Source organism: Salvelinus sp. IW2-2015, linkage group LG20 (assembly GCF_002910315.2).
Source record: "Salvelinus sp. IW2-2015 linkage group LG20, ASM291031v2, whole genome shotgun sequence".
Lineage (NCBI taxonomy): Eukaryota > Metazoa > Chordata > Actinopteri > Salmoniformes > Salmonidae > Salvelinus > Salvelinus sp. IW2-2015.
Window position 1 is genome coordinate 33,963,051 of NC_036860.1, and position 144,179 is coordinate 34,107,229.

Here is a 144,179-nt window from a genome sequence, read left to right on the forward strand (position 1 = left end):
GAATTTGTTTCATTTTTAATTGCCCCTTGTTTTCATCACTATCAATATGTTTCCGAAATAGAGGAATTGGGCAATACGCCAGAGCACAGACACCGACATACAAGTAAAATTCATTTTCTTCTGTTGATTACATCAGCTCGTCCCAAACAGACAGAGATCACTTCATAACTTATTGAGGTCATGCCACTCATTTAGAAAACACGAGAGACAAATCCCAGTCTGTGCCTCCGAGAGCATGAATACAAATATATAGTTTTCCCCCCGACATTGGTTTGTGTTGTGGAAAACCATAGTCTAATCAAATCCTACCCAGTAGCCCTACGAGTTTGTGATAGTATGTATTGAATGTGATTGCTATCTCAGGTATAGCAAGAGGAGGGTTGAGAATCCATACTGTGTGCAACAAGAACAGATGTACAGTATACTGTAGATATCAGATACTAATACAAAGGCTGAATTGTAATTTGACTTTGCATCTCAAACTTTTGCGTACTGAAAATTATAGGCTATATTGATGTTGATGGCAGATTTGCAAAAAAAAAATGATAACATGCATTGTATCTCAAATCAAGACACTTGACTACATTAGACAATGGGATCGGGAGACACTTCCTTAGAAAACTATTTTGGCTGGCATTGGTCCTCCAATACAAGCTTGCTTCCAAGTTCCTTCCCCCATGTTTTCTTTCAACACAACATGAGTGATTACTGTTCATATAAAGAGGCAGCCCTTTAATTACCCAGCCTGCCTCTGGGGAGCCATTACAGCGGGGAATCTTTTCACTCTTTATTAGCACATTTTAATATGGGCTAAGAAAAGTACAATGGGCGAGGCAGCCGTTTCCCTCACCCTGGGCATATTTATCTTGCTTTAGGGTGCTACTACTGGGCCTTCCGCTTGAATATGCATGGTGGGCTGTGGACCGGTGGGCTGTGGACCGGTGGGCTGGTCCCCGGGCACAGGGCCATGTGACAGGGGTGATGAACGACCCAGTCGGGCCTCATCTGGGGGTTCCCCCTAACAAAGGGAAGACACAGGGAGAGTTTTTCATAGGAGTTAATGAAGAGGCCATGTAAAAGAAGGAGATGCCAGCACTGAAAGGTAGAGTGTTGAGGGATGGCATCGCATCATGCTCTTTTAGAGGAGGAGTCAAATGAAGCGGGAGCTCCCAAATAAAGTTTGGGTGGATAGAGTGAGAGGGACCTATGACTTAAGAAAATCAAGGCAGGAGACCGTAGCAGGACAAAGTCTGGACTGAAGTTATGTATTGATCCCATTATCCCAAAACATTTTTTATTTTTTTTGTAGGACCCCCATGGATGCAGGGTCACTACAAAGATCAGCAACTGACAATGTGAGCTACGCATTTTTTTAAATACGATATCAGTTTGCTTTCTTCCTGAAATTACGGAAATTGTTTTATAGCAGTAGGCTAAAACCACATGGCCCAATGTCTGCAAAATTGTACATTACATAAAGCGCTTTGAGATTTCATAGGGTTTACATTTATTTATTAATCAGGGAGATCAGGCTCCAACTCCAACAACAGTAAATATGTACTAAAGTACATCCAAAGTCAAGGACAAACTCAATCTCCAACAATCTTTCCCTGATACCCACTTATTAAACCCCAGTATAATTCAAAGTCCCTCAAATTGAAAAAGGGCATTGCTCACTTCAGTGCCTGAGTCAACCTCTCACAATGTGGAAACAAATGTAATAGCAGAACTCATCTGCTAGTTTGTATCCAAGCCCAATGTAGATGCAAAGGAGAGGGATAATGAACAATGAACATAGGGTCTTATTAATAATAATGAACATACATGTTGTTTCTCTAGTAGAGAATAAAGGGATTAGATGGAAAATCCTAAACTATTGACTGACAAGTACTCCCTGACCTCTGAGAGAGAATGGAGGTACATCCTCTGATGCTAAAGTGGCTACATGGGTATATCAAGCCACTTACAGACACACTAATGCCCCGCAATTAAATTATTGCAGGAATTACACCCTCACTTCAAAACAGGGGTAAACTAACATTGAGTTGTGTGTGTGTGTGTGTGTGTGTGTGTGTGTGTGTGTGTGTGTGTGTGTGTGTGTGTGTGTGTGTGTGTGTGTGTGTGTGTGTGTGTGTGTGTGTGTGTGTGTGTGTGTGTCGGGGGAGTAAGGTGCTCAGACTACTCACTCCTCTCCCCGTGTGAGGAGCGCACGTGCGTCTGCATTCTGTAGGCATTAACACACCACGTTAATCAAAGCCAGAGGGGAGACCGCGAGAGGAGATGAGGGAAGAGATGTAGGACCCTGCTGGGCACAAAAGCAACCCCTCTGCTCCCAGCTCCTTTTAATTAGACCCACAGAAGCGGCACATCACAGGGGCACATCGGTGACACACTCATTTTCTCTCTAGTGTGTGTGGGGGTCATCCTATCTTCTCCAATTCTGCTAGTGAGCTGCTGTCCAGTGGCTATCAGGGTCACGACACTGGCCAGAGAAAATAAGACCCTCCTCACTCCCCAACGTCCAGTCCGTCAAAGCAGTGTGAAACAAAATGATAGATAGCATCATATCACCTCATTAGGGAGCCATGGAGAATTTGTGTTTCATATGGTAAGGGCGAAACTTGTACATACGTTTTCAGACAAACATGTGAGAGGAATCCAGAAGTCTCACTGACCAGAGAAACCACTAAATAATGTTGATCTTGACTTGGAATTTATCAGTTGGATATACTTTTCCAGTGGTCATTTTTCAACAGTGGACACAGAGAGGCTGCTAGCCATCTGCCTGCCAAAGGCCCCCCGAAAGCATTGACATTTGGTCAGGGACCTTTCACCTCTTCGTAAAATGTCATGACACCGAAAGTCACCCCAACACAAAGAGCCCTAAACCCCAATGGAGGGAAACAGAGCTAACCTGACAGAATGCGGTCCTGCCCGCAATCAAGAATGATTCATCTTTAGGCGTCATAGAGTGTGATTAAAGCAATGTTGGATCGAACCGCGCTGTCATAGCACAATAGACACCCTCAACCCCAGAGCAGAACCCTGCAGGAAGTTAGATTCATTGGGGGCACTCAGTGAGCAACGATAAGACCAAGCTGGAATACACTCGTTCTGGAGACGCTCCAGTCTTTATTGCAGTTATCAATCACTAGCACACAAAGTGAGGAGACAGCGAGTGGGCCAATTTTTGCACGGCGGTCACACTCATTACGACACAGTTGAAGGGTGTTGACAGTGGATTTCGACGCAAAGATTCAGTGAGATGGTGTTGAAAATGACCCGCTCTCATTTGTTTCATGGATTTCAATCCCATTAGAGACTCAGTATGAATTCTCCTAGGAACTAAACTGGTACTTTGGCTATCAAATAGAGCACTTGTACACTTTTAAAGCCTTAGTGGTACAAGCAGAAAGAAACGTGTATGTCGTAGATCCATTTGAGTTTTCAAAGATTTTCTGAAGTGTGTTTTTTAATATTTTCCTGGCTGTGCAATGGATATATTATCTTTAATGGTCATATAAATGACATTCAGGTTCATTTTTTGTCTATAAACCAACTCAATACCATGTGACATTTGAGTCACATGTTGAATGAAAACATTCATAAGTAGTATATCATTTCCCCATACAAACCATTTTCACTCAATGCAATCATATTTTGATAATTTTCAACTGTAGAAAAGATCTGCAGTTCATTGAAGTGAAGAGTTTTATTCTTTCACTTTGAGTGAATATTATAAAGGCGCTGCACCCACTTACCCCATCATTCTCTCCCAGAGTTAGCTCATGCGGCCAGTACGAGTGGTAAGCTCTGGTCAGGACAGCTGCCGGGGGTAATGGTGTATTGAGCTGTGGACAGGCCTGAGGTAAGGGGGCTAGGGTCCAGCTAACCCACACCTGTGTCCACTGGGGGGGCTAAGGGCCTGCCGACTCAGGGCCACTGCTCCCCTCCTCCCACCACCCACGCCGTGGAGTGGGCCCTTCATTACTCAGGCCCCGCTCTCACACACATCAATCAGGGGCCCGTCGTGGGCCCTCAAGTGGGACCATGCATCAAAGACGATGACCATTAGTGATCCTTCATTCATTTTTCTCTCTCCATTTTTCCCATTTCTTCTTGCTGACTGTGACATCGCTGGATTAATTGCATTTGAATGAAGCGCACGCTGAGAGTGAAAGCCGAAATGGGATTTGATTGAAAAATGTTGAACTAAGAAAACTGCATGTATATTTGGGAAGTAAGGTATGTACAGTATGGGTTAGACCTACTTGATTTTTCACAGAAACAGGGACACCTAACCCCCAATCCAATGAATTCAATAGACATAACACTTGCTAAGGTTTTATACAAAATACAAGGACCATTTATTGTTTTCAAAGGCCTTGCTTTGTCGTGATCGATTGATCATACTTCCCACCTCATATTGCTGCATGATAGAGGTTGCCTTTTTTGGCCGTTATTGTAAATAAGAATTAGTTCTTAATTGACTTGCCTAGTTAAATAAAGSTTAAATAAAAAATATATAACAATTCCAGTGTAAGCTACAAGAGTTGCTAGCAGTTGTATTTCCTAACAAAGTTGTAGTCTTGACATCTGATGTGAGTATGTCACCACCCACTTGACCTGAATTCTCTAAATATGATTTGTTGAATCACACCTGAGACAATGGTTGAAACAAGCCCTGCTGACACTGAGGCTGTCCTAATATGGATACCTTACAGTGGCTTACTGCAGCAACATGGCTTACGCTTGATCGGTCACCTTATCGATACCATTACAATGTCACAGACAGCAAAGTTATTCCATTTCAGCTATCTGAAATATCAAASGCATGAGATGAAGAAATATGCTTGGTTATGAGATAATACGGTCTTTGGTTCATGCTGATATAATATCATTACCAAGCATTTGCCCACCCCTTGATTGTCATTCATGAGGTGTTAATGAACTGTAGAAAAAGCTTCATTTGAAACTCTGTCTATTAAAGTTAGATGTAATGGAGTAATGGTGCCCGCTGATGTTTCAATACAGACCCTCTTGGGTCACACAGAAATCTTCAGCTGCTGATGAATAATTGTATATCATTGTCCTAATGAATTAGACAAAAATGTATGGAGAATAATATCTATAGAATAAAACACACATGTCCTCAAATGTAGACTTCAGAAACGACATAAAAAAGTTTAATGAGTGCCTTTTAATTTACAAAAAAACATTGGGAAAAAGGCATTAAAAATAAGATATTTGATGAGCATATTCAGTATAAGTTCATCAAATTAAGTACCTTTCTTGACCTCTGCATGCCCGACACAGCCTCAATCCCCACTCTGCTTCACCAAGACTTGAACTTGAATTCTCTCACTGCTCAGCCTGCCTCCATCCCTATGTCCTTCGCTCCCTCCCTCCCTCGAAAATACAGAAGCATGACATGACTTTGGCCCTGACCCTGGGCTACCTGACTGTTTTGTTATGAGCGGGTGGAGATCAGATGTTTTTGGTCATTACGCCGCCTCTCATTAGGTTCTGGCCTCATCCACATCAAGATAATGAGACWGTGTTTAATGTGGAGCCCGAGCGCCCTGATGAGGGAGTAGCCTGTGTTTTGGCCCACCGGGATGAATTACCCCCACGTCTGACTATGGGATGGCACCTGGGCCTCTGTCACTCTGGGGGAGGTTAGCCTAGAGCCTGGAGCTCCCTGGGGGGAGAGAGGGCTGGACTCAGCTGGAGGAAGCCGCCAAGGCAGATTCTCTTTGGGACGATGTGGATGAAGGGATGTGAGGGCCTTTGGTGTTTAGGGGGGGATTCAGCACGACTATCTGACTTAATTGGGAAGTGGGAGGCGAATGAATTCATTTGGCGTGTGCTGTCATTTTCATTTTCATCTGTTTAAGTATTCTTACAATACCCATACAATATCACAAACTATCTTTAACTTAAAGACTTTTCAAGAAGCTTATTTAAAACTTATTCCAGAAGCTTTTCCAGAAAGCTCCCTTTGTATCACTGTACTTCTAAAAAACTGTTTATGGTACCAAGAACAAACATTGTCTACTAAGAGGCAACGCATGTACCAGTTACAACAGTGCATAATAGTTTAAAGTTCAATTAAGACTAATACATTATGATCATTGCTTGATTTTATTTACATAAGAAAAATGTGTTGTGTAAGGCTACTTTTTCAGACCTTATGTATTGTGTTCTGGTAAAAAAGGTATACTTGGGTAAGAGGTACAAAGGTTTGGGGTCACATAGAAATGTCCTTGTTTTGAAAGAAAAGCACATTTTTTGTCCATTAAAAATTACATAAAATTTATCAGAAATACAGTGAAGACATTGTTAATGTTGTAAATGACTATTGTAGCTGGAAACGGCAGATTTTTTATGGAATATCTACATAGGCGTACAGAGGCCCATTATCAGCAACCAATGGCACGTTGTGTTAGCTAATCCAAGTTTATTATTTTAAAAGGCTAATTAATCATTAGAAAACCCTTTTGCAACTATGTTAGCACAACTGAAAACTGCTGTGTTGATTTAAAGAAGCATTAAAACTGGCCTTCTTTAGACTAGTTGAGTATCTGGAGCATCAGCATTTCTGGGTTTGATTGCAGGCTCAAAATGGCCAGAAACAAAGACTTTCTTCTAAAACTCGTCAGTCTATTCTTGTTCTGAGAAATGAAGGCTATTCCATGCGAGAAATTCCCAAGAAACTGAAGATCTCGTACAACGCTGTGTACTACTCCCTTCACAGAACAGCGCAAACTGTCTCTAACCAGAATAGAAAGAGGAGTGGGAGGCCCCTGTGCACAACTGAGCAAGAGGACAAGTACATTAGAGTATCTAGTTTGAGAAACAGACACCTCACAAGTCTTCAACTGGCAAAACACTAGTCTCAAAGTCAACAGTGAAGAGGCGACTTCTAGGCAGAGTTCCTCTCTCCAGTGTCTGTGTTCTTTTGCCCATCTTAGTCTTTGATTTTTATTGGCCAGTCTGAGATATGGCTTTTTCTTTGCAACTCTGCCTAGTAGGCCAGCATCCCGGAGTCGCCTCTTCACTGTTGACATTGAGACTGGTGTTTTGCGGCAATTATTGAATGAAGCTGCCAGTTGAGGAGTTGAGAGCAGGTTGAGAGATTCAAGTTCCTAAGTGTCCACATCACCAACAAACTATCATGGTCCAAGCACACCAAGACAGTCTTGAAGAGGGCACGACAAAGCCTATTCCCCCTCAGGAGACTGAAAAGATTTGACATGGGTCCTCAGATCCTAAAAAAGCTATAATACTGCACCATCGAGAGCATCCTGACTGCTTGCATCCTGACTGCTTGCATCACTGCCTGGTATGGCAACTGCTCGGCCTCCGACCACAAGGCACTACAGAGTAGAGGTCGACCGATTATGATTTTTCAACGCCGATACCGATACCGATTATTGGAGGACAAAAAAAGCCGATATCGATTAATCGGCCGATTAAAAAAAAAAAAAAAAGTGTATTTATATATATATATCATACACACACACACACACACACATTTTTGTAATAATGACAATTGCAACAATACTGAATGAACAATGAACACTTTTATTTTAACTTAATATAATACATAAATAAAATCAGTTTAGTCTCAAATAACATGAGAACAAATGTTAAAACGAACCACCAGCTTTCATGGGTCTTCAATATTCCCAGTTAAGAAGTTTTAGGTTGTGCAGAAAGCAGAGCTTGTCTGCATGGTKCCCTGTCAGTCTGCTCCTCCGCGAAACACAGACCTTATTTGAAGTAGATCAAGACATTCTCTATGGAAGACATGAACGGTAAAATAACGAAGGAACCCCTTTCAAGTTCAGCCGCAAGTTATTACAGGAATTATAAAGCGTCGACTATTTCTCTCTAATCCATATACCTTTGACTAATCCGGAAACTATCACCTCGAAAACAAAACGTTTATTCCGTTCCGTATTTTATCTAACGGGTGGCATCCATGAGTCTAAATATTCCTGTTACATTGCACAACCTTCAATGTTATGTCATAATTACGTAAAATTCTGGCAAATTAGTTCGCAAAGAGCCAGGCGGCCCAAACTGGTGCATATACCCTGGCTCTGCGTGCAATGAACTCAAGAGAAATGACACAATTTCACCTGGTTAATATTGCCTGCTAACCTGGATTTCTTTTAGCTAAATATGCAGGTTTAAAAATGTATACTTGTGTATTATTTTTAAGAAAGACATTGATGTTTATGGTTAAGTACACATTGGAGCAATGACAGTCATTGATTGATTGTTTTTTATAAGATAAGTTTAATGCTAGCTAGCAACTTACCTTAGCTTACTGCATTCGCGTAACAGGCAGGCTCCTCGTGGAGTGCAATGTAATCAGGTGTTAGAGCATTGGACTAGTTAACTGTAAGGTTGCAAGATTGGATCCCCCGAGCTGACAAGGTTAAAAATCTGTCGTTCTGTCGTTCTGGCAGAACGTTCCTAGGCCGTCATTGAAAATAAGAATGTGTTCTTAACTGACTTGCCTAGTTAAATAAAGACTAAATAAAGGTGTAAAAAAATAATAAATCGGCGCCCAAGAATACTAATTAATCGGCCATTCCGATTAATTGGTCGACCTCTACTACAGAGGATAGTGCGTACGGCCCAGTACATCACTGGGGCCAAGCTTCCTGCCATCCAGGACCTCTATACCAGGCGGTGTAAGCCACCCTAGTCATAGACTGTTCTCTCTGCTACCGCACGGCAAGCGGTACCAGAGCGCCAAGTCTAGGTCCAAGCCATAAGACTCCTGAACAGATAATAAAATGGCTAGCCAGACTATTTGCATTTTCGTCATCCCCCCCACCCCTATTTTATGCTGCTGCTACAGTGCATTGCAAAAGTATTCATCCCCCTTTGTGTTTTTCCTATTTTGTTGCATTACAACCTATAATTTAAATTGATATTTATTTGGATTTCATGTAATGGACATACACAAAATAGTCCAAATTGGTGAAGTGAAATGAAAAAAAAATTGTTTAAAAAAATGTGAACAAATAACATACGGAAAAGTGGTGCGTGCATACTCTCACGCTCGTTGATGGAATGTTCAGACCAAGGTGCAACGTGGTAGGCGAACATCGTACTTTATTTAAAATGAACACCGAAAAACAACAAAATACAAAACAAACGTAAAGTTCTGCAGGCTACACAGCAACTATACAGAATCAAGATCCCACAAACTAAGGTGGGGATAAAGGCTGCCTAAGTATGATCCCAAATCAGAGACAACGATAGACAGCTGCCTCTGATTGGAAACCATACCTGGCCAACAAAGAAATAGAACACATAGATTGCCCACCCAAATCACACCCCGACCTAACCAAAAAGAGAAATAAAAAGGCTCTCTAAGGTCAAGGCGTGACAGTACTCCCCCCCCCCCAAAGGGGCGGACTCCGGCCGCAAAACCTGACTCCATGGGGGAGGGTCCGGGTGGGCATCTAGCCTCGGTGGTGGCTCCGGTTCGGGACGTAGACCCCGCTCTGCTTGCTGATCCCTCCGCTTCCGTGGAACTGGACCGTGGATCATTGCCGGAGGCTCCGGACCGTGGATCGTCGCCGGAGGAACCAGACCGTGGATCGTCGCCGGAGGAACCGGACCGTGAATCATCGCCGGAGGAACCAGACCGTGGATCGTCACGGTCTCCGGACCGCAGATCGTCGTCGCGGACTCCGGACTGGGAACCGTCTCTGGAAGCTCCGGACTGGGGACCGTCGCTGGAGGCTCCGGACTGGGGACCGTTGCTGGAGGCTCCAGACTGGCTCCATGCCCTGGATTATCACTGGAGGCTCCGGGCCATGGATTATCACTGGAGGCTTCGTGCCATGGATCATCACTGGAGGCTTCGTGCCATGGATCATCACTACAGGCTCCGGGCCATGGATCATCACTGGAGGCTTCGTGCCTTGGATCATCACTACAGGCTCCGGGCCATGGATCATCACTGGAGGCTTCGTGCCATGGATTATCACTGGAGGCTCCNNGCCATGGATTATCACTGGAGGCTTCGTGCCATGGATCATCACTACAGGCTCCGGGCCTTGGATCATCACTGGAGGCTTCGTGCCATGGATCATCACTGGAGGCTTCGTACGTGGAGCCGGAACAGGTCTCACCGGACTGACGAGACGTACAGGAAGCCTGGTGCGTGGAGCTGCCACAAGGCTTACCAGGCTGGGGAGACATACTGGAGGCCTGGTACGTGGAACCGGAACAGGTCTCACCAGACTGGGGAGATGCACTGGAAGCCTGGTGTGTGGAGCAGGCACCGGATACACTGGGCCATGGAGGCGCACTGGAGGTCTCGAGCGTAGAGCTGGCACAACCCGTCCTGGCTGGATGCCCATTACCGACCGGCAAATGCGGGGCGCTGGAACAGAGCGCACCGGCCTGTGAATGCTCACTGGAGACACAGTGCGCATCACCGCATAACACGGTGCCTGACCGGTCACATGCTCCCCACGGTAAGCACGTGGAGTTGGCTAAGGTCTGAACCCTGACTCAGCCAATCTTCCCGTGTGCCCCCCCAAACATTTTTTGGGGCTGCCTCTTGTGCTTGCTTCGTTGAGCTATCTCCTCGTATGGTCGCTGTTCCGCTTTCGCTGCCTCTATCTCCTCCTTCGGACGGCGATACTCCCCGTCCTTGTCCTCCAGGGTCCAATTTTTTTCTGAGGTCTTGGCTGATTTCTTTTGATTTTCCCATGATGTCAAGCAAAGAGGCACTGAGTTTGAAGGTAGGCCTTGAAATACATCCAGAGGTACACCTCCAGTTGACTCAAATTATGTAAATCAGAAGCTTCTCAAGCCATTACATAATTTTCTGGAATTTTCCAAGCTGTTTAAAAGGCACAGTCAACTGAGTGTATGTAAACTTCTTACCCACTGGAATTGTGATAAGGTGAATTATAAGTGAAATAATCTGTCTGTGAACAATTGTTGGAAAAATGACTTGTGTCATGCACAAAGTAGATGTTCTCACGACTTGCCAAAACTATAGTTTGTTAACAAGAAATTTGTGGAGTGGTTGAAAAACGAGTTTTAATGACTCCAATCTAAGTGTAAGCAAACTTCCAACTTCAACTGTATGTATTCACCCCCTTTGCTATGGCGCCCCTAAATAAGATCTGGTGCAACCAATTACCTTCAGAAGTCACATAATTAGTTAAATAAAGTCCACCTGTGTGCAATCTAAGCGTCACATGATTTTTCACATGATCTTTCACATAGATCTTTCACTGTTCTGAAAGGCCCCAGAATCTGCAACACCACTAAGCAAGGGGCACCACCAAGCAAGCGGCACCATGAAGACCAAGGATCTCTCCAAACAGATCAGGGACAAAGTTGTGGAGAAGTACAGATCAGGTTTGGGTTATAAAAAAAATATACAAAACTTTGAACATCCCACAGAGCACCATTAAATCCATTATTCAAAAATGGAAAGAATATGGCACCACAACAAGCCTGCCAAGAGAGGTCCGCCCACCAAAACTCACAGACCAGGCAAGGAGGGCATTAATCAGAGAGGCAACAAAGAGACCAAAAATAACCCTGAAGGAGCTGCAAGGCTCCACAATGGAGAGTGGAGTATCTGTCCATAGGACCACCTTAAGCCTTACACTCCACAGAGCTGGGCTTTACGGAAGAGTCACCAGAAAAAAAGCCATTGCTTAAAGAAAAAAATAAGCAAACATGTGTGGTGTTCGCCAAAAGGCATGTGGGAGACTCCCCAAACATATGGAAGAAGGTACTCTGGTCAGATGAGACTAAAATTGAGCTTTTTGGCCATCAAGGAAAACGCTATATCTGGCGCAAACCCAACACCTCTCAACACCCCAAGAATACCATCCCCACAGTGAAGCATGGTGGTGGCAGCATAATGCTGTGGGGAAGTTTTTCATCAGCAGGGACTGGGAAACTGGTCAGAATTGAAGGAGTGATGGATGGCGCTAAATACAGGGAAATTCTTGAGGGAAACCTGTTTCAGTCTTCCAGAGATTTGAGACTGGGACGGAGGTTCACCTTCCAGCAGAACAATGACCCTAAGCATACTGCAAAAGCAACACTCAAGTGGTTTAAGGGGAAACATTTAAATGTATTGGACTGGCCTAGTCAAAGCCCAGACCTCAATCCAATTGAGAATATGACTTAAAGATTGATGTACATCAGTGGAACCTATCCAACTTGAAGGAGCTGGAGCAGTTTTGCCTTGAATAATGGGCAAAAATCCCAGTGGCTAGATGTGCCAAGCTTATACAGACATACCCCAAGATACTTGCAGCTGTAATTGCTGCAAAAGGTGCCTCTACAAAGTATTGACTTTGGGGGGGTGAATAGTTATGCACGCTCAAGTTTTCTGTTTTCTTTTGTCTTATTTCTTGTTTATTTTACAATAAAACATATATAGCATCTTCAAAGTGAATGTTGTGTTAATCAAATGATACAAACCCCCCAAAAATCTATTTTAATTCCAGGTTGTAAGGCAACAAAATAGGAAAAATGCCAAAGGGGGTGAATACTTTCGCAAGCCACTGTACTCTCTATTTATTATATATGCAGTCACTTTAACTCCACCTACATGTAAATATTACCTCAATTACCTCAACTAACCTGTGCCCCCGCACATTGACTCTGTACCGGTATCCCATGTATATAGCCTCGCTACTGTTATTTTACTGATGCTCTTTAACTATTTTATTTTTTACTTATCTATTTTTTACTTAACACTTATTTTTCTTAAAACTGCATTGTTAGTCAAGAGCTTGTAAGTAAGCATTTCACTAAGGTTGTATTCAGCACATGTGAGAAATAACATTTGATTTGATTTCTTCAACCGTGGCTGTGTGCTTGAGCTGGCATGCATACTGCAGGTGCTGCAATCAGCGCTGGCGATGAATGCATGTAATGATCAATCACACCCACTCGCTAATGATCTGATCCTGAGCACTCAGCGAAGGGGAATGAGATGAAACAGAATTTTATGGTGGGTGTGAAAAGACCCCTACTATGGATGATTTACCCAGATAGGCCGAAGCTTAATAAAAAGCTGTGTGAAAACACCTGAAATTGTCATCTTTTAAAGAGATATGGTCAACCATTTTCTCTMACGTGCCTCATTCCTTTTATTTTAGCACCTTTCCCTGTTGTTCATTTTCAATCCATTTATTTTTTTATCTCTTCATGATTTTTGAGCAAATTGCACCATGCAGCCAAAGCAGAGCTTTCAAGTAAAAACACKGCCCTAGCATACCACATTGCCAAGGCTTTGGGACCCAACACATCTGTGACCCAATCAGAGGTTAGCATGGACGTTACACAAATCCATTGCCGAACCGGAGAGAAGATTAATTGCTGGCTTTTAACAGCACACACTAAGGTTGTGTTCAAACACTTTTTAATTGAGCCCACATCCCAATAATTTACTACGAATTTATGGATATGTATTTTTCCATGTTTGTTTTTGCTGAATCCTTGTCCATTAGGGCATTATGCTAATAATAGCTGTACATATTATGTGTTACCCATGTTATGAAAATGTAGCCCTGCTCTGGTCAGAGGGAAATGGATTGAGTAGGCTAGGTAAATGGATCATCCAAAATATCAACATAAGGCAAACAGAAAATGGTGGCTGATTGAAAATTACCATTATAATATTCACAAGTATGATATTGTCCCTCCCTCTCAATCAAATCCCATCTCCCACGATTACATTACCATTTAAATAAAAACACACTCATGAATAGAATGACCATAGAACATGCAAAACTTAGAATTGTAATGACACCACAAGGCATATAATACCAGCCAGCCATAATTAGGAAGAGATCAGTCCATCTTCAAACTTCAGTTAGTAAGACGCTAGGTAAATGGCTGCAGTATAAACCTCATAGCCAAGCATTTTGTCCTGATTGAGTACAAATACAGCAATCACCTCATTAATCTTAAATTATGTCTGCGCATATATATGGTATATAATGGAGATCCTATAATGGTACAGACACAGAACCTAGTCTATTGGACAAATTTGCATTTACAAATATCCAATCACCTATGGAGCTTTTAGGGCTTCTTAAATATGTGCATTTGAGCTGCTAAACACATGACCATGCTTGTGTCCCAAAAGGCACCCTATTCCCTTTATAGTGCATTATTTTATGTAATGCATTATAACAAGAATAGAGTGCCATTTGGGATGCAGCCCAAATGTAATAAGTCATAATGAAAATATGAAGAATTATTCTGTTGACATGAAGCACTCTCTCTGAATTCATAGCCACTCCTCACAACCGGATGTGCAACCTGTCTTTAAAAGTTAGTCTGTCCACATTCTTTCCTGTGTCTGACCTTTACCAAATACCAATCACATGGAGATTGTCAGAAACTATGCCACATAGCCACACAGAGGGCATATACCCACTACTGGAAGACAGCTGGCAAAGCAGTTTCTGAATTCACAGTATATCCACAGTAAAATAAGTCCTATATCGACATAACCTGAAAGGCCGCTCAGCAAGAAAGAAGCCACTGCTCCAAAAATGCCATAAAAAAGCAAGACTACGGTTTGCAACTGCAAATGGGGGGACAAAGATCATACTTTTTGGAGAAATGTCCTCTGGTCTGATGAAACAAAAATAGAACTGTTTGGCCATAATGACCATCATTATGTTTGGAGGAAAAGGGGAGAGGCTTGCAAGCCGAAGAACACCATCCCAACCGTGAAGCACGGGGGTGGCAACATCATGTTGTGGGGGTGCTTTGCTGCAGGAGGGTCTGGTGCACTTCACAAAATAGATGGCATCATGAGGGAGGAAAAGTATGTGGATATATTGAAGCAACATCTCAAGGCATCAGTCAGGAAGTTAAAGCTTGGTCGCAAATGGGTCTTCCAAATGGACAATGACCCCAAACATACTTCGAAAGTTGTGGCAAAATGGCTTAAGGACAACAAAGTCAAGTGACCCCAAACTTTTGAATGGTAGTGTACATTTGGGCCAGATAACTCACACCGGAATAGGCCCGAGCTCAATCCCTGCATCCTTGCCATAAGTAATACTGCGGAAGCCGATTTCACAATAAGAAGTGCTTGTTCCCCATATAGCCTTCTGGAATAGGATACTGAGGATGTGGTCATAATTTCAATCACTGAATTAAATATTAATAATATGTATATGAACTGAATTTGCTTGTTAACCACAGCCAGTGTTTATTTTTTAGAATGTGTTTTACCTGTAGCCTAATCTGACTACTGTTACCGTCAATCTAATGCATTCATAATAACACAAGACTTCAACAACAACAAATTGAAGTTATAGGCTATGTATTACATTGGTTTGCCAGCTCCAGGTAGACTACACAGGTGGCACAAATTGATTTGCAATGACCTCAGTGATATCGTAATTTCAACATATGTATTGTATCAAATGGTAGCCTACAATGGCATATACATTAATAGACTACTTGATGGCCAACAGAGGCAAATATAATTCTCGACATTTAGCCTAATGTGAGTTTCATTATGAACTTTTCCCCATAAAAAGAACAACGCGAGGGAGTTCCATAATTTACATTTCAAATGTCCACACGGGCAGCCCCCGAGACACGAGAACTGAGCATGCGTAAAGCACTTGGCTTGATAGCGTTTTCTTTAAGCAGTCAACATTAGAATGCAGTTTAAACCACCTCCGAGCGGATTTATGTAATGCGCACTAGTGCGCCCAAAGTCGTTTTCCAGTGCTTTATCTCCATTATTTATTCATGTGCATCGGTTCTAGAGTATTAATATGTCTTCTGGAAAAAGGTTTGGAAATAGGTGTCTCCATAATGACAATCTAAATAGTCTACCTACAACTGGTAAAAAGTTGTCACAACGTGCACGCGTGCTGCCCGCTCCTCTCGCTCACGTGACTTGGCCAATAACTGCAGTGCTCTCTCAAAACAAACACACCCCTCCGGCCCTCCCCAACATTTACACGAGGACATGGCAACACCGAGTGCATGCGCACACACAAATTATACAGTGCAGATGGCTTGACCCATATTTTTCGTTAGCAATATTAATTGACCGCCCACCCAATCCACTGAGGAGATGTCAACTCCCACCCCCCGCCCCTTAGCAACAGAAGCAAGATGGCGGCGCCCAGTAACGCTGATCATTCTCCAGAGATATCGACGCCGTTAAAGATACCGAAAACAGAAGTGCCATCACCAGAATCAGAAGATTTGAGCGACAGCAACCAATATCATTCCAATCCCTCCACACCTACTCGATTCTCGCCTCTCAACGTAGGTTTGTCGATTTCTGGGAGCGCAGGCCGAAGTGGATCGGCCTGTGCATCAAATAGCTTCACAGCTTGCCGAGGGATGTCGTGGACCCCATCAGAAACAAACGCCCTTATTGCGGTGTGGGGCAATGAAAGACTGACAGAGGCACGAATGCAGCAGCTGGAGGTTGCAGGCACCGTTTTCTCTGGAAAGGCTCCTGGTCCCGCAATGTACGAGCGGGTCTCACGAGCCCTGGCAGAGCTCGGCTACGAAAGGACCCCATCCCAATGCAGGGAAAGGATGAAGGTAATGGGGGACAGAGTAAGCATGTTCATCTATCACATAGCTAGGTAGCTAACGTTAGCCATCTGTCAGACTCTTGCTAGGCAACTTCGTGCTATGTTCATTAATTTTATGTTAACCAGGATGTTGTCATTGCAACCTTCCTAGCTGTGCCCCATGACTAAGTAACGTTACCTATCTAGATAGCTATACAGAACAAAAATATACACGCACCATGTAAAGTCTTGGTCCCACGTTTCATAAGCTGAAATGTAAGATCCCAGACATTTTCCATATGCAAAACAAGTGTAAGATCCCAGACATTTTCCATATGCAAAAAAAGTGTATTCCCCCAATTTTGTGCACATTTGTTTACATCCCTGTTAGTGAGTATTTCTCATTTGCTAAGATAAACCATCCACCTGACAGGTGTGGCATATCAATAACCTAATTAAACAGCATGATCATTACACAGGTGCACCTTGTGCTGGGGATAATAAAAGCCCACTCTAAAATGTGCAGTTTTGTCACATAACGCCACAGATGTATCAAGTTTTGAGGGAGCGTGCAATTGTCATGCTCTCTGCAGGAATGTCCACCAGAGCTCTTGTCAGAGAATTAAATGTTAAGTTATCTACCATAAGCCGCCTCAACATCGTTTTAGAGAATTTGGCAGTACTGTATGTCCAACCGGCCTCACAATTACAGACCACATGTAACCATGCCAGCCCAGGACCTCCACATACGGCTTCTTCAGCTGCGGGATGGTCTGAGATGAGCCACCCAGACAGCTGATGAAACTGGGTTTCAGTTTTTCAGAATTTCAGAGTTTCAGAATTTCTTCACAAACTGTTAGAAACCGTCTCAGGTAAGCTCATCTGTGTGCTCGTCGACCTCACCAGGGTCTTGACCTGACTGCAGTTTGGGGTCGTAACAGACTTCAGTGGGCAAATGCTCACCTTCAATTGACACTGGCACGCTGGAGAAGTGTTCTCTTCACAGATTAATCCTGGTTTCAACTGTACCGGGCAGATGGCAGACAGCGTGTATGGCTTTGTGTGGGAGAGTGGTTTGCTGATGTCAACGTTGTGAACCGAGTGCCCCATGGTGGGGTTATGGTATGGGTAGGCATAAGCTATGGACTACTAACACAATTGTATTTTATCAATGGCCATCACCTCATGTTTCAGTATGATAACGCACGGCCCCATGTCGCAAGGATCGGTACACAATATCTGGAAGCTGAAAATGTCCCAGTTCTTCTCAGGCCTGGATGCTCACCAGACATGTCACCTTTTGTGCATGTTTTGGATGCTCTGGATCGACGTGTATGACAGTGTGTTCCAGTATCCAGCAACTTCGCACAGCCATTAAAGAGGGGATGGACAACATTCCACAGGCCACAATAAACAGCCTGATCAACTCTATGCAAAGGAGATGTGTCACGCTGCATGAGGCAAATGGTGGTCACACCAGATACWGAATGGTTTTCTGATGCACGACCCTACCTTTTTTTGTATCTGTGACCAACAGATGCATATCTGTATTCCCAGTCATGTGAAATCCATAGATTAGGGCCTAATGAATGTATTTCAGTTGTCAGATGTCCTTATATGAACTGTAACTTAGTAAAATCTTTATTATTGTTGCATGTTGCGTTTTATATGTTTGTTCAGTGTAGTAATGTAGCGAGATAATATAACCAGTTGCCCTTCCCTGAGCTAGATACAGTTGAAGTTGGAAGTTTACATACACCTTAGCCAAATACATTTAAACTTAGTTTTTCACAATTCCTGACGTCAAAAAATTCCCTGTCTTAGGTCAGTTAGGATCACCACTTTTATTTTAAGAATGTGAAATGTCAGAATAATAGTAGAGATAATGATTTATTTCAGCTTTTATTTCTTTCATCACATTCCCAGTGGTTCAGAAGTTTACATACACTCAATTAGTATTTGGTAGCATTGTCTTTAAATTGTTTAACTTGGGTCAAACATTTCAGGTAGCCTTCCACAAGCTTCCCACAATAAGTTGGGTGAATTTTGTCCCATTCCTCCTGTCAGAGCTGGTGTAACTGAGTCAGGTTTGTAGCCTTCTTTGCTCGCACACGCTTTTTCAGTTCTGCCCACAAATTTTCTATAGGATTGATGTCAAGGCTATGTGATGGCCACTCCAATACATTGACTTTGTTGTCCTTAAGCCATTTTGCCACAACTTTGGAAGTATGCTTGGGGTCATTGTCCATTTGGAAGACCCATTTGCAATCAAGCTTTAACTTCCAGACCTATGTCTTCAATATATCCACATAATTTTCTCCCTCATGATGCCATCTATTTTGTGAAGTGCACCAGTCCCTCCTGCAGAAAAGCACCCCCCCCCAACATGATGCTGCCACACCCATACTTCACGGTTGGTATGGTGCTCTTCGGTTTGCACGCATTCCCCTTTTTCCTCCAAACATAACGATGTTCATTATAGCCCAACAGTTCTATTTGTTTCATCAGACCAGAGGACATTTCTCCAAAAAGTATGATCTTTGTCCCCATGTGCAGTTGCAAACCGTAGTCTGGCTTTTTTATGGCGGTTTTGGAGCAGTGGTTTCTTCCTTGCTGAGCGGCCTTTCAGGTTATGTCGATATAGGACTCATTTTACTGTGGATATAGATACTTTTGCACCTGTTTCCCCCAGCATCTTCACAAGGTCCTATGCTGTTGTTCTGGGATTGATTTGCACTTCTCGCACCAAAGTACGTTCATCTCTAGGAGACAGAACGCGTCTCCTTCCTAAGCGGTATGATGGCTGCGTGGTCCCATGGTGTTTATACTTGCATACTATTGTTTGTACAGATGAACGTGGTACCTTCAGGCGTTTGGAAATTGCTCCCAAGTATGAACCAGACTTGTGGAGGTCTACAATTTTTTTTTCTGAGGTCTTGGCTGATTTCTTTTGATTTCCCCATGATGTCAAGCAAAGAGGCACTGAGTTTGAAGGTAGGCCTTGAAATACATCCACAGGTACACCTCCAATTGACTCAAATGATGTCAATTAGCATATCAGAAGCTTCTAAAGACATGACATAATTTTCTGGAATTTTCCAAGCTGTTTAAATGCACAGTCAACTTAGTGTATGTAAACTTCTTACCCACTGGAATTGTGATACAGTGAATTATGAGTGAAATAATCTGTCTGTAAACAATTGTTGTAAAAATGACTTGTGTCATGCACAAAGTAGATGTCCTAACAGAGTTGCCAAAACTATAGTTTGTTAACAAGAATGTGTGGAGTGGTTGAAAAACGAGTTTTAATGACTCCAACCTAAGTGTATGTAAACTTCCGACTTCAAATGTAGATAGCTATCCGGTAAGCTGACCGGAAGTTTGCAGAATATTGTTGAATTTTGCATCTAGTGCAATTGTAAACAATTAAATACCCTCAGTTTCATTTCGAAGCAAAGGATTTCAGCAAATTCTTTCTCAAATCTGGTGTATTTGTGGCATTGGATAGGCCAAGAGCTAGCCTAGTAGCTAACACTAACCTCAAGCTCTTCCTCTAACATTCACACATCCATTATGACCCGCAGACGCTGCGACGGTGCTACAGCCGAGTGAAGGAGCACGGTGTTGGCAAGAGGAAGAGCAGCTACTCCATCGAGCAGCTGGAAAAGGTGTTTGGCCAGGGGGGCTGGGACTCCCAGATGTGTGCCCCCGTCCTCATCAACAGCAGTGGCCTGTACCAGGAGATGGAGTCTGACGGCAGCACCATGGAGGACTTCTCCCAGGAAGACTGGTGCAACCAGGTGCTGGCCTCCGCCTTCCAGGAGGGAGAGATGGAAACTGGTGAGTGGTGGTGATTGATTGTGGGGTTGACAAAAGTGGGCTATAGTGAAGTGGTCAGCAGACTTATTTTTGTTAAAGGGGAAGGTAGACTATCCAGGGTGCTGGTAGTTCTTTATTAGGGGTAGTTACGGGACTGTGAAATGTTTGGAAGCCCTGTCGTTAGTATGCAGGCTATTCRTTCACTCTATGTCAAAAGGAATAATGAGTTGGCTAATGAGGCCATATGCCTGTCGGGTAGCATTTATTGTGTTATTTTGATGTTGATGGAAAATACTGTTCATTTCTTCAGAGGAAACACAGCCACCAAAGAATGCCAGAGTCCTGCAGCTGCGACCTGAGCCTTCAGAGCAAGTCCAGTATGTATTTTTTCCATAGAATGAATGATCCCTAATAACACTGTGTAATATGAATATAATGCCAAACTAAATGCTTATTTTTTTTACTGCCAAGATGTGATATATTTGAAAAACAAAATCGCTTACAGAAACTTGGTCTCTGCCTCATTCAATGTCCAGTCTTCATCAAAATTAAGCAGCTGTTCTCATTACCAACCCCCCATTGGTTCCAAACAAATCTTGACCGTTCATGTATTTCTGWCCCTGTCAGGAAACAGGAAGTGATGCAGAACGTGGTGCGTATCCTGGAGTCGGTGCAGTTGAAGTGGGAGCACTTTCAGACGTGGACGGACTTCTCCCGGCTGCACCTTTCCAACAAGCTGGCCATTTTTGGCGTGGGCTACAACACGCGCTGGCGAGAGGACATCCGCTACCATTACGCAGAGATCAGCTCCCAGGTGCCCCTTGGCAAGCGGCTGCGTGAGTACTTCAACCCAGAGAAGGCAGAGGGCCGTGTCATCATGACCAAAGTGCAGAAGATGAACTGGAAGAACGTGTATTATAAGTTCCTGGACATCACCATTAGCGAAGCACGCTGCCTGGAACTGCACATGGAGGTGGACTGGATCCCCATAGCCCAGGCCAGGGTGACGGGCTGTAGCAACGGGACCTCCAAGTATCTCCTACCGGGGGGTATCCCCAAGACTTACGGCCTGTACGCCATAGGCTATGAGGACATGGTGGCGGAGTCGCACTACGCAGGGGAGGATGAGGCTCCAGCCTCTCCACTGCAACACCAAGACACTGACCAGAGCTTGCCTCTCTCTGGGTCATCGGGCCCTGGCGGCTCCGGGTCCGAGAGTGTGGTGAGGCTGGGGGGACGAGCGAGGGAGGAGGAGAGGACTGGGGCCAAAGTGACCTACTGCTACCTGGGCATCGCAGAGGAGAGGACCTTACAGCAGTGTCTGTTCCAGCACTTTCAGAGCTCAGGCAAGCACTACAGCCGCAGGGAGATCTCGGCCGTAACATGCTTCCTCCAGGGGAATTGCAGCGGCACCAGCCAGCAGACCAGGGAAGAGGGCCTCTCCTTGGGCCCTGAACATTCGGCCATATACATTAAATTTATCGAGGTGGAGCTAGATTTCCTCTCTGCTGGCTCACTGTTGGAATGTCTAGAAATTGCAGTTGGTTACTCTTTAAAGTACAACAACAAAGAGGCGTTGTAACGCTTGTTGTTTTGACTCCCATTAACTGGAGGATTGAACGGGGGCCAGAGGGACATGCAATATCTCTTTCCCCCAATTTAACTGCAGACCTGAGTTCAAATGCTATTTGAAATCATTTAAAATACTTCAGCTGGGCTTGATTGAGCTTGCCTTGGTCAATGGAACCAAAAGAATTGTCACAAAACTGTAAACCCCAGCTATCTGACACACTCGGCAGGCAATAGCAAACACAGAAAAACATTTGAAATAGTGTTTGAACCCCGGTCTGTGTACATGCTGTCTTATGAGGGGATGTGAGAGGGGAATGGCTACTGCTGGATGCATTTCCCTACCGTGAGGATATAGCAGTGGACATACAGTATATTTGTCACAAGAAGATGGTGTGCACTTGTTTTAAAACTGCCTTTACATTTCTTTGAATTTGGATGTCTATCGTCAGGTCTAAGGTGCCAGAACAAGATCCAGGGGTAAAGATCACGTAAGGAACTTGAACCAATTCTATAGAGGACCTAGAGGGGCAATATGAATGAAGATATTGAATCTATCTCTATATAGAAATATATATTTAAGAATATATATTGATGTTGTCAAGCATTCCAGCATTTATTATTATGAATTTCAAAGAAGTATGTTAATGTTTTGATATATATATATATTATTGGTTAACCAGTGTCTGTGTATTTTTGTTTCCAGGTCACAGTCTTGTGTTTACATGTTTTGAAAAAATAATAAACAGGGCACTGACCATCATTTGCCACTCATTGAATAGTTCTAGATTCCAGTGTGCTCATTTGTAGGTGTTGGGTCCTTGTCTCTGCATACTGCTATCTAGTGATGACCCGTAGGTCCTATCCTTACCAACCTTCCTTGCAGGAGAGCCAATGCTTCATGCACCACTTCTGTCACTAGATGGCAGCAGATAGCCATAATTGAGAAGTTACAGGCATTGCGTTTCTTAAACACAATCCAATGGTGAATATACAGGTAAATGCCAAAGTAATGGAAACACCTGAGTAAATGGACACAAAAGGATATTTTAAGCAGGTGCTTCCATACAGGTGTGGTTTCTGAGATGAGTAAGCAATTAACATCCCATCATGCTTAGGGTCATGTATACAAATGCTAGGCAGGCCATTATTTTGTCTACCATGGCCATGCCTCCATAGAATGACAATGCCTCCCTCCCATCCACAGGGCATGAGTGGTCACTGAATGGTTTTATGAGCATGAAAACGATGTAAACCATATGCCATGGACATCTCAGTAACCAGATCTCAATCCAATTGAACACTTATGGGAGATTCTGGAGTGATGCCTGAGACAGCGCTTTCCACCACCATKAACAAAACACCACATGATCAAATTTCTCTGGTCAAAAGTTTTAGAACACCTACTCATTCAAGGGTTTCTTTATTTCTACTATTTTCTATATTGTAGAATAATAGTGAAGACATCAAAACTATGAAATACCACATATGGAATCATGTAACCAAAAAAGTGTTAAACAAATCAAAATATATTTTATATGAGATAATTCAAAGTAGCCACCCTTTGCCTTTGACAGCTTTGCACACTCTTGGCATTCTCTCAACCAGCTTCACCTGGAATGCTTTTCCAGCAGTCTTGAAGGAGTTCCCACATATGCTGAGCACTTGTTGGCTGCTTTCCCTTCACTCTGCGGTCCGACTCATCCCAAACCATCTCAATTTGGTTGAGGACGGGGGATTGTGGAGGCCAAGTCAGCTGATGCAGCACTCCATCACTCTCCTTCTTGGTAAAATAGCCCTTACACAGCCTGGAGGTGTGTTGGGTCATTGTTCTGTTGAAAAACAAATGATAGTCCCACTAGGCCCAAACCAGATGGGATGGCGTGTCGCTGCAGAATGCTGGTAGCCATGCTGGTTAATAAAATTACGGACAGTGTCACCAGCAAAGCACCCCCACACCATAACACCTCCTCCTCCATGCTTTACGGTTGACCAAAAAGACCCAAAGTCACATTTCCACTGGTCTAATGTCCATTGCTTGTGTTTCTTGGCCTAAGCAAGTCTCTTCTTATTTTTGGTGTCCTTTAGTAGTGGTTTCTTTGCAGTAATTCGACCATGAAGGCCTGATTCACACAATCCCCTCTGAACAGTTGATGTTGAGATGTGTCTGTTACTTGAACTCTGTGATGCATTTATTTGGGCTGCAATTTCTGAGGCTGGTAACTCTAATGAACTGGGTCTTCCATACCTGTGGCGGTCCTCATGAGAGCTAGTTTCATCATAGTGCTTGATGGTTTTTGCGACTGCACGTGAAGAAACTTTCAAAGTTCTTGAAATTTTCCATATTGACTGACATTCATGTCTTAAAATAATGATGGACTGTCGTTTTTCTCTTTGCTTATTTGAGCTGTTCTTGCCATAACATGGACTTGGTCTTTTACCAAATAGGGCTATCTTCTGTATACCCCCCTACCTTGTCACAACACAACTGATTGGCTCAAAAGTATTAAAGAAAGAAATTCCACAAATTAACTTTTAAGAAGGCACACCTGTTAATTGAAATGCATTCCAGGTGACTACCTCATGAAGCTGGTTGAGAGAATGCCAAGAGTGTGCAAAGCTGTCATCAAAACAAAGGGTGGCTACTTTGAAGAATCTCAAATATAAAATATATTTAGATTTGTTTCACACTTTTTTGATTACTACATGATTCCATATATGTTATTTCATAGTTTTGATGTCTTTACTATTATTCTACAATGTAGAAAATAATAAAAATAAAGAAAAACCCTTGAATGAGTAGGTGTTCTAAAACTTTTGACCGGTAGTGTAGGTGTTTGTCTCTTCTTTACCTTTAGCCTTTTAGTGAAGATGCTTAGTTTGCTTTTGCCTCTTCGAGCTGGTAGCGGCTGTTTCAACCTCCCTAGTATTTACCTTCAATGCACATTGTCTTCTTGACAGGCTACGGGCCCTGCCTTTGGCAGCAAGCCCTGTCTGTATGCGTTTTGAGGTTAAGGAGAGCGGACATTTGCTCAGGGATAGCCGAACAATGCCACAATGTCCCATAGTCGTCCATAACAGACCACAACATTTGAATGTCCCAATTCTGAACAATGATATCTAGAACAATTATATATTGTTTAGGAACTGTCGGGGTCTCAACTTATTGTTGAGAGTTAAAATAGTATAATACACAAGGTGCAATTCCAGAATGTGGTTGTGTATCAGCAGTTTTTCTCTTGTTATGTCAGTCACACCCTTAGCGGTGTTGGGAGAAAGTGGATGTTTCTAGTTTTCAGGGATACAGTATTTACAACCTAACTTCCCTTTCCGTTAGAAAAAAACCGGAAGTAGGGACCACAGATGGTTGGTGGTATAACTTAATTGGGGCGAACAGGCTTGTGGTAATGCCTGGAGGGCCATAGGTGGAATGGCATCAAACACATGGTTTGATGCCATTCCATTGGCTCCATTCCAGCCATTATTATGAGCTGTTCTCCCTTCAGCAGCCTCCACTGGTGGGGACTCCGCTCACTCGTCTTTCTACCCCTGCTACGTTAGGTCATGTCAGTCACCAGGCAGGTTTCCATTGACCCAGGTTTATTCAGCAAAAGCAATGTTGCAAAATAAATCATTGCAACATGTGTAATGGAAAGGGCAGAGATAGGATACATTTTCTAAAGAGCGACAACATTTTAATCTACTTGACAGGGGTGGGTTTTTCTTTTGTCTGACTTTCTTTATTGCGACAAATAATGATAAACTGTGTTTTTCGAAAAAAGAATGCCGAATAATTTTGAAGGTACGCAGGGCACTTGATATCATGAAATAACTATAAAGCTGCACTCTACATTTAATTCTAAACAGAGGTGGGAACATGTCATTGTTTTACAAGTCACAAGTAAGTCTCAAGTCTTAGCACTCAAGTCCCAGGTCAAGACAGGCAAGTCCGAGTCAAGTCTCAAGTCAATACCGACAAGTCTCAAGTCAAGTCTCAAGTCCTAAACTTAGAGTTTTGAGTCCTAAACAAGTCATAATATGCTCTTCACCAAATGTAATACCATTTCATGTTTTTAACAAGAGTAAGGGTTAGTATATTACATTTATGCAAATCGTGAATGCTTAAAACATTTTTTTTATTACTTTCCAAATAAACTTTATATTTCCATGGAAATACATCATGGCTACATCATGAGAAAGACTATCGAGGATTGCTATGGGGCGCAATCGGGCGATGTAGGCTTGTACGCAATCGCCCAACCTTAACACACACACACACACACCCTCTCTGTGTGTGGTTACAGTAGGCTAACGTATGTCAGTGGTTTCAGCAACAGCAGTAACATCAGGCAGGATTTAGGCTTCCAAATGCCRAGGCCGACTGCTTGCAATAAAAATAAAAAAAACTATAAAAAATGATGGTTCTTTGCAGGTCAAGGATTGTCCTGACTTTCAAGAATGTCTAAATTACTTCACCTTGCTTTTCTGGTTGACTGGCAAGTTTCACGATCCAATTATTTCAAATCTGCAGGAGTACAAGTTTCACCATGGCACGGACCGTGGCAATATGTTGGCAGATGAGAATTATTACAATATAGCAAATGTTAGTCAATTATTGCATTCTATCCATGCTGGCTTTCACGGGCTACCTGAGACATGAAACAGATAGGTGGGAGGGCATACAGGCTGTCGCAAATGTATTCATGCGCAATTTGCCTAAATGTGTAATGGAAACACTTCAACCAGTTAATTTTTATTTGACACTGTAGGTTTTTGCTTATTTATTTGTTTTTTTAAATGTGACATCATAACATAACTCATAACTCTTTTATCGACATAAGATAGATAAATGGAATCGCACTGTAACAGGCAATTGTCGCATGTATTTTCTATGAAAACTTTCTAAATGTCTAATAAAAAAAATCACTGGACAAGTTAATGGAAACATAGCTACAGACAGTCACTCAGTGATTTTTTTTTTTTGATTGGTTAGTTATTCTAGCCAGCTATCTAAACTTGCAGTAATCATGGCCGAATAATGACCAGACACACAGGGCACGTTCCCCCGGGCCCCTTACCTCCATGGGGCCCCCATTGATTTTGTTAGTCACTCTCACTCAGATATCATATTAACATGTCATAAGTCATTGCGAATGTGTAGAATTGCAGGAAATTAGCTTTAAAAAGGCAAAAATATCTCTCCCTTTGGTAAAATGGGGTCAAGTTACAGGAAATTAGCTGTAAAATTGCACATTTTTCTCTCTGCCCTATGGCTAAATTAGTAGAATTGCAGAAAACTTGCTTTAAAACGYTACCTTGTTTTTCTATGCCCCATGGCAAAATTTGTACAATTGCAGGAATTAAAACTATATGGGGTCACCAAATCTCGGTTAGGGCCCCCAAAAGGCTAGAGCCAGCCCTGCTTTATTGCCTGCATGGGATTCACATCTACTAACTACAAGATATTCTAGTAAGCCTATATGTAGAGAAATCGGCTTTGAGGCAATTGCATTGTTGCATAGGAGATTCATCACAAATAGTCTGAACTTGAATATAAAATGAATCAAAATATAGACCTTTTCTGTCTAGGGGCCAACATATCCGGTTTTCTTTCAGACAGTGCTCATGTTCCTTGACACAACCACAAGGTCCCGATGTAATCCATTGGCAACATTGGCAACTCTTTATACYTATAGATGCGACCCAGTAGCCTTTGGACTCTAATAATTTAGTAATCTTGCTGCATTAGCCTCACCAGTATTTCCATGGCAACCGACCAGCCTCAGAGAAAGCAGAGTGAGTCAGGTATTCACCTCTAAGGGCTGGGCTTGTCTACATTCTCCACTTCCACGTTGCCTGCTAAGTGCTGGGGGTGCCAAAGCTCTCTTGACAAGCCARCGAGGCTTGTTTCTTTGCGTTAGCCACCCGAGAGATCTAAAGGAGTAATAGAACATGAACTGCAGTTTCAAGAGAAGGAAAGAAAAGAGATAGACTAGATCATTTTGGAATTGGCTAGATTGCACACTTATGCATTAACCTCAATGTGTGTATCAACATATGAGCTAACCATGGCCATTGTCTGAAAAGCTTTATCACCTGATTTGTTATATTGTAATCATTTGTAAAAGGTCACAATTTTTTTAAGGAGTTGACTGTCATCATACTGTATCATAGCCAGCCCCCATTGAGTTCTTAATTTGGAACTTAGCACAAACAGCAGGTGTGTAGGCTGTCTAGATAGTAATGTCCAGAAATAGCTCTCTAGCTAAATAAATAACGCATGTGTCTATGAACTGAATAAGGCATTTTGCACTAGCCTCCAACAGTAGCCTAGTTATACCCTTAATCAGCTAATAACATATTTAATATGTATCCTATATGTGCAATATACAATAAATAATGTGTAATCAATGTACCAAGGTTCTATTTAAGCAGTGGCGTGCCGTGGGCCTGGGGCCTAGGCCTTCAGTGAGGTACTACACAGTCCCACCCGAATTAATCCACCTCTTATTACCATCATTATGATGCCATTGCTCTAGACACTATACATTTAGACAGAAACGCAGTATAACCAGGCGTTGCGTCACCTTGAAATTGACAAATTGACATTTTTGGGTAAACAGTGTTTAACAGACAACTCAAGTTTGCAAAGCCAGTGTGGCTCCAAACACCAAATCGATCACTTGCAAATAATAGGCATTCCCAGCAGTACAGTTTGCAGTGCTTCTCGGAGCCTGTGAGCCATTGACAGCGCTCGTAGTTGAAATTTTGAAAGTGGCGAGCGAACGAACCCCTTTCCCGCCTGTGACAGGCTTTGTGGCGTCGGGCGACCTCTCCTTACAATGTCTAACTTTTCTTGAAAAGTTCGTCTTGAGAATGGCGTTATAATTATATCCTCGACCAAATCGATATCTTCTCCTCCTTCCGCCATTGTGGGTTGAAAAAACAGCTTAGTAGAACGCGAATTAATTCGTTTATCAAATTCAGTTTCCTAGATCTGCATAGACCTGCCCATAGGACCTGCCTCTCAATATTGGTAATCCAATCAAAAGACGTGCACGCACTACGCTGCTAGCTGGCTCCTGTGTAACACTGGAGCCAGCCAGCAGGCGTACAATAGCCAACTCTAAAGCTGATTGGTTGACACAAAATTTTAATTTCCATTCACTATAAGCTACAAGCGCCGCACTGTTGATTCTGAAGGCCTGAGGGCAGATTTTAGACCCCTGGCAACACATGATGGCTGAATATGATTGGATAAAAGATCTAACATAAAGACCAGCCCTCCAAATCTCAACCTGGGGCTGGAAGCAGTGCAACCAAGAGGAAAGCTATGAAATGAAGAGTATAACTCTTACTCTGGGAGAAATTAATACATATTTGTGGGAAAATATATTTAAAAAAAAATTAATTCTGATGATGTTTAGGCCAGCAGAGAAGGCCTTGCAGGCCCTGACGGCCCACCACTGTATTTAAGCAATAATGCATGAGTGGTGTGGTATATGGCCAATATACCAGGGCTGGGCAAGGACTGTTTCTAACTATGACGCAGCGCGGGGTGCCTGGATACAGCCCTAGCCGTGGTATATTGGCCATATACCACAAATCCCCGAGGTGCCTTGTTACTATTTATAATTGGTACCAACGTAATTAGAGCAGTAAAAATAAATGTTTTGTCATACCGTGGTATACGGTCTGATATACCATGGCTGTCAGCCGATCAGCATTCAGGGCTCGAACCACCCAGTTTATAATTGGAATAGTTATTTACACACGGTTTCTTTATTGGAATAGAACCACTAACATAAACTACCCCATTCCGTACAAATGTGCGCAAACGCAACATTCAAACGAGGCTACAAAGAAAACTAATCAATCAAATGTATTTATATAGCCCTCGTACATCAGCTGATATCTCAAAGTGCTGTACAGGAACGCCAGCCTAAACCCCAAACAGCAAGCAAGCAGGTGTAGAAGCACAGGGCTAGAAAAACTCCTAGAAAGGCCAAAACCTAGGAAGAAACTTAAGAGAAACCAGGCTAGGAGGGTGGCCAGTCCTCTTCTGGCTGTGCCGGGTGGAGATTATAACAGAACATGGCAAGATGTTCAAATGTTCATAAAATGACCAGCATGGTCAAATAATATAATCACAGTAGTTGTTCATAGGGTGCAGCACCTCAGGAGTAAATGTCAGTTGGCTTTCATAGGCCGATCATTTAAGAGTATCTCTACCGTCTCCTGCGGTCCTTAGAGAGTTGAAAACAGCAGGTCTGGGACAGGTAGCACGTCCAGGGGACTGTAGCGACTGTGTTGACTTCAAAATCGGGGGTGTGAACTAGGTTTCTATTCAAGCGTTGATCGACATGGTAATGGCTTTATAGTATTGGAGAAAAGTTGAAAAAACGGACCGTCCGTTACATTGTGAAGTGTCATGTCGTAACGTACAGCACGCATAAAGCAACTATTTCTGTCTTACAATCTCTCTCCACCAGGTGTAGCACTTCTCTCATCCTTTAAAAACAAGAAATGGACAGTGAAGGGGTAAGGGGGAGGATACCTAGTCATTTTTTGCGTCATCATTGCATGCAATCATCATTCTCAAAGCCGCTGTTTACTTCTAAGATCACCCTAAAAACCCGATTCAAATTCAACACAAACCTTCAAATAGGTATGTAATGACACATTATATAAACTCTTTATAGTGTTTTATTTACATTTTACAGGCGGTAAGGTGATAAGTTGGACAGATGGAGTGAAAAAAAGCAATTTTCCCACACAACATCTCTCCTTCTCACTACCACACATTAGTTTCACTTACCCACCCGCCATTTTTTTAAAGACCCGATGGGGCTCATTGCTTACTTGAATTATTCAGAAACGGGCAGCGTTTAGGTCATGTAATTGATTCTGTTGGAAAGGGGAGAAATTGTGCTTTACAATGGTATTGACATTACAGTTGATCTGGAAGTATTACGTTTTTGGGGCGCTAAAATAAGGGCAATTGTACGGACCAAGGCGATGTACGACTTTACGTTACACCTGTAAGTGCCCAGAATTTCAAGAGTGACGTTGCTAATGTGCACAGGTGTCGGTTGTTGAGGTGGCAGAGCATTCTCACGATGACAACTTTCCGTTTTTGACGACGACCGAAGCATGAACGAGAAAGTCGACGAAGACATTTTTGTAAGAAAAGATCTGGACACTTGCCAAAGTAGGCTGCTGTAATAATTATTTGCGCGCAACGTTAAATGCCAACGCTTGGCTGTATCACTCTCACGTCAACTGCTGCTGAGAACGAGATGATTTAACTCTGGATAATGTCACATTGTCCACTGTAAACTCGCTACCCCTAGTCTTTGCTCTGGCGGTTCAAGGAAGTGCGAAATTGCGCACAGATAACGGGGAGACTATACATTAAGACGGGAAACAGCAGCTGTGGTCAGACAGAAGGCGCATGTTGAACTATGGAGATGTATACTTCGAGGAAACTTTGCATCTTGCTGTCGTTCACATTTTTGTTTTTTACAGGTAAGACAATAGTCATTTTGAGTTTGAAATAACGCTATTTATCATTTCAAAAGTAGTGGTTTTATTGTTTAGTAGGCTATATGTGGATGCAAGGTGTTTTGTAACCAACCAACATTTTCTTCGAGCTGACAACACCGACAACATAAAACAATGTTCTAGCTGCCTCTGACAGTACAAAACTTGACCTAATAGACAGTGGAATGTATAATTTTGGTGTGGAGTAGTAGAAGATTAAGTTCCCGTACTTGACATGGGGATTTAACCTGAAACACCTGTTCGTTTTCCATTGAATTTGAAACAAGTGTGTTACACATAATTCTGCTGGCCAGGGAGGATTAATCCCTTTATTATAAAATGGACAGACACTGCCTGAACAGTGGGCTAGCACTGTTTAGCAAAGTCTTGTTTCATATCACACTATCAAGCATTCTAACATCAAGTATTTTGGTCGTAATGACATTTCTTTTACAATTTAACCACGTTTTATGTAAAGTTTATGGACAATGTCATATGTAGAAATAGTCTTAACACTGCCATTTGTTTTTAGATTTTGACAAAGAATTTTCAGACATTGTGCATTTAACTAGTGGCATTCTTTCCCAGTAAAAAACCCCAAAAAGGAACCAAAGTATTCACTGGACATGGGATGTAGTGGAAACTTCCTATCTCTTTTTCCCACATCTGTCCTAGGATTCTCTGCCCTTTTTAAGTGTTTTGTTTCCAAAACAATCATGTGCTGATGCTGGCAATCTCACACTAGCTCATTTCACCTTATCAGGGTGTGGCATTGCCAAATAGTAATGTGTATTCCAAGGATTCATTTCTTGACACAAGTGTAGTGCAATCTATTCTCAAACTCTTACCTTAAGTATGAAGTGCAGAAAGTACTGCTCGGTAGCTGAACAATAACCCACCTGATTTATAAATTAGTTATCTGTTTGACTCACCAACAGTCTACAGCAGGTGTGTCCCCTAAGATGTAGGGGCCAAGACATGGGAGGAAATGGTTGTGAATAGCGTCTTGCTAACAGGAAGATGGCTAGTTCTACTTGTATGCTTTAATTCCCAAGGCTGTGCTGTTTCATAATTAGTTATGATAAGAAATGGTTTGTCTTCTCTTGAAAACAGGATAACCCGTGGTTGTTTTGTTGCCTTTTCAATCACATTTTTTGAGTTATGGGGGGCGGATTAGTTTTGTGTGTGAAGTTGTTAAAACTAGTGTCTTGGAACTGAAGTCTGGAGTTAAAGTAGGCTACATTAGACTAATGTATTGTAAACACACTGCTTCACAGCAAGTGTGTGGCACCCAATGCCATTAATATGACATTAAGCCAGTAGCCAGCATTGTTTTTATTTTCATCGCAGCTTCTTGCTCAGTTGGACCTTTTAGAATCTAGGTTTGGGCAATTCCACTGTAACAGAGTAATGCTGAGACTCACTTTTCACATTTTAAAATGTATGTCAAGCAAAGTTTAGCAAACCATACACCTATATGCAGAAGTCTACTTTGAATAATTGTCACTGAAAATGTTACTGAAATACTTTTACTTGAGGAACATTGAAGATGCAAAGTTTGGTAGCAGAATGACAGTAAAATCTCTCACAGTTTGTGAGCAAATTTTCCAAAAACTTAAATATTTACTCCAAATTAAGATTCAAAGATGTCTGCAGAAAGAATGGGGTGTTAGCTATGATATGACGCCTTGAGTTTGAGAACATCTCTTGTTTATTGAACTACAGTAAATGAAGTGGATCAACAACCGGTAACAGAATGACAGTAACAGAATGACATCATGGGTCCTTCATCTGTACTACACAGAAATGCATAATTATGGATATGAATGTCATTCTCTTCATGAGGATGTATCCTGAACAAGTACACAAAGGTAGAAAATTGTAATATCCTGCTTTGAATGTTTGGGTATTATTCAACACACTGGCTATTATTCTAATGCGGTCCGCCACCAACGACCAAATTTGATATGATCCTATAAACTGCTCATGGGTGCTTTTACATGGAAATGACAGTAAAAAAAACAAAAAAACATACAGTAATCATATTTAATAGGACCATCTATTGCATGGTGTTATTTACATTGTCCTGAAATCCCTAAATCAATTGGGATTGTCAAGTCTGAGCCTAGTCATTTTGGTTTTGCCCATTTGAATGCCATTAGTCTCGTATGTGTTGTAATTGTTTGAAGTGACCTTGTATTGTATCCAGTACTTTACTGAATCTCATTACTGAAGAAATTTGTTTTTATTAAAAGTCTCGCTTCTTGATGTGCCTGGACTTGTTTTTCCTAATTACTGGAGTGGGTAGGGGTGGGTCAAAGGAAAGCTGTACCAGTATTGTTACAATTGAAGGCTTTTTGCTCTTTCAGTCAGATCACAAGAGGTGGTTCAGGGTTATCTGGATCATTTGGGCCTGTAATTAATGGAAAGAATTCTTACTGAATAATTAGACCCAATTTTAATATGACCTTATACTTCCTCAAATTGTTAACTGTTTTAATGGACAATAAAGGATTTCAAATGCTATACTTAGACCAAGTTTAAAATGAGATGGAAGGAGCAACACGCTAGTTGATGACACTTCCATTCCAGACACACCATCCCTGGGAAGATAATATCTTCATTTGTTTTCCAGGTGTGCTCTACAAAGGACTGACTTATTTAACAAGGTCATCCCATATGGGCTTCCTAGATCCTTCTGGACTCGAGGAGAGGAAAGGTGTGCCTGGGGAAGAGTGTCATGTGTACCACTTCACCTACTCTCTAGAATTCAGTGTCTTTTTAATAATGAGGAAGGTTCTGGACTTTATTTTAGCAACATGTCTGTCCCTCATCAAGATACAACATGCCTTAAAGTCTAGGTAGTGATCATTAGGACATGCAATGTTTCTTATTGGACAAGTCCAGGTAGTCCCTCCCTGTTTGTCTGTTTTCATCGCTTTGGTGCCTAATGAACACGACTCTGCCTGGCGTGTCCTCATCGTATGGCGCAGTTTGTTTCCTCCCTCCATTGTATTTGCTGCAGTGCGTTGAGTTCACCCCCCCCCCCCACCCCCCATCCTCTGAAATGCAATCTATCAAAGTTATAACAACTGTGCCTTATCTCTAATTGTTTATTTCTTAAAATAATATGGACTGGAGGCTTGCCTAACAGCGTTTAGAGCCTGGATTACAGGCCAAATTTGAAGTCGCTGGTCCCTTGTGTGGGACTCGAGTAACTGGTATGCTTTTGATTTGTTCCAGGGGATTGTGGATTTATCTGGACTATTGTTACAGATGTAATGAGAGAAAGAACACCAACCCATGTCACTAGTTCTAACAAGGTAAAATGAGGGTTGTCCAATCTGGAGCCCAAGAGAACTGTGGACAGTTGTGTATCCTGTGTATTGCCTCTGGCCATGTATCTCAAATTGTGATGCATCCTTGGACCTCTGGGGAGATTGAAATTAGTTTACCTGAGTTGTGTGCTTTGCCTCTCACACAGTTATGGCCAGGTATGTGAGGGCAGCTAGCATTAGTGCTAAGATAACGTTAGCAAGCGTCCTCAGCAGTTCCGCCCCTTGTTAAAGTTGCCCTCGGCTGCCTTTAATCCCAGAAAATAGCTCTATCAGTTTCTGATAAAACTGAATAGGAAAAGCAATTAGACAATAAGCAGAGCTGCTGTGTTTAGACCTATCTATAGTGATCTCTGATCCACAGAGGGGAGAGAACGTGGGCAGAGAGGGAGAGGGCAACCTTTTGGAATGAAACGCAGCTCAACTAGTGGCTTCTTCTACACAGGACATACCCCAGGCGAATGCCTTAGACATACAGCACTTTCCTGCTGCTCTGCTCCATGACTCCCCGCATGCACTGTCCCACGAGCTACAGCAGACTCCAAGCTGGCCAGGGGTCATGAGAAAAGCAGTGGGTGACTTTCCCAAGTCCCAACACGCTGTGTCTGGCCTATGGACTCCCTTAAAGACACATTCTCTCTCTCTCTCTCTTTCTGTTTCTCCCCATCTTCCTTTCTGGAAGAGGAAATGGCCTGCTCGACAAATGGGCAGAGGGCTGTGTACTAGAGTCCTCATATTATTTCCCCCATAAGTGAGTGATTCATGACTGCTGCATGTTATAAGAACCTCTCCTGAGAGAATTTGTATTGTATATTGTTTGCAAATGGAGGGCTGAGAGTTATTTTGAGTCTCCTGCTGTGTTTATTTCTCTCAATGTATTTGTCCCTCAGTATGGCGTTGTATGTCCCTCTGGAAACACCAAACCAATGCCAGAAGATATTTATAGACCGGTTATACTGGTTTTGAAAGGGATGTCCCAAATCATAACAATGAAATGTCTTGTAAAATTACATGTCAAGCCTATAACAATGACATGCATGTCAAACCCACAGAATAATTTCAAACAATGTAGTTGGTCAGTGACAATCTGCTTACTAATTACTACTTACAAACCTTCAAGCTTGTCGGGTGACATGACAGGCTGTCAAGCTGCTTTGCTAGTGACTCTCTCCTCTCTGCTCACGCACCCTGACAGGCTGCTGATGTCAAACCTCTCCTGCATCTCTCTGCCTTTTGGGAGGCATTACAGTAAGCAATTACAATGCGGCCTAAGAACTAACAGGTTAACAACTGAGATGACACACACTGACAAATGTTGTTGCTTTCCGTCAGATTCCAGCTACGGGGGGGGGGGGGGTCTATTGTTGCGTCTAACATTTCTCCTCAAACTATGTGAAGCGCTTTGAGCTACTGGAAAAGCGTTATATACTGTAGTGTACATCCAATTAATTGTAATTGATTAACCATTCTGTTAAGATAGACCTCATTTTTTTTGGAGCAATTGCTGTAACATTTTGATAATCATATCTTTTCATGTACAAACTAGGTTCCCTGCAGYTATTGTGGTTTGTTTACTATGATGAAAGCCATTAAATTGGTGTCATAATACAGTCATATTGTCCTCTGTGTAGGTTTGCCCCCAATCTGAATCCCCAACTCCCCTTACACACATTTTTGATTGAAAGAAAGATAGCAGTATTCATCTCAAATCCCTGCTCACCTATTTGTCATTCTGGTTGGGGCAGGTGATATCGCTAGGTGTRTGAGTCGATTAATTGCAATTGGACAAGTGTGCCTTCTTATGCTTGGATTTCCCTTATGGGCAAAACCCCACTTATTCTGTCTCTGCTATAAAATGACTGTGTAATGTCCTCTGAAATCCACTGTAATCCCATACGTCAAGGCCCAGGCTCCATCAGCCAATCCCCCTACTGCAGCATGCAGCCGACGTCTTAGAAGGCACCTGCTAGCTACACCAGACCCTACAGGCAGGAAGGAATAGCATTGCAATAGTCCTGGTGAATGTCCATACGCACACACATTCCAGCCTTTGCACCACCTGTTTGTTATATACATCAGAGGTATTTCCAGAGAACCAAACTACTCAACTCTTTAACAAATTGATAATTACACTTTGCCGATTCCACCCAGAGTAATTGTGTATGCAGTAGCAGCAACGCAGCAGCCAGCCTTGTGGAAAAAGTCATTATATCCACACTATTAAGTGAAGCCCTTCAGGGCAGAGTGGATGTTGCACTTTCCTAGTGAGGGGAGGAGCAAGTGATCAAGAGGCACTGGGTAACGTGGGCTAGGAGTCGCCCTYAAGGTCACGGCGCTGTGCTCTTCTCCCATCATTCACCCCCCCCCCCACACACACACACACACACACAGTCATTCCTCAGTCCAGCACCTCCATAGCAAGTAGTTTCTCGCAGGTCCGTGCCCCTCAAGCCTCAAGCTTTCCCCCAGGGGAGACAGGTCAACTTGTCAGTCTAGCCTCCCCCCGCTGCCCCCCTCCCTCCTCTCTTCAGAGAGCTGGGGCTCAAGCTTCTCAGCACATCTCAGGTCAACCAGGAGGTTAGATCTAGGGGGACTCATTACACTGAAAGCAAGCCTGGAAAGGAGGCGAAAGCACGTATTGTGTGTGTGTCTGTTGGTTTGTATGTCTACAGTACTTGTTTTATATATAGATCTGTAGGCGAGCCTTCACTTGTTGGCCTTATCCCTTTTATTTGCTCTACCTTCCCTCCAATCATCCTCTCTCAGCCTTCCCATGGTGCTGTGTAATTATAGGATTTCATCCAAAGGGGTGTTTTTGGTCACATAACCGTGCACTGGGGCCATATGATGTCATTATTTTGATATCATGGAGGTGCAGCTTTCCCACTTCAGACTGTAATTGTTGTTTATGAAAGGCATCCCCCAGTGTCAGTGTGCTGTACACATTTATAATGTACTCAACATCTTTCATACATTTCTGCATGATATCTTAGGGCAGGGGTACTCGAGTACTATTTGAGAAAATCCGGTCACATATTTCCTAGGTGGCAAAGGTCCGGATGGATAATGTAATTTKTCAGCATAGTAACAAATTCCTACCTCGCAACCCATGTGACCCCCCCCCCCCAAACTGTTCACACCATTCTTGTTGGTGAAGAGAGAATTTGCAGTTTTAAAGCTAATTTCCTGCAATTCTACGCATTTTGCATGTCTTATTTGTGATTATGATACCATGGGTGGAAGCCCTATTTTATTTTTTGTTGGAGGGAGGGGGGAGACCTGCGGTCCATATTGACCCCGGTCCGGATCCGGTCCGCCGGTTGAGTATGAGAGGTCTTAGGGTGTCCAATCAAAAATATATATTTCGACCAATAGGTAAAATAATGTTAATTGTGTAGATAATCTTCTAAAAGAACCAGTTCCATGACTCTATCATAATCTGTTCAAAACTGATTGGTGTTTTTTTACCCTTGTAGGATGGTCAAAATTAGGGTGACTAAATCAGTGGAGTCCAGATAAAAAAAWATATATATATAAAAAAAGTGGTCAAATCTGGAAAATAGCATCCTGTCAGCTAGGCTGGATGCTGTGAGAATTAAGGCTACCTGGCAGGCTTTTCGTTGAACTCGTCATCTTTCTTCTCAAATCCAGAGGCCATAAACCAATAATAGAGGTAAGATGGATATTGATTTTGAGACGTTTTAATATTTTAGAATACACTGTTAATATTAATGCAAAGTTTTTTTTCCTCACAAACAAGCGTATCTCTGTGAAATGCCAACAACAGTTTTTTTTTTTTTTTTCCCAAAGCGTTTAACATTTTATTCAGCTCGTGTCATGCAAATTTAGCTATTTGCGACCTGTGGAAACAACTTGGAAGACGACCAAAATGTAAAACCCTCAAAGGTTTTGGAGAGAAAGCTGCAGAGCTCGGTGCTTATTATCGGATGCATTAGGTTACGAAATTCTTTTTTTCTTTTTGAAGAATCATATTTGTCCTGGTAAAATGTATTATAAAATAAGTGAAATGTCATCACCAAAGTGCGTTTTCACCAACTCTGGGCAGAGTGGGTGGACACCCTTGATATCTCCATTTCACAATTTCTGTCAGTCTCCCTCGTCGTCTGAGAATTGTCATAATTAAATCATCCTTTTTCGCAGAAATAAAGATGGAGCGCTAATCAAATTCAGAACCTCGAGTGGGTTGGTTGTTCCCAAAAACACTTTCTCATTTGGCAAAAATACGTTTTGTACAATTTCTGTGACCCTTGCCAAAGGAAGTGCTTGATAGACTTTTGAGCCAAAAAAGCTTTTCTGCCGTCACTCATAATTTACAATACCCTACCAGCATTAAATGGCCACTAAAAGGCATTGATTTGAAGGAATATGCCTCTAGGGTTGACTTTCCCATCGCTGTCCCCAGTTGTTCATAATCAACAATGCTATGGCCCTTTCAGCGTTGATTGGCCATATTGGCTTCAGTAGCTTCCCTTGCTGTATATGTTTGAAGTAACCACATTATTCGGTGTGTGAGAAAGAACAATGGGATATAAAAAGCATCAGTTAGAGAAATGTGTTTTAAACTAATTGCAAACCTATGCTATACAGTGGTTCCCAAACCTCTCCTCGAATATCCCTAGATGTTCCATTTATAGTAGTTGAACCATTCCAGTACTAGCACAGCTGATTTCAACTAATCAAGGGCTTAGTGATTAGTTGATCGGTTGAATCAGGTGTGCTAGTTATGGAATAGTACAAATAAGTGAAACGGCGAGGGGTGCTCAAGTATAGGTTTGGAAAACACTGCTTTACGCTAATACCACATGTTATTTCTATCTCTTTGAACGTTTCCGCCTCCCCAATGTCCTTCTCTGCCTCTGGATTGTCCCTTTCTGCTGGCGATTGAGAAATCTCCCCTCGTGTGGTGGTTTCTCGCTTTTTCTGTATGCATCTACAGTATAAAGGAACAGCACCGTACCGCAGGCAGAGAGCTTCCATAATCTCTCTGGATGTCTTTGAAGAGGTAGATGTTTTTAAACTGAATGCTAAACAGGATCTATCAGGATTAAGTCTGGATTTGAGGCAGTCTAGCTTAGCGTGACTTTTAAAAAGAAAGTTGAGGGGCGGAATGAATATGTAAATACTACTATGTCAACCAATCTCTACATATAATACATTTTCTTGAGGGAAACTCCACCTTGAGATTGGTGATTCGAATGTATGCGTAAGATCTGTAGGTAAATGGGTACTGTAGGTTTAGACGGCCACAAATGATACTTAACTGGTCATCATTGCCATTTTGTTAGTCTCTCAATTGAAAGCTTTCCCTCAGTGGTCATTGACGTTTTGAAACTTCATTAGTGACTGTTCATTACAGCCATTGATTTCCCAGGGAGTTACAATCCATGGGAGTCATGTCCATTAACCTAATCATTAAGCACAGTTAGCTAGGTTAGTGGGCCACTCGGTTTAGATCTTGTTTGGGTTTCCACACCAACTCTTTGCCCTGAAATATATCCATGAAACAGTATTTGACCTGGTCTCAGCCTCTACCCAGGACAAATTTGTTGTGACCTGTGATGCTGCATAATTGCACCCATTTTGAGATGAGGCTTGACAGAAAGTAGTAATACTCGAATCCTCAGAAGATTGTTTGGTTTTGACTGTTATCCTGAACTGGGCAGGAGTACGCACACATCCACAGACGCACACAAACTCTAACAGTCTCACAGATCCATGTGATGAAAAAGCACTGTAGAAATGCAATGCAGCAATCATCCAAGTTACATTGAGACCAACTCCTAATCAGTCCCCATAACGCTCCTTGCATACCCTACCGCTATTTATTCTTCCAGTGCAACCCGCTCACCACCAGCGACTCCAGAGTCATACATTTATCTCTATTCATTTTGCCCATGTCCTCTCGGGTGACACGACTGGCTTTCTCATACCGTTCCTTTTAATCTCCTCCCTAATCACTTGCCTGTCTCCCCAACTCCACACCTCAGCAGTTGAATTTGTTACAGAAAATAATCACCTCCCATCGCAGTTAATAACACATATTTTCAAATTCCTCACAGAGGACTCGAGTTCTATGGCGTTACCACTGTTTTACCTGAAGACTTCAAAGTTGGGTACACGGTTATGTAAATAGTTGTTGGCGTACATGTTATGTTGTCAGACTGTTCTTGTCAGTCTACTAGTGTGTCATGTTTAGTTAGCTCAGACCCTGGAGATGTATAGACTTTAACTTTTACATGGCTTCAGAAGGGCCCGCTGAGTGTCCACGTATTCATTATACTGCCTGTGTGTGTGTGCGCACGCAGAAGATACAGGGAGATACTGAGCTGGAGATTTGCCTGTTTGATTGAGCTTGTGAGGATTAGACTGGGATTATGCAGGAATTGTGGAGTATCAGCAAATTAGCTCGCTGGGCTTTAATCTAAGAACCGGGCGAAGCCTCAGCCACTCGAGTGGACAGGGTGTGTGTTGTGGGGGCTGCTGTGTGAATTTAAATAATATTAGGGGGATGAGTATTGTCTGCTATTTAATTTTAGGATGGTGGAGGGTGGATGAGACAGATGGACACAGACTCACCTTTGACTCGCCCGGCCCTGTTTATAGCCTGTTATTTTGAGAATGCAGGATTTTAAAAACAAATTGTTTGTCACGTACACAAGTGTGTGCGCGTGTGTGTGTGTGTGTGTGTGCTTGCAGCTAAGAGTTGGATGTGTGGAGTCAGTGCTAATAGTGATGTCTGAAGATTTTTGCTGACTGTATTTAAATGGCTAAAGGACAAAGGGATAGAATATGTAACCGTGTATTATTTTACAGCTGTTGCATTTCATTAAACCTAATGTGAAATATCACATTCTAAAAAACAGATACGGGAAGGCTCTCTAGTCCAGAATGACATAGAACCCGGTGAAAGATGTGTAGGACATTGCCAGTAGAAAAAAAAAAAAAAAAACATGGATATCACAGCTGAAAATTGAACAAAATGAGACTGGTAAGCCTTCTTACCACCTGAGCAATACCTCATGAATACCATTTAGAGAAACGAACGGCTGCATAAATTACTTCAAATATCTATTTCTCCTCTTTGCTATTTGAAGTGAAGGATAGGCTCTTTCTTCTCAGTACTGGCTTAGATAGTTCCCGTAGTGTGAGCAGGAGCCAGCGCAGCCCCTCTGAAACCTGCTTGGAGCAGATAAGTCACACCCGTGGAGGGGGCCCCGTCGGCCCCTTGTACCCTAGAACACTTATTTTCTATGTCTGGTGGCATAATGTAAGGTAAATCTCATGCCATTCACATGACTGACTGTGCACCTTGCGATGAAAAAAAAAAAGACAAAGATCTGACACATTCATTTCTCAAAGATGTGCAGAGGGGAAGGCAAGTTGCTTACACCACTCATTTACAACATACTTTTTAGCGTAGCTAGCACGTCCAGTTTTTTGTTGTTGTCCCTGTGTGTCCATTGGAATCACGGTCCAATCTGAGGAATAGGTGTGTGCATTTCCGCTTGTTCCATGCCATGCTTCACTCTGCACCAGAGGCCTCTGGGTAGTTGGCCACTCCAACGTATTACAACTCTTAACTAGCACTCCAAAGGACAGTATTTAAAAATTAAAAAAATTATGTAACCAAAACACAAAGAATATAATTTAATCTATTTGCTGTATATTAAGGCTTTTTGAGGTGATGCGTTGGTTTTTCAATGGACTTCCTAATGGATCGTGGTGAACATTTATTCACATACAGTTGAAGTCGGAAGTTTACATACACTTAGGTTGGAGTCATTAAAACTATTCTWTTAACAACTCCACAAATGTCTTGTTAACAAACTATAGTTTTGGCAAATCGGTTAAGACATCTACTTTGTGCATGACACGAGATTCTTCCAACTATTGTTACAGACAGATTATTTCACCTAAAATTCACTATCACAATTCCAGTGGGTCAGAAGTTTACATTCACTACGTTGACTGGCCCTTTAAACAGCATGGACAATTCCAGAAAATGATGTCATGGCTTTAGAAGCTTCTGATGGGCTAATTGACATAATTTGAGTCAATTGGAGGTGTACCTGTGGATGCATTTCAATGCCTACCTTCAAACTCAGTGCCTCTTTGCTTGACATCATGAGAAAATCAAAASAAATCAGCCAAGTCCTCAGGAAAAAAAATTGTAGACCTCCACAAGTCTGGTTCATCCTTGGGAGAAATTCCCACTTGCCTGAAGGTACCACGTTCATCTGTACAAGCAATGTACAAACAGACTACGGTTTGCAACTGCACATGGGGACAAGGATCGTACTTTTTTGGAGAAATGTCCTCTGGTCTGATGAAACAAAAATAGAACTGTTTGGCCATAATGACCATCGTTATGTTTGGAGGATAAAGGGGGAGTCTTGTAAGCCGTAGAACACCATCCCAACCGTGAAGCACGGGGGTGGCAGAACATGTTGTGGGGGTGCTTTGCTGCAGGAGGGACTGGTGCACTTCACAAAATAGATGGCATCATGAGGCAGGAAAATGATGTGGATATATTGAAGCAACATCTCAAGACATCAGTCAGGAAGTTAAAGCTTGGTCACTAATGGGTCTTCCAAATGGACAATGACCCCAAGCATACTTCCAAAGTTGTGGCAAAATGGCTTAAGGACAACAAAGTCAAGGTATTGGAGTGGCCATCACAAAGCCCTGACCTCAATCCTATAGAAAATGTGTGGGCAGAACTGAAAAAGTGTGTGCGAGCAAGGAGGCCGACAAACTGGACTCAGTTACACCACCTTATTGTGGGAAGCTTGTGGAAGGCTACCTGAAACGTTTGACCCAAGTTAAACAATTTAAAGGCAATGCTACCAAATACTAATTGAGTGTATGTAAACTTCTGACACACTGGGAATGTGATGAAAGAAATAAAAGCTGAAATAAATAATTCTCTCTACTATTATTCTGACATTTCACATTCTTAAAATAAAGTGGTGATCATAACTGACCTAAGACAGGGAATTTTGACCAGAATTAAATGTCAGGAATTGTGAAAAACTGTGTTTAAATGTATTTGGCTAAGGTGTATGTAAACATCCGACTTCAACTGTAGCCTGCTGAATGGATAGAATCACTTTGAAGGGGTTTTTCAAAAGGGTTGGCGTGGTGTATCTTTAGGCTGTGTAAATTTCATTTTTGACCCTCTACTTTCAACTAATCCCRTCTCCATTTAGTGATTTGTTTGTTCAGGGTGTAGGCGTGCAAGGCATCCCCAGGGGACGAATAGGGCCGATCCATGCTACTCCCACTGCCCACATCTGAGATGGGCGGATATGGCTATCGCCCATCAAGTAATTATAGGCTCAATTCCGATGGAGGCTCCTGCCTGCTGTAGGCTACATGAGAGTTTAGTGCTCTCTCTCGCTCAGAGAAGATGGCCATAGTTTATAACATGCCAAACGATCAAGACCCTTTGAATCGAGAGAAAGAAATTAGGTTTTTAGAGGACACAATAGTGACGTCCAAAATGGACGGTTTATGCATGTAGTCGAGTAACTAACTGCCATCTATTATTTATTGTATTTGTTATTTTCATGACATGCACTGTCTGGCGTAGTTGTCATCTGTTCAGTAGATAGGTTTATTGGTGATAATTTCAAACCCCTCCTTTTTATAGACCTGTCTCACTTTTTCTCGCTCTCTCTGTGGTCATGTTATTGTTGTGCTTCTTTTTCTTGGGCTATTTAATAATGAATACTCAATGTGCAATTATAAATCAATTTTAATCAAAATACAGCTGTAGACAGGTCAAGGATCAAACATACAAATGATGTCTCTCGTGAGTTCTGCAAAATAGGAAAAGTCCAAGTTCCTTTTAATATGCTTGCAGTCAACCCCTAGTGATGTAACTGCCTACGTCAACACCTTCTACTCATGAGACCAAGCCCATGCATATACAGTTATACAAACTTGCAGGAGAGAACAATAGTTCCAGTCTTTTTTAAGGGCGCATCAGTAATTTTCCACTCCCCAAGTTGCTATATAGTGGTATGTTGACTTGTCTCTTTCACTCCCCTGCAGGGTTCTGTATCTAATTTATTTTAGCCTTGAGGCGCTTTCTTAGACACTGTTTCTTATAAGAGGCAGAGACTAGAAAAGAACTGTGGAACAATATTAAACCTTATAATGCATATATATTGCTAATCTGTAGTCCAGGACCCTATAAATGTAGTGGCAGAGGGGTCTTATAGCCKTTCCCCTTCTATTAATACAACATAAGCATAATCAATTATTATAATACATCAATCATTTGGTGCAGCCCCTATCGTGACCCCATCATTATGTTAATGAGGGAGAGGAGGTTGTGGTCCATTATGGTGACCTATTCTAACAGAAGTGGATCCTGGGGTCGGGCCTTATAGTTATGCTGTGTTTTGCACTACACAGGAATGTCAGACCACTGAAGAGTACAAGAGGGCCATTTCAGGAGCCCATGCATTATTTCACAGGCATAGTGACAGCAGCACACACGGGCAGGACTCCCCACAGACGCCAGCGTGTCAGGGAGAGGTGTTATAAAACAATAAGGGGTTTCGATTTCTTTCTTTTTTTACATTAAATACACTATGCATTATGTGGGTTGAATGGTATAACAGAATCAAACAATTAATACAAGTCCCATGATGGTAGTGACTGCCCATTACTGCTTATCACATGTTAACCATTAATTCACATTACTTTAAAATATTTCAGTGTATATTACYTTTTGTTTTATTTGACGTTTCAGCTTAGGCAACAACTCTCAGCTTAGGCAACAGCTCTAGAGATATCTCACAAAATCAGTATTTTAAGTAAATAAGTCATGCTTGTATGACTGCTGAATACCACCTACCAATCACAAGAATCATTTATTTTCAGGTAGAGATACCTCGTGAAGCAACTGCTCTCTATCACTCAATCGCGTGTTTTTCTGTTTTTTTTTTCTAACCTAACGTAGCTGGTGTAAAATAAACCATGACCGAACAAAGTAGGAACACAATAGATTATAGTCATTGTAGTTTAGCACAGTAACCGTTGTAATTAACTATGTAGGATATGGGCCTGTTGGCAACTACAACTCCCTACTACATTGCACAGTTCGGGCTTGATCTAAAGTGCGTTCAGTTCGTTTGAATGTTTGCTATGTTGGGGAACTGTTTGTACTGAACGTCACGTTTCCCCAAAATGTTCTTCAACAGACTTTGAGGTACGTTTTCTCCAGTTTGGTGGGTGTGGCAAGGTGTGGCTTTAAGCAATTAGTGACGTATTTAAAGAGCAGTGGCCAGGCTTCCCCAACCCACAACAATGCAAATAGTCCGGGTAGCCATTTGATTACCTGTTCAGGAGTCTAATGGCTTGTGGGTAAAAGCTGTTGAGAAGCCTTTTGGTCCAAGACTTGGCGCTCCGGTACCGCTTGCAATGCCAATTTTTAGGGCCTTCCTCTGGCACCGCCTGGTGTAGAGGTCCTGGGTGGCAGGCAGCTTAGCTGCAGTGATGTACTGGGCTGTACGCACTACCTTCTGTAGTTGCCGTACCAGGCAGTGATGCAACCAGTCAGGATGCTCTCGATGTTGCAGCAGTAGAACCTTTTGAGGATCACATGACCACACGCGCATTGCTCTGGCTACTAAGCAAACACTAGTAAAATAATAAATCCAGCAGAAAAGACAGAACAAATATTATGGTTAAACTCATATACTAATTGATTAAAAAAATAAAACATTGGAATTTAAAAAAAGGTTAATCTTTAAATTATATCATAAATAGGACAGGTGGGGTTGTCACATGCAGCTAACACAAATATATGGAAATGTCTGCTCTACCCAAAATTACAGCCAACTAATTGCAGCATTACCGCAAAAATGGAAGAGGCAAGTGGAAGGGGGAAAAAGTAAGAACTTGTCTATCGGCCCTGCATTAAAGACCAAAATTGGTTAAAGAAAATTGTGCTAAAGTATACCAGTTTCATTTAAGGACKAKAWWWTTTATCGCTGTGCCATTTATAGATTTCAAAATAGTTGGGAAGAGATTTTGGATGTACCAATTCCATGGCACATGGATTATGAACTGATACACAAAACAACCACGGATTCAAAATGTAGAATCTTTCAATTAAAATTATTATAAAAAATTCTTGCAACCAATAGAATATTATATATGAGGGATACAACCATCCCAGCGCTGCATATTTTGTTGCAAATAGACAATCATTAATCATTTGTTTGGTACTGTCTATATAGCTTGTTTTTTGGTCACAAGTTCAGGAATGGCAACATTTACTTGGAGCTAACTCTGCAAATAGCACTGCTGGGTGATTTGAAAAGTCATTCAATCAATAATATACAACTTTTTGCAAAAATGTTGATCTTTAATTTACAATCTGTAGAAACTATGAGAATAGAAAGGTTCAGAACTTTTGTGTAACAGCACAGTTAAAAAATTGCCAAATAGAAAAACTGGATGGTCTTCAGAGATAGATGGGAGGGGTTGAGGAGAGCTGAAGGATGGGATTAAAAACAAACAAAAGATAACAACTAAAATGTAGAAGCCTAAGTGTTTTCCATTAGTTTACACAAATTAAGGGAGGGGTGGTAGGGTTAYGGTAAAATATTAAAGGGGGAAAAAATATATATTTTTAAATATATGCACTGCTTTCAGAAAGTATTCAGGCTCCTTGACTTTTTCCACCTTTTGTTACGTTACAGCCTTATTCTAAAATTGATTACTTTTTTTTCTTCCTAGATCACACTACCACGTAATGACAAAGCAAAAACAGTTTTAGACACTTTTGGACATTTTATTAAAAATAAACTGATATATAAATAAACTGAGAACCTTTACTCAGTACTTTCTTGAAGCGCCTTTGGCACTAGTCTCCCAGTCCATGCCGCTGAAAAACATCCCCACAGCATGATGCTGCCACCACGCTTCACCGTAGGGGATGGACCAGAGATTCTTGTTTCTCATGGTCTGGGAGTCCTTTAGGTGCCTTTTGGCAAACTCCAAGCGGGCTGTCATGTGCCTTTTTACTGAGGAGTGGCTTGCGTCTGGCCACTCTACCATGAAGGCCTGATTGGTGGAGTGCTGCAGAGATGGTTGTCCTTCTGGAAGGTTCACCGATCTTCACAGAGGAACTCTGAAGCTCTGTCAATATGACCATCAAGTTCTTGGTCACCTCCCTGACCAAGTCCTTCTCCCCAGATTGCTCAGTTTGGCCAGGCGGCCAGCTATAGGAAGAGTCTTGGCGGTTCCTAACTTCTTCCATTTAAGAAGGATGGAGGTCACTGTGTTCTTGGGCACCATTGTTTCAGAAATGTTTTGGTACCCTTCCCTAGATCTGTGCCTCAGCACAATCCTTTCTCGGAGCTCTACAGACAATTCCTTCGAACTCATGGCTTGGTTTTTGCTCTGACATTCACTGTCAACTTTATATAGACAGGTGTGTGTGCCTTTCCAAATAATTTCCAATCAATTGAATTTACCACAGGTGGACTCCAAGTTGTAGAAACATCTCAAYGATGATTAATGGAAACAGGATGCACCTGAGCTCAATTTTGAGTCTCATAGCAAAGTGTCTGAATACTTACTTAAGTAAGGTATTTCTGTTTATTTTTGTAAACATTTCTAAACCTGTTTTCACTTTGTCATTATGAGTGTAGCTTGATGAGGAAATCTTTTTATTTAATCTATTTTTGAATAAGGTTAACGTAAACAAATTGTGGAAAAGTCAAGGGGTCTGAGTCATTTCCGAATATGCTGTATTATTATACCTTTATTTCAACAAGGAACACAGACTGAGACCAAGGTCTCTTTTACAGCTGGGCCCTGCATATACATGTTTAGGTACAATGATTTAAAAAACTAAACAATACAAACAAAACGATCACAGATAATACAAAAAAAAATAATAATAATAATAATAATTTTAACATTTAAAATACAACAGATTTCATTTACACATAGGTTATTCTACTAGCAGCACAAGAACTTGCATTACCCGAAACAGTTACAAGCAATACAAAAATAAAAATTCTCTAATAAATATTTAAAATGAGCAAGGGGGACAAGAGTCTCAAGTTTAAGTTTAGTCTGCAGGCTATTCTATAGGCAAGGAGCGTAACAGGAAAAGGCAGCCATACCCAACTCTGTGTAAATCGCATGGGCCTCAAGTGTAATCCATGCTTGAGACCTGGTTTTAGGAATTCTAATTCTAATATTGATGAGTGATGATAAATAAGAAGGTAGCTTATTCAGAAGTGCTTTATAGACAAACACGAGAGCATGTTGTTCTCGTCTCACGGACAGCGAAGTCCAACCCACATTATGATATAAAACACAGTGGTGAGTTCTGTAGCTAGCACCCGTAATAAACCTAAGTGCGCAATGATAAGTAGCATCCAGCAAGTGTTGATGCTGTAGCATGCATGTAAATAATATCCCCATAATCTATAACAGACATAAAAGTAGCTGTTTTCCAAGATTAGTATGTGTGTGCAGTGCCATCAAGGTATTCAGACCCCTTGACTTTTTTTCACATTTTGTTTCGTTACAGCAAATTTATTAAAATGGATTAAATGTAAAAAATAAAAAAAATAAAAAATGCTCAGCTTTATCTGTTTTGCAATGGAATTAAATATTCACTTACAGCTCTGAATTACATTTCCTACAGCTCACCAGTCTTTTCTGGTAAAGAATACCACAATACATTTGTTGGTAGATTAGGTATTCCTGTGAAGAGATGACATTCTGCCAAGATGTTTATCAAAGGATGATGAAACCAAACTGCAGTCTGTTCATTTGGTCAGTTATAGAACCTTGACCGTCAAACTCCAGTCACACAGACCTGAAAAGGAAATGTGAACACCACACCCATCCTTCCTGCAACCGGATACCCTACTGTGGAGAGGGGTAGAAAAGAGAGAAGRCTTTGGAGAGAATGGGTCAGGGGGAGGGGGTTGGAGTGGGGTGAGGGACAGGGGTGGCTCAAGTCCTACTTCCATTGTCTATTGGCCTGTGGGATTGTGGGAAGGGAGCTAGGTGTTACCAGAGAAAGACTGCCCGTGCTCGCCATTCAGCACAAGTCCCACTGACACAAACTGCATCCCAAATGTCACCCTATTCCCTATATAGTGCACCACTTTTGACCCAAAAGTAGTACACTAAGGTAATAGGGTGCCTTTTGGCAAGCAGCCACAGGCTCTTAGAAGCTGGGCCTGGACACAATGGCCTCATTTAGAAACTGTATAGGAGTCGAGCACAACACTACTCCCTGGCTATCTGGCTCCCCAATCAGACCAAACTAGCCTTTAGGAATCTTTTAAATGGAGCGGCCCATAGGGATATGTGCAGCCAGAGAGGAGTGATCTGTACGATCTGCTTCCGGGCCTTAGTTTTATAAGAACATGTCATGTTTGACATCACTTTAATGTAGTTATGGGTTGCCTGTAGGCCTACCTGGTTATACTGAAATGACTCATAGCAAATCTCACCATTTAGCTACCTCTTGTAATTCCTTGTATCTACATGGTTCAGTGTTTTCACTGTATTCATTTAGCAGCAGCGCACCGCCGCTGCTAAATCGTTGCCGTCACTGCAAACCCCTTAAAAAAAATATAGATATATTTCTGCCGAGACACGCTTTTAATGTCAGTGACAAGCCACAACCTCAAATCGTCTGAGAAACCGCCAAGGTAACTAGCTGGCCAGCTTGCTGAAAAAAATCCTAGGGGATACACTGTGGTTATATGGAAATGACGCATAGTGAACATTCACCATTTAGCTACCTCTCGTAAAACCTTTAATCTGTTTCAAAAATAATTTTGACATTCCAGCGACGCAATCACTCGCTGTACATGCTATGCCAACCTCTAACACTGTCTTAACTGGCAGGTGTTAATATTGCTGGCAGGTGTTAATATTGCTGGCTGCTTGTGAGTTCATTCTATGGGCGTGTTGTCTGTCATTTGGTTTATTTTTCTGTATGTGTGTGTGTGTGTGTGTGTTTGTCAGTGTGTGGATGCATGTGTGTGTTTTTCATTCTAAGTCATATTCTCCCTCTGGCACCAGTTCCGCCTGTCTTTGGGGGCCGTACCTTCAGAGATGGAGGGCTTTGAAAGCTGATGGGATTAGAGCGTGACGAGCAGGCTTAGCAGGGTCCCAGCGCTCCTCATATCGCCCAGTCTCCAAGAGTGCAACAGGACTGGGTGCAGGGAGAGTGTTGGAGGGGGAAGCTGTGTCACCAATCCCTGTGTCCACACACACCCCTTATCTTGCTTGGTGAATATAGTCATCTTTCACCAAAGCAATATCGTCCTCTGTGCTCCCCCGATTTCTCTGGGTGTCATACACTGTCACTGGAAATATGTCTGAGGGATCTTGGTTTACGTGTGTGCATGAGGAGTAAAGTAGGGCCTATGTTCGTCCTTACGTGATCCCAAGTCTCCAGTTTTCTGAGTGCCTGTCTCGTTCCACTCCTCCTTCGCCAACCCCCCTTTCCAGTCGTCTGCCGAAAGCTCCTCCTGTCCCTCCATACCCTGAAACAGAGACGGATTGCAGTGAGCCCAACAGCAGCTGGGCGCCTCTGACGATTCAACCATGATAACCTTTTCACCTGGGTACCTGATGCAGCCTTGGCCCCCTTCGACCTCTCCACTGTCTGATGCGTACATATTCATATTATTACACAAGCTTGACAACCAAGTGCTTTTTATTTTATGTAACCTTTATTTAACTAGGCAAGTCGGTTAAGAACAAATTCTTATTTACAATGACGGCCTACCCCAGCCAAACCCTAACCTGGAAGAAGCTGGGCCAATTGTGCGCTGCCCTATGGCACTCCCAATCACGGCCGGTTGTGATACAGCCTAGAAATGAACCAGGGTCTGTAGTGACGCCTCAAGCACTGAGATGCAGTGCCTTAGACCGCTGAGCCCCATCCACTGATGCTTCATCCACTGATGCATTGAATTGCATGTTTCGGCAGACTAGTCAGGTTTTGATGTAATGGAGATTGTTCTTCGGCTGATATATCACGCATTCTTTGTGGAGGATTTTGTCATTGTCGATATTGACGTCTGCTTTTGCTTTTTTCGGTATTTGGTTCAAGGMATCACATTGAGCCAATGCTTCCCTTCTTTCCCACTGATTGTCAGCTATGATAACACTTCTTCTGTGGAACGTGTCGTCTTACAGCAGCTCAAGGCCGGGATCGTATTGCGTCAACTTACTCACTCTCATGCTGGTGCAGATGACGACTCACACTGTGTGTGTAATAATCAACACTGCTGGATCCAGCTTATTTCACAAGCATCAGACTGCCATTGTATACTTAGTTAAATCGATGTGCATGTGTTTGAAGGGTCCTATAGTCAGTGTTTTGAAGGTGGAATATYCCTTTGGAAAAGTACAATAGAATGTAGCCTGACACCTCATTTTACCCTCCAGCGTCTGGCGGCTGACATGATAACCGACCGACTAGGCATATGAACATGGCAGTGACCAGTCATACCTCCCATAGCCATACCGAGGTCTAGCAACTCATTACAGGCTTAGTTCCCCTGTGGTATATCTGTAATGAGCTGTGTGTACTGAGCAGATTTCAACCCCCCCCCCCCCGTGTAAACTCGTCTAAATAATGCTAACTTTGAACAATCCCCATAACAATGAGCAAATATAGCTGTGTTGTTCGATGAGATGGGATWAGTGTCATGTCATCTATCCCATTGGGTATCTCTAAAACGCTTAATGTGCAAAAACCTAGCCCCCCCCCCCCCCCCCCGTCATCGAAAGGCCATTTCATTTCTGACTGCAGCTATGCTGACCAATATCCCAGTCATTCGACAGATTTGCTTGTCTTTTTCTGAATGTTCAGCGGAGTTGTGTATGAAAAGCTAAGCCCTTTTAACACAGTCCTCAGTAGGGTTAAGGACTCTGTGTGCTTGCCGGTAAATGGACGACTACGCATTTTAGCCCAATACACCCGCTTTCTCAAGGTTAGAGCTATATTACTGTGCAAATGACTTTTGTCAGAGGGAAAACGCTTGCTATACCGAAAACCTTGCAGGTAGACTTGACTCCCAAGTGGAAATGTGTTGTCCAGAGCATGTGAAGCATATTTGTTTTATAGGCTCTTTAATAATCGGCCCACGTTCTTGTCGACAGTGGATAAAAAAAAAAAACTGTTCAGGTTTGCAGTCTTTGTTTTACTACTCGTTGTGGAAGATGTTCAAAGTATTTGCTATTACAGGGCTGACATGAGGTCATGACAAAGGAAAGGGCTACTTGCTTAGACTGAACTCACTGGACAGACGTTGACTATTTTAGGTAAATTTGTGCACCTCCATCAAGTATGATATGTTACAAATAAACCCTTTTTCTAACCTTAACTTAATTCACATAGCCTGCTCCGTAAATTCTCCTAARCTTTGTCGTTAGTTCTCCTAACCAGCAATGTAAATTCTCCTTGTCATTCTCCTTTATGACACAACAAGCAGTATACTTTGTCCTCCAYGCGGCAGATAGCCTAGCAGTTAAGAGTGTTGGGTCAGTAACCGAACGGTTGCTGGTTCGAATCCCTGGGCTGACTAGGTAAAAAATCTGTCGATGTACCTGTGAGCAAGGCACTTAACTGTAATAGCTCCTGTAAGTTGCTCTGGATAAGAGTGTCTGCTAAATGACTAAAATGTATGATAAGTTACGTCATCCAATTTGTATGACCGAGTAAAACGTATGATACTACACCTCCTCTAATTTGTATGATATTGTACGACCGAGTAAGCAGTATGACACTACACATCCTCTAATTCATATGATATTGTGCGACCTGGGCCAATTGTGCGCCATCCTATGGGACTCCCAATCACGGCCGGTTGTGATTCAGCCTGGATTCAACCTTCAGAAAGTATTCACACCCCTTGACTTTTTCCACATTTTGTTGTGTTAGCCTGAATTTAAAATGGATTTAAATAGCTATTTTGTGTCACTGGCCTACACAATACCCCATAATGTCAAAGTGGAGTTATGTTTTTAGAAATGTACAAATTCATTTAAAATGAAAAGCTGAACTGTCTTGAGTCGATGAGTATTCAACCCCTTATGGCAAACCTAAAATAAGTGCTGGAGTAAAAATGTGCTTAACAAATCACATAATAAGTTGCATGGATTCACTCTGTGTGCAATACTAGTGTTCAACATGATTTTTGAATGACAACCTCATCTCTGTACCCCACACAGAGTTATTGGTAAGGTTGAGCAGTGAATTAGAACAATAYAAACAAGGGAGGTTTTCCAATGCCTCACAAAGATGGGTAAAAAAACTAAACAGACATTGAATATCCCTTGGAGCATGTTGAAGTTACTCATTACACTTTGGATGGTGTCTCATTACACACAGTCACTACAAAGATACAGACGTCCTRRTTAACTCAGTTCCTGGAGAGGAAGGAAACCTCTCACGGATTTCACCATGAGGCCTATGGTGACTTTGAAATAGAGTTGAATGTCTGTGATTGGAGAGAACTGAGGATGGATCAACAACATTGCAGTTACGCCACAATACTAATCTAAATGACAGAGTGAAAAGGAAGCCTGTACAGAATATAAATATTCCAAAACATGCATCCTGTTTTGCAATAAGGCAGTAAAGTAAAACTGCAAAAAAATTGGCAATGAACTTTGTTCTGAATACAAAGCGTTATGTTTGGGACAAATCCAATGCAACTCATTACGGAATACAACTCCATATTTCCAAGCACAGTGGTGCCTGCATCATGTTATGGGTATGCTTGTCATCAGCAAGGACTAGAGTTGTATTTTTATTTTTTAAATGTTGATAAAAAGTAACAGAATGAAGCTAGCACAGGCAAAAGGGAAAACCTGGTTGTCTGCTTTCCAACAGACACTGGGAGACATTCACCTTTTCAGCAGGACAATAACCGAAAACACAAGGCCAAATACACACTGGAGTTGCTTACCAAGATYACATTGAATGTTCCTGAGTGGCCTAGTTACAATTTTCAATTAAATTGGCTTTAAAATGTCAAGACTTGAAATTGGCTGTAGCAATGATCAACAACCAACTTGACAGAGCTTGAAAACATGTTTTTCTTCATACAATAAAATAATGCCACAGTATTCTATGCAAATTTTGGCTGCTAAATTAACTAGTGTAGCTTGCAACCATATGCCATAGCCAGATCAGGGCATAACATAAGGATAACTCATAWMKTYSTKMMRTSTTCTMKWYWAYMKMGCWMRWTRTWCWWKWRATSWTMRTTRWMMKSMSRRMWKWAWAAWWAAYGYWTTWWTMMMYWMGMWMMGGSRWWWWTWAAWMMWWTTTRSYKRTTWAAAYGMWYYWMMTRCKAWMGMRRRCKWRKYMTTMSSYAYSRTMSCKAWMYAAAAAAWRWWTWKAYMWYMTMMWAAWWWRKYMMGGMTTTMMMYWMYAWMYYSCKWRRMYWTYAAWMYAWMYWMGYYSRMYYMTTMSCRTTTTMSCCKAAAWMMCKWTTTAAGATGCTCCAAKGCTTTTTACTATCATTCTTTGTCATTTATCTTTGTTTCATAGTATAGTTTCTTCTTTATATTCAGTTTAGTCACATGATTTCTCAATTTCAGTACGTTTGCCAATTGGTTGTGCAMCCAGACTTATTTGCAATTCCTTTTGCCTCATCCCTCTCAACCATACAGCTAGCTGGCTAGTTGGATACCTGTGTCAACAACGGCTACCGAGTTCTTGAGTTTCGAAGTTTTCGGCGTTGAGTCATGGTTCCCTGACAGCAGCTGGTGGGGAAACACAATAAGCACAATGAGTGGCTATACTGATCACAATTTGGAGTCTCACTCACACACTGGAAATAAGCACATTGCAATTTTTGTATTTTTTTTTTATATTGTCAGCTGTTACTAATGATCCTCAGCAACAACCACATGGCCATGACGGTGATTTACAGCGTTTTATTTTAAGGTAAACAAATTAATTAAATGGAATGATAATGTAGGCTATACCAACTGAACTAACAGTACATTTCCGATACTGGTCGATACTGATAGTGGCTAATCTTTAACATAATAGAAATAGGAAACAATCTCAGGGTAGCCTATAATAAGACATTCAAGAGTGCCCATCCTTGCAAGTTAAAAGGCCGTTCAATTTAAATTCTGCATCATGATAGCATTTCATCAACTTTACTGTGCGAGTGTTGATATTCTTCAGTTTGATGCCATATGWCTGGTTTCACATTTGTCTCCAGTGACTATAAGGTAAACTAGATCTAAAACAAGTCATATGTAATTTAAATCTACAATTCCCTTATCCTAACAGATTACTAATTTACCTTGCGCTTATCAATTGCTATTATCAAGTTGTAAATTACAGTGCATGGATAATGTTATTATTTCTATCTTTTAAAAAATTAAGTAGATGCTTTTTTTCACTTGGAACTTGTAGGTTTTCATTTATGCATGCTTAACTTGGGTCGTAATCGACACCTGAATGCATACAGATAATTTGTCAGTTGTTTTTAGTGAGCTGAATGTGTTTTTCTTTTTTTATAGCTAATGTTAGGTAGCTAGCTAGGCAGCAGCCATAACCTTAGCTAGCTAACGTAATGTTGTACCACAGATGGCGCTCATCTGATTGGTATTCTAACGTTTGCAAGCTAGCTAACCAACAAGCGAGGAAAGCTAGCTATCTATATTTTGCTAATGAAGTTTTTTTTTTAATCTAAGGCTGACGTCATCTGTGTAAACAAGCAAATAATGTTAAGCACAAATAATCTAGTGAACGTCCTTGCTTGCTATAGCCAGTTAGCTAGCCAATGAGCTAGCAAGTAACAACTCAATGTTGATGATAACTTATATCCCACAATCTTCCACAAAGCATAGCTAGCTAGCTAAGTGAATTTCATAGTCAACATCAAACTTTTGGAAACTGTCACACTGCTAATTTATAGTACATGCAATGGGAATTGCTCATCTAATGTTAGCTACTGACATAGTCAAACTGTTTTACTAGCTAACGAGTAGTGTGCAACCAGATTTCAGCACATAACAGCTGCTAGCCATCCTCGACCAAGTTCAGCCATGCATCTCATGACTTACACTGTTGCTGATCAAATTGCTTTGCTAAGAAACAGATATATTGAATCTAAGAACCCAGCCAATGCCACATGCAGGTGTACGCAAGCTAGCTAGATCAACACACCAGACACGTTTTGCTTTTTAACCATCCAAAGAAATGTAACATTAGCTAACGTTACAGCCCTTACCTTATGCATTAATTCAGTACGCTCCCTCTGTCAATTTGTCATTATATTCCAAATTTACYTTGACTGATCAACAGTCTCAAGTTACTTTTCAGTGTGTTCTCAAAAATCTGAACATGCCATCCACACGTACCCAGTTAAAACAACATCTCATTGCTTTCTTGCGCGACCTGTGCACAGTAAAAATAAAAGGCCATGCTTTCTAGCTGACTTGGTTAGCTATAAATTAGACTGCTTAAAACACATCAACCGTATTAYACCTTTTGTTTTTTTACAAGCAAGATAGTGGTTAGTCTTACCCTCCGGGGATTGGAAGATTGTGAGTTTGCACCCTGGAGGAGACATTTTGAACATTCTCTTTCGTGTATAATTATGTGTTAATTTTTCTCTTCTCTCACCCATCTACACACGATACCCCATAATGARAAAGTGAAAACATGTTTTTAGAAAACAKATTTTTTGCAAATGTATTAAAGTATTCACACCCCTGAGTCAATACTTTGTATAAGCACATTTGGCAGCGATTTACAGCTGAGTCTTTCTGGGTAAGTCTAAGAGTTTTCCACACCTGGATTTCCACACCTTGAACACTTTTTTATTTTTTATTCTTCAAGCTCTGTCAAATTTGGTTGTTGATCATTTGCTAGACTACCATTTTCAGGTTGTGCCATAGATTTTCAATCAGATTTAAGTCGAAACTGTAACTCGGCCACTCAGGAACATTCACTGGTTTCTTGGTAAGCAACTCCAGTGTAGATTTGATCTTGTGTTTTATGTTATTGTCATGCTAAAAGGTGAATCAATCTCCCAGTGTCTGGTGGAAAGAAGACTGAACCAGGTTTTCCTCAAGGATTTTTCCTGTACTTGGCTCCATTCAGTTTGTTTGTCCTGGTGGAAAAAAACAGTCCGTAACAATTATAAGCGTACCCATGATATGATGCAGCCWCCAATACAGTATTTGTTTAATTGGATTTGCCCAAACATAACAGTTTGTATTCAGGATTTTTTTATTTTTTGCATTTTTTGCATTATTACTTTAGTGCCTTGTTGCAAACAGGATGCATGTTTTGGAATATGTTTTCTGTACAGGCTTCCTTTTTTCACTCTGTCAATTACGTTAATATTGTGGACGGTCATAGAAATTTMAATCAAAGGGAAGAGACTGCAGATTCTTTAAAAAAACTATTTTATAAGTTTAGTCAAACAACCATCACTAAGAATAGTCAGAGTTGAAGGCACCATGAACAGAGTTGTCTCTCATAGAAAAAGTACAACTTATTTTGCCTACGTGGCTGTTTAGCAGATGGGTGCAATTAGGGACAGAACATGGTGTGTAAAAGCTGATTTAGCTTGTCTYTGCCTGCCATAACAAAGGGGTTAAATACTTAACTTTAGTTTTATATATTTTTATTAAGTTGTAAAAATGTCTTAACATAATTTCACTTTGACATTATGGGCTATTTTGTGTTGGCCAGTGACTAAAAAAACTAAATTTAATCAATTTTAAATTCCGGCTTGTAACACAACAAAATGGGGAAAAAGTCAATGGYTGTGAATACTTTCTYAAGGCACTATGTACAAATGTTACTATTTGATTAATGTACGTTTGGGGAAAAAATATATATTTTGTGACAACTCACTTTTGTTTACAGGTAATGTAGTAGGCCTTTTTTCAGTAAAATGTAAAGTAACATGTTTAATATGTGTGTATTTTCCAGGAGCTTTCTCAATTGTCTTGGTAACAGTTTTCCAGTTTACTCCATATTGGCTTGGCTTTCTGGTTTTCACTTCCCTTTGTAAAGTCAGCAGTTAATATTACATGAATACTAATAGCTACATTATTTATGTTGCCATTGTCATTATTCTGTATTTGACTTGTATTGCAGTGTTATCCTCTATTATAATGTTGGTTAATCACCTTCAGGTGTAAACTGTGGCGGTGTGTTTGGAGAAGGTTTGAATCCTAAGCAACCTGCCTACATATTGTTTGAAGTACAATAAACCAACATAGTTACTGTAGTAGGTCAAAGCTGTGTGCTGGAAAACCTTGGTAGAGCATGGGTGGASTAGGCATTCTGGTGCTCATGTGAATTTCCTTTTTCGGCTTCAGACKAATGCTTACMTTTCACTTAACTTAGTTTTTTTGWTTTAATTTCCTACTCAGCCAGCTTCGGGGGCAGCAGTCATAGAGGGTGACAAGGAGAGTTCCCAGTTCGTGGGACATGACCTTTTGGGAGAGGAAACATGACCAGAGTTTCCAGGAAGTGAGTTGTCTCTCTAAAGACGTGCGACAGGACAAGCAGCCTCCAGGCATCTGTTTGTTTCTGATGACCTCTTCAAGGACACTCACAATCTCTCTAATTAGGCCCCAAGATACGCCTTCATGGCAGGAAGAGAACAGACCTTATTCATGATGACCGTTTAGTTCCAAATATGGTATTATTACACAAGTGGTCCCTCAGATGTTCATAGCCTTGGTAAACACATTACAACTGTAACTTACATTTTCAATTCCCCTGCCAATTACTGTGTGTTCGTTTTTWTTAGACCAATCTTTGTGTGTGTGTGGTATATGTTGTAGTGGGCTGGAGTAAGCCAGGGTTAAGAGTTTGGATCCCTCTGTGAATTCCGGGCCGGTATGTTTACAGAAAGTGTCACTAAACCGATCTGACAGGGTGTGGGAAAACGGCTAAGTCCTCAGKGAGAGTGTAATGTAATCCAGCCCAATGATGATTCGCTGCCTGTCTCCGTTGCACTGTAGATTGTGGCGTTTCATATTTTGGTTGATCGTAACAACCATAGCCCGTCTATATTTAGCCTCATAATTGTGAGTCACTTTCCCCCTCTTTTTTCCTAAGCTTCATATGAAAACATATCCAGTGGCATTGCAACTTTAATCTGGGTTTCTTCACTGACACAGATGGCATCTATGGGCGTTATTAGCATTTTGAACAGCCTCAATTAGTATTGGTACACCAGGCCCGCGTCCTTGCTGCCATTCAAGTGAGCCGTTATCAGTATTCATGTCAAAACAAGATTAATGCCTCACTCCCCCTTATCTTTGATATTTAATCTCCCCTCTCCCGCCTTCTCAAGGGTGTGTAAGTCAAGCCTCTTAAATATTAAACACCTCATCAGAATTCTTAATGTTTCTTTAAGATTTAATCAAGGTATGATGCTGTCAAGAGTATAGCAGTGGTCATTTCCATATAAAATGACCCATGAGCACCAATGTGAATTAATAGAATTGGGTGTCAAATGAAAGCTAAGAGTCTATATTTTTGGCATAAATAAAATGTTCAACCATTTCCATCTTAAAAATGAGGCTTAGGTAATGGCTTTGATTTGCTTCTAGACAAACGGAWAGAAAAAGGGTCTTGGAAAACATCTACTAGAATAAGTATTTAAAAGGTATTAGAAATGCGTCAACACTAATGTTGAAGTAAAGACCCTTGCCGACTCATATCAACACTTATATTTAGTTTTGGAGAAATTATTTGCCTTCTGTAAGTTTYAAAAYATTGCCTTGTAATTCAGCCACCAAAAACCCATATCTTTAAGATATTAAAGGTACACCTACCAATTAGTGAGTGTTTTTACTGATAWATGTTTTTGTATGTGAATTAAGTGATTAAAACTCATAATTCTGTTATCGAACTACTGCAGTTCAACTGGATACAATGGGAAATCATAGTAGTCACAAACTACAGTTCGGTCACCTGCTACTGTCCACACTTCCACTGGTATACTGGCATGTTCAGCTCATAACTGTAACTCTTTCAGTCTGTTGTCTGGGGGTCAAAGTGAGTGGGGAAACAGTCTGGACAACCCCTCTCTCTCTGTTCTCTCTCGCTCTTCTCTCTCTGCCTCTTCTCTCTCTCCAGTTAAAAGTAGTTGGAATTTGGTCACTCCACTCTGGCCATGATTTCAACGTCCACCGATATTGTTTTTTGCTCKGAGCCAGTTTTGATGTGGCCCAAATGTAACAGGGTTGGTTATGTTTCCACTTGCCTCTAAAGAAATGTGTATTTAATGTTCAAGCATTCTTATTGGTTGGTTCAACTCTGACAATAAGGTGTGTTGTGATTGGCCCCGCTTGCAGATAGGGGGAGATCGCGAACGTCAGGTCTTCCCAGTATGAAAATGTGATGCAAGGTCACGTTCTGAATACTGTTTTCTATTTTACAATGTGTACAAGTTTGCTGTACGTTACTGATTTATACATGTGTGGGTATATGGTACCTGTTAGGGATTGAGGGGCTTTCTGGGATGTGCTTTGGCATATGATTGCTGTAAATAAGTGTGTTAGCTAGCATACACCGATGTAATGGTTACATAAGCCCACTGCTAACACAGTTGTCTTCATGCTACAGATTTTGCCATCGACAGCCATCAATATRGTTAAGCCCTGCACAACTAACGTGCTGTTTCCCATTTAACAYSWYMTWWRWKKWMWTYTWWTWTWTWMRSWWRWWTWMRYTTWWGRRCMSCKKYWKTYAAAWMSTGWTGRWAYYMYMMWWYCKYRKSYRWYSRWRRYKWYMSSMTAKSSKRWMRYYWYSRWYRSMYRMGRWWKKRKRRTWYCAWCASKWTTTRAMWRMMGSKGYYCWWAARYKWAWWYWWSYKWAWAWAWWARAWKWMMWYWWAKRWSRTGTTAAATGGGAAACAGCACGTTAGTTGTGCAGGGCTTAACYATATTGATGGCTGTCGATGGCAAAATCTGTAGCATGAAGACAACTGTGTTAGCAGTGGGCTTATGTAACCATTACATCGGTGTATGCTAGCTAACACACTTACATTGGTTACACAAACAGAGACAGCCATGATTGGTGATTGGTTCAGATTTGGTCCAATCATAAACATCTGTTTCACAAGTTTGAACAGCACAGTACAGTGAAACAAAGTACAGTAAAGAAAAGCACACACACTAGAGTACAGTATAATGTACTGTACTTTACTGTGATGTCTAATCTTGTGGAACATGGATGTCTATGATTGGAATCAAATTTGGTCTTATTTGGGGGCAGAGGTCATTAGAATAATAGCCAGTGTGTAGAATAATACTCATATATGCAAAGGATGATATTCCATATTTCTACCTTTTGTGTACCTATTCAGTAAACATCACCATGAAGAGAATGACATTCATATCCATAATAATGCATTTCTGTGTAGTACAGATCAGGGACCCATACCGTAATTCTGTTGCCGGGTGTAAGTCCACTACACTTACTATAGTTAAATAACCAAAATAGATTTTTTCAAATTCAAGGTGTCATGTCATAGCTGACACACCATTTTTCTGCAGACATCTTTGAATCTTAATTCAGAGCAGATAATTCATTTTTGGAAAACGTTGTCGCATACATTTTACCGTAATTGTTTCCAAGCTTTATATCAGCACAGTTCATCCAGTAAATGTTTTTGTGAAATTGTGTTTAAATTGTTCAAATTAGTCCTTGTGCAGTTGTAMGGTTTGTTCAACTTTGAAATGTTTGCCAKATTTTGTTTGGCATACATTTTAAAGAGAAAYATCTGAGTCTCAGCATAAATCCTTATTGTGGAATTGTCCCAGTGTAAATTGTTGAAGGTCAGCCTGTGATTATGCTGATGTCAGGCCAGTGGGACGATCCTCACACATTCCTGCCTGCTTTGAGCTCTGTTCTGGCAGTCACAGGACTCACCTGAGCCCCCTCTCTGAGGTCTGTTTCAGTGGTCCTCCCTGCCAACCCCTAGCACACGCCAACCTCTCTCACGCCTATCGAAGACTCTGCCTTCTGCTGCTGGCCATTTTTATCACGATAGTCCCCGCTCTCTAAAGACTTCTCTCCGCTGTCCCCCTCTACCCACTACTGAACTCTCACTGGACACTRCTAACCAGAGGTTGGATTGAGATTTTGGGCTGACTTTGGTGGAACTCCATTTAAATGGTAGGCTTTCAATAACCACATCTACATTGACACAAATGTGGAAGACGCATTTCGTTGAATATATTCCGTCATATATTCCGTTGAACAGCCCCTTTCCCTCGAACATAATACAAATAAAACATTCTACTGCATCCCTACCAAATGTAACCCTTTCCATCCCCACCTTAACCCTACTCCTCTCCCCCATAAATCCTCTATCACCATCACACACCTCAAGACACAATCAGCTTTCCTAGTTACTGCTTTGATCCTGACACTAAACTACAACAAAGAACCATAACAGCCCTGACTACACCTGCCAGATGATGCCAGCCAGAGTTTGGTCAAATTTGAAAAATGATCAGACACACATGCGCACGCACACATGGAAAGGTACACACACGCAAGTCTCTCGCACGCAGACACCCGCTCTCTCTCTTACACACACCTCGCTCACTCGCTCTCTCTCACAAGAATCAGATATTGAAGGCAGGCGGGTTAATATGTCACGGCTCAGAGACATGTTCATGCGGTGCCTCCTTCCCATCAGACAAGGGCAGGGGGGAGAGAAATAATCTGAGGGGGAGGGGAGAATTRGTCATGGCTGTAATCCAACGTGTCCTAGGAGGATTGTGTCAACTGCCACCTTTCAGTATTATGCAGATTGATTTTCCCAGCTGTCTGTCAGATGGGATCCCTGGGCAGATCAGATGGCGCTGTGGTGACGCTCCAATCCATCACCTTACGACACCAGGTCACTTTTCATCACCATAGACTGGCGGCTTGTCTCAAGATAAAGCACATGGGCTTCATGGGGTGTAGTTTAGGTTGTCTGCCTACCTTGTCTGTTGTTATGAATGGATGGATTATACACTACAGTGTTCGACATGAGTGTGTATTGTGTTCTGTTATTTACATTTTGAGTAAGCCGCAGGTTTTTAGTCTATAGATATTGTCGGTTCTTTACAACAAATCCAATCAAAAAGTAGTTACAGGTCAAATATGAATTAGTTCTATAAGTAGTGTGCCGAGCCGGCATTTCATTAATGTACCATAATATTTATTATACCTTTTACAGTGCTACCATCTCCCCCAGTTCCTACATGAATCAGTGCAAMATACATTTGACCCTGTCATACTGTACCATGACATCACAGGCTGTGATTGTAGAGTAAATTTGAAGTAAGTTACCGGAGGTCTCGAGTTTAAGTCTTCTTCCAGAATGCCTGTTTTTGAAGCCCAGGTGTCCACGGCGGTATGTGACTCTAGCTGACTTCCTGTCTGTCACTTCCTGTTTGACCCGTGCTTCTGTGCCAGACCCCGCTAATTCTGGAGCACCGCCCGATCCTGAGCTCTCTATCAGCAGGCCCAGGTTTTTCCTGTCTGCACAATGTAAAGGAAGTGTGTGGGGTGGAGGGGGTGGTTCTTTGATTTTGGCCRTGTGTAGAGGATGCTGAATCTGTGCTTTGCAATAGATCTGTAGCACTCAAAACACTTCTCTCTGAACTTAATACTCTTCTATCAGGTCTTAGCAAAAGCAATGTTTCTTGTAAATGTTCCTAATTAGTGACACGATCATGTGAAAAGGTTTACTGTGTGGTCTTCTATTGGAATGGAAAGGTGTTGCTTCCACACCATCATACTTGTTACTGTCATCGGATGAATATAGCCTATTYGATAACAAAAAGCCTTCATAGCCATCTCTATAAGAAGACCCGTATGCTTCGGTAGTCTATTCTTGATTTCCCTCCGCCAATACACATCATTACAAGCGCTTAGTAATACCCTGTGTCTCACTGTCAGTCCCCCTAAAGACCACCCCAATCAGATCCAACTCAAAGCTGTCATTACCGCTTKAATTAATCTCAACGTCTCTGTGCTCCGAGCTCCTCCAGGCTCAGCCTCTCTCGGTCTTTATCAGTCCCGCACATCACCACCAAGGCCCAGGCCCGCTACACATACACACTACGAACACACGCCGGCATGAACACACGCACGTAATCACACAGAAGTGTACACCCGCACTTAAATGTAGACACACTCTCACACTACGCACAAACACACATACATTTGTACACACACTAGCAGACACATGCAAGAAGCACACACACACAATGTCCTCACCCCTGCAATTAAACTGAAATGTTTTTCTTCTGTCTCGAGGCTATATAGATGAGCCAAGGAGGGAGCAGGAGGAGAAACTGTTTCGGCGAGATAGGGRCGGCACGTTTTTCTCAAGTCCGCTGTTTCTTTTCATTATACTGGAAGACGGGGCTGGGAACGACAGAYGCTTATCAGATGATGAGCAAGTCTTCAATGTCTGTTGCCGAGAGCTGTGTCTGTGCGGCTCCAAAATTCCAGTCATCTCACACTTGGTTGATGAGGTGGTGTGCGTGAGTCAGGGTAAAGTGTTTGGGCGGGCTACTGTAGATTGATTGCTGCTCTCACTTCTGCATGGTTTAGCATCACCCCAAAACTCCATCACTCCACCAGTCTGTCAGTCCTTGTGCCATTCATCTTCTCTTGGATTCCCTGATTCTGATAAAAATGTAGACCGTACCACAAAGTTGCTCAGACAGTATGTACAGATAATATTTTGGTGCCAGTGAGTTTTATGTTTCAGCCCTTAGAGGATCATGGTGTGGAAATCAAAGCACTATCTGGGGCATAGTCATTAGGGCATGCAATGGAAAACATTTTGCAATGAAAAAATAACATTTATATTTCTTATTGGATAAGTCCAGGTAGCCCCTCGCTTTTTCTGTCAATTTCCTTCTGTTTGGTGCCTAATAAATATGACCCCGGTGTGACTGGGTGACTTTTCCCTGGAGCCTGTTTCGTGATTTTTCTCCGTGATAATTGGGAATTGCGATACTACGCCCATCGTCATGAGTCGATGTGCCTCTCTCTCTTTGTAGCGCATTGAATCGTCTTCAGAAGATTTCTTCAAAAGTATCCCACTTTTTTCCTCTCTGATGTGCGTGTGCATTCATCTTTCGCTTTGATTTCTATCGATATTCCCCTGCAGTTGGGGACAATTGTAATCGCGATGACCGGCGTAAGATAAGATCTTTTGAAAGTACATTTCTTCTCATCAAACACTAGCGCTTAGGGCATCAAACACTAGCGCTTAGGGCTTTCATATTTCATACAGGCATACAAAATAACTTCCTCCAGTTATCATCATCATCATCTTACAGAGACATGGATGGGACATTCCTACAATGTGACTCCATCTCTTAACTTTGAGCTGTTGATGAGGCGGGTGAGGAAGTGAAATGGGTGCCTCCCTTCACTTAGCTTTAGCTTTTAGCTTGAAGGGACGCTATATAAACCAGCACCTCCATCAAAGAGCCAGCTACAGCTTTATCTACTGGTAGGATTTGGGAGGGAGTAAACCAGGCCTAGCTACAGCCCTTCCTGTAAATTAGGCATGCTTACATGAGCTAGACACAGACGCACTCTGCTGTCCCGAAGGGAGCAGACAGGCTCAGTATGCCACCGGGATCGGAGTGTCCTCCTGCACACTCACAATCGCCCACCATCACACACACACACACACGTCACGCATGCTCACAAACCTCTCTCTCATTGTCACACAATAGGACAGGTTTGCCCACACTTAAAACCACTCAAGACCCTCTAACTCTGACACTCGACAAATGCAGGTTCTCTCACATTACCAATTCATGTCATCACTGGACGCATACGTACTACACAGACACGCACACATGCACCCTCATCCCATGTACCTGTAGAAAGTATACAGTCCCCTTGAAAATGTTTCCCATTGTGTGTAGCCTAACCCATACGTCTCAGTACCTGAAGTCCTAAGTTTACATACACTTAGGTTGGAGTCATTAAAACTCGTTTTTCAACCACTACAAATGTCTTTTTAACAAACTATAGTTTTGGCAAGTCAGTTACGACATCTACCTTGTGCATGACACAAGTAATTTTTCCAACAATTGTTTACAGACAAATTATTTCACTTCTAATTCACTGTATCACAATTCCAGTGGGTCAGAAGTTTACATACACTCAGTTGACTGTGCCTTTTAAACAGCTTGGAAAATTCCAGAAAATTATGTCATGGCTTTAGAAGCTTCTGTTAGGCTACTTGACATAATTTGAGTAAATTGGAGGTGTACCTGTGGATGTATTTCAAGGCCTACCTTCAAACTCAGTGCCTCTTTGCTTGACATCATTAGAAAATCAATTGAGGCCACAAGTCTGGTTCATCCTTGGGAGCAATTTCCACATGCCTGAAGGTACCACGTTCATCTGTACAAACAATAGTACGCAAGTATAAACACCATGGGACCACGCTGCCGTCATACCGCTCAGGAAGGAGACGCGTTCTGTCTCCTAGAGATGAACGTACTTTGGTGCGAAAAGTGCAAATCAATCCCAGAACAACAGCAAAGGACCTTGTGAAGATGCTGGAGGAAACGGGTACAAAACTATATCCACAGTAAAACGAGTCCTATATCGACATAACCTGAAAGGCCGCTCAGCAAGGAATAAGCCACTGCTCCAAAACCGCCATAAAAAAGACAGACTATGGTTTGCAACTGCACATGGAGAAATGTCCTCAGTTCTGTTTTTGTTTCATCAGACCAGTTTGGCCAAAATGACCATCGTTATGTTTGGAGGAAAAAGGGGGAGGCTTGCAAGCCGAAGAACACCATCCCAACCGTGAAGCACGGGGGTGGCAGTATCATGTTGTGGGGGCGCTTTGTTGCAAGAGGGACTGGTGCACTTCACAAAATAGATGGCATCATGAGGTAGGAACATTATGTGGATATATTGAAGCAACATCTCAAGACATCAGTCAGGAAGTTAAAGCTTGGTCGCGAATGGATCTTCCAAATGGACAATGACCCCAAGCATATTTCCAAAGTTGTGGCAAAATGGCTTAAGGACAACAAAGTCAATGTATTGGAGTGGCCATCACAAAGCCCTGAACTCAATCCTATAGAAAATGTGTGGGCAGAACTGAAAAAGTGTGTGCGAGCAAGGAGGCCGACAAACCTGACTCAGTTACACCAGCTCTGTCAGGTTGAATGGGCCAAAATTCACCCTACTTATTGTGGAAGGCTACCTGAAACGTTTGACCCAAGTTAAACAATTTAAAGGCAATGCTACCAAATACTATTTGAGTGTATGTAAACTTCTGACCCACTGGGAATGTGATGAAAGAAATAAAAGCTGAAATAAATCATTCTCTCTACTATTATTCTGACATTTCACATTCTTAAAATAAAGTGGTGATCCTAACTGACCTAAAACAGGGAATCTTTACTTGGATTAAATGTCAAGAATTGTGAAACTGAGTTTAAATGTATTTGGCTAAGGTGTATGTAAACTCCCGACTTCAACTGTATCTACTACAGTACTACTGTAAGCCTCTGTAACTGCAAGTGCTCGATTCATACTAATTACCCAGACTGTCTGTGTGGAGATGGATGATGATGATGATGATGATGATGATGATAACCCCTCGCAGCCACAAGGAGCTGAAATTAATGATTTGTTAAGTCAGACTCTAATGTTACTTCCCTCCCCACACACACGTCATATCACATTTCATGTAAAAAATGTTCATTCATTTTTTTCATCCACACTGACTGATATTCAATCTTGCCGCCATCAGTTATGACGCAATATTATAAGCCGATCCATCTAGGAATGTGAGTGGATTAAAGAACTTTGAGCACAGATGAGTAACCCATATGAATTCAATGACTTTTTGACAGCATCCTTTTTGATTTAAACAAAACTTTCTATACATGCAGTACTTGCCCATGGAAGAAATGGTCAGAAAGCGACAAAACATTCAGGAGATGGAGGTGCTCAAAGTTGACCCATTTTTTTGTATACCCAACCATACCATGAGACATCCATTTCTTCATCACTGAAAAATATAAGTAGTCGAGTTTGATATCATTTCAAAACTGACAAACTTTTTTTTGTACATTTCTTGAGAAAGAAATGTTTATGTATAAAAATGATATTACCTTTTAACTTCAATTATCTAAACACATCAACTCAAAAAATATATATATTAGTAAATGTTGTAGCTTACATCATCTGAGTTGTTTGTGTTGTGCCCACCATTGGTTGAGACAGCATGCTCTTGAACACAGGGTGGGTGTCATTTCAATCATAGAAATAGAATTGACATATCCCTTCAGACCACTGCAATTTAGCTAGTACACCTTTGACATTTAAATTGAATGGACATTTTAACTTCTAATTACTGCCACAAAGAAGGCTTCTGGTCCACCCACTGTCGAATGTCAACTTAAATGGTAATGTCTGTTCTATATATTGTGATGTTTCCTATGGAGGATTGATAGTATAATTTATAACAACATTTCCATTCAAGTCAACGTTCTCTGTTGTGTGGACATCCAACCATCTTTGTGGTACCATTTTGAATGTCGACGTTTTCATTTTAGTACATTTATCAGCCAAYACATGACACCCACCCTGTATTCAAGAGCATGTTCTGTCTCAACTGATGGCAGTCACAACACAAAAACCTCAGATGTAAAATAAGGTCTAAGCTACAACAAATGTGAATATGAAAAAACATTGGCGTTTTAAGCGTTTTTAGATAATTGACGAGTAAGGATAAAAACATACTTTTTATTAGAAAACAGTTTGACAACCCTGTTTGTAAGCTTTTAAATGATTTCAATCTCACCGTACATTTTTTTCAGTGTTGATGATGTGTAGGTCTCATATATGGTGGGAAAGCAAAATAGGTACTTTTATTTATTTACCTTTTTATATCTTGAATGTTTTGGCATTCAGGTCCAAAAAGTCATCCTTGYTCAAGAAGGCTATAGCTTTCTCAACGAGAACGTTGTTGGAAAAAAATTGACTGAAATCTCAAGAGGATGTGCAGGCAGTCGAGTATCCATTGACGATCAAGATTTTTCTTGATCTTTCGTCTGGTGAGCTTCTCAACTTCGCCTTATCTTCACCMGTCTTAATTTCACTCCGATTTACTATCCMCTGTCTCTCTTTCACTGTCTCTCGCTTTATTCCGGTTTCTCTCTTGTTTTCATTTTCTTTCTGATTTACTATCCTCCAATTTTACTATCCTCCATTTATTACATCGTTGGGTCATTTTAAAATACATCCAATGCTTACTGTTTTATAAGCCAACAGGGTCGTATTCCATATACACCACATGGTAGAAAATTGACTGAAACAAAGATACTACTCGAACTTGTCAAATAAGACACACTTGTTTTKATTTATGTTTTGCTACATCTTGAATATGACCCAAGGTAGCAGTAATGTGAAGAGTGAAAGCTTGTAGTAAATTAGAGGGATGGTGTGTTAGATACAGTAGTTTTGTCGAAGAATGCACCCCGCTGGGTGTCTCACACCGGACTGCAGTCTCTGTCTAAGCAGCAGCAAGTAGCAGGACCTCTCACCTTTCATCATTATCACTGCCAAGCAGCTCGCCTTACCCAGGGAGCTGTGTCATAGACCAGCACATGCAGACACACACACACGCACACTGGCTTCTGAACCTGTAGTTTCTAAGGCCAGGAGCCCTACCCCCAACAACACCTGTGTGAAGGTACAGCAGCAGTGGTGTGGTGGGGGTAGATTTGTCTCAAAGAAGAAAGGCATTAGGCCAGCTAAGACCCTTGTTGGGGTAGGGAGCGAGAGAGGCTACATGAGGGGAGAGAGGTGACTTAAAAATGGGACGGAGGAGAGCTTCTCTGCTTAATGACAGCGGGCCGCTATAGACTCCGATCTACCCCCCCCCCCCCTTTGCACATCCCTCTGCTGCTGTATTCCCCCTTACTGAGGCGTCTTAGCAAGGATGGAGGGATGAGAGCGGAGAGGGGAGCTTGTTGCCTAATGACTCAGAGAGAGGAGACACACACACCGCCTCACAAGAGGGGGCAAATGGCATTCATTAGACTGTCAACTTTGCTAATTATAGTAAACGTGCATTAAACACACATACACCCTGTAATCATGAATTTAAACACTCTGACTCCACTCAGAGAGCGCCTTTGCTTCTCACAGTTCAACCCTTGATGCGTTTTTTTCCGTCTGTGAAAGCAATGAAAGTTTAGCATTATCATTAGTGWATGGGTTGTTTTTAAAGGATCCTCTGTATTAATCCTATACATTCCCTTTATATTTATATTGTTTCTGGAGGGAACTCAGTTATTATGCTATTATTATTACCTATTATGCTACTGTACATTCTTGTTRTTTTGCATTACCTACACACCTTTATACCCATGGTGCTCAGGGTTTATTCACCTATGTTTTTACCACTACATCCCTGGTTGTATTGMGTTTGTATATGAACCCAGGAAGATTACCGGTGATGGGTATGTTAAGAAACTGTACTACTGTGGAATAGAGATTCAAATTATATTTGCATGAAGGTACTGATCTTCTATCGCTGTTGTTTCAGCTCATTGGTGCTCAGTGGCAGGTGCTGGTTATCTGCTTCCCCCACCTGGTTATTTGGAGACATTGCAGTCTCTCTGGCCATGTGGTTTTTATTGAGTAAATCTCCACTCAATCAGAACAGGCAGTGGACTGGGGTGATGACATCCTTAGCGGCTTTGCCAACAACCGGATGCATCCGGTTTTTAGGTATACAGATATCTTCAACCTAGCTTCCTTTTCCGGTGAAAACTAGATTTGGGAACTCCGCTCAGGTGTTTCTTTTACACCTGCTACATTAGGTTAGGATGACTGTGATGGTGATCGGGTCCTGCTTGGGTGATTGGGCATCTTACAACAACTAACCCTTCAAGGTGTTTTCAAGGTATTTTGATCATGTCAGTTATCTGAAAGATGGCTTCTTTTAAAAAGGTGTGTGTGCAGTTGTGAATGTATGCTTGTAAGTGTGTGTGCATGCATGTTTGTGAGATTAAGGTTAGGGGTTTATTCTAATGAATAATCAAAATCACACCAGAAATGACCTACTGGTATCCTCATGTGTTCTGATAACACTGGGCAAATAATTTAGAGTAGGGCTAAAATAACAAATTATTTAAATAATTTCGGAGTGGGAACATGGAACATCAGACAAGACCTATACACACGTCACATTTCGTATGACATGGACACTCCACAGACGCACCCTGACAAGATTACACACTCCCATGTGATAGTTACACACACTAGCAGACGCAAAATACACGCAAACACAAACACACGGCATGCAGTGATGGACTGGATTGAGAGATGAAGGAAGATTACACACAGCTCTTTAAAATTGGAAATGTAATTTTATTGAAAAACAAGGATATTACATGATTACCCAAAAGAAACAACAAATGACATTGAAGGGCATCTCTTCCATCTGATATAAATGTGATTATTTCAGCACATTATTATTATTATTATTATTACTGACCCATACAGGAAATCAGAGCAACACTTCATACCATGGCATTGTTTAATACTTGTCTCTGATTGGCTTGAAGGGCATTTTATAGCGTGCATTATTTAAGTGATAATGCCCGAGAAGCTGGTGTTTGGAGGATATACAATTGAAGTCGGAAGTTTACTTACACCTTAGCCAAATACATTTAAACTCAGTTTTTCACAATTCCTGACATTTAATCCTAGTAAAAATTCCCTGTCTTAGGTCAGTTAGYATCACCACTTTATTTTAAGAATGTGAAATGTCAGTAATAGTAGAGAATTATTTATTTCAGCTTTTATTTCTTTCATCACATTCCCAGTGGGTCAGAAGTTTACATATTCTCAATTAGTATTTGGTAGCATTGCCTTTTAAATTGTTTAACTTGGGTCATATGTTTCGGGTAGCCTTCCACAAGCTTCCCACAATAAGTAGGGGGAATTTTGGAATTTTTAGGAATGGGGAATTTTGGCCCATTCCTACTGACAGAGCTGGTGTAACTGAGTCAGATTTGTCGGCCTCCTTGCTCGCACACACTTTTTCAGTTCTGCCCACACATTTTCTATAGGATTGAGGTCAGGGCTATGTGATGGCCACTCCAATACATTGACTTTGTTGTCCTTAAGCCATTTTGCCACAACTTTGGAAGTATGCTTGGGGTCATTGTCCATTTGGAAGACCCATTTACGACCAAGCTTTAACTTCCCGACTGATGTCTTGAGATGTTGTTTCAATATATCCACATAATGTTCCTACCTCATGATGCCATCTATTTTGTGAAGTGCACCAGTCCCTCCTGCAGCAAAGCACCCCCACAACATGATGCTGCCACAACCCATGTTTCACGGTTGGGATGGTGTTCTATGGCTTGCAAGCCTCCCCCTTTTTCCTCCAAGCAATACAATGGTCATTATGGACAAACAGTTCTATTTTTGTTTCATCAGACCAGAGGACATTTCTCCAAAAAGTACGATCTTTGTCCCCATGTGCAGTTGCAAACCGTAGTCTGGCTTTTTAATGGAGGTTTTGGAGCAGTGGCTTCTTCCTTGCTGAGACGCCTTTCAGGTTATGTCGAAAAATTCCTGGAACTTTCGATACATTCCCTGGTTTTCCAGAAAACCTGCCTGGAGGATTCCAGACTTTCTTATTCCCTCCTGATTCCACTAATCCTCCAACCCATAACGGATAAATAAATAAAAAATTACATTTAGGGAAAACCAGGTAATTTATTGAACGTTCCAGGAATTTTGAGACAGCTAGCCACCCATCCTCTTTAGCGATTTAAACATTGTGACTTAACTCTCTGAATTCAGAGAATTGCCAGGAGAGCATAATACAGTATATCCACCACTGCATATAGCTACCGCTATTCTCAATGTCTAGTAAACTGCTCTGTAAGAAATCCTTCCGCTCGGCTGCCTCCAAAGCTGGAATGTAAGGGGTTAAGATCCTATGCTAGCTATATTGCTTTAAGCCATGATGAGGTTTGTGTAATTCCCAAAGCTCAATAGAACATAGAATAATAATGGTAAAGACGATTAGCTGTGGATAAAGGAGGGAATAGAAGTGCCTGAGTGGATAGTGTGGGTGGGTGGGGAGTGCCCTGAGTGGACCATGGACAAACCTGACTGACCCATTAAGTGACCAAGCTGGCAAACCAGACGGGTAGAGATTCATCCACTTTCTTTATTTCATTTTCATTCACAAGTTTTATTTTATTTGACAGTTGATCCACTTTCAACTGGAGTGCTGTCTGGAGTCCATTTCTACCCCTCTGCTTCAATGACATAAGATGTATTTTTTGGGGGGCTCTGTGTGTCAGTCGCTGTGACTTATTGGGACCAAGTAACCATCTAGGACTGTGTTTTTGGTAATGAAGAGCTTGTGATTATGAAGAAAAGTGCTTGCCTGTTTGGATATCTTCCCGTCTTTGGTTGGTAGGAACAATTGTTTTATGGTGTTATGTATTGTGCGCAAAGTGGTTGTGGKAATGAACTGTTGTTGGCAAGACTGTGATTTATCATTGGTTCCAATAGCTCTGGGAGTGAAAATTTTGTTTGCAAATTAATTCCCTGTGTTGGCTTACTAAGCATGGTCTTTTACATTTTTTTTTTTTTTACAGTATGTGAGATCTCATGAAGTAGGAGGATCATTTCTTGAAGGGTGACAAGTGTTACACTGACGACAAAGTGCATTTTCCCTTTCTACCAGAAACACAGCTGTTTTTGATTAAGGCTCCATGCATTTTGCAATCTATTCAGCCAGATTGTCTGAGTGTGGTTGTGACTGTTTCCATAAACACCTGCACCAGTAGAAATCCACTAGCCTTCGAGCTGAACGATGATGACCAGAGCTTACTCATGATGTTGCACGACGATTTAAGTCAATAAGTCATCGTTTTTGTCAAAGTATGATATATTTGGGCTTGAAATGACTAATCTGAACTGCCAACTTTGTGCAAATCCGTATGAATGTGGTGTCTTTTCCTATGATATGACATACAAATTATTTTCAGCTTATGTTTTGTTTCAGGGCTGTGTTTCATTTGAATGTTAGCACCCACCAGCATGGTTTTGTTTATTAATCAAAAACAGCTGCAAGGTTATTCCTCTTTGTGACTGCGTGAGATGAGCCAAACAGCCTTGTTGCCGCCTGAGCAATTGAGCAAATTAAAATGGTGGGGGTAAACTTGTTTTTGCAGCTCCTTTTTTTTACCAGTAAAGTGTATTTATTTAACTAGGCAAGTGAGTTAAGAACAAATTCTTATTTACAYTGATGGCCTACCAAAAGGCCTCCTGCGGGGACGAGGGGCTGGGATAAAATTTTGAATATATAGGATAAACACACATCACGACGACAACAGCATGACAGCAACACATGACAACACAGCATGGTAGAAACGCATGACAACAACATGGCAGCAGCACAACATGGTACAAACAGTATTGGGCACAGACAACAGCACAAGGGCAAGAAAGTCGAGACAACAATACATCACGCAAAGCAGCCACAACTGTCAGTAAGAATGTCCATGATTGAGTCTTTGAATGAAGAGATGGAGAACTGTCCGGTGAGTTTTTGCAGCTCGTTCCAGTCACTAGCTGCAGCGAACTGAAAAGAGGAGCGACCCATGGATGTGTGTGCTTTGGGGACCTTTAACAGAATGTGAATGGCAGAACGGGTGTTGTATGTGGAGGATGAGGGCTGCAGTAGGTCTCAGATAGGAAGTGAGGCCTAAGAGGGTTTTATAAATAACCATCAACCAGTGGGTCTTGCAATGGGTATACAGAGATGACCCGTTTAGAGGAGTATAGAGTGCAGTGATGTGTCCTATAAGGAGCATTGGTGGCAAATCTGATGGCCAAATGGTAAAGAACATCTAGCTACTCGAGAGCACCCTTTGTTCTAGAGTGTTTAACACAAAATCCGGAGAGGGGCCAGCTGTGTATAAGACTATCATCTGCATATAAATGGATGAGAGCTTCCTTCTGCCTGAGCTATGTTGATGTAAATTGAGATGAGCGTGGGGCCTAGGATTTGAGCCTTGGGGTACTCCCTTGGTGACAGGCAGTGGCTGAGACAAGAAGATGTAAGGACTTCATACACTGCACTCTTTGAGAGAGTTAGCAAACCAGGCCAAAGACCTTTCAGACACCAATACTCCTTAGCCGGCCCACAAGAATAGAGTGGTCTACCAAATCAAAAGCTTTGACCAAGTCAATAAAAATAGCAGTACAACATTGCTTAGAATCAAGGGCAATGGTGACATCATTTAGGACCATGCAGTGACACATCCATAACCTGAGTGGAAACCAGATTGCATACCAGAGAGAATACTATTGACATCAAGAAAACCAGTCAGTTGATTATTGACTAGTTTTTCCAACACTTTTGATATACAGGGCAAAATAGAAATTGGTCTCTAACAGTTAGGATCAGCTTGATCAGATAATCCATTGGATAATTTGACAATTTTCACATTTTTTAGCTAGTCTGTATTAAGAGTATAATTTTGACATGATAGCATTTTGCAAACCCGCTTCCCCCGTCGCCCCAAGATGAATGGTTTTGACCACTAAAGTTTTGCTCCACTGCTTTGATTTGTGTAATGTTCGCTAGAAGTGTCTTCAGATAATGAAACGCACCTGTGAAGGAAATTCAAGGAACTTATAGTTGCATGTCATTTTCAGTGTTAATGATCATGAGCAAAGTCATTGTAGCATATCTTTTCACTTCCCCTGTGAAAACCATGAGCATAGGCTGACTTGGCTTTGCTGTACCTCAGCCGAAGCCTGCCAGCAGCCTACCTACCAAAGGATGCACGTGTCCATTTAAGTTTTGAGAATGACACAAATAGTAATTTCCACAAAGTTTGCTGCTTCAGTGTCTTTAGATATTTTTGTCAGGTGTTACTATGGAATACTGAAGAATAATTACAAGCAGTTCATAAGTGTCAAAGGCTTTTATTGACAATTACATGAAGTTGATGCAAAGAGTATTTGCAGTGTTGACCCTTCTTTTTCAAGACCTCTGCAATCCGCCCTGGCATGCTGTCAATTAACTTCTGGGTCACATCCTGACTGATGGCAGCCCATCATCAGCCCACCCGCCTCTTGAGGATTGACCACAAGTTCTCAATGGGATTAAGGTCTGGGGAGTTTCCTGGCCATGGACCCAAAATATCGATGTTTTGTTTCCCGAGCCACTTAGTTATCACTTTTGCCTTATGGCAAGGTGCTCCATCATGCTGGAAAAGGCATTGTTCGTCACCAAACTGTTCCTGGATGGTTGGGAGAAGTTTCTCTCGGAGGATGTGTTGGTACCATTCTTTATTCATGGCTGTGTTCTTAGGCAAAATTGTGAGTGAGCCCACTGCCTTGGCTGAGAAGCAACCCCACACATGAATGGTCTCAAGATGCTTTACTGTTGGCATGACACAGGACTGATGGTAGCACTCACCTTGTCTTCTCCAGACAAGCTTTTTTCCGGATGCCCAAACAATCAGAAAGGGGATTCATAAAAGAAAATGACTTTACCCCAGTCCTCAGCAGTCCAATCCCTGTACCTTTTGCAGAATATCAGTCTGTCCCTGATTTGTTTTTCCAGGAGAGAAGTGGCTTCTTTGCTGCTCTTCTTGACACCAGGRCATCCTCAAAGTATTCGCCTCACTGTGCGTGCAGATGCACTCACACCTGCCTGCTGCCATTCCTGAGCAAGCTCTGTACTGGTGGTTCCCCAATCTTGCAGCTGAATCAACTTTAGGAGACGGTCCTGGCGCTTGCTGGACTTTCTTGGGCGCCCTGAAACCTTCGTCACAACAATTGAACCGCTCTCCTTGACGTTTTTGATGATCCGATAAATGGTTGATTTAGGTGCAATCTTACTGGCAGCAATATCCTTACCTGTGAAGCCCTTTATGTGCAAAGCAATGATGACGGCACGTGTTTCCTTGCAGGTAACCATGTTTAACAGAGGAAGAACAATGATTCCAAGCACCACCCTGCTTTTGAAGCTTCCAGTCTGTTATTCAAACTCAATCAGCATGACAGAGTGATCTCCAGCCTTGTCCTCGTCAACACTCACACCTGTATTAACGAGAGAATCACTGACATGTCAGCTGGTCCTTTTGTGGCAGGGCTGAAATGCAGAGGAAATTTTTTATTTTTTAAATTCAGTTCATTTGCATGGCAAAGAGGGACTTTGCAATTAATTGCAATTCATCTGATCACTCTTCATAACATTCTGGAGTATATGCAAATTGCCATCATACAAACTGAGGCAGCAGACTGTGAAAATTAATATTTGTGTCATTCTCAACTTTTGGCCACGACTGTACTGGAGATATGCGTTTTTCTACATTGTATCTTTCAATAGTTACCCATATTACTGGAGCATCAGCTTATTCTTTTTAACTATTTCTATGGCTGATTCATGTCTGCAATTTATGGAAGATGGCAAAACGTTGGAGTTGACAAAAGAGGGCGAAGTCAAAGAGAGGCTGGTGGTTTCCATTTGTGGCAAAGTTTTCCATAAATCAATGCTTATGACAAATCCATCTCCGGAACCAGTCATAGAGCAATCTGGCTAATGTTTTGAATACGGTGTAAAAAACAACAACAGCAACAACAAATAACATTAGCTAGCTAGATAAGGTTAGCAAGATCTAGGTAGGTCGATAAGGTTAGCATGCTAGCTACACTGACAGCTGTCAGTGCCCGATTTGTTGTTTATCAACTCCACATGGAAATTCACACACCCAATTCATGAATATGTATAAGTAGTCATCGATATTCTTTGGAGGTGGAACCTACAAGTGCATTGCCTTTCTAGGACAGGAAATTACATCAAAATTGTGGCGGCAACTTCCTCTGGGGGTGGGTCCTTTAAAGATGTTCTCCAGCTTATATATATATATATATATATATATATATGTGTATATATATATACACACACACACACACACACAGTTGAAGTCGGAAGTTTACATACACTTAGGTTGGAGTCAATAAAACACATTTTTCAACCACTGCACCAATTTGTTGTTGACAAACTATAATTTTGGCAAGTCGATTAGGACATCTACTTTGCATGACACAAGTCATTTTTCCAACAATTGTTTACAGACAGATTATTTTACTTATAATTCACTGTATCACAATTCCAGTGGGTCAGAAATGTACATACACTAAGTTGACTGTGCCTTTAAACAACTAGGAAAATTACAGAAAATTGTCATGGCTTTTGATAGGCTAATTGGCATCATTTGAGTCAATTGGAGGTGTACCTGTGGATGTATTTCAAGGCCTACCTTCAAACTCAGTGCCTCTTTGCTTGACATCATGGGAAAGTCAAAAAATCAGCCAAGACCTCAGAAAACAATGGTAGACCTCCACAAGTCTGGCTCATCCTTGGGAGCAATTTCCAAACGCCTGAAGGTACCATGTTCATCTGTACAAACAATAGTACGCAAGTATAAACACCATGGGACCACGCAGCCGTCATACCGCTCGGGAAGGAGACGCGTTCTGTCTCCTAGAGATGAACGTACTTTGGTGCGAAAAGTGCAAATCAATCCCAGAACAACAGCAAAGGACCTTGTGAAGATGCTGGAGGAAACGGGTACAAAAGTATCTATATCCACAGTAAAACGAGTCCTATATCAACATAACCTGAAAGGCCGCTCAGCAAGGAAGAAGTCACTGTTCCAAAACCGCCATAAAAAAGCCAGACTACGGTTTGCAACTGCACATGGGGACAAAGATCATACCTTTTGGAGAAAATCCTCTGGTCTGATGAAACAAAAATATAACTGTTTGTCCATAATGACCATCGTTATGTTTGGAGGAAAAAGGGGGAGGCTTGCAAGCCAAAGAACACCATCCCAACCGTGAAGCACGGGGGTGGCAGCATCATGTTGTGTGAGTGCTTTGCTGCAGGAGGGATTGGTGCACTTCACAAAATAGATGACATCATGAGGATGGAACATTATGTGGATATATTGAAGCAACATCGCAAGACATCAGTCAGGAAGTTAAAGCTTGGTCGCAAGTGGGTCTTCTAAATGGACAATGACCCCAAGCATACTTCCAAAGTTGTGGCAAAATGGCTTAAGGACAACAAAGTCAAGGTATTAGATTGGCCATCACAGCCCTGACCTCAAACCCAATTTGTGGGCAGAACTGAAAAGTGTGTGCGAGCAAGGAGGCCTACAAACCTGACTCAGATACACCAGCTCTGTCAGGAGGAATGGGCTACCCCAAACGTTTGACTGAAGTTGAACAATTTGAAGGCAATGCTACCAAATTGCTACCAAATACTAATTGAGTGTATGTAAACGTCTGATCCACTGGGAATGTGATGAAAGAAATAAAAGCTGAAATAAATCATTCTCTACTATTATTCTGACATTTCACCTTCTTAAAATAAAGTGGTGATCCTAACTGACCTAAGACAGGGAATTTTTACTAGGATTAAATGTCAGGAATTGTGAAACTGAGTTTAAATGTATTTGGCTAAGGTGTATGTACACTTCTGACTTCAACTGTATGCATGTATGTGTATGTATAATATAATTATTTTATATAAATCTTTGTTTAAAAGTGATATCCAAAGTATAAGTAAAGTACCCCTCTCCCAACTCCAGGTGTGCTGGCCCAGATCCAGATGCCGCAGAGGACCATGGAAGTGATCGAGGGTCAGAAAGTGGTGCTGCAGGCCTGGTACAGCCCCAGCTCCGTCACTGGCAAGGACACCGTTCTCTGGAACTTTGTGGCCAATAACACCCAACTGGTGAGTGTGTTTTAGGATCTGTTTTGTTGTGTGTGGTGCCTCTAGCATCTGTGCTGATCGTCTGACGATTTAAGGGCTGTCCTCACTTGAGATACGTACAGTAACTTGAACTTTTGCACCAAACATTAAATCAAAGGCATATTTGCTGTGACATCATAAGTCTACAATAAAAGGTACCTGCGTTAGCTCTGCATACCAGTTACATACTTCCTTGTCAGAAGTACTTTGTACATGGAAAGGTTTTTGGTGTAAAAATTTAACTAATCTGTAATATTGCATTTTTTTAAAGTCAACTTGAAATGATGAATGTATTATATTTTGTTTTGTTTTAATGTTAAACTCTGACTTCTGTGATACTTCACATCATTTGTCTGAGTATTCAGAAAAATATGTTTATGTTCTGTGCAGTTTTTGCTCAAGCTTCCAATGAAAACTGAAAATCTGATTTGCTTGGCCATCTGTGTCTGTAACGTGGAGGATTATTATCATGAAGGATGTTTGACTGCTGTTATACTGTTAATCTGGAAAACCTCCTAAATGAATCAAATAAAAGGCTTAACACTCCATCTATTCACTGTATTTTACCCTTGCTTGAAAATGCATAAATGTAACATTTCTGAAAATTAGGCCATCAAGTGAAACAATGCTAAACAAATCAAATCAAATGTATTTATATAGCCCTTCTTACATCAGCTGATATCTCAAAGTGCTGTACAGAAACCCAGCCTAAAACCCCAAACAGCAAGCAATGCAGGTGTAGAAGCACGGTGGCTAGGAAAAACTCCCTAGAAAGACCACTGAACAGAGTTGTGATTTTGGGGTTAGGTTGGGTTTAACCCTTTACAAAACATATTAAGCTGGCGAAAGTGAGTAGTGGGCCATAACTGTCATCTGACTTCTTCCCCAAAACTTACATCCACAGACAATGTTATCTAATGACCTATGTGGGTTTATTCTGTATGTTTGCTTATTCCAGATTATCCTACCATAGTATACAGACGGACCAAGTCCCAAAGGGGATCAAACAAACACAAAAAGTCCACTACAGTAGCATTCACCAGCAGTTGATTGGGAGATGGCAGTTGTTGGCCTTGAGATGGCAAGCTGCTTTGGCTAAAGGCCCAGTCATGGGGTGGTAGTCTGACATAACTAGAGAACCCTTATCTCAACTCTGAATCGGCCCGTTAGTCTTTAGCTCCAAAGACCTTGTTTGCATAAAGGTCTATATGATTTGTTATTATCTTCTAATCTTTTTGTCATATTTTAAAGTACTCTAATTATATTCCTACTCAATGCACTTTTCATGGCTCTATTAAGAACATAACATCAGCTAAGAGAACATCTTGTTAATGGCAGATGGTGTAAAATTAAGAAAAGGACAGGATTTTCGAGGGAGCTTTGCAACAATCTTCATGGCTCTTGTCCCCACCATCCACCCCACACAGATCATCTCGTACACCCCAGACTCGATCAGTTTTGGCAGCCCCCAGTTCGGGGAGCGCGTGGGCTTCACGGCCACCATGCCCTCGGCCAACCTGTCCCTGTACATCAACAACACGCAGGAGTCGGACTCAGGACGCTACCTCTGCCAGGTCATCATCCCCGGGGCCCAGGGCCTGACTGGAGAACTTAGCCTCAACGTCAATGGTAAGGACAAGGAGACCCCTTATGTAGTTCATGTAGTCATACAGCATGCCATCTGTGTATTCTTTATAAGAGCTGTATATGTAGAATGAGGCAATCATGTACATACAATGCATTCTGAAAGTATTCAGACCGTTGTACTTTTTCTGCATTTTGTTACGTTACAGCCTTATTCTAAAATGGATTAAATAAAAACATKATTAATCTACACACAATACCCCATAATGACATAGCAAAAACTTTTTTTGACTTTTTTGCGAAATATGTAAATGTGATATTTCACTAAGTATTCAGACCCTTTACTCAGTACTTTGTTGAAGCACCTTACAGCAGAGATTACAGCCTTGAGTATGACGCTACAAGCTTGGCACACCTGTATTTGGGGAGTATCTCCCATTCTTCTCTGCACATCCTCTCAAGCTCTGTCAGGTTGAATGGGGAGTGTCGCTGCACAGCTTTTTTCAGGTCTCCAAAYATGTTCGATCAGGTTCTGTGAGAGAAGAATGGGAGAAACTCCCCAAATAGAGGTGTACCAAGCTTGTAGCATCATACCCAAGAAGACTTGTGGCTGTAAWCGCTGCCAAAGGGCTGGGCCACTCCAAGACATTCAGAGACTTGTCCCAAAGCCACTCCTGCATTGTCTTGACTGTGTGCTTAGGGTTGTTGTCCTGTTGGAAGGTGAACCGTCARGTCAGTCTGAGAACCTGCTCCAGAGTGCTCAGGACTTCATCAAGGATCCCTCTGTACTTTGCTCCGTTCATCTTTCTCTCTATCCTGACTAGTCTCCCAGTCCCTGCCACTGAAAAACATCCACTTAGGATGATGCATCCACCACCATGCTTRACCGTAGGGATGGTGCCAGGTTTCCTCCAGATGTGACGCTTGGAAWTCAGGCCAAAGATTTACATTTTGGTTTCATCAGACCAGAGAKRKMWGTTTCTCATGGTCAGAGTATTTTAAGTGCATTTTGGCAAACTCGAAGCAGGCTGTCGTACCTTTTACTGAGGAGTGGGTTCCGTCTGGCCACTATACCATAATGGCCTGATTGGTGGAGTGCTGCAGGGATGGTTGTAATTCTGGAAAGTTCTCCCATCTCCATAGAGGAACTCTGGCGCTCTGTCAGTCACCACCGGGTTCTTGGTCACCTCCCTGACCAAGGCCCTTCTCCCCCGATTGCTCAGTTTGGCCGGGCGGCCAGCTGTAGGAATAGTCTTGGTGGTTACAAGCTTCTTCCATTTAAGAATGATGGAGGGCACTTTGTTCTTGGGGATCTTCAATGCTGCAGACATGTTATTGGTACCCTTCCCCAGATCGGTGCCTCTACACAATCCTGTCTTGGAGCTCTACAGACAATTCTTTCGACCTCATGGTGTGGTTTTTACTTTGACATGCACTGTCAACTGTGGGACCTTATATAGACAGGCGTGTGCCTTTACAAATCATGCCCAATCATTTGAATTTACCAAAGGTGGACTCCCAAGTTTTAGAAACATCTCAAGAATGATCAATGGGAACAGAATGCACCTGAGCTCAATTTTGAGTTTCATAGCAGTGTCTGAATACTTACAGTACCAGTCAAAAGTTTGGACACACCTACTCATTCAACATTTTTTTTCTTTATTTTGACTAATTGTAGATTGTAGAATAATAGTGAAGACATCAAAACTATGAAATAACACATTTGGAATCATGTAGTAACCAAAATATATTTCCAGACACTTTGCATTCTCTCAACCAGCTTATGCTRTTCCAACAGTCATGGAGTTCTCACAAATGTTAAGCACTTGTTGGCTGCTTTTCCTTCACTCTGCGATCCATCTTATCCCAAACCATCTCAATTGGTTTGAGGTTGGGTGATTGTGGAGGCCAGGTCATCTGATGCAGCACTCCGTAACTCTCCTCCTTGGTCAAATAGCCCTTACTCKGCCTGGGGGTGTGTTTTGGGTCATTGTCCTGTTGAAAAACAAATGATAGTCCCACTAAGCGCAAACCAGATGGGATGGCYTGTTGCTGCAGAATGCTATGGTAGCCAAGTGGGCCTTGAATTCTAAATAAATCAGACAGTGTCACCAGCAAAGCACCATCACACCTCCTTCCCTATGTTTCACGGTGGGAACCACACATGAGGAGAATATCTGTTAATATACTTTGCGTCTCACAAAGAAACAGCGGTTGGAAACAAAAATCTAAAATTTAGACTCATCAGACCAAAGGAGAGATTTCCACCGGTCTAATGTCCATTGCTCATGTTTCTTGGCCCAAGCAAGTCTCTTCTTCTTATTGGTGTCCTTTAGTAGTGGTTTCTTTGCAGCAATTCGACCATGAAGGCCTGATTCACACAGTCTCCTCTGAACAGTTGATGTTGAGATGTGTCTGTTACTTGTACTCTGGTAAGCATTTATTTGGGCTGCAATTTCCGAGGCTGGTAACTCTAATGAACTTGTCCTCTGCAYCAGAGGTAACTCTTGGTCTTCCTTTCCTGTGGCGGTCCTCATGAGAGACAGTTTCATCATAGCGCTTGATGGTTTTTGCATCTGCACTTGAAGAAACTTTCAAAATTCTTGACATTTTCCTGATTGACTGACCTAGATGTCTTAAAGTAATGATGGACTGTCATTTCTCTTTGCTTATTTGAGCTGTTCTTGKCATAATATGGACTTTWTTACCAAATAGGTCTATCTTCTGTATACCCCCCTCCTTGTCYCAACACAACTGATTGGCTCAAACGCATTAAGAAGGAAAGAAATTCCGCAAATCAACTTTTAACAAGGCACACCTGCTAATTGAAATGCATTCCAGGTGACTGCCTAATGAAGCTGGTTGAGAGAATGCCAAGAATGTGCAAAGATGTCATCAAGGCAAAGGGTGGCTACTTAAGTATCTCAAATATGAAATATATTTTGATTACTACATGATTGGTTACTACATGATTCCATATGTGTTATTTCATAGTTTTTTGATGTCTTCACTGTTATTCTACAATGTAGACAAAAATAAAGCATAAAGAAAAACCCTGGAATGAGTAGGTATGTCCAAATTTTGACCGGTATTGTATGTAAATAAGGAATTTCTGGGTGGGTTTTCTCAAAAAAAACTGTTTTTTTGCGTTGCGATTTTGGGGTTGTGTGTGTGTGTAGATTGGTGAGAAATGTTTTTATTTTTTTATTTTTTATGTAATCCATTTTAGAATAAYGCTGTAACGTAACAAATGTGGAAAAAGGGAAGGGGTGCACACAGGTGCGCGCACACTTACAGATGTGCTGTACTTGCAGTTATACCCACATATAGTACATGCGCACCACATACCTGTACACACATGTTCCTGCATGRATCTTAATACAAAAAGTTTGTCAGTTTGCCACTACCCTAAATCCTAAACATTATTTTATCTGTTATTATTCAAATACTGTCTCTAACTCAGCATCTCATCACAAATGGTCAACTAACTATCTCTTAAACCTCTCTCCTCTGTCTCAGTCCCTCCTGCTGTCCCAGAGTGCTCTCTGTCAGGGAAGCCAGTTCTGAAGGGCAACGTCACACTAAGCTGCAAGTCTAAGTCAGGKAAGCCCATCCCAATGTACAAGTGGAAGAAGACCAGCCCCCCGTCCGAGGTCTTCTTCTCTCCCATGCTCAGTGAGTAACTACCTGCTGCCTGACATCTGGAACATGGTGGTCTAGCTTTATTAACCAACATCCTAAGAATTTTTCGGGGGTTACTATGAAATAGTGTATTTATTGTAATTGTCCTGTATTTCAGCTAGAGCGTGCTCTATTTCTACATTTTGATGAGAATAAGAACTTTGAGAGTACTGTAATAGTATGTAGTTCAGCCAAGTTGTTGTAAGCACCTAATGTGAGTTGTTCTGGATTAGAAAGGTACTGTATCTACAATAAGCAAATGGAATGACAAAGCAGAGGGTATAACTTTGCCAGAGGTTTTGGAAAGTGAAATGTGAATTGAGACAATCAGGTCTCACTTTACATGATGTGTCCTAAAGTTACAGGTGCTAGGTAATGACAGTGTAACCGCATCCAGGTATAACAATTGTGTGAGTTATTTCAATCTGTATTTAGTAATACACTACATGCGTATGTGGCTAACATGTATCTATGTGGATTTAAGGACACAATGTAAAATGGCACAGGCAATCAAAAGGATGGTGAATAAACACATCTCTGAGTTTCTTTTGGTATGCCTGTGTCATTGTTCTGTTCTGACTTGGAGATTTAGCGGCTAATCTGTTTGGAACAAGATTAAAGCACAGATGAGGTTGAATCCTCATTTGACTCTCCTCAAATGCACTCGTTTGAACCTCTCTTCCAAACGCATAGTCAGTGTTCCCATAGTTAGATCAATTATTTCCTCTCCTTTATGGTATGCAATAATTAGATGGGTATCCCACATTGTTTGGTACATTTTATTTTCTGGTTAGTAGGGATTTAATTTGAGGAATTTCATATGACCAATGCACGGTGTCCATATAAGGACAGCCACAGTCTCTCAGTAGGACTGACAATGCTGTCCTAATATGATGGACACTGTATAAGTTTATATCTCTCTGTGTGTGTGTGTGTGTGTGTGTGCGTGCATTACAGATGAAAAAACGGGCACGCTGAAGCTGAGCAACTTGAGCAGCAGCATGTCGGGGAAGTACGTTTGTACGGCCAGCAACACAGCTGGCAATGACAGCTGCTACATCAACCTGGAGGTCATTACCTGTACGTACTGAAGTACCCACATGACTCACTATACACTATATGGACCAGTCAGAATGTAGAGAAATGTGCWTCCTAATATTGTTGACTCCTGGTARGTGAAATGGCTTAGAAAACCAGAGCATGCAGATATCCAGAGCAAGTAATTAAGAATGAATTTTAATCGGGACTGATGCACTGCCCTTCACTTAATTGTGCATTCCTCTAAAAAGGGTGTAATGCACGTTTCACGTTTATAAAAAAATAAATGTTTTATATATTTTTATTTTATTTATTTATATATCTATAGTTTTGTTGAAATTCCTGCACTAGGTAGCTAAGTCATCTCTCTCTCTCATCTAGGACCCACTAAAGTTTATTTCCTCAAAAAGTGGTCTGGTAGACTCTAAATTAGATGCAATAAAGCTTCTTTTTTTTAAAGGAAACATCAATTTGGTGGAAAAGGCAATGCAGGGATGCTGTTCTGTTAAATAAATTCATCGAAATTTAATGAGGTTTAATAGCCTTTTTTGTATGTACGTTCTTTGTGTCTTTAGACTTCCACAAAGAAGTCAACTCTGCCTAGTCCTTTAAAAACYCTGAACAGTCACAGGCTGCTGTTCTTGCACTGTTGGGGGAAGAGAGCTGAGTAGAGTTCATGTAAAAACAGAACTAATGTACAAAAACATGACACTACAGTAGTTTTATTATCGTTTCAACCACAAAGGCTCTTGATCTGGCTAAAGTTGTTATTTACCCTGGAGAGTGACGGTACTATTCCACAGATCTGTAGTGCAAATGTGTATGTGTGTTTCCCCAGCGACTAATGCAGGGATGATTGCTGGAGCCACGGTGGGCTCTGTGTTGGTCTTCATATTCATCATCCTCTTCCTCYTCTACCTTCTGAGGCGAAAGAGAGACTATGAAGAGGAACGGGCCAACGACATCAAGTTAGACTCCCTTTCACAATATTTCTGTGTTGCATGCGTTCATGTGCCCAAATGCATGTCAGCCAGTCTCTCACCCCTTCTCCCTTGCTCCCTCTCTCTTTCCCTCCTCTCTTTTTCCCCTCTTCATCCCCAGGGAGGACGCTCAGGCGCCCAAGCGCATCTCGTGGGCCAAGAGCGCCGGCTCAGGATCGGACGTGGTCTCCAAGAACGGCACACTCTCCTCCATCACCACCACTGCCAACAGGCCCCACCAGAGGGAGCCCTCGTCCCAGCACCASCACCACAACCACCACCTCCAGCATTATCCCCAACGCCCTCCCTCTGACACAGCCTCCATCATCACAGCCACAGGCAGCGTCTCTGGCTACCGCGCTGGACCACGCCACGGAGCATCCACCCACGACCACGCCGTGCCGGACTACGGCTACAACGTGGCTACACCCCTGCCCCGTGTTCAACTGGCTAATTCTGCAGCATCCAGTGCCAACGGTAGCCCCATGCCCAGAACCAAGCACCCACAGTCCTATACCCAGCCCCAGGCAGCACCTGCTTCCCCGCGCCCACCACCTCTGCCCACCATTGTGACTGCGTCCAACATCTCCCGCATGGGAGGGGTGCCCATCATGGTGCCAGCTCAGAACCAGGCTGGCTCGCTGGTGTAACGCCAGTCTGCCACGGTGCATTGTCCCTTTACCCTTCAACGCTGTACTTACACACGTAGATTTTCAAAAGGAAAAGATTCAACTGCCACTAAGATATGTCTAACTRGAGCATTAAAGCTTGAATTGGCCTTCGAGAAGCTGGGGCATTTGATCCGGTCAAAATGCAGTGAGATCATTAGTAAGACCTTAAAAGAGATGGACTGTGTTGCTACATAAGGCAGTTTTATTTAATTAAGTATATGGAAATACTTTTTTTTTTTTACACTTTTTATACTCAGTTTGTATGCTAAGGATGCATAGATCTGGATTTCATACATTTGTGCAGTATCTTTTTTTAAATTATTATTGTACTATCAATCAATGTATTTTTTACAAAGTTTTCCAATGCAACTTTTTTCGTGGTTGTATTTACTCTATCTACCACGTCCTATGAAGGCCATTCGATGACATCACTTTAAAAATGGGGACAAGATGTCATGACACCCACTGGTCAATGCGTGTGTGTTGCCTGTGTATTACAGCAAGAACAGTCAATGCGTGTGTGTTGCCTGTGTATTACAGCAAGAACAGTCAATGCGTGGATCCCACTGATGTTTTACTTTATGCATTACGCGGAGATTGTATCGATATGACAACTGTAGATTAGGACCAAATATAAATATATATGTTTAATTGTCACATACACGGATAGGTGCAGTGAAKTGTGTTTTACAGGGTCAGCAATAGTAGTGCTGCACCCCTGGAGCAAATTAGGGTTATGTGCCTTGCTCAAGYGCACATTGACAGATTTTCACCTTGTTGGCTGGGGTATTCGAACGCTTTAAGCGCTAGGCTACCTGCCGCCCTGTGCTTCAAACCAAATTTGCATATATTATWAATTTTATTCTCAAATATGGTGGACTACTGCTGAATACKTGTCTAGCCACATGCAGTTAAGAAAGTTTAAAAAAAGACTGGGCATACTAGAATGATATTTTCTGCAACATTTTCTAAATCCTAGGTAATCGTTGCCTTTTCATGTACCTTGTATAAAACTTCATGCCAATGCTCTTTAGACACAGCGCTTAAAACATTACTATTTTACTGCATAGGAATAGCTTATAGTATAAAATACAATTTGACACATTTTGTCAATTACATTTGAATTTATCGGCTAAGATAGTGGTTATATATGGTTCCACCATTGAGTTGGAATGATTTTTGGTTGCTCTCCACAAGGAAATTGTAAATAAGATATTTACTATTTTTCTTTTGATTGTATTTGAGGCTATTCGTTGAATCGTATGTGACGGACTGGGTACAAAACCAAAGAGGTTTCAACTTGTCAACATCCCAAGCTGATGACAAATATATTAATGGATAATAGACCCAAAAGGTGTCACATCAAATGAGTCTAAGATGAGGCATAAAAGATACAAGGCATAAAACAATTACAAAGTGATTTTGGCTATGTCACTGATCAAACTACCCTTGAGTCAATCTGGACTTCTTTTGATAGCATTTACTTTGGCAAAACTCTACTGTCCAATTTTTACCCTTAGTCTTGATGGCTCTATTCAGACATGTCTGTGTGTAGCAAGGTAATATTGTTCTGCTAGGTTATGAACAAGATACTTGTAGTAGATCCAAGAAACAAAGCGTGGCACACAAGACTACCCATTAAATATGAAGTGGAGGTTTGTGTCACTTTAAATCRGGGGACTGGTTCATATTAATGGCTGGAGTTAAATGAATAGAACAGCTTAAATGAAGCATGTAGGTTTTCCTTCTAAGCCTATCCTCAACCTCTGTATCACTGGAGAATAGCTATTGCCAGTACACTGGAGCAGAGAGACACTGTTGGAGCTAGGAACACAAGCATTTRGCTACACCTGCAATAACATCTGATAAACATGTGTATGCGACCAATAAAATTTGATTTGATGTAAGACACCGTCTTATGTCCGTTTTATGCGCACAGAAGGTCAGACAGGAAGAAAAGCCAAATGCTAAAAAGGATTAGCCACGACATCGCAGAGGATGTGTGACAATTTTTGTTGTATGGAGACTAGCTCCGACTCAAAATAACATATAGTATGTGACATACTTGTATGTGTAGTGGTATTCAATGGCAAATGCTTTTGCTGTTTTAAAGATGGAAAAATATGAAACAATGTTCAAGACTYGCCTTTTGTGATACTGTAATGTATATGCATTATGTAATACAGGGATAGAATTACAAAACAAACACAAAATGATAACATTGAATATCACAGAACATCTTATAAATACTAGTAATCGATTAGTTATAACTGATAATGGAACGTAGACACACTGATGGCTGTTGTGCTAATGTATGTATATATGCTCAACCATAGACAACTATGTACAGTGTTTAAGTTCAACTTATATGTATATTGAAAATACTCTATCAATATTTTTAATTAAAAGATGAATGGTTGTAAAGGTGTATAATTGATTTATTTTACCACCTGGAGAAAGCATTACACCTGTATGATCCAATATCTCAGACCGGATGAGTAACAATGAATGTGTGAAGGCCTACGACATTATGGGCCGTATCTTAAATTAACTTGTCATCAGTGCTGGATTTTGTTCATGGAAAGAGAAATCTAAACAACCTTTTTGTTATGTCACCACCCTGTGGCCTAAATATAACATTGCAGTTTGCATTCACTCCTGCTGTCTATGGGTTGTGAAGATTATTGCATACAGAAATGGGGGAAAGACACGCAGTATATYGATTCCAAGATTAAGTGCGGAATTACAAGATATGAAAACGTACTGAAGTGGATCCAAATATAACACTCGGGACCAGTTTTCTCAGTTGAAAGAGTTTTCTAGTCCAGGACTAATCTGTCTGGGAGGCTGATCCTTCTCACTGGGCACACCAAGTCATTTCAATGTGGATATTTAGGTAATATTTGATTGAGACGTTGAGCAATAACATTACAAACTATATTCACCCACTCAAAAAGAAAGCCAAAAGTTTGTCCGGTCAAATTTTCAATGTGTTATAGCAATGCTTTCAACCATCTAAACACAGAACTATATTCCAATTGAAAAACAATGTCATAGTTTTGGTTTAGTTGTCACCCAAATGTCTATCACTGTGCCTTCAACCATTTTAAAGCACAGCAAAATTCAAATGAGAATACGAAGTCAGATGTTTATTTATACAACAGATAAATGTGTTATCACTGTGCTTCATCAAATTACCTGCATTGCAGTTGAGATTACATGAAAGTACATGGTGCAAGTGCTCAATGACATTCTGCGCAGATTATTACCGCAATTGTGAAGTTCTCCACAAACCTGCGACCAAGGCCTGTGTTACGGTTGGGATTTAGGGGGCCTGGCTCGCCCTACCAAAACCTTGCCCGTCCAAATAAGGTATTGAAATGTTGATCATTTATTTGAGCGAGACACGTGCCGACACTCATAAATCTCATATAAAGCATCGGAGCGATAGAAACCGCTCCACTCTGTCTCAGCATGGGTAGACCATGTATCTGATGATGTCTGGACAAAAGAAATATGGCATCTCATACTATTTCTGTCCAGACAGCATCAGATCCATGGGCTAGATATAGTAAAACAGAGGAGCCATGTATTGCTCGCTCAGATGCTTTCTCCGGTGAGATAGTTTCAGCAGAGAGGAAGAGGTGACCGAGAGGGCTCACTAGCCAAAATCTGTCCAGAATAAGCCCAATGCATTTCTATGGGCTTAATACGCAGACCTAAACTTGTCGCCTGCCTTCCCGCCTTCGGGGCAACTACTCCTATTGTTAGGGCAGAGACATGAGCATCTCGTCATTATATACAGATCTCTGGTTTCAGCCATTTGCAAATTGGAAAGGAAAGTGGGGGAGTCCACGGTTCAGATGCTGGCTTTCCCTAAAGTAAATTGATGTTTTACCAAATGTATATAATTACTCTTGTCTTTGATCATATTTGATCATATTACTCCCGTGCTAGCCTCTCTAAACTGGCTTCCTGTTAAGGCAAGGGCTGATTTCAAGGTTTTACTGCTAACCTACGAAGCATTACATGGGATTTCTCCTACCTATCTTTCCGATTTGGTCCTGCTGTACATACCTACACGTACACTACGGTCACAAGACGCAGGCCTCCTTATTGACCCTAGAATTTCTAAGCAAACAGCTGGAGGCAGGGCTTTCACCTATAGAGCTCKATTTTTATGGAATGGTCTGCCTATCCATGTGAGAAACACAGCCTCGGTCTCAACCTTTAAGTCTTTATTGAAGACTCATCCCTTCAGTAGGTCCTATGATTGAGTGTAGTCTGGCCCAGGAGTGTGAAGGTGAACGGAAAGGCACTGGAGCAACTAGCGGTTGCTAGAGATCACAGGAGGCTGGTTGCACCTTAATTTGGAACGGAATAAATTAAATGGTATTGAACACGTTTCCACGTCTTGTTTTTATAAGAAACATTGTTGGAAATTCCAAACTGTTTGCATAGCCAAGTTAAGCCAATTTACATACAGCACTGACACACACACACCCCCCACCGTCCCCATGTCCAGAACAAATTCAAGGAAACGTACAGTATTATACCGTCATAAGTGCATGGAACTCCCATCTTATATAGCGCAAGTGAACAGCAAACCTTGTTTCAAAAAACAAATAAAGTTACACCTCACGTAACTACGCCTCTACCCCATGTGACCTATTTGTTGTAAGTACTAAAATGTATGTGTAACTGATAGGTGCACACACACACACTACATGTTCATGTTTTAAATGTACTGTATGTAAATTGTAAAGTATTTTGTCTGTAATGTCTTTTTTGTTATGTCGGACCCCTGTAAGACTAGCTGTCACCATTGGCGTCGGCTAATGGGGATCCTAAGAAATTAAATCACATSAAACATATGGTTTCCATGTGTTTGATACCATTCCATTTACTCCATTCCAGCCCTTATGAGCCGTCCTCCCCTAAACAGCCTCCTGTACTAGACACAGCTCAAGTCAAGACAGAAAGGCAGTGGTGTATTCATGGATGCRAAGAGAAGCCAGGCTTCCCCKAAATCTAAGTCATTTTTGGTTGAGATGGAGATGTGAATCCAACACATGAATTATTAATTTGTAGACAAACTGAAATTAAAGCCATAGGCTAACTAAGTCAGTGGCACAGATGGAACTATCCAAACAGAAGATACAGTATATCTCCTTCAAATGTTGATATTTGGTTGRGTTGACATCCAAACACAATTCAATGTCACTAAATATCATTACATTTGAAATCAACGAGCTTGAAACCCTWGGCCTATTGTATTGTCTATTTTTAGTTGAATTCTGGGTTGAATTTAAACAASTGTTGATGACTGCAAGTGCTATATAGGCCTAAAAGCATAATTGATGATAAATAAGTGTCACATTTCATTTGCTCTTTGGAATGAATTAGCKATTAATTTTTAGGTAGAGGTCTTTCAGCAATCATTCTCACAATAGCACATTGGTAATAGTCAGTGACAAATATCATAGCTAAACAGCGCTGGACTTGGTTAAAACCCTGGATGGTAGACCAAAGGGGAACTGTAAATAGTTCAATTCTCCAGTAGGAAGTGCTGCCCACACTTTCTGATAGTGMATATAACGTTGAAGATCTGATGTTGTTTTAAAGATACAAGTTCAACATATTTTTTACAAGGTTCCTTMATGTTGAAATTTAGTTACCATGACGACCTAGTCCTGTGGTTGAAATTTCACCCTTAAAACAACCGTTTATGTTGATGACTTTTTTCAAATCCAATGTCTTTTCCACGTAGATTCCATGAATTATGTTAAAACAACGTTGAGGTTGTTCCCAGTGGGTTGTGTTGCCTTGATTCAGTCAGCAGAGAGAGAAGGGACAAAAAAAACACGTCTGGCACACAGTTTTAGGGTAGCATGTTTATTTGAACTTGCGATTAGCAATGTAGTATTCTCCTACGTGGCTCACAGGAATTCATAAATAAGTAGGCCTATACCGTATTCAAATGAGCCCATGTCATCAGTGACAATGAAAACTCAATGATAAAACTCCATGTGACAGAATGGGGTGACACACTGATTATTCATTAAATAAAAGTATAAAATAAACAAAACAGTACATGATGGCCTACATGAAATATTAGATCACAGTAAAAATAAATTATCAAAAGTCTGAAGAGCACTGAATATTCAAACATTATTGGTTGAAATAACAAAAACATTCAAATATACTGCACCCGTAATATTAAGCTACAGTACTAGCATGGCAGAAAAGGTAAATGGCTTTTTTATTCAAATTTGTTAAGTTTACAGGTTATTGTCCTCGAATAATGAGAGAAATGTTCAGTCCAGATTTCCTACATTTAAATTGAACCCATCAATCCTGAATAATCTGTACAAGGTGACATATGGGTAGACAGACAAAATGGCATAAGAACCAAACCCCTTTTAGGCCTGAGGTACAGTGAAGTAAAACATAGCCATGTGAATATCTGATATCAAATCATCTCTGTAAAAAATWGAAAATAAAACTAAAAACGAATCCCTGTATAACTGTGTGGTCAGTATTAGCTTATCATGCTCTGAAAAGAGATCAGTAAGTCAGTTCTTCAACGGGGGTACAGTGGCCCCATACACTAGTATTCAGGCGGCTGCCATTTTGGCTCTGGACAGATCTTAGTGTGCAGGAAGGACAAGGTGAGCTCAGCAAAAGGCAGTAGTTTTATTACATGAGTAAGGTACAATGATTTAGATGGTAATGACCCATGGCTGATTATGAAACAGGGGGGAGCTCATGCAGCTTGGACTGGAGGAGGGGTGGAGGGTTACCAGATTGGAGAGCCCTCTCCGAAGTCTCCGTCAGAGAGCAGCCCATGGCTTGAATTCTTTAAGTGGGACACAGCACTGGAGAAGAAAAATAGATTGATAATTAGGAATACTTCAATCATCGTTATAATAATTATCATCATAATGTCATCACCTAGTCTTCCGTCAACTGTGCTAATCAAATTAGCTGAAAAACATTATAATTTTTTTTTCTTCTTACAGGCACATTTCAAATTAAATAAGTTCAGACAGGAAATTCACATTAATCTAACCATTTATTAGAAAATAGAAGACAACCCATTACCATTATAATAAACTACAGGCAGTGAGAGAGATATTCCAATCCCCCTGATGGTAACAAAACCAAACGGGTGGAGGCTGGGGTGGTGGTAGGCTAGCAGAAAACAGACAACGCATAGTAGGAGGCAGCAATAGTTGCAGCAGCAACATTAAGCAGCAAAGACATGCCAAGCATTCAGCTTAGCTTGGTCCTTTGGTATAGCATGGCGCKTGAAATGCCAGGGTAGTGGSTTTGATTCATGGGACCACTCATACGTAAAATGTATGCATGCTTGACTAAGTCACTTTGGATAAAAGCYGCTGCTAAATGGCATATATTTATATTATTATAGTGGAGTCGCAATGCAGCAGCAGATGATGTGTGTGCAGATCTGGTCAATTTAAATAGCCATATTAGGGTAGGAAGTGTTGTTTGAATCCGATTGGTGCAATCTCAGCTGATTCTATTAAACATTCGATATGCAAACACTCAAGTTTCCCATCGGAACAGGCTTCACTTAACTATTATACCAGTGGAATAGCCCCTTTAGGTACCATGTATCAGGCTAGTAAGTAGATGCTGTACTTTCCACTTTTGTTATCTTTACTTGGATAATATAATTGTATTCAATTAGTTATTCCCTTACACTTGGAGTAATACCTATGTAATGTTAAGTGTTTCTAAACCTAATCAAGCATTAGTTACCTTTTAATATGTAGTCAGTTAGCAGTGTAGGTACCTTCTCACTGTCCTCCTTCATGGCGTAAAGAACTGTGGGGAGAAAATCAAAACAAGGTGGTTCTTAGCACTGAGTGTAGTACTGGGCATTGGCACATTTCTGAGCTATGCTACTTGTACAGCTGTGGGACAGAGACTAATCAAATTGAAAATGAATTGAATAATTGAAAATTATGTTTGTGCCGGGCTAACTGAGCAAAACACATTTTGAGGGTCAATTTGTGTTTCCATCCAATGAAAATTTAAACGGAGTTGAACATTTGGGGATGTGGTTGTATGATCAGCTAACCCAAACTAGGAAAACAACCCATTAGCTTAGCATTCAATTACATTATCCTGCCCACTTACTATTGGTGATCATCTGAAGGTCGTCCACAGTTGGAGGAGTTGCTTTCTTCTCATATGGAATTACCGTGTTTAGATACTGAACAACAAAGACAAAAGAGAGACAGTTAGGGAAGCGACGTAGCAGTATTGAATCATTGTAGATTTAACACATTGCCATACTTGGTGGCTAGGAGCTGTAAATGCTTAAGTGTCTCACCTGTTTGTCTGTCCCTGTGCTGCCAAACGTCTGTCTGATGCCTGTCTGCAGGATGTTGGAGAGGCCCTCCATACTAAAACGCTGGAACACAGACAATCACCAGCTGTGAGTGACAACGACCCTCTGTCACCACAACACAGTAACACTTTCTATGAGACAGCTGTCTTGTGATGCATTCTAAATGCAGTTATCAGTAATCTATGCATTTATAAAGCTTATGAGGAGCTTTTATGAATATAGTATGCATAATAGTGTGTTTTATAATGCATGCAACCTAACAGCATTTGTAAAGGCTGTTAATTTAAAAGGAGCCGTTATGAATGCTTGTGACATTAAAATCAGACATTACCACGTCAATTGTATATAGACTGGCTGTACATCATGATCAGGACTACAGTAATTTACTCCATTCCTACATTGTCATTACTAAACAGATAAAACTACCATGGTATTGGACAGGTAAACACAAGCGTGTCCTTTGCTATGAGTAAAGAGGGGCTGTTAAGTGTTGTTAATTTGTTCCTGGATATGGACAGGCTGGTCTATGCTTTTACTGTATAAGAACCTATGGTCAATTCCTCTGTGAGTACTCTGTTGGTTTTTCTTCCCGTAAGTGCAGTTTATAATAACAACAACAAAAAATGGTGCAGTTAGTTAGGGCCTAATGGCCTCTATGTCCATTATCCATGACGATGTGTGAGGCAGAGAGAGAGAGAAATAGAGAGAAAGAGCGCTGCCTGGCTTGGAAATGCATCCGTATGGACATTAACACAGAGACACTCATGCTTGTGTGTGTGGTGTGTGTGTGTGTGTGTGGTGTGTGTGTGTGTGTGTGCGTGCGTGCATGCGTGTGACAGACACACACACCACCATCAGCCTATACACTAATACCATTTCCCATACAAACATACCCCCCGCTCATTTATCTCCCTCCCTCAGTGCTTACCTTCATAGGCATAGAGGCGGGCTTGGAGTCTGTGTGGGCATTGGTTGTAGTAGTAGTACCACCAACCACGGTCGTGGTTACCGCGTTACCCTGCAGACTCAGGCCTTTATCGCTCCGGCGCCGGCGCTTGCCCGTGTCCCGTTGCTCCTTCTGGCGGTTCTGCACATCCATGAGGGCCGTGATGAACGTGTTCTTCACCTCCTTCTCAAACTCCAGCTCGTCACGGCGCGCCAGCTGGGTGACCAGCTCCTCGGAGTACTCCATGATGGCCGACTCCACCCGGCACAGCAGCTCCACCAGGGCTGAGCTGGGCATCAGACTTAGGCCTGGAGAGAGAGAGAGGCATGGTCTGGTATGGAGCTACTATACCTTAGCCTGGAGCCCAGATCTGTTTGTCCTGTATAGCCAACTCCTACAGTCGTTGTCACTAACAGATCTGGGACCAGGCTAACTGTACATAGAGGTGAACCGAGATTCAATATTCATAATATTATATACTGTACAAGGGATATCAAATTGCTTCCCTCGAGGGCCAAAGCATTGTTGGTTATCATTATTATCAGGGATTGACTCAGACCTGGCGCATCAGGACGAAGTGAACTCTGGCCAAACAATGACAAACTTCTAGGTAAAAAATAAAACCTGGTCCCGTATTCATAAAGCGTCTCAGAGTAGGAGTGCTGATTTAAGATCAGATATCACAGGGGTTTTTTCAATCGCTTTGGTGCTATTTTCACAAGTACTGTATGTGGTGAATTTTCTAAACTCTTAGTACAAATCTCCGAACTGGTAACACTTGTAAGTCTTATATTGAAAACCTTTTATTGTGCATTCATTTGGTTTGGAGACATCTTTCACCACACAACCATTGATCCAAAATATATGTTTACTGTGAAATAGCAAGCGAAAATCGATTTAATCACCAAAACATAATGAGAGTATTTTCTGCATGAACAGTAGTTATATAAAAAAAAAACTGTTAATCCAATAGCAAACAAATGCAAGATACAGGTTTCAAAACTTTTAATTGTTGTATGATACAGTACTGTAAATTACAGTACATAACATTGTTTTCACATTAGTCAATACACCTGCACTACCCATCAAAATTGACTGAAACTCACATTTCCATCATTTCTATCCCACGTGTGATTAAAGTTGGAATTATTGAAGAAATGTTCCACAATCATTGATGCAAAAAATACATGTATTGTTCAGATATAATTACACTGTAGGTGTACTGTAATCAAATTAAATGAATGAAAAAAACAATGTTTAGTAGGAACTAGTTTGCATCAAGCCTGTCTTGAACATTTGGTAGGTTCTCATTGAACATCACAGCAAATGTCTTCATTGTTCATGCACCTGGGGAAAAACGTTTGGCATGACAAATCCAAGGCTGACATAGGTCTGGATTGATGTCATTGRATGCCTCATCTATAGCCTGAAGGAGGATGGCACACTCATGGCGATGCAATCATAAACCTCCGACTTGTATTTTCATAATGTATTGTATTTTACAGTATTGTATTGTACTTATGTATTGTAGTGGTCCTTTGTGGCTCAGTTAGTAAGAGCATGGCACTAGCAACACCAGAGTTGTGGGTTCTATTCCCATGTATATTAAATGGCATATATTACGATATTACAGTACTGTATTGGCCAATGCATTTTTTGTAAAGCAGTGTGAAAATCCCCTATTAAAAAGACCCCAGCAGCTTCATCTTTTTAGCTATTTAGGGGATGCATTTGTTATATACAGTACATCTCTAAAACTTACTGTAAAGTAAAATCAAAATTATAGTACATTACAGTATATCAAGCTTTATAAGCGTTATATTTTTATACTTTACAAACATACATGTTCAGTATGTAGTTCTCTGTAGTAGATCTGTAGTAGACAAACCAGTTTAAAACCTATAGGTTTACTAAACGGTTAAGTTGTTATCAATTAAGTAAGAGTAAAATGTATTTTAACAAATGGACAAGAGGACAATTATATCTAAAGTAATGTGAGTGCTGTATTGTGAAAAGCAATAACTTCATATGAACATGAGCAATGTGAAACATGTATTTCTAGATGAAACAATGATTAAGTTTGGTGAAAAAGTGACTTTATGATTGTGTATGTTGTACTTAGTCAATTAAACATATGCTTAGAGTTTTGAAACAACTGCCTTTTTGATTATCGGTTTTGAGTTTTGTACTAAGCGTTTTGAAAATATACCATAGTGCATTCGGAAAGTATTCAGACACCTTCACTTTTTCCACATTTTGTTACGTTACAGCCTTATTCTAAAATGGATTACATTTAAAAAAATCTATCTACACACAATACCCCATAATGACCATTTTTTTCACACTTATTAAAAATAAAAAGCATAAATACCTTATTTACAAAAGTATTCAGTCCCTTTGCTATGAGACTCGAAATTGAGCTCAGGTGCTCAGGTTCCATACGATCATCCCAGAGATGTTTCTACAACTTAGAGTCCACCTGTGGTAAATTCAAATGATTGGACATGATTTGGAAAGGTGCACACCTATCTATATAAAGGTCCCACAGTTGCAGTGCATTTCAGAACAAAAACCAAGCTATGAGGTTGAAGGAATTGTCCGTAGACCTCCGAGGCAGAATTGTGTCGAGGCACAGATCTTGGGAAGGGTACCAAAACATTTCTGCAGCATTGAATGTCCCCAAGAACACAGTGGCCTTCATCATTCTTAAATGGAAGAAGTTTGGAACCACCAAGACTCTTCCTAGAGCTGGCCGCCTGGCCAAACTGAGCAATCAGAGGAGAAGGGCCTTGGTGACCAAGAACCCGATGGTGACCAAAAACTAGTGACCAAGAACCCGATGGTCACTCTGACAGATCTCCAGAGCTCCTCTGTGGAGATGGGAGAACTTTCCAGAAAGCCAGCCATCTCTGCAGCACTCCACCAATCAGGCCTTTATGGTAGTGGCCAGACGGAAGCCACTCCTCAGTAAAAGGCACATGACAGGCCGCTTGGAGTTTGCCAAAAGCCACCTAAAGGACTCTCAGACCATGAGAAACAAGATTTTCCGGTCTGATGAAACCAAGATTGAGTTCTTTGGCCTGAATGCCAAGCGTCACGTCTGGAGGAAACCAGACACTGCTCATCACCTGGCCAATACCATCCCTACGGTGAAGCATGTTGGTGGCAGCATCATGCTGTTGGGATGTTTATCCGTGGCAGGGACTGGGAGACTAGTCAGGATCAAGGGAAAGATGAACGAAGCAAAGTGCAGAGAGATCCTTGATGAAAACCTGCTCCAGAGCGCTCAGGACCTCAGACTGGGGTGAACAGGACAACGACCCTAAGCACACAGCCAAGACAACGTAGGAGTGGATTCGGGACAAGTCTCTGAATGTCCTTGAGTGGCCCAGTCACAGCCCGGACTTGAACCTGATCGAACATCTCTGGAGAGACCTGAAAGTAGGTGTGCCGCAACGATCCCCATCCAACCTGACAGAGCTTGAGTGGATCTGCAGACAAGAATGGGAGAAACTCCCCAAATACAGGTGTGCCAAGCTTGTAGCGTCATACCCAAGAAGACTAAAGGCTGTAATCGCTGCCAAAGGTGCTTCAACAAAGTACTGAGTATAGGGTCTGAATACGRATGTAAATGTAATATTTTTTCCCATTTTTTTTRCATTTTTATAAATTTGCACAAATTTATAAAAACCTGTTTTTGCTTTGTCATTATGGGGTATTGTGTGTAGATTTWAAAAAATCCATTTTAGAATAACGCTGTAACGTAGCACAATGTGGAAAAAGTGAAGGGGTCTGAATACTTTCCGGATGCACAGTACTTTGATGAATTATTATATATWTTTTTTTAAAGCAATATGGATCCTAGATCATCACTCCTACTTTGAGATACTTTATGAATATGGGCCAAGTACCACTTCAGGCCTCAAGGGGCAGGAATTAAATAGTTCTGCTGTATACAGTACATACAATATAGGGATAGATGAGATAAGTGGGATGATATCACTTGTACATCATCCATTAAAAATTTTCATTACCTTGATATTAAATTCTGAGTAGAGTAACTAGCCTTTAACTAGTTTCTGTGACTGTGGATGCTGTCTAATATTACTTATATTTTTGGAAGTAAACCGACTTTGCATAAAACATATTTAAGATGACACACCCAATTCCAAATACAAAGAAATACTCAAACACATGCAGTGCATCTACACACAGACATATGGATTCACAGACATATACCCACATGTGCTTCCATAAACACACACACACTAAGCAGGAAACATGTCTCTCATGCAGGGGAGCCACATGGTCACACAATATGTCTTTCCACAGGGAACCATATTGAGTGCGTGCCTTGGCCCTCTGAAACGAGAGACTCATATAAAGAAATMCCTGCTGCAGCTTGATCCAGTTATTTACCCTTTTTGCACTACATTCACCATAGAGGCTGAAGACTGATGAAATATCCAGATGTTTACTCAGGTAAACTGACAACACTTCCATATTGTCTGATCTATGACCCCTCACACAATCAAAGTCCTACAAGCAGTGCAATAGCCTGCTGAGCTAAAGCCTAGGCATGAAATCAAACAAGTTTACATTTGTCTCTTACAAGGTTATTTATTTCACAATCAATGCTCATAGAGCCAGCACTGCTGTATGAGCACATACTTAACCACTATGAGGTCAAAGGTCACTTTATTTTTACACAGTATTGTATGAACAGGAAATACATTTTGGGAAAAGGTGTCTCCAATGACAATGTTAATTGGATGTTGAATTGCTTAAATTGGCACTCTTCTGTTTATTCAACTCCTTGGTTTGTGTGACTTGGTGTTTAACCCTTCAGGCAACATTAGTTGTTGTACACTTACCTTCATAGGAGGGCATGTTGTTATTGGAGGCCTGGGACAGCTGTCTAATCTCCTCCAGAAGGGATGGGCTGGTCTTGGATGAGGAGTGTCCACTCTCTTCCTCGTCCTCCTCCTCGGTCTCACCAGGGTCCGGAGAGTTCTCCATCATCTCAACTATCTCCTCAATGACCTTGGAGAGAGAGTGATCGAGGAAGGGATTGAGGGAAGGTAGATGAATACATACACTTTCACAAATAGCACTTAAAGAATCTATGCATCACCAATAGGTAAACATTCATGGTCGTCAGGCATTCATTATTCATGTGCAGTAGTCCATGAGGTAATGCAGAATGGAGCTACTTGACATACACTACATGACCAAAAGTATGTGGACACCTGCTAGTCAAACATCTCATTCCAAAATCATTCGCATTAATATGGATTTGGTCCCCCTTTGCTGCTATAACAGCCTCCACTCTTCTGTGAAGCCTTTCCACTAGATGTTGGAACATTGCTAAGGTTACTTGCTTCCATTCAGACACAAGAGCATTCCTGAGGTCGGGCACTGATGTTTGTCGATTACACCTGGCTCGCAGTTGGTGTTCCAATTTATCCCAAAGGTGTTTGATGGGGATGAGGTCAGGGCTCTGCACAGGCCAGTCAAGTTCTTCCATATTGATCTCGACAAACCATTTCTGTATCAACCTCGCATTGTGCACAGGGGCATTGTCATGCTGAAACAGGAAAGGGCCTTCCCCAAACTGTTGCCACAAAATTGGAAGCACAGAATTGTCTAGAATGTCATTGWATGCTGTAGCATTAAGACTTCCCTTCACTGGAACTAAGGGGCCTAGCCCGAACCATGAAAAACAGCCACAGACCATTATTCCTTCTCCACCAAACTTTACAGTTGGCACTATGCATTGGGGCAGGTAGCGTTCTTCTGGTATCCGCCAAACCCAGATTCGTCCGTTGGACTGCCAGATGTTGAAGCATGACTCATCAATCCAGAGAACGTGTTTCCACTGCACCAGAGTCCAATGGCAGTGAAATTTACACCACTCCAGCCAACGCTTGGCATTGCGCGTGTTAATTTTAGGTTTTTGTGCGGCTGCTCGGCCATGGAAACCCATTTCTTGAAGCTCCCGGCGAACAGTTATTGTGCTGACGTTGCTTCCAGAGGCAGGTTGGAACTCAGTAATGAGTGTTGCAATCGAGGACAGACGTTTTTTACGCGCTACACGCTTCAGCACTCCCGTGGTCCCGTTCTGTGAGCTTGTGTGGCCTACCACTTAGCGGCTGAACCATTGTTGCTCTTAGATGTTTCCACTTCACAATAACAGCACTTACAGTTGACCAGGGCAGTTCTAGCAGAGCAGAAATTTGACCAACTGACTTGTTGGAAAGGTGGCATCCTATGACGGTGCCACATTGAAAGTCACTCAGCTCTTCAGTAAAGCCATTCTACTGCCAATGTTTGTCTATGGAGATTGCATGGCTGTGTGCTCGATTTGTCAGCAACGGGTGTGGCTGAACTAGCCGAAGCCACTAACTTGAAGGGGTGTCCACGTACTTTTGAATATATAGAGTATAGTCTTGCAATACTTTTCGCCTTGGCTTTTTTAACCACAGTTATTATATGGGGCTTTAATGTATTCTACTTTCGTATATATTTTTTAAACTGTCTAAATAAGCTAGGAATATACATACAGTCCCTTCAGAAAGTATTCATATCCCTGGACTTATTCCACATTTTGTTGTGTTACAGCCTGAATTCAAAATGTATTAAATATATGTTTTCTCTCACCCATCTACACACAATAGACCATAATGAAAACATGTTTTTAGAAATGTAAGCTAATTTATTGAAAATGAAATATGGAAATATCTKATTTACATAAGTATTCACACACCTGAGTCAATACATATTAGAAGTACCTTTAGCAGTGATTATATCTGTAAGTCTTTCTGGGGAAGTCTCTAAGAGATTTGCACACCTGGATTGTACCATAGTTGCACATTTATTATTTAAATAATTCTTTAAGCTCTGTCAAGTTGATTGTTGATCATTGCTAGACAGCCATTTTCAAATCTTGCCATAGATTTTCAAGCCGATTTATGTCAAAACTGTAACTAGGCCACTCAGGAACATTCAATGTTGTCTTGGTAAGCATATCCAGTGTAGATTTGGCATTGTGTTTTAGGTTATTGTCTTGCTGAAAGGTGAATTTTCTGCCAGTGTCTGTTGGAAAGCAGACTGAACCAGGTTTTCCTCTAGGATTTTGCCTATGCTTAGCTCTATTCTGTTTCCTTTTAGCCCCCCCAAAAATGAAGATGGCAAGCGTACCCCTAACATGAAGCAGCCACCACCATGCTTGAAAATATGAAGAGTGGTACTCAGTGATGTGTTGTGTTAGATTTGCCCCAAACATAACACTTTGTACGCAGGACATAAATGTAATTTCTTTGACATATTTTTTGCAGTTTTACTTTAGTGCCTTGTTGCAAACAGGATGCATGTTTTGGAATATTTGTATTCTGTACAGGCTTCCTTCTTTTCACTCTGTCATTTTGGTTAGTATTGTGGAGTAACTACAATGTTGTTGATCCATCCTCAGTTTTCTCCTATCACAGCCAATAAACTCTCTAACTGTTTTAAAGTCACCATTGGCCTCATGGTGAAATCCCTGAGTGGTTTCCTTCCTCTCTGGCAACTGAGTTAGGAAGGCCGCCTGTATCTTTGTAGTGACTGGGTGTATTGAAACACCATCCAAAGTGTAATTAATAACTTCACCATGCTCAAAGGGATATTCAATGTCTGCTTTTTTTTTTTTTTACCCATCTACCAATAGGTGCCCTTCTTTGCGAGGCATTGGAAAACCTCCCTGGTCTTTGTGGCTAAATCTGTGTTTGAAATTCACTGCTCAGCTGAGAGACCTTACAGATATTTGTATGTGTGGGGTACAGAGATGAGGCAGTCATTCAAAAATCATGTTAAACACTATTATTGCACACAGAGCGAGTCCATGAAACGTATGTGCCTTGTTAAGCAGATTTTTACTCCTGAACTTAATTAAGCTTGCCATAACAAAGGGATTGAATACTTATTGACCCAAGACATTTAAGTGTTTCATTTTTTTGAAATTTATAAGAATTTGTTAAAAACATTATTCCACTTGAACATTATGGGATATTGTGTGAAGGCCAGGCTGTAACACAACAAAATGTGGAAAAAGTCAAGGGGTGTCAATACTTTCTGAAGGCACTGTAACTGGAAGTACAACCAAGTTGTTTGTATAACAGAAAGTACATGTATTTAGTCACCTGATCAGCAGTGATAAGAGGCTCCTCACTCAGGCAATTGGCATTGTCGTTCTTCTCGTTCATCTCCTCCTCCTCTTTTTCATGAATCTGGAGAATGCGAGAGAGAACGAATGAAACCATGGAAACCCCTTCAGCCACATTAGTGGAATCTTAACTTCTTAGTATTAGAAATAGAAACCATGGAAACAAGGTTTACCCCCACTGGTGTTAGCGTTAGCATCTTAGCATTCGTAAAATAAGATTACAGAAAAGCCATTCACCCATATTGAATTTAGCTTTAGCATATTAGCATTTGCGTTTGGGGAGCTAATGAACATTCCCCAAATTTGAACCCATCATTCCCTTCTCTGCTCTTCATCTGAAAATAACATTGCTGCCCCTCGAGTTTGGAAGCCATCTTGAAAGTGTTTGGGTTGTCCTTAGTCACATTCAAATTGCCATAATTCTATCTATTGACTGTTTGTTTTCTACTTCCCTCTAAAAAAATATTGCTTTTGATGCTCATTGTTCTTATGCCGTTGGCCTCAACCAAGTTAATCCCTGCAAGGATATCAATCAGTAATAAACTAAACCGGGGACATAGAAGACTAAATACTGATGGACTGCTTTTTCACTGTCTGTAGAGTCTCTTATAGCTTCTGCTGGAGACTGTGTGTCTGCGTATTGGCCCTGACCCAGCCCTGAGCCTTGGCCCTGACTCTTTGAGTGCCTGCAGTTGCATGTGAGAGCAGATTAGGGGAGGAAAGGGCGAGAGGGTGTAGGAGGAGGAGGGTGGTTGACTGATACTGAGTAGCAGGCAGTCAAGGCAGCTCAGCCTTGATTTTTGGTGTCAGGTCAGGTGACGTCAGCGCCACAACCTCAAGGCATGAATGACATCCAGTCAGCCAGCCAGCCAGCCAGCCAGCCAGCCAGCCAGCCAGCCAGCCAGCCAGCCAGCCAGCCAGCACACTCTAGCTAGCATTCTTTCTAAGACGTTGCTCAGTTACAGCACGTCCTCACACATTGCCTCCCTACAGAACACACTAGTCAGTCACACATGAAAGAGGTGAGGTTTTGAGCAGAAAAGCCCATTCCTTGCTCTAGAATCCAATTGATAATACAAATCTGAAATCCAATTGTTCTGAAATCCATTCAAATAAGCCTAAAAGTCTTAAAGAAAAATGCAATTCCAAGATAGCCTTTCAAACTCTTGTCTCAAAATGTTTCAGGTCTTTCCAGATGAGAAGGGAGAGAAAGACAATTCTTCAAAACGACCTTAAATTATAATGAAGTATATTAGAAAGTGTTACCTCCTGGTCAGAGAGGTTGCCGTTGAATCCCTCTGAGTTGGGGTCGTCCCAGCTGGAGACAGAGGAAGGGACGTAGTTATCCGTCAGCGCATCCCACACACTGAAACATGGACAACACAAACACACATTCAGTCACTGCAACACAACAGAAGTACACAGTACAAATGCAACCCAAAAAAATAAACTGATGCAAACACACAACCACCAACATTGTAACAGGTCATCTCATACACTGCAACACAAGACAAACACACAACCACCAACATTGTAACAGGTCATCTCATACACTGCAACACAAGACAAACACACAGCCACCAACATTGTAACAGGTCATCTCATACACTGCAACACAAGACAAACACACAGCCACCGACGCTGGAATGATCAGGACATTCACAACAAAGCACAATACACTATCAGTCCTCGAGGCTGCAACTATTTGGAAATGGGCTTTTTGTTTGGCACAGAAGCCTAATCCCAAATCCAGTGCCGGTTTGTGATTTAAAGAATTGAGGAGGAGGATGGATTACATAAGAGGACCATCCTTCTCTTCCTCTCTAGATGACCCTCCTCTACCCAAATCATATTTGATAGAAATTATCAATTGTATATCTGCAGCCATTTCCTTCTATTAGTGTTCCGTTGACCATTTGCAGACAGTGAATTCAGAGGAGATGTTCACATGACATAATTGTGCTTTGTTCCCAATTCTGTCCCTCAACTTGCCAACATAATACATAACATCAAAATGCACATCATAATCCTCCGTATTGCACTCCAGGCTGCAATGCACAGTGTCAACTAACAATTAAAGAAAAGCCCACAGTTTACACATTTTTTAAAGGTGTCCAATGTGAAGAAGTATAGATAAAAACAGCCCCTTACAGCATTGTGTAGGTCCTCCTCGAACTATAAGCACCTCAGTCCAATCAAGGCTGCAGCCTTGTGAAAATGACCAGAGTAGAACTCTCCCTTTGTTTCCGCTTTCTTTGTTTTCCACCCAGCTTGGCATGGCACCCACACCCTACCCTCCTCTTAGTGGCACAGCCCAGCCATACACCAAACAGGAAACAAGCAGCCATTCATAGGGACTCATGACCTCACAGGTCATGCCTGTTGTGTTGTCCACAACACACACACATACACACCTCTCCATCTGCAAAACAGGAACTAACTGGTACAGCACCGTCCCATATTATTGCAAACCTTTAGTTAATCTGGAACTTAGATTTAACCAACCATTCCACCAACTGTGTCGCAAAACATAAAGGATCTATCAAGCATACAACAGATAAATGTGTCTATGTTCCTTGCGTCACTACATGGAGAGTGATGGGGTAACCAATTTCATGACATTCAAATCAGAAAGATCATGTGATGCGGTTTCTAACTCTGTGGTGTACTGTAGAATAGATAAGCAAAACATAATTTAGGCACACCCACATGCTAACAATAGCATCCCCAACATACATCTTTGTATGCCATTGTAATATTATATCATAATGAATTCTGAATATGAATCAATAGGCATACCCAAGGTCACACACAACAAAGTTATTCTTAGCAAGAGGGTTTATTTCCACCCAATGTGAGAATGTCTGCGTTTTCTCTTCAGAGGCTGTTGGCGAATGGGAGTTCTGGTTGCCTGCTGGTAGAGGCAGTAGACAGAACAACAGAGGAACAAGAGAGTACAAAAATACATTGAATAATTCAAGGCCTATCCCGACTGTGGACTGCTGGGGTGTGTTGTTGTGGTTTTTGCTGGTGGGCGATTTGGTCGCTGTGAGGTAGGCTGAGTAACAGCTTCACCGTTGGTCATCATAGGATCTGAGAGTTGGGTCATGAGATATGCAGTGGTATCGTTTGAACAATGTTAAATAATGACATACAGTGAGCTCTGAAGGTATTGGTGACACACTTTTGGATTTTCATCCATATTGGATGAACCGTTTAGAAATTACAGCACTGTTTGTACATAGTCTTCCCATTTTAGGCGACCAAAAGTATTGGGACAAATTCACTTATATGTGTATTAAAGTAGTCAAAAGTTAAGTATTTGGTTCCATATTCTTAGCACGCAATGWCTGCATCACYTATGTGACTCTATAAAACTTGATAATAAATAATTCTGTGTCCCATACAAATTAATGGTAAATAATGTATTGTGTCATTTGGAGTCACTTTTATTGTAAATAAGAATAACATATGTTCCTAAACACTTCTACATTAATGTGAATGCTACCACGATTATGGATAGTCCTGAATGAATTGTGAATAATGATGAGTGAGAAAGTTAGACACTTAAATATCATACCCCCACAAAAAATGCTAACCTCCTCTATTACTGTAATGGTGAGAGATTTGTGCGTCTAACTTTCTCACTCATCATTATTCACGATTCATTCAGGACTATCCATAATCATGGTAGCATTCACATTAATGTAGAGGTGTTTAGAAACATATTTTATTCTTATTTACAATCAAAATTATTCCAAATGACACAATATATTATTTACCACTAATTTCTAGTGGCACAAAGTTCTGAAATCTGAAACACAACCAAAACAAACAGCAAATGCATCCAACAAGTTTGTAGAGTCACAAGCTTGATGTAATGATTGTGTGCTAGGAATATGGGAACAAATACTAATCTTTTGACTACTTTAATACACATAAGTGAATTTGTACCATTACTTTTGGTCCTGTAAAATTGGGGGACTATGTACAAAATGTGCTGTAATTTCTAAATGGTTCACCCGATATGTATGAAAATACCCTCAAATGAAGTCTGCACTCTAACTGCATAGTCATTGTATCATTTCAAATCCAAAAGTGTTGTAGTACAGAACCAAAACAACAAAAAATGTGTCACTGTCCCAATACTTTCTGAGCTCACTGTAGTACTGGTATATCAGCCAATGCTCTGTTTAACTGATAGCTGTGATGCCTTGTGGGATTCTTTCTGAACTGCTATGAATGCATAGGTGTAGTGTTCATAGCTGCTCGTTTCACACCAAACCAAGAATTTACATGCTCTGATTGCAGTAAATGGTGTGCCTTACGAATGGGACTGTATAGCCACAAAAGTATGCAATTTGAAGACAGAAGAGGAAGACATCATCAGACATGATGTACTACCTAAACAAGCAAGCATTGACCAATGCTTTGCTCAGAAGATTGCTACAATGGATGTGCCATGTTATCAAAAATAATACAGGGGTGCATTGTACAACCCAAAAGGCAAGCAGCTGAAGCAAAAAAAATCGCTCCCCCGTGATACACCATTTGTATCTTTAGCTCATATCTCAAAATAACATATTATATTTGCTGAAGTCAGACTTAAGCTTCAAAAACACAAAGGTGGTGGCCGACACTCACTCCTCATCCTGCAGCCGCTCCTCGTCCTCCTCAGTGTGGGACTGGTTGCGCACAGGGGCCAGGCCCTCCGTCTTGGTGTTGTAGTTGTGGAAACAGACATTCAGCTTCTCGTCAAACTCATTGACCAGGTCCTCCATGGACTTGAAGCTCATCATCTCTGAGAAGTTCTCCAGTTCGGAGAAGTCCTCGCGGGTGATGGGAGCCAGGGGGGCCATTGGGGCCAGGGGGATGGTGCTGTAGGGGGGTCGGCTGAGGGGCACAGCCCGATCCATGTCCTCTACCCGGCAGGGCCGGAGGTCTTCGAACTCCTCATCCAGGCACACAAGGGGAGCCTCCATGGTGGGTGTCTCCAGTCACAAGTCAACGAGAAAGGAGCCCTAGGAGAGTGAAGGAAGGGAAATTAGAAAACATGGACTTTACAGGGGGCTGCTTTTTTCAATTCACATCATTAGATCAGAGTTTTGTCATCCATCCCAAAGAGGTGCACATTAAACACTGTCAGTACCAGTGACCCAGAAAAGACAACGCATGTCTGGGTCCCAGCCCAGGCACCAGTATTTCAGGTCTCAGGAAGGCAGCAGTGATGCTAATTCGGGTATCTGCTACTTCAGCACTATCACATGTGATTTAAAAAAACAAAGGCTTGGTGATTAGTTGAATCAGGTGCTGGGCTAGAGTAAAAATACTTGATTACATGCTAAATTCACACATAATATATTTTTATGGRATCTCGGGTATCTTGAGTAATTTCAATTGGACATTTATGTGGCAGCAACTCTATAATGGCAAAGTCCCTCCCCAAAAAAGAGGAAAGAACCAGTCCCACAGGAAGAGAAAATGGTAGTTGAGATTCCTGGTTAACTGTAGTTAACTAAGTAATACTGGTGGAATTGAATTGATGAGGAAAGGGATTCAGGGACAGCCAGTCATTATAAAGACAATACCGTGGCTACCCATTATGTTTTCTAACTTGTCTTAAGAGTGACACTCAACAAAATAAATAGCTTAGCAAGCCCCACATTTTGATAATGTGCTAATTATAGATTTATCACTGTGGCAAATTCTGTGTCACAACAAAATGGTACTAAGCACCATCAAACTTGGAGAACATTGTTCAAGTCGGACACTTACCAAATTTAGCACAAATCCTAAACACTTAAATCTATATGAGGTCATATACCTCGTGGGAAAAGTACCCAATTGTCATACTTGAGTAAAAGTAAAGATACCATAATAGAAAATGACTCAAGTAAATTGAAAGTCACCCAGTAAAATACTACTAAAGTAAAAGTCTAAAAGTATTTGGTTTAAAATGTACTTAACTATCAAAAGTTAATTTAATCGCTAAAATATACTTAAGTACCAAAAGTAAAAGTACAAGTTTAAATAATTTAAAATTCCTTATATTAAGCAAACCAGATGGCACGATTTTCTTGTTTTTTAAATGTACGGATAGCCAGGGGCACACTCCAACACATTTACATTTAAGTCATTTAGCAGACGCTCTTATCCAGAGCGACTTACAAATTGGAAAGTTCATACATATTCATCCTGGTCCCCCCGTGGGAATTGAACCCACAACCCTGGCGTTGCAAGCGCCATGCTCTACCAACTGAGCCACACGGGACCTACAACACTTATACATCATTTACAAATGAAGCATTTGTGTTTAGTGAGTCCGCCAGATCAGAGGCAGTAGGGATGACCAGGGATGTCCTCTTGATAAGTGTGTGAATTAGACCATTTTCCTGTCCTGCTAAGCATACATCCTGAGGCTGCATTTATTGTAGCTAAGGGATTATAACAAAGCTAACCTGAGAACAAGACTTCCTAAATTCTATCAGCATATCGAATGCGCGACACGAGCTGGTTGCATTCTGTATCATTGCTACTCTAACTTCCGTGATGCATAGTAAGCCCTCCCCCGCCCTGCCTTTGGCAAATCTGACCATGACTCCATTTTGTTGCTCCCAACCTATAGACAGAAACTAAAACAGGAAACACCCGTGCTCAGGGCTATCCAACGCTGGTCTGACCAATCGGATTCCACGCTTCAAGATTGCTTCGATCACGTGTACTGGGATATGTTCCGGATAGCCTCAGACAATAATATTGATGTATACGCTGACTCGGTGAGCGAGTCTATTAGCAAGTGCATCGGAGATGTCGTACGCACCGTGACTATTAAAACCTTTCAACCAGAAACCGTGGATTGACGGCAGCATTCGCACAAAACTGAAAGCGCGGACCACTGCTTTTAATCAGGGCAAGGCCACTGGAAACATAACCGAATACAAACAGTGCAGCTATTCCTTCCACAAGGCAATCAAACAAGCAAAGCGTCAGTATAGAGACAAAGTAGAGTCACAATTCAACGGCTCAAACACGAGACCTATGTCTACAGTAAATAACAGATTACAAAAAGAAAAGCAGCCCCGTCGAGGACATCAACATCTTTCTCCCAGACATTTTAAACAACTTCTTTGCTCGCTTTAAGGACAATACAGTGCCACTGACACGGCCCGCTACCAAAGCCTGTGGGCTCTCCTTCTCCGTAGCCAACGTGAGTAAAACATTTAAACGTGTGAACCCTCGCAAGGCTGCCGGCCCAGACGGCATCCCMAGCCGCATCTTCAGAGCATGCACAGACCAGCTATATTCAAGCAATCCCTATGCTTGAGAGACTAGTCAAGGATCATATCACCTCCACTCTACCTGATACCCTAGACCCACTTCAATTTGCTTACCGCCCCAATAGCCATCACACTGCACACTGCCCTATCCCATCTGGACAAAAGGAATACCTATGTAAGAATGCTGTTCATTGACGACAGCTCAGCATTTAACACCATAGTATCCTCCAAACCCTGGGTCTCGACCCCGCCCTGTGCAACTGGGTCCTGGACTTTCTGACGGGCCGCCCCCAGGTGGTGAAGGTAGGAAACAACATATCCACCCCGCTGATCCTCAACACTGGGGCCCCACAAGGGTGCGTTCTGAGCCCTCTCCTGTAAGTCCCTGTTCACCCATTACTGCGTGGCCATGCACACTTCTAACTCAATCATCAAGTTTGCAGACGACACTACAGTGATAGGCTTGATTACCAACAACYACAAGASGGCCTACAGGGAGGAGGTGAGGGCCCTTGGAGTGTGGTGTCAGGAAAATAACCTCTCACTCAACGCCAACAAAACAAAGGAGATGATCGTGGACTTCAGGAAACAGCAGAGGGAGCACCCCCCTATCCACATCGACGGGACAGTAGTGGAGAAGGTGGTAAGTTGTAAGTTCCTCAGCATACACATCACGGACAAACTGAAATGGTCCACCCACACAGACAGCGTGGTGAAGAAGGCGCAACAGCGCCTCTTCAACCTCAGGAGGCTAAAGTAATTTGGCTTGTCACCTAAAACACTCACAAACTTTTACAGATGCACAATCGAGAGCATCCTGTCAGGCTCTATCACCGCCTGGTATGGCAACTGCACCGTCCTCAACCGCAAGACTCTCCAGAGGGTAGTGCGGTCTGCACAACGCATCCCCGGGGGCAAACTACCTGCCCTCCAGGACACCTACAGCACCCGATGTCACAGGAAGGCCAAAAAGATAATCAAGGACAACAACCAACCAAGCCACTGCCTGTTCACCCCGCTATCATCCAGAAYGCGAGGTCAGTACAGGTGCATCAAAGCTGGGACCGAGAGACTGAAAAACAGCTTCTATCTCAAGACCATCAGACTGTTAAACAGCCATCACTAACATAGAGAGGCTGCTGCCAACATACKGACTCACATCTCTGGCCACTTTAATAAATTGACTTAATAAAGGTATCACTAGTCACTTTAAATAACGSCACGTTAATAATGTTTACATATCCTACATTACTCATCTCATATGTATATACTGTATTCTATACCATCTACTMCATCTTGCCTATCCCGCACGGTCATCGCTCATCCATATATTTATATGTACATATTGTTATTCATCTCTTTACATTTGTGTGTATAAGGTAGTTGTTGTGAATTTGTTAGATTGCTTGTTAGATATTAKTACATTTTCGGAACTAGAAGCACAAGCATTTCGCTACACTCGCATTAACATCTGCTAACCATGTGTATGTGACCAATACAATACGATTTGATTCAAAATGTAACCAGTACTTTTGGGAGTCAGGGGAAATTATTTTCATTAGGAATGTGGTGACTAAAAGTAAAAGTTGTCAAAAATATAAGTAGTAAAGTAAAGTACAGACACCCCAAAAAACTACTTAAGTAGTAGTTTAAAGTATTTTTACTTAAGTAGTTTACACCACTGACTGTTGCTATAATAAATCAGTCATCCCCAATGGTGAATTACTCTGTATGTAATTATTGTTCTTAATAACTATCCTGGAAAGTACAGAGTGATCTGTATGAAATTACCAAGAACTATTGATTGTTGTAGATCGTGGATTCTTGTAGATAATAGATAATGAAGCAAGAACTGTTGGATAAAAGTTGTGTTTGAGTCCAAGTTCTGACGCAGTGCAATTACAAGAGTGAGGGCTAAATGTACTCAAGCTTTTCCTGGATCTTCGCCTGTATCCAGGGAGTGGAGTGGAGAGGAACCAATTTAAAACAAGCTTGTGTAAGCGTCTTCCTCTCTCTCCATCACATTACTCAGCAAAGTGCCGCTTCATCAAAAGCCAGATATTATTCCTCTCCTCTCTCTCCGTTTGTCTCTTATTTCCGTCATACCCACCCTTATTTTCTGCAGAGAAGACTCTGGGTTTGTATTGATATAGCATCCCAGAGTATGAGTGCTGATATAGGATCAGTTTGGCCATTTAAATCATAATGAATGAGATTATATGGACAGAGGGGATCTGATCCTCAGCACTCCTCCTCTGAGATGCTTTGTAAAAATGGACGCTGATCATGTCTAATTGACATGAAATGCACAGTCCAGGAAATGACTACAAGTCCCACAATCCCTTCCAACAGAGACGACGATGAATCATCCCGTCTCCATTATGTGACTGACAACTGGCATTTGAAAACACACAATGCATGTATGGAAATGTGACATGCGCTCTGGCACATTGCATGTGTATTATTGGTAAAACATTGTCCATTGTTCCTTCAAATTAATTATTAGGCAACTAAAGTTAAGTGTCAATGTCATCTTAGTCATGTTGTTAGAGATATTTGCAGCTTTTTATGGCTACATAAGAAGCTTTTAGCTTTTGTTTGTTCCTAGACCATATGCTAACGGACATCTTGCAGGTGGATAKAAAGAAAATACTGAAAACAGGAGAACATCCTTTTGTTCTGGTAGACGAGTGAAATCATGACAGCAYGCTGAGAGTGACAATATGGATGTGTGTGTGTGTGTTTGTGTATGTGAATGTACTGTATGTGCATGAGTGTATGCACTRATGTGTGTGACGTTTGACCTTCACCTTAACCAATGGACCCAGGTGTATGGCTGTGTTACCCTCCCACTGTTTCGCTCCCTGCCAGAGGCCAAAAACACCCACAAACCACCAGTACCAAAAACAACCAATCATAGAACCTCATCAGAGGTCATTTAAAGATWCACTATGCAGAAATTGCTCCGCCATTTCCTGGTTGCAAAAAATAATAATAGTTTGCCTAATTTCAGTTTATGTAACAAAACAAGCAAGTATAGTGTAGAGAATCATTGTACAATCCAGACCGCTGTGAAATATTTTTTCCAGAACCAAAAATATTGTATTTTTAGCTGTTTGAAGCTGYTGTACAAAACCCAAAGTAAAAGACGCAAATTCGAAACTTAAGAACGGGAAGCATAGAAATAGCGCACATAGAATGGATCTACCACTTCTTAGACTTGCTTTCAAAGATAATGACAGATTTACAACTCACATTTCTATATGAATTGGGAATGGTCGCCCAAAAAGTTACAAAGAGAAACAAATGGCTGTCCCCATATTAAACTGGCAAAAAATAACTGCTAACACACTGACTGGACAACAAATCAATATTTGTTGCTATGCCAAATCTATTGCCATAATTTAATAAAATAAATCAAGGCCATTTTTTATAMTGTAGATTTTTCAAAACATATTTGGGTGATTTCAATTCAATTGAAACAGTGATGGGTGGATCATATGGTTGCATTTATCTCAGAACAATACAAACACATGTCCTTTGCTATTCATATTKATTTGGCTGTGTGGCTGCCTACCGAAGCCTCTCCTGGGGTGAACATGAATATGTTTACATATTTTACTTCCATTGGCTTCATGAGAACATGCTTGTCAGTCCCATTATGGAAGAAGATGGTTTTGGCTAAGATGCAGTATAACAAAATTGAAAGCTACTTTATTCCAACATTCATACCGGCATATAATTTACACAGCATCTTTTGCATTGATATAACAAAAATGAATGCTTGTTCGGTAGGCATGCTGCTATAATAAAAATGGACACCAAGCACTGACTGTACATGTCATCAGTGCTTCTTAGGGTGAAAAACAGGAGGGGGAGGGAGAGAAGGAGAGGATGAGAGGACGAAGAGATGAGAGGACGAAGAGATGGAAGACAAGACCATGGTTACATATGAGGGAAGGAGATGGAGGGGGGAGGTGGAGGTAGAGAAGGATAGATAGAACGATAGATTACCTGCAGTAACTGTGCCTCCTGTAATATGGCTTAGAAACAGAGAGACAGTCCCTCCTAGGCGAGGCAGATCTGCAATACGCCACCTTCCTCTGCAAATCCCAACACTGGCCAACCAACAGCAATCACAGTCATTCCAGAGACTGGAGAGAAAAGAAACAGAGAGAAAGAAAAAAAGACAATGGCCGGTGCTGTTCTGTCTGTCCGTTRTCTTCCAGTAGCCCACAGCCCCCTTGCTTATCTCTCTCCGCTGGCAGCAGCACGTTGTTTTCCAAACAATACGCAACCTCAGCCTCAACCTTACTTGAGAGAGAGAGCCTGTGCATCGCTCGCTCGCTCTCTACAGCCTGCCTGCGGAATCATCATCCCCCTCTCTCCTCCTCCTTCTTCTCCCCCTCTCCCTTTGTCCACGCCTCCCTCCTCCCCCTCCCTTCCTCCCTCCTCCAAGGCTCAAAACCCTCAATATTAATGAGGAGAAGGGAGAGGCAGCTGCACCCTGTGTGTACTGGAGAGACCATGCAGACTGTCTGCCATGGCTACATTATTATATTTTCCCGGAACCTGCTACTTATCATTCTATGGGTAGAATTGCAGGGAAGCTAGCTTAATTCAACTGAGCCAGCTAGCACCATGCCTGTGAATATGCTAGGCTGATTAGCATTTTGACAGGGACAGAGTGCTGCTGGTGCGGAAACAAAGCTGAAAGGAGGGACCCAGAGACTAGGGGTAGTGGTTCGTTTAGTTTGCTTGCTATCTTAGGAAGGAAGAAGGTTGCAATTGTTGGTCCCACCTCAATGAGAGCGGTAAGTAGAGGGAGTGTGGTGAGAATCTGTGATGACGTCAAAGAAACCTGCCCTTTTATTTTTTACTGTACCTGTATTTATTGGTGGTCCTGTGAGTGTGTGAGTGAGAGTAAGAGTGAGAGAGTGAGAAGGGAGAGTGAGAGTGAGAGAGAGAGAGAGAGAGAGACCGAAAGGCAGTGAAAGATTGAGAGAATGCCAAACAGGCAGCAGTCCACCATGCCAGAAGACAAAGATGGTTGTTGTAGAGGCACTTCTGTCAACTTGGTTTTTGTCACCATGTGAGTTACAGATGGCTTTACACACACTACGTCACACACACACACCAACAGATCCCCACCACCCCGCACACACACTTGCACAATATAAACCCACTCAGCTCCTTGTCAATCCCTGGCCTGTTCCCTGTCCCTAATCCCTGACTGGATTTAATCTGATTCTGTGGTGGAGATGAAATCCCTTTGAAAGCCTCATAGCCGGCATAGGAATTGAAACCCATTTGCTCATGTTARGGTTTTACACACTATTTTAACACTGTGGTGCACAGAGTGATGCAGACACARATGGCCATGCCATGATCTCTCCCTGGTACATTAGGGCTATACTCTTCTGCTAGCCCGACTAACTGGTTTAGCATATCAGATTAGCGGCAGTCTGTTATGGGGATAATGCAGTGTGTCTTGTAGATGACTGTTGATGTAATGTTATGGAGCTGAGTGTCTAAGCCGTAACATCATCACKGTAATTTACCGATCAGAACATGGTTGTGGTCACCCAGTGCTTAGATTAAACAGTTCCAATGTTCCCCTACCCACTGTGGCAAAGTCATACAAGTGACAATYAGCTTATATTGTGTGACTGACTCAGTGTGCTTATGTAACACTAGACAAATATGAGAAGAATATATATAATTAAACCAACATTTCATGCGCTTTGTTTTTTTTCACTGATCTAAACTGAGGGTGTATTTACTAGGAACCAAACTGAAATTAACAGGCCGAAACGAAAGGGYACCTAAAAGAAACTCTKATTTTCATTGCAAAACATTTTGCTATMGTGTGCAATAATGAATACACCCCAGAACATGATAAATATACTTCTTGTTTCAAAAAGAAGGAAAGTTCAAATAGATTTCCAAACTGACACCCAAGCATCAATACAAAATTAAACTGAAGACTATGGCCTTCTCTCAATTGGGCAAAGGGTCGTCTCCCTCGATTCCTCCGTCCTCCTCTTTCCGTGACCCAGAAACCGGTAAGTGGTCACATATTTATTTATTTTACCTTTATTTACTAGGTAGGCCAGTTGAGAAACAAGTTCATTCATTACTACAAGCATTTCAGAGCAGTTTGAGGCCACAGAAGGAGTGTTGTATGGATTAAAGCTCGTCTGGAGGTTAGTTAACACAGTGTCCAAAGGGCCAGAAGTATACAGAATGGTGTCGTCTTGCTTAGAGGTGGATCAGAGAATCACCAGCAGCAAGAGCGACATCATTGATATATACAGAGAAAAGAATCGGCCCGAGAATTGAACCTGTGGCACCCCCATAGAGACTGCCAGAGGTCCGGACAACAGGCCCTCCGATTTGACACACTGAACTCTATCTGAGAAGTAGCTGGTGAACCAGGCGAGGCAGTTAATTGAGAAACCAAGGCTGTTGAGTCGCGATAAGAATGCGGTGATTGACAGAGTCGAAAGCCTTGGCCAGGTCGATGAAGACGGCAGCACAGTACTGTCTTTTATCGATGGCGGTTATGATATCGTTTAGGACCTTGAGCGTGGCTGAGGTGCACCCATGACAGCTCTGAAACCAGATTGCATAGTGGAGAAGGTACGGTGGGATTCGAAAATGGTCGGTGATCTGTTTGTTAACTTGGCTTTTGAAGACTAGAAAGGCAGGGCAGGATGGATATAGGTCTATAACAGTTTGGGTCTAGAGTGTCTCCCCTTTGAAGAGGGGGATGACTGCGGCAGCTTTCCAATCTTTAGGGATCTTAGACATACGAAAGAGAGGTGAACAGGCTAGTAATAGGGGTTGCAACAATTGCGGCGTATAATTTTAGAAAGAGAGGGTCCGATTGTCTAGCCCAGCTATTTGTAGGGGTCCAGATTTTGCCGCTCTTTCAGAACATCAGCTATCTGGATTTGGGTGAAGGAGAAGCGGGGGGCTTGGGCAAGTTGCTGCGGGGGTGCAGAGCTGTTGGCCGGGGTAGGGTAGCCAGGTGGAAAGCATGGCCAGCCTGTAGAAAATGCTTATTGAAATTCTCAATTATCGTGGATTTATCGGTGGTGACAGTGTTTCCTAGCCTCAGTGCAGTGGGCAGCTGGGAGGAGGTGCTCTTATTCTCCATGGACTTTACAGTGTCCCTAAACTTTTTGGAATTTGTGCTACAGGATGCACATTTCTGTTTGAAAAAGCTAGCCTTTGCTTTCCTAAGTGACTGTTTATATTGGTTCCTACCTTCCCTGAAAAGTTGCATATCGCTGGGGCTATTTGATGCTGATGCAGAATGCCACAGGATGTTTTTGTGCTGGTCAAGGGCAGTCAAGTCTGGAGTGAACCAAGGGCTATATCTGTTATTAGTTCTAAATTGTTTGAATGGGGCATGCTTATTTAAGATGGTGAGGAAATCACTTTTAAAGAATAACCAGGCATCCTCTACTGACGGGATAAGGTCAATATCCTTCCAGGATACCCGGGCCAGATCGATTAGAAAGGCCTGCTCGCTGAAGTGTTTTAGGGAGCGTTTGACAGTGATGAGGGGTGGTCGTTTGACCGCGGACCCATTACCGATGCAGGCAATGAGGCAGTGATCGCTGAGATCCTGGTAGAAGACAGCAGAAGTGTATTTAGAGGGCAGGTTGGTCAGGATGTTATCTATGAGGGTGCCTGTGTTTACGGATTTAGGATTGTACCTGGTAGGTTCCTTGATCATTTGTGTGAGATTGAGGGCATCTAGCTTAGATTGTAGGATGGCCGGGGTGTTAAGCATATCCCAGTTTAAGTCACCTAACAGTACGAACTCTGAAGATAACTGGGGGGGCAATCAATTCACATATGGAGTCCAGGGCACAGCTGGGGGCTGAGGGGGGTCTATAACAATATGAAGGAGTCTCAATTCATTAATACTGTAGGTGAARGGAGGAGTTTGTCCTCTCCTTAATTGCCTTCTCCAGCGGAAGATACACAGGTGTATCCTACTGCAAGAGTTTTGAAATCTGCCACARCCCCTTTGAATCAGATGTGGTTTTCACAGAGGAGAAAAGTATGCACACATTAAAAAACGATACGCTACTAATCCTTTGATCTATAAATTGTCTAGCATAACTATCTGCATTTCTTTTAAACACTTTACACATGTACAGTATTTTMGGATTCCTCCTCTGTAAACATAAATTGCCTGATAAAAAGCTAGTGGACAAGGAGAGTAATTTGTTTCCTCTCCTCGCCTCCTCTCCTCATTTACCTTAGACCTTTTTCAAAAGGAGGCAACYAGAGGACACAAGGAATCAAGCAAGATTTCTCCTAAACTAGTATCTTGACTCAACACTGTCTTTGATCAAATTCCAGGGTCAATTGTTCTTCTGCAGTCCTTAGATTGGTTATGGTTTTTGGAGGATTTGATGCTGACATAGCCAAAGAATACTCTCAATTTCACCTCTACAAGATCAAGGCTTGGTAAGTTGTTTTTTATGTGTGGTCTTTAAATAATTGTTTTTATTCATTATGCAATTTCTGTGTACATTTTTATTTAGATTTTTGACTTGGCAATGAAAATATGGAATAAGGGTATACCGACATTTGATAGTTAAGTTCCCTTACAATATTGCCTGCCACAAATGTTTGAACTTTCAATAAGTGCAAGCCAGATTCTGGACATGGCTAAATAATCAGATAATTTTTTGTACGAATCTAACTATTCCTTTAAACTAGAATAAAATAATAATAATACTTCCACCTGAACAAGAAGTTGGAGAATCATAGGAACGTCTGTGGAGTTAAAGATTATCACCTTAATTATCAATAAACTATGATTAGTTTGGGTTTGTGACTGCTTTGACCTTGTCGTGTTGCACAATGAATGACAATAAGTTCATCTTTGCATCTATTTTTGACAATGAGTGAATCTACAGTGGGTATCACAAGTATCCCACACCCATCCCCCTTGGATTTCTTCACATTTATTGTATTACAAAGTGGGATTAAAAGTGATTTCATTGTAATTGTTTGTCAATGATCTACACAAAAATACTCACCAAAAAAAGATTTAGGAAAAATAAAACWATGTCAAACACATTTGGCAGTTATTACAGATGTGAGTATTTCTGGGTAAATCTCTAAGAGTTTTGCACACATGGATTGTGCAATATTTCTCCATTATTCTTTTCAAAATTCTTCAGTCTGTCAAGGTGTTGGGGATTTATGGCTGGACAGCTATTTTCAAGTCTTGCCATACATTTTCAAGCAGATTTAAGTCAAAACTGTAACTTGGCCACTCAGGAACATTCACTGTCTTCTTGGTATGCATGTCCAATGTAAATTTCAACATGTGTTGTAGCTTATTGTCCTGCTCAAAAGGTGAATTCCTCTCCCAGTGTCTGGTGTAAAGCAGACTGAAGTAGGTTTTCCTCTAGGATTTAGCTTGTGCTTAGCGCCTTCCCATTTCTTGGTATCCTGAAAAACACCCCAGTCTTTGCCAATGTCAAGCATACTGTACACATACCATGATGCAGCCACCACCATGCTTGGAAATAAGAGGGCAGTTATTCAGAGATGTGGTGTATTTGCCCCAAACATAAGGCTTTGCATTTAGACAAAAAAAAGTATATTCCTTTGCCTTGTTTTTTTGCAGGATTACTTCAGTGCTTTATTGCATACAGGATGCATGTTTTGGAATCTTTTTATTCTGTACATCTGTATTCTTCCTTTCACTCTGTCATTTAGGTCATTKTTTTGGAATGACCKCAATGTTGTTGATCCATCCTCAGTTTTCTCCCATCATAGCTAGTTAACTCACCAATGGCTTCATGAAGACATCCCTGAGCAGTTTCCTTCCTGTCCTGCAGCTCAGTTCAGAAGGATGACTATCTTTGGTGTGTATGGGTGGTTTAATACTTCCCACACAGCATAATTATTAACTTGACCATGCTTAAAGAGATATTCAATGTCTGATTTGTTATTGTTACCAATCACTGCCCTTATTTATGAGGCTTTCGAAACGCTCCCTGGTGTTTGTAGTTGAATCTGGGCTTGAAATGTTATACTTGACTGAGGAACCTTACAGATGCATGTAGGGGGGACAGAGGAAAGGGTAGTCATAAAAAAATAATGTCAACCCCTATTATTTCACAGACTGATTCCATGTAACTTACTGTATTAAGTGATTTGTAAAGCCACATTTTTACTCCATAACTACTTTAGGCTTACCTAAACAAAGGGGATGAATACTTATAAAACTATATTTTAGTTATAAAAAAAATATTAATTTGTAAAAAAAATAAAAAATAAATCACTTTGACATTATGGAGTATTTAGTGCAGATCACTGACAAAACAAGATCACAATTACATACATTTCATTCCCACTTTGCAACGCAACAAAATGTGAAAAAAATCCAAGGGGGTGAATACTTATGATACRCACTGTATTTAGCATTTCAAAATGATGGCCATTTCGATAGATGGAAATGTGCCTGAGAGGTACTAATTTAACCTTCGACAACCGTTGTGTGAAGAGAGCGGATTTGCGAGTGTAAATGAGTGCGATAACGGAACCATGAGAGAGAGAGCAAAGAGAAGGCGCAAAAGGGTGTGAGTGGTTGGAACCATGTAGAACTGAGAGTGTAAGAGAGAGTGGGAGCTCTGCCAAGCTCAATGGCAGACATGACATCACCCAAGAGGAGCTGTGCCCACCTGCTGCGGTAGAAAGGGGTGAGGCACGATATCAGACAGACTCATTACACGTTTAAATTGTGTTATTTTTCCATTAATCAGTTTGAGGGGCAAGATAAAGTCTATTTTGTATGAGGAAATGTCTATTACTGTCAATATATTACCAATCTTTGGTCAAATTAGGATTTTACAGGACTAACTGTGGAGTACATAGTGTCTTATGTCATTATGAAATATCCAGCTGTTGCATTAATGATGTGATAGGATGGTTCTATATTCATTGTCCAGGATTCAGCTCTCACACCTCATGTTCTTCGATGATATTTGATTCATGGTCCTCATGTTGTAAGAATGTATTTCTGGAATCAACACTGACCAACAATCTAATAACTCTCCATTATAAGCCACAACCCTCCCCCCCCCCCCCCCCCCCTTCAAAGTAAAAAAAAATTAACCGCACTTCAGACAGAAGCCCCCTTACCTGGAAACCTGGCTCACACAGCTGAGCTTTGCACTAGAGGTGGTTGCCATGGTTGCGAGACGAGGGAGCCACAGTTCCTCTAAAATGTGTCAGCTGCATGACGTAAAAATCAAACAAACCATAAAACTCAAGGAGCTTAACCATCTAGAAATGCATTACCCTTAATGTGACCCCAATAGGTGATGCAAGGTCACATACGTAAAGGACATCATGATTAAACAAATAGAAATAGTTGGCCTATGGGCCTTTTTTTGGGCCTTTCTAGTAGAGCAAATCCTTTCTGTGTACATTTCCAGCAACACCTGGATAGCAGTTTTGATTGAATAGGGAGAACCCTAATGTGAAATCAAATACAGGGAAGACCATACACTTCCACTGTTGGTTTCCAACGTTAAGAATGTGTCAACGTGGCTGCCGTTTAAGTTTCTTGGGTGCAGCGTAGTCTAATAGTGTGTAGCTCAACAGGCCCAGTGGATAAGTGAGTTTTACCTGAAAATAATCAATACCGAAGAACACAGCACACTTTTCCCCCATGACTTCATTCCTCAACTGATAAAAATACATCGGTCAGCAGCATTTGCTGCTCAATCAATACCAATAGCCTTAGCATGGAGGAGTTAGAATGCTGCCACTGACTGACTAGTGTTCTATCAGCAACCTTTTAGAATAAACTATCCATCTCCTCTAGCAACCAGCCTCTGTCAGTACTAAGGACGCTCACTTACAGTGTAATGCATGTACTTCAGGGTGCATCTTAATAGTCTACAGTGGCATCCTTCCCTTATCTCCTTTACACTCATTTGGAGTCACAGGATAGGTGGAAATATTGTGGATGCCTATCAGGAATTAGCTTTCACCTAAATTTGCTTTCACCATCTTTCATCATTACAGATGAAGGAGATGAGAGGGAGCAACCGAGACTACTTGCATCCTCTGTGTTTGAATGGGTTGAAAGATATTACAGAAAGATGGGAGTAAGGTATATCTAACCAGGAGTGCATGCAAGCTTGCCCCCTAGTGATCATGTTTGTGCTTCACATCATGAGAAGAGCAAGCCAGGCATTTAATTAAAACATGACCATTTTAGGCTCTCATTTAAATCAGAGAAATAAGATTAAAAACTATTTTCAAATACAGAAACATAAAATACAACTATTAAAAGGGAAAAGTTAACTTTGTGTACTTGTATCCTYTATGCCATTTAGCCTACAGCTTTTGTTTGTATACTAACATTCCCTTTCACAAATGGGCTAGTACCTTACAGCTTGCTATGAAAGATACATTACATTTATTTTAGGTTAAAATATACCTACATTTCTGTAAATACACTTAAAGCTACAGTCTGGGATTGGTACATCCAATTTTTGTCTTGTAAAGAATTATACAGTGAAAGTATTCACAATTTTTTTGTGTTACAAAGTGGAATTAAAATGGATTTAATTGTCATTTTTTTAATCTACACTAAATACTCTAATGTCAAAGTGGAAGAAAAATTCTAACACGTAAAAAATACTAATATAGCTTGATGAGATACAGTAAGATCCACCTTTGGCAGTGATTACAGCTGTGAGTCTTTCTCTAAGAGCTTTCCACACCTGGGTTGTGCAACAATTGGCCATAATTATTTTTTTAATTCTTCAAGCTCTATCATATTGGTTGTGGATAATATTGAAATATAGTCTTGCAATACTTTTTGCCTTGGCTTTTTTAACCACTTACTATATAGGGTGTTAATGTATTCTTTTGTATAGATTTTTTAAACTGTTGTCTAAACAAGCTAGGAACATACATACAGTCCCTTCAGAAAGTATTCATAGCCCTTGACTTATTCTACATTTTGTTGTTACAGCCGGAATTCAAAATGGGTTAAACCTATTTTTGTTCTCACCCATCTACACACAATACCCCATAATGGCAAAGTGAAAACATGGTTTTTGCACCTTTATTGAAAATGAAATACAGAAATATTTAATTTACTCAAGAATTCACACACCTGAGTCAATACATATTAGAATCACCTTTGGCAGTGATTATAGCTGTGAGTCTTTCTGGGTAAGTCTCTAAGAGATTTGCACATCTGGATTGTACAATATTTGCACATTTATAATTTTTTTCATTCCTCAAGCTCTGTCAAGTTCGTTGTTGATCATTGCTAGACAGCCATTTTGAAATTTTGCCATAGGTGAATTAATGTCCCAGTATCTGGTGGAAAGKAGACTGAACCAGGTTATCCTCTAAGATTTTGCTGGGCTTAACTCCATTCTGTTTATTTTTTATCCTGAAAAACTCCCCAGTCCTTAACGATTACAAGCATACCCATAACATGATGCATCCACCACCATGCTTGAAAATATTGAGTGGTACTCAGTAATGTGTTGTATTGAATTTGCCCCAAACATAAAAAACTTTGTATTCAGTACAAAAAGTAAATTGCTTTGCCCCATTTTTTGCAGTATTACTTTAGTTTTGTTGCCTTGTTTTGGAATATTCTTATTCTGTACAGGTAAATTAAGTTAGTTTTGTGGACTAACTACAATAGTTGACCGATCCTCYGAGTTTAATGGCTGTGATAGGAGAAACTAACTGTTTTAAAGTCACCATTGGCCTCATGGTGAACTTCCTGAGCGGTTTCATTCCTCTCCGTCAACTGAGTTAGGAAGGACACCTGTATCTTTATAGTGACTGGGTCTATTGATACACCGTCCAAAGTGTTATTAATAACTTCACCACACTCAAAGGGATATGCAATGTCTGTTTTAATTCACTGCTTGACCGAGAGGTCTTACAGATAATTGTATGTGTGGGGTATAGAGATGAGATAGTCATTCAAAAATGTTAATCTTTATTATTGCACACAGAGTGAGTCCATGCAACATATTGTGACTTGTTAAGCAAAAGTTTCCTCCAGGAACTTATTTAGGCTTGCCATAACAAAGGGGTTGAATACTCAGACTCAAGACATTTCAGCTTTTCATTTAATTAGTAAATTTTTCCAAAAACATAATTCCACTTTGACATTAATGGGTATTGTGTGTAGGCCAGTGACCAAAACATCTCAATTGAATCAATTTAAAAATCAGGCTGTAACAACAAAATGTGGAGAAAGTCAAGGGGTGTGAACACTTTCTGAAAGCATTGATTCTTGAAGAATACAACCCATGCGCTTGTTGTATTCAATTGTTTGTAAACAATGACATTGTAAGCAAACAATCTATAGCTTCAAAACTGTCGGTCCTTGCATCTGGAGCGCTGTCTATGCATTCAAGTGAGGTTATATTTTCCCATCCCTTGGCTGTATACCAAAATAAGAATGTACATTTTGTAGTTTTTCCAATTGCAGATTGTAGCTTTAAAAAGGTTGGTACGATGACTTTGTTAATATATTTATGTTTGATCTATGTACATTTCTTGAGTCATTTTGAATTAAATCCACCATTCTCTAATATGTTTAAGAACCTTTGTTTAGCATTGATAAAGCATATTTGGAAATTGAACCTATTGCAAAGTGTTAATCTCTCAAATGATACACAGTGATAATTTGCAATATCTTCTGATGGGCGTTTTACACCAAAAGCAACAAGCCAGGTCATGGAAGGTTAAAAGGACACTTCACCACTTTTTAACCCGAATACAGTATGCTGATAAAAAGTAGAGAAGTGCCCCTTTAAAACGTGTTTACAGAGTCATATGGATGTGTCCCATATGGCACTCTACATAGGTAATAGTGCACTGCCCTATGGGCCCTGGTCAAAAGTAGTGCAATACATAGGGAACAGCGTGCCATTTGGGACCCATCCATAGTGTTACCCTTCAGACTCAGGGACACTATCAAGTAAGTCTAGCTACAACTAACGCCTGCATTGAGAAACAGCAGTAATAATTATAATAATTGGGACTTTTAAAGACACTGTGGCCCAGCCCATAGGATTTAATGAACCCACATGTCTATGGACAATACCGTTTCAGTTCATTTATCAGGTGCCCAAAAAGGGCTGTAAAATTCATGAAGGCCTAGATTAATTCACTTCAGCGATAACCAGTACCCACAAGGCGGATCTTTGTTTTTATTTAAGCAATATGTCAGTTGGTGACCAACTGTCACGAAACCACACCCACCCTACTCACGCTAGAGGTTCAGAATGAGAATGTACGGCTGCATGGGATTTATACTAATGCGACCATGTGCAGCCAATGGCAATGTCCGCGATAGGTATAATCCTGGGAGACCCTTGTGGATTTGACAGCTCTAACCCAGTTCCACCTCCGACACCTTAAAAACAACAGCTATGAGGGAGTCGACTAGCGTGAATCTGATTGAATCTAGCCTGAAGTCTAGTTAGAGCATAATACAAAACACCATTCCAAAAGACTAACACATTCTTTGTTTCTTCATATTATTTCCAGGCAATATTACAGTGGCGGCACACGTTATGAGGACTTCGGCGCATTCACACCGGAAGTCATGTACCTGGTGTAAAATGGTTGGAGATGACAGGAAAAATAAGCTGTGATGTTTCTAAAATTGGCAATTAACCATAAGGAAAAAAGTTAACCAGTGCTGGTAATGTTTTCTAGGTACTTTTCAAACCAATTACAGACAGAAAACTGTGGATCTTGTGCAAATAAAAAAGAAAGGTATTAAATTGAAATATTCAGTTCATAAGTTGGAAAGGTTACACCAAAATCTGCCACACTTGTATTAACAGCAGTAGCAGGAGTTTGTTTTGGGTGGGTAGTGATTTCATCAGGACCAATGGAATGGTCTAAAATGAGAAAACTCTGCCTACCAGGGGAACCGGTGTGGTGATGGTTTCTATGGTTAGATGGAGTAGCGCATTTTTTCTCAGCCTAACCCTTTTCCTAACCTTAACCTAATTGTCCTAACATTTCACATTTTAGTAATTTAGCAGACGCTCTTATCCAGAGCGACTTACAGGAGCAATTCGAGTTAAGTGCCTTGCTCAAGGGCARGTCGGCAGATGTTTCACCTAATCGCTCGGGGATTCAAACCACCYACKTTTCAGTTACAGTGRRAACATTCTTAGCCTCRAGGCTACCTGCCGCTAACCTGTTACATGAATTATCCTAACCTGTAACGTTAATTATCCTAACCTACTACTTTAACTATCCTAACGCAACCGTAGAAGCCATCAGTTCCGAGAAACCATTAGTGTACCACACTGGGCCATGCAAAACTAACTCGCCCAATGTTAATGGACATAACTCACCTAGACAAACCCAGAACATGTATAATGCTGATAAAATATCAAATACATAAAAAAAATATACATGTTTGCATCTACTGATAATGACACAGTTTGGAATGTAATGTTATTTTTGATGATAGAATGGAATTCAAATGGAATGCAATGTTTTATACAAATAATTTGTTTGACAATTCAAATGTCATTTTCCCTAAGCTGGTGTGCATCTAAAGTTGCATGACATTTCGCATTCTGATTTTAAAGCCACGTTTATACCTTGCGCTAACATGCYGACACTGGACGCATACAGTGGACGGATAAGAGACCAATTTTAATACCATGTGTGTACACCACAAACCTTGATCAGGRAGTGATCTGATCATCTTGATTGGATGACGCCCATGTCCATTGAGTCCAACTGCCAAAGACAAGTACTCATTAAGAGATGCCTAAAAGGTTTCTCAACAGCAGCTGTTTATACCCTCGGTTTGACTTAAGAAACATKATTAATTCAAAGGACAGAAAAAAGACATTACGATAATCAGTACAGCAGAAAAACCTGGCTAAAAGTTWATAAAATATACCATGAGAACGCCTTATTTCTTCAAACATTGAATTATTAAGTGARATCTTTCATCCCTTTTCAYCTGCAGTTGTTGGAGAAAGTGACATCATCAGTGTTGTMGATGAAATGGCAACGTTGAAAGGGGCGAGGTTATAAATATATGCCTAAAATGGCTGCCGTTCACATAATTTTGTACATCACACATGCTCTGTRATAGATATGACCTGACGAGGACGCACACATTCATAGATGCAGTGAACACACATGCATTCTTTCTCAGTCGTAGATTCACAGACATGTTCCCCACATAGTGCTCACACACACACACCTTTTCGAAGCGATGGATTGTAGGCTATGCTGGGGCTTAGCTACTGTTCCTTAGCCTGGGCATGAGCTAGGGCTTTCTCGTCACTGGACGAGGACTCGAAGCGCTGTGAGGCYATGGCCGCTTGGTGGGACATGCTCTTCCTCACTACGTCCCCCCTCCTCCACAGAGTGATCTCCTAGAACAAGGCAACAAAACAGGGTAGCGTTAKTGAGGCACCAAATGMACAAAAACAGAAGGAAASAGGGAGAGACWACCTGAACTTGTCCAGTAAGAATGTTCAATATTACTTTTCTGTTGCGCTAATCAACACATCCCAGGTAACACACAGCCAACTAGTATATAGTGGTGTACACCTCATGTTACGATGCAGCATGGTGTGAAACAGGTATGATTGGACCTCTATTTGGTTTCCTTTCGTTACATCCATTATACAAAATCAATGTATTGTTACAGCCTTACTGTTACACAGCACACATGCACAGAGTTGAAATGAGCAATGTGCTGACCTTGACTATTGAGATATACCACAAATTAGACACCAATCAGACCAAATAGAACAACAGCGTAGCGCATTATGAACCAACACCTACCCATCTTCCATTCTGTCTCTACCACGGGTCTGGTGTTTGTACGGTCTCTACCGTGTGTCTGCATGTACCTGCTGTTTGAAGTAACGCCTCTCCTCCTCGTCTARGAGTACCAGATTGAGGTAGTACCGCACAGAGTACTTCTTGTTGATGTCCRTCATCGTAGGAGTGATCTCATAGCCAGCCAGAAAAAGTCGAATAGGGATYGACTCCCCTGAAAGAGACAAAACCCATGTTATTAAAGTGATAGTTCACTGTAAAATCCCAAAACATTTTTTAGACGCTTTCTGTCCACGTCCCATGCCCAGCGTGTAAATCCAGCCTTGTCAACTGTGCAGGTTGGTAGAAGGGGAAATCGGAAGACGGGGTCATTGTAATGGCTGGAATGAAGTGAATGGAAAATTATCAYAACATACAGTTCCATTCCAGCCATTACAATGAGCCCGTCCTCCGATTTCCCCTTCTACCAGCCTCCACTGGTTGTCAATGCCACTCACCTCTCACTGGTGCTCCATCCATAATCTCGTACTTGGCTATGGTGTCGTTCTCATGGTACACGTTTGTGCCCGTGCCAGTCGTCTCTCGCTTGATGATATTAATCTCCATGTGTCTGATCTTGATCCGTACCAACAGGAAGTAAATCTTCCCCACGATGACATCTTTTAGGTGGTACCTGCGTTAAAATGACAGTTCACAGCAAGAATGACATATTTAGGTATTGGTTTCCTTACCTTGAGAGCGGTCTATGGACAAGGAGAGACTGAAAACCAAACTGGTTTTGTTTAACTAGTCACTTCCATCAAATGCTAATAAACAGTACTGACAGAAGTTGTCATAATAACAAGAACTACGACAATGTTTCACTCCCCTCAAACCGGTCAGTGTTTATATAGAATTGCGACAAAAGCTACTTCAAATGTTCTATTATGTTCAGGTYGTTTTTCCCTCACAAATCATATGATATAAAAACGCTATTATCATGGGAGTTTAGGGAAGTTCAACCASGGAGACGGAAGTTTCACTAAAGCTCTGCTATCTCGCCCGCCATTCAAAAACAGGAATATCGCAAGCCTTCCAATCAATGTATATGATAAACCATGGTAATAGAGTCATACTTAGACTTGTTGTACTCAAACTCGATGTGCAGGCAGTCTTCGATTCCCACTTCCATCTTGATAGACGAGTTGAGTTCTGGGTACATACTGAGCGTGTGCACAACAATGTCCATTTCTTTACTGATGTCGTTCAGTCTCCGGCTTACAGTTACCCGCAGAAAGTAGCTGCAATATAAAAAAAAAAGAGTCAGAATATCAACTAATCTATTGGGTAATAATACAGGATGCACAAAAAAACTATTCAGAGGGTCTGCAATAACGCTGATAGGAGTCACATTSTCTCTATAAAGACCACAAATAGTTGGTGAGACATAGTAGAAATCAAGTGAAGTCTGAGCCATGATGCATATACAGTAATATCAAGGCAAAGACCAACAGACTCTTAAAGGGATACATCCGGATTTTGGCAATAAGGCCCTTTATCTACATTCCCAGAGTCATATGAACTCGTGGATACCATTTTTAATGTCTCTGTATGAAGGAAGTTAAGAGATAGCTTCACGAGCCAATGCTAATTAGCATAAACGCAGTGACTGGAAGTCATTGAATCCTGAAGGATCCCTTTAAAAACAGCTTTCATCCCATGGCCATAAGACTGTTAAATAGCTAACAACTACTGCTCCCCCTCACAACTACACTGCTGCTAAAATGATTATTGATTTGATTTATTACTACCACTATGCTGCTGTTCATTCATTGCAATTACCATTAGTATCCATGTATTTATCCTGCTACGGTCACTATTACTCCTGTTTACACTAGTATATTACCATAGGTATGTATATATTCCTGCTACCAGTCACTTTTTCCTAATCCCCACCTACATGTACATATCTACCTCAAATACTCAAGTATCCCTGCACATTGTACATTTGAGAATAACTCAGTGCCACAGACGCGGCCCGCTCCCAAGGACTGGCTCTCATTCTCCGTGGCCGAGTAAGACATTTAAGCGTGTTAACCCTCATAAGGCTGCCAGCCCAGACGGCATCCCTAGCCACGTCCTCAGAGCATGCGCAGACCAACTGGCTGGAGTGTTTACGGACATATTCAATCTCTCCCTATCCCAGTCTGCTGTCCCCACTCGCTTCAATATGTCCACAATTGTTCCTGTACCCAAAGGTAACTGAACTAAATGACTACCACCCTGTTGCACTCATTTCTGTCACCATGAAGTGCTTTGAGAGGCTAGTTAAGGATCATATGCCCTCTACCTTACCGGACACCTTAGACCCACTTCAATTTGCATACCGCCCCAATAGATCTACAGACGATGCAATCGCACTGCACACTGCCCTATCCCATCTGGACAAGAGGAATTCCWATGTAAGAATGCTGTTCATTGACTATAGCTCAGTCCTCAAAACCATAGTACCCTCCAAGCTCATCATTAAGCTCGGGACCCTGGGTCTGTACCCCTTCCTGTACAACTGGGTCCTGGATTTCCTGACAGGTCGCCCCCAGGTGGTGAAGGTAGGAAACAACACCTCCATCTCACTGATCCTCAACACAGGGGCCCCACAAGGGTGGTTGCTCGGGCCCCTCCTGTACTCCCTGTTCACCCATGACTGAGTGGTCACGCACGCCTTGAACTCAATCATCAAGCTTGCAGACGACAACAGCGGTAGGCCTGATTACCAACAATGACGAGACAGCCTACAGGGAGGTGTATTCACACCACTTGACTTTTTCCAAATGTTGTTGTTGTTGTTGTTACAGCCGGGATTTAAAATTGATTCATTTGAGATCGTGTCACTGATCTACACACCATACCAAATAATGTCAATGTGGAATTTTGTTTGGAAAATTTTTWGAAATTCATTTTTAAAAATGAAAGCTGAAATGTCTTGAGTCAATAAGTATTCAACCCCTTTGTCATGGCAATCCTAAATAAGTTCAGGAGTAAAAATGGACTCATTCTGTGTTCAAGAATAATGGTTAACATGATTTTTGAATAACTACCACATCTCTGTACCCCACACAATACAATTATCTGTAAGGTCCCTCAATCGAGTAGTGAATTTCAAGCACAGATTCAACCACAAAGACCAGGGAGGTTTTTCAACGCCTCGCAAAGAAGGTCACCGATTGGTAAATGTGTCAAAATAAAAAAGCAGACGCTGAATATCCCTTTGAGCATTGTGAAGTTATTATTAGGCTTTGGATGGTGTATCAATACACTAAATTCAGGCTGCAACAAGAAAATGTAGATTCAGTCAAGGGGTTTGAATACTTTATGAAGGCACTGTATATTTTTTACATAGATATTTTAATAGTGTGTTATATTGTAGCATTGTATTGATGTTGATTGTTTTCTGCCCAGGGACTACAAATGAAAATGAGCCATTTAATTAAATCTGATGCAATGGAATGTTGTACATGGTCCCTGACAAATAAATAAAAATAATAAATATGCACTTCACTTAAAAGACAAATGATTCTCTAGATTTAACATATTTGACGTATGTACAGAAGTTAAGAGACTGTAGATATGCATTGTACTGGATACGTGGAAAGTGGCAACTCTCTAGACTAGGCTCTAGTCTAGTCTGTCTCTATTTTCAGTTTCTATTATTTATGTTTCTATTTCCTTATTTCTGTTTCTACTTGACAAGGCAACAATTCTGTTTTATTGAATGCAAAACTCTTAAAATGGCACTCTGGAGGTGAATTCATTCAGACCCAAGCATTTTTAACACAGACAATCAGCTTTACGATGCTTCAAATGGTTACATTTAACTAAATGGCCTAGAGTCACATGCAATCCATTGACGATTACCTGTTACCAAAGACAACAACTAGAATGCACTATTATTAGGCGATAGAAATAACAGTGAAATCGCATTTGGAACTCAGCCCCCCTGTTTTGAGCCCCACATTTTTAGCAACAAAGAGGGGGGGGGGGGCTTGCCTGTTTTGCATGTTATTTTGGCATTAATACGTGTCACATAACAGTTTGCAAACAATTAAAATATATATATAATTGAGTTAATAAGCTGCATACAAACATGGTCTCTTTGTTTTCTTGAGTAAGGCAGCTCCAAAATGCTGGTGTTTCAGCCTTGCTCAGAGCTTTCTGTGGTGGTGGGGCAAGCCAGCAGAAAATAAGGAGCGTTGGGCCGTGGTTGGCTCAGTGTTCTGTCACTCATGGGGACACTACGTCACCACCAAATCTAAGAGTAGACCTCAAATTCGAGCCCTTTGGGTGCTGCCATAGAGTTACATTAGAAGTGCCCATCCAAGAAGGCTCAAGGTCATTGGCCACAGATAAAATAACGTAAAATCATGTTATATCTATCGTAGCTTTGATTGGACTGATCATGTCAACATCATACTTTCAAAATCTTAACTAGCATTCATAATCATGAATCAAGTCAACAATCTACTGGCAAATCCTTTTCAATCCTTGTCATATGAAGAGAAATTATAGATAAAACGTATCGGTGCTCATCAGCCATTAGACATAAACATTACACAACAAGTTAGAAATCGCAAATTCAACAATGAGTTGTTTGGAAGGAATCAGTGACAGTGGCTGTGTGGTCACAAATCTGGGATTAAGGGGCTTTTTTCCAAGTTTGAAATGATAAACATTCAAGATAGGCCATGCTATCAATGAAACATGATTTGTGCCACGCTCAAAACAACTTAACTCGGAACTGTTCAAGACAACTGGGAAGTCGGGAATAAACGAGCTCCGACTGGGAAAATACATTTTGAACTTTGCAAATTCGGCGTCTTTCTAGAGCTACGACCTGAAGATCAATGATGTCATCATGATTCAACCTTGTTTCCCCCCCCCCCAGAGTTCTCAGTTGTTTTGAAAGCACCATAATCCAGAGAATGCCAGACTTTGATGACAAAATTTGCACACGAAGGACTGCCGCGCCACCTTCCTGTGAGCACAGCACAACAGGTAAGTCCAAAAATGTATTGTATGCTGCTGCATAAATTATGTAATATGCTAGGGAGATATATATACTGTAGCTAAGAAAGTAGTACTAAGTGTATGTTGTGTAGTAAGACTAATAATTTGGTCTATTTACCCCTCTTAATTTCACCTACATGTGGTGCACATGTAGCGTATAACCTGTTTTAGAGAAATGTAATCATTGAATATTGTAAGAGCTTATATGCCCACTTTATTTATCCTACGGTTCTGACTTGGTGTACAGGGAGAACACTGTAAGAACGAACCATGTTCTGAAWTCTGTCGCTGTACATTTCAAAAGTGATAAACAAATAGCTATATTGACTACGTCCGTCGTAGCTCGCTCATTAATGTCTTAATCGAAATTACGGATTGCCTCTTATCCGCTTGTCGTCCCCTTATGCCATAGTTTGTACATCTCAATTGTCAGTAGAAACCACATTTGTTTAGGCAAGTCAACCATATCACCTATGTTTTTTAAAAAGCAGTAAATGAGGCTGGATGAACTGTTTCGCTGCCAGACAAGACTCCACTGATAACCAGGTGTAGCAGTGGTAAGATGTTGGGACTGCTGTATGTAGGCCCTAACAGTTTGTAGGTAACGTTTGTCACCATTATAGTGCAATTAATGTATTGTTTAGTGATGTGTTGTGGCTTTGCTGGCATGCATCCCACTTTTATAATTTTTTGCCCCACCAAAATCGGCAATGTATGTAACACAGTCCTATTGCGCTGTGAAAATGTTTCATGCATGGTTTGTTTAGTCTTGCCATATGCTTAATGTTGCTTACCGTAATTTGACATTCTGGCCCGTGTAGGCCTCGTATGGTTTCTCCACATTTGTGAACTCAAAGTCGAAGGTCCGGGACTGCGTTAGCTCTCCCGGTTGGGCCAAGTCTTTAACCAGAGACACAAACTCATAGTTGTTTCCCCTGTCGTAGTACAGCTCTGAAAAGAGAGAAATGGTTGTTGGTATCACCAGTTTACAGATTACTTTCTAATCTATCCCTTTAAAAGGTATTACATGTACTATAGAGAGAGATTCAAGGTAATGCAACACAATTACAACTGGTTACTGCATCTTACAAGGGTGTAAAAAATGTAAATGTTATTAGTCACAAACACATATTTAGCAGATGTTATTGCAGGTGTAGCAAAATACTACTAGATATCTAACAAGTTAAGTATCTAACAATTCAAAATAAAACAGACAAATCTAAAAGTAAAAGCTRAGTCCGATGATGCTGACACACCGCCCCAGACCAAATCGATCTCGTTCTAGAGTACAGGCCTCGGTGTAATGCTCATTCCTTCGACGATAAACGCAAATCTGACCATCACCCCATGTGAGACAAAACCGTGACTCGTCAGTGAAGAGCACTTTTTCCAGTCCTGTCTGGTCCAGCGACGGTGGGTTTGTGCCCATAGGCGATGTTGTTGCCGGTGATGTCTGGTGAGGACTTGCCTTACAGGCCTACAAGCCCTCAGTCCAGCCTCTCTCAGCCTATTGTGGACAGTCTGAGCACTGATGGAGGGATTGTACGTTCCTGGTGTAACCCGGGCAGTTGTTGTTGCCATCCTGTACCTGTTCCGCAGGTATGATGTTCGGATGTACCGATCCTGTGCATTTACATTTAAGTCATTTAGCAGACGCTCTTATCCAGAGCGACTTACAAATTGGAAAGTTCATACATATTCATCCTGGTCCCCCCGTGGGGAATGAACCCACAACCCTGGCGTTGCAAGCGCCATGCTCTACCAACTGAGCCACACGGGACTGTGCAGGTGTTGATACACGTGGTCTGCCACTGCGAGGAAGATCAACTGTACGTCCTCTCTCCCTGTAGCACTGTCTTAGGCGTCTCACACTTCAGACATTGCAATTTATTGCCCTGGCCACATCTGCAGTCCTCATGCCTCCTTACAGCATGCCTAAGGCACGTTCACGCAGATGAGCAGGGACCCTGGGCATCTTTCTTTTGGAGTTTTTCAGAGTCAGTAGAAAGGACTCTTTAGTGTCCTACGTTTTCATAACTGTGACCTTAATTGCCTACCGTCTGTTAGTGTCTTAACGACCGTTCCACAGGTGCATGTTCATTAATTGTTTATGGGTCATTGAACAAGCATGGGAAACAGTGTTTAAACCCTTTACAATAAATATCTGTGAAGTTATTTGGATTTTTACAAATGATCTTTGAAAGACAGGGTCCTGAAAAAGGGACGTTTCTTTTTTTGCTGAGTTTAGTTGGTTTAGCCATGGAAAAAGACAGGAACCTTCCCACTAGCCATGATTGGCTGAGATAATGGATGGGCTGGACATGCCGGGAGATGAGTTTGGATTGGTCTGCCGCACCGTTTTTGAAAGATATAACATTAGCCATCGAGAACTACAAAAGTTGCAARTTCTCAACAACATTGATGCCCTGAATTTACCAGGCGTTATCGACAGATCAGTTGGAAAAAATGATGGGCTACTTTCTGCACACGCCACTGTGAACCAAAGTGACTTGAAACAACACTGGCCAAACAAGATGTAGCTACAAACAAAATGAAGTTAAATAGTTCCAGTCTGTCGTGAAGCATTCATCCATGCATATGGGTAAGAGTCTAGCTATAGTTTCAGATATAAATTACTAGTTTTTTCAGAAAGTCATTTTCATTGCAAGTTAAAGCATACTGTTAGCTAGCTGGCTCACTAGCTAATGTTACGTGTATGATCTGTGTAGTAATATTATTTGAATCTGAAACCCATTTGTATTGCTAGTTATAGCCTAATGTTAGCTAGCTAACATTGAACCTAATTTGTTAGCTTTAGCTACCTGCAGATTCATACTACAGCTATGATAATGTTTGCATTGGTGGTAGTAGTAGGAGTTGGGATTATTCCGGTCCATTGTTTAGCTAGCTACATGTCTAAACAAAAGTGTCCACTTTGGCCGGATTAGTACATGACCCATCAAATTAGCCAGGTGTGTCTGGGGGTGATTACGGCCATCTATTGTATTTCATGAACATGTGTACATGTCTAGAGAATAGTGACCCATCCACTAAGCTAGATGTGGCTTGGTGGGTGGTTACAGCATTTCCTTCACATGACCCATCAATTTAGACAAGTGTCAGGTAAGCGTCTTCTAATAATGACAAAAATATTGTATCTGGACACTTTCTGTTTTTGATATTGCTACCATGCAAGTAACTACTTCACTGTACTGTTTACATCTTCTGTATCCTGTGCATGTGACAAATAAACTTACATTTGATTTGATATAGGGTGTGTTTTCCACATGGCCTCACATGTGAATCCTTAAAGAGATGGGTGGTGCTAATGCTTAAGACGGTTGTGAACGATGCTGAATGGGCGTAGACAAAGACGAGCTCTCCAGTAAGTGTACCAAAACATCCAAGGGCCATTTTCTCAAAAGTGGAATTTATCAACTTTCAAAGCAGAGTTACTTTCTCATTGTTCAGCAACTGCAGTGTATGATATACGATTTTCTAGCTCCGAGTCTTTACTTTTAGCCAATGTAAAAACTAATTTTGCTACATAAGACTGAATCGAGGCGTTGGTCACATGTGGTTTCCAGTTTGCATAAAGTCCAGTGTAGTTCCTTGAGGGCCGTTGTGATATTGGCTTGAGGGGGAATTTTCACGGCTGTGACTATAACCGAAGATGATTATCTTGGTAGGTAATGGGGTCAGCATTTGATTGAGGTATTCTAGGTCGGGTGAACAAAAGTACTTGAGTTTCTGTATGTTATCATAATCACACCATGAGTAGTTAATGAAACATTACACCACCGGAGAGTCATTTTATTCCTGTCTGCGCGATACTGATAACGTTTATTACCATGTAGGCCTAAATGACATGATACAGACCAAGTGTAACTGACAGGTTAAGTTAGTCTCATGATTTTCACATCTGAACGTCTGACTGGTTAAGTTAGCCTAATGATTCTCACACATTGTTGAACTTCTGACCAGGTAGAATCTACTGTAGGAGAGTTCCTGTGGCACAATGGTTCTTCTGTTGATCACTTCCAGTATCACGACGCTTTAACCCGTGCCCAAGTTGCATGCAGTGAATGAGCATGGCATGGCTACGTGTTGCGTCACTGTTCAATCATAGGACACAGATAGCTAATTTGATCAGCCTGGCAATTAATTAGGATGACAATATCATGAATAGAGACTTGTTAATGTTTTGCACCATGGATAATTGTGTAGCTTATTTTGGTAGTGACAACACAAAGATGGGTCTTTGTCACACTTACCAATTTTACCAATAAACTCGATTCTGATGCCTTGATGCTCGAGTCTTTTCGCTGGATTCTTCAGTGTTATGTTGACTTTTCCAGATACTGTATCGCCATCATAAAACAGAAAATATTGGTCCACTTTCCCATCTTCGGTCTTATGTTCGGCTTTCTTTCTTGTCTCAGCGTCATTCAAAACTATATCGATTTGTGCACTTTGACCAAAACTAAAAAAACTCATCACTGCACCTTGTTTCAGTCCCTTTGTAGATTCTGCATGTACAACAAAAATCCTACGTTACTGTATTTCAAATCCTTAGAGTAACGAGTGATGTCTTCCGAAATTTAGATTGTGCTGTACTATGCAACTACCTAAACTAAATAGGGCAACTGTTGATGAAGCAATGTCCAATGTTGAGCTTCCTCTTTAAATGCGCATGCGTGTAAGTATAGGGTGCGTTAGAAAAACAGATATTTAACAGATAGAAAAGAGAGAAACCACCTATGCCAGAAAATTATGATATTCTAAATAAATGAAACAAGATAGATGTCAGCTTCAGCCAAAGCTGTCAGCAGAGACCGAAGAAGTGACACATCCCACTTCCTCATTTTTTCTGGTTCAAATAGTCATATACTGGTTTATATACAGTCAACGCACTTAGTAGACAAGTCCCCGCTGCCTTCGAGAGAGCCACCCCTTAAGTAGAACGGAATCAATGGTAAACGGCCTGAGTGGGACATTTTKATTTATCTAATATCTTTGCTGTCAGCGTCAGATTCTGCGCGATTTCAACCCAACATTTCTGGTGCGAAAACAACCGCTGATGACGTAAAACAAGCGCGCAGCGCCGCGCCTGCAGAGTTGGGTCACAGATGTTTTATAACTAATTCAAGATAGACCACAGCCTGTCGTTTCCAATGGGAACAAATGAGTCATAGTGGGCACAACAAGCAAGGAGGTGGGCAGAGCCAAATACGAGCTAGCGAGATCCTAGCATACATACGTTCTAGCATAGGTTTGCATATTTCCGTTAGGGAACGCATACTGTGAAATGCACGTGTGCAATAACTCAATCAACTTTGCACTCCTAAACAACGCGATTTTTAYAAACTTTGACGAAGGCTAAAGTCTACAAAACGTAGTCCACTCAGTTCATAACAGATTCTAGTTTTGGGAACATAAAACTGTATTGAGATCAAATGTTTCATAAGTGCATTGACTGTATGAACCAGTATATGACTATTTGAACGAGCAAAAATGAGGAAGTGGGATGTGTCTCTGCTGACAGCTTTGGCTGAAGCTGACATATCTATCTTGTTTCAATTTGCAGAATGAAGGCCAAAATCTTCTTCCACATTTTCCCAAAATCAAATCAAATTTTATGTGTCACATGCGCCGAATTCAACCTTACAGTGAAATGCTTACTTACAAGCCCTTAACTAACAATGCCGTTTTAAGAAAATGAAAAAAAGTAAGAATAACAAGTGAAATAAAAGAATAARAAATAATTAAACAGCAGCAGTAAAATAACAATAGAGGGGCTATATACTGGTACAGTCAATGTGCGGGGGCACTGGTGTCGAGGTAATATGTACATGTAGGTGGAGTTATTAAAGTAAATATGCATAGATAATAACAGAGAGTAGCAGCAGCGTAGAAGGATGGGGGGGGGGGGGGGCAATGCAAATAGTCAGGGTAGCCATTTGATTAGATGTTCAGGACTCTTATGGCTTGGGGGTAGAAACTGTTTAGAAGCCTCTTGGACCTAGACTTGGCGCTCCGGTACCGCTTGCCGAGTGGTAGCAGAGAGAACAGTCTATGACTATGACTAGGGTGGCTGGAGACTTTGACAATTTTTAGGGACAACTTCTGACGCAGCCTGGTATAGAGGTCCTGGATGGCAGGAAGCTTGGCCCGGGGATGTACTGGGCCGTACACACTACCATCTGCTCTCGATGGTGCAGCTGTGGAACCTTTTGAGGATCTGAGGACCCATGCCAAATCTTTTCAGTCTCCTGAGTGGGAATAGGTTTTGTCGTGCCCTCTTCACGACTGTCTTGGTGTGCTTGGACCATGTTAGGTTGTTGGTGATGTGGACGTCAAGGAACTTGAAGCTCTCAACCTGCTCCACTATAGCCCCGTCGATGAGAATGGGGGCGTGCTCGGTCCTTTTCCTGTAGTCCACAATCATCTCCTTTGTTTTGATCACGTTGAGGGAGAGGTTGTTGTCCAGGCACCACACAGTCAGGTCTCTGACCTCCTTCCCTATAGGCTGCCTCATCGTTGTGTCATCATCGTCAGCAAACTTAATGATGATGTTGGAGTCGTGCCTGGCCATGCAGTCATGGGTGAACAGGGAGTACAGGAGGGGAATGAGCACGCAACCCTGAGGGGCCCCCGTGTTGAGGATCAGCGTGGCGGATGTGTTGTTACCTACCCTTACCACCTGGGGTCGGCCTGTCAGGAAGTCCAGGATCCAGTTGCAGAGGGAGGTATTTAGTCCCAGGGTCCTTAGCTTAGTGATGAGCTTTAATAAGCCAGGAAAGTACTTGGCGTATCTAGCTAAAAAGAGAGCTGACTCACAGTCAATTGCTACTATAACTGATTCTGATGGCAATCATTTCTATGAAAATAAATTGATAAATGACTCTTAAGAAATGTTATGTTAAGAAATGTTATTTATAAAATAAAAATAAAATAAAATAAAAWAAAATATATATATACACTGCTAAAAAAAATAAAGGGAACACTAAAATAACATATCCTAGATCTGAATGAATGAAATATTCTTATTAAATACTTTTTTCTTTACATAGTTGAATGTGCTGACAACAAAATCACACAAAAATGATCAATGGAAATCAAATTTATCAACCCATGGAGGTCTGGATTTGGAGTCACACTCAAAATTAAAGTGGATAACCACATTACAGGCTGATCCAACTTTGATGTAATGTTCTTAAAACAAGTCAAAATGAGGTTCAGTAGTGTGTGTGTGGCCTCCACGTGCCTGTATGACCTCCCTACAACGCCTGGGCATGCTCCTGATGAGGTGGCGGATGGTCTCCTGAGGGATCTCCTCCCAGACCTGGACTAAAGCATCCGCCAACTCCTGGACAGTCTGTGGTGCAACGTGGCGTTGGTGGATGGAGCGAGACATGATGTCCCAGATGTGCTCAATTGGATTCAGGTCTGGGGAACGGGCGGGCCAGTCCATAGCATCAATGCCTTCCTCTTGCAGGAACTGCTGACACACTCCAGCCACATGAGGTCTAGCATTGTCTTGCATTAGGAGGAACCCAGGGCCAACCGCACCAGCATATGGTCTCACAAGGGGTCTGAGGATCTCATCTCGGTACCTAATGGCAGTCAGGCTACRTCTGGCGAGCACATGGAGGGCTGTGCGGTCCCCCAAAGAAATGCCACCCCACACCATGACTGACCCACCGCCAAACCGGTCATGCTGGAGGATGTTG

The 144,179-nt window shown here is 41.5% G+C and overlaps 4 protein-coding genes and 1 non-coding gene across 8 annotated transcripts; 2 read left to right on the forward strand and 3 right to left on the reverse strand.

Annotated features, from left to right (window-relative positions):
* Nucleotides 1–16,016: 16,016 nt before the first annotated feature.
* Nucleotides 16,017–22,752, forward strand: LOC111982077 (myb/SANT-like DNA-binding domain-containing protein 2). Of its 2 annotated transcripts, none has more exons than XM_024013622.2 (4): nt 16,017–16,626; nt 20,168–20,423; nt 20,713–20,779; nt 21,030–22,752. In XM_024013622.2, exons 1-4 carry the CDS (start codon nt 16,171–16,173, stop codon nt 21,982–21,984), a joined length of 1,734 nt encoding a protein of 577 aa, XP_023869390.1. In that variant the 5' UTR covers nt 16,017–16,170; the 3' UTR covers nt 21,985–22,752. The 2 variants fall into 2 exon arrangements, with proteins under 2 accessions (XP_023869390.1, XP_023869391.1); XM_024013623.1 differs by having other exon boundaries at nt 16,018–16,611.
* Nucleotides 22,753–30,528: 7,776 nt separating this feature from the next.
* LOC111982078 (endothelial cell-selective adhesion molecule) lies at nt 30,529–90,641 on the forward strand. Of its 2 annotated transcripts, none has more exons than XM_070449357.1 (7): nt 30,529–30,639; nt 80,615–80,760; nt 82,206–82,407; nt 85,882–86,037; nt 87,001–87,123; nt 87,920–88,049; nt 88,183–90,641. In XM_070449357.1, the coding sequence occupies exons 1-7, from the start codon at nt 30,555–30,557 to the stop codon at nt 88,709–88,711; spliced, it is 1,371 nt and encodes a 456-aa protein (XP_070305458.1). In that variant the 5' UTR covers nt 30,529–30,554; the 3' UTR covers nt 88,712–90,641. The 2 variants fall into 2 exon arrangements, with proteins under 2 accessions (XP_070305458.1, XP_023869392.1); XM_024013624.2 differs by lacking the exon at nt 30,529–30,639 and adding an exon at nt 30,831–31,499.
* Nucleotides 90,642–94,611: 3,970 nt separating this feature from the next.
* LOC111982079 (fasciculation and elongation protein zeta-1) lies at nt 94,612–117,944 on the reverse strand. Of its 2 annotated transcripts, none has more exons than XM_024013627.2 (10): nt 117,550–117,944; nt 110,903–111,279; nt 107,525–107,576; nt 106,236–106,322; nt 102,933–103,101; nt 98,041–98,366; nt 97,095–97,175; nt 96,899–96,974; nt 96,518–96,583; nt 94,612–95,610 (listed from the first exon to the last, which is right to left on the reverse strand). In XM_024013627.2, the coding sequence occupies exons 2-10, from the start codon at nt 111,238–111,240 to the stop codon at nt 95,594–95,596; spliced, it is 1,212 nt and encodes a 403-aa protein (XP_023869395.1). In that variant the 5' UTR covers nt 111,241–111,279; nt 117,550–117,944; the 3' UTR covers nt 94,612–95,593. The 2 variants fall into 2 exon arrangements, with proteins under 2 accessions (XP_023869395.1, XP_023869394.1); XM_024013626.2 differs by having other exon boundaries at nt 107,525–107,624.
* On the reverse strand, nt 112,455–112,531 carry trnaa-ugc (transfer RNA alanine (anticodon UGC)). Its single transcript has one exon. It is a non-coding gene; the product is annotated as a tRNA-Ala (tRNA).
* A 12,291-nt stretch (nt 117,945–130,235) lies between the features above and the next one.
* LOC111982080 (vacuolar protein sorting-associated protein 26B-like) lies at nt 130,236–141,137 on the reverse strand. Its single transcript, XM_024013629.2, has 7 exons — nt 140,721–141,137; nt 137,241–137,397; nt 132,519–132,683; nt 131,901–132,076; nt 131,475–131,617; nt 130,817–130,991; nt 130,236–130,341 (listed from the first exon to the last, which is right to left on the reverse strand). The coding sequence occupies exons 1-6, from the start codon at nt 140,941–140,943 to the stop codon at nt 130,857–130,859; spliced, it is 999 nt and encodes a 332-aa protein (XP_023869397.1). The 5' UTR covers nt 140,944–141,137; the 3' UTR covers nt 130,236–130,341; nt 130,817–130,856.
* Between the last annotated feature and the right edge of the window lie 3,042 nt (nt 141,138–144,179).

Bases quoted from the DNA above. Each gene is read 5' to 3' on its own strand.
- LOC111982077 (XM_024013622.2), top strand. From the start codon at position 16,171: ATGGCGGCGCCCAGTAACGCTGATCATTCTCCAGAGATATCGACGCCG. The intron at 16,627-20,167 runs GTAAGCATGTTC...TATGACCCGCAG, and splicing joins TGAAGGTAATGGGGGACAGA to ACGCTGCGACGGTGCTACAG. The intron at 20,424-20,712 runs GTGAGTGGTGGT...TCATTTCTTCAG, and splicing joins GGAGGGAGAGATGGAAACTG to AGGAAACACAGCCACCAAAG.
- LOC111982079 (XM_024013626.2), bottom strand. From the start codon at position 111,240: ATGGAGGCTCCCCTTGTGTGCCTGGATGAGGAGTTCGAAGACCTCCGG. The intron at 106,323-107,524 runs GTAACACTTTCT...CGCATTCTCCAG, and splicing joins GCAACCTCTCTGACCAGGAG to ATTCATGAAAAAGAGGAGGA. The intron at 103,102-106,235 runs GTGACTAAATAC...TCTCTCTCCAAG, and splicing joins CTCTTATCACTGCTGATCAG to GTCATTGAGGAGATAGTTGA.